This window comes from Chlorocebus sabaeus, chromosome 11 (assembly GCF_047675955.1).
Source record: "Chlorocebus sabaeus isolate Y175 chromosome 11, mChlSab1.0.hap1, whole genome shotgun sequence".
Classification (NCBI taxonomy): Eukaryota; Metazoa; Chordata; class Mammalia; order Primates; family Cercopithecidae; genus Chlorocebus; species Chlorocebus sabaeus.
Window position 1 is genome coordinate 32,238,156 of NC_132914.1, and position 123,449 is coordinate 32,361,604.

Here is a 123,449-nt window from a genome sequence, read left to right on the forward strand (position 1 = left end):
TTTAGTAGAGATGGGGTTTTACCATGTTGGCCAGGCTGGTCTCAAACTCCTGATCTCAGGTGTGATCTGATCTGCCTCTGCCTTCTAAAGTGCTGAGATTACAGGCATGAGTCACCGTGCCCATTTCCTTTAGTAGAAAGAGAAAATAACCCTTATCTCCAGAGACTGAGAATTGATGCTACAATGGACCTATACAGATAAACTTACTAAACCAACATTTATCTTTCACCAGCTTTGCACTTCACCCATACAGGAGTTTAGAAAAAATCACTTAGGCAGATAGTAGGAGTGTGGGAGTCCTCAGTAAGGCTTTTCTTTTTTCATGAAAAGCAGCCCCAAATAATTTTCTAACAAAGAGCATCCTGTGAAGCCGAGCTGCAGACAGACAAGCAAGCTGGGAGCTTGCACCAGTGAACGCCAGGAGGAACTTCGGGCTACACATGTTCAAGTTGGAGGCTCCATCTTCCTTTCCCTTTGTCAGCCACGTGTACTGTAAGGAGCAGACAAGATGGCGCTGACCAACTGGAAAGCTCATTTACATAATAAGATTAGAGTGGGGTAACCAGCCTTCCCCCGCGCACTATGTAAACATCATACCTGATCAAACCAATCTGTGAGCCCTATGTAAATCAGGCACCGCCTCCTAAGACCTCACTATAAAATTTGGCGCATCCACCACCGGCTGGGCCTTTCCGCTGGGAGACCCATTTCTCTGTAGAGAAAACTGTTTCTCTTTCCCTTCTCTTCTGCCTATTAAACCTCTGCTCCTAAACTCCTCGTGTGTGTCCATGTCCTGAATTTTCCTGGTGCCTGAGGACAAACCCCAGGTTTATACCCCAGACAATGTAGCTGCTTCATCACCATGTATCTCCTAATGATTTCCCCACAATTTACTGCCCCGAGTTCAAATCCCTTTGTCTTCATAAATGTATCATTTCTTTGTCTAAAAGGTATAAAAGCTTTTTGTTCTGGCCATTTTCTTCAGGTTGTCACCCCTTTCATCTTGTGAGATTCTTCATGTACAAGTAAAAATTAATAACACTTGTATGCTTTTCTGTTAATCTGGTTTATGTCCATTTAGTTCTTAGACTCAGAAGTTCCCAAGGGAGTACAGGAAAATTTATCCTGCCATCAACAATAACCCAGGCTAGAGATGATGGTGATTTGTATTAGAGGAAAGCAATGCAGGTGGTGAAAAGTGGTCAGATTCTGCATAGACAGTATTTTGGATTTGCTGGTGGGTTAGTTGTGTAGTGTGCACGTGCGTGCAAGAGAGAAAAAGATTGAGAGAGAATGTCTTATAAATTATACCAAATATGTTTCAAGCTTTAAGCCTGAACTATTTATTATCAGTGATAAATATTTCCATCATATCTTACAACTAAAGAAATGTGCCAGGCTAGGCGTGGTGGCTCACACCTGTAATCCCAGTACTTTGGGAGGCTGAGGCCGGCAGATTGCCTGAGCTCAGGAGTTCAAAACCAGCCTGGGCAACACGGTGACATCCGGTCTCTACTAAAATACAAAAAAATCAGCTGGGCGTGGCGGCGTGCGCCTGTAGTCCCAGCTGCTCAGGAGGCTGAGGCAGGAGAATCGCTTGAACCTAGGAGGCAGAGGTTGCAGTAAGCCGAGATCGTGCCACTGCGCTCCAGCCTGGACTACAGAGTGAGACTCCTTATCAAAAAAAAAAAAAAAAAAAAAGGTACCAGTGTGTAGTAACATTGTGGGTGAGAATCTTTGCTCTTTATACATGACTCTTTAAGTTTCAGTTTTGTTTTTGCTCTTACCATTTTAGCTGAAACACACTTGGCTAAATTGTTAAGCTAAATTATCAGTAGATGGCACCACAGCCTTAGTTAGCTGAAGATTTCTGGGTTTTGCAGGGAGAAAGAATTCCCTTTTGTAGTCAACTGGTCTTATATAGTGTCAGTTGTCAGATGTCTAGGTGTGACTCAGCGACCTGTGCTTAAAAGTTTGCCTGGTTACTAACTGAGGGAGCAACAAGTGCAAACTGCAGATAAGGAACTGAAAAAAGGAAACACACAAATTTACACAGACACGGTGCCATAGATTTGTTGCAAGGGCCGTTTGGTAGAGAGAAGCTGGAAGGAAGCTGAAGCTCCAGAAAACCCAAAACTACAAACTTCCTTCAAAAGTCTGGGGAGAGGCCGGGTGTGGTGGCTCAGGTCTATAATCCCAGCACTTTGGGAGGCCGAAGTGGGTGGATCACTTGAGGCCAGGAGTTTGAGACCAGCCTGGCCAACATGGTGAAACCCCGTCTCTACTAAAAATACAAAAAATTAGCTGGGTGTGGTGGCGGGCGCCTGTAATCCCAGCTATTTGGGAGGCTGAGGTGGGAGAATCACTTGAACCTGGGAGGCAGAAGTTGCAGTGAGCTGAGATAGTGCTACTACACTCCAGCCTGGGCGACAGAGTAAAATTCCGTCTCAAAAAAAAAAAAAAAAAAAAAAAGAAGACAGATAATAGAAGACAGATAATAGCGAGTGTTGGCTAGGATGTGGAGCAATTGGAAATCTCATGCAATGATGGTGGAAATGTAAAATAACGCAACTATTTTATTTTATTTTATGTTGTTTCTGAGACAGAGTCTCGCTCGGTCATCCAGGCTGGAGTGCAGTTGCACGATCTTGGCTCACTGCAACCTCTGCCTCCTGGGTTCAAGTGATTCTCTTGTCTCAGCCTCCTGAGTAACTGGGATTACAGGCACATACCACAATGTCCAACTAATTTTTGTATTTTTAGTAGAGACGGGGTTTCACCATGTTGGCCAGGCTGTTCTCAAACTCCTGACCTCCAGTGGTCCTCCCCCCTTGGCCTTCCAATGTGCTGGGATTACAGGCATGAGCCACGGTGCCCAGCAGGCACAACCATTTTAGAAAAAGTTTGCAGTTAATCATACACCTACCATATGATCTAGCCATTGCACTCCTAGGTATTTATGCAAAGGAAAGAAAGCATAAGGCTATACAAAGACTTGTACACAAATGTTCAAAACAACTTTATTTGTAATAGTAAAAGAAAGAAAACTCAAATGTCCATCAACAGGTAAATGGATAAACACGGGAGCTTATCTATACATACAATGAAACACTACTTAGTAATATAAAGGAGTGAATTATTGATGCAGGAAACATGGATGAATAAAAATAATTACTAGTGAAAGAAATAAGACAAAAACAGAATAAACTCTATACAATTGCATGCATATGAAAATCTAGGAAAAACAAAGCAATCTATAGTGACAGAAAGCCAAGAATGGTTGTAAAGGACTGAAGAAGGGAGAAGGACTGGATGGGTGCCGTGGCTCACACCTGTAAACCCAGCACTTTGGGAGGCCGAGGCAGGCAGATCACTTGAGGTCAGGAGTTCGAGACCAGCCTGGCTAACGTGGTGAACCGCTGTCTCTACTGAAAATACAAAAATTAGCCAGGTGTGGTGGTGCGCGCCTGTAATCCCAGCTACTCGGGAGGCTGAGGCATGAGAATTGCTTGAACCCGGGAGGAGAAGGTTACAGTGAGCCAGGATCGTGCCACTGCACTCCAGCCTGGGCAACAGAGTGAGACTCTGTCTCATGAAAAAAACAAACAAAGAAAAAACAGAACAAAAAGGTTTTAAAAAAAGTGGGGGAAGAATTGGAGGGAGCAATTACACAGGAACACTGAATATGTTCACTATCTTGATTTTGGTGATGGTTTCATGAGTATATACTGTAAAGGAACATAAAAAGTCTCAAAACCCCCAAACTTATTATGCCAAAGGGAAAGTTAAGCCTGCTTACTTCGCAGCCTTGTGTCAAAGTGCTATACATTAGCCAGATCCCTACAAAAGGAAAAGGTCTCGGGTATTTCCAGATGACTGCCCTCACAAATTGCTTATAAGAAAATTCTTTCCTGACTCCTAAACTTTTCAAGGTGTATAATAAATCCTCCCATAAATAAGGACATGTCAACTGTCACTTTAAGTCTGCAACTTAAGTCTAACTCATTGTCCAGGAACCTAAAGTCTGGTAAATTTCACACTGATCGTGTCAATTATAAGCCTTATCTTCCCAAGTGCAAAAACAAAGATGAGATCCATTATTCTTCTACCTATCCTGAGAAGTCTGAATAATGAATTCCTCCTTTACTCCCTATTTTTGAATGTTTGCCCTTATCTCATATATAGCATAGATTTACTGGGCACTAATTAAAATCTCACAAGAATGTCATCATTTGCCTCACTGCCTATCTCCCTTTTCCTGTGTGTCTTTTCTCTTAAAGAAATGTGTAAATACCGAATCTCCTGAAACCTTTCCCAAGGAGCATAGGCCACAGACTCATGTTTCTGTGGCTCGGGGTTTTCCTGGGCACACTTTTAAGCTCTGTCTCAATAAACCTGGATTGATTGAGACTCTTGCCTGTCTCTCATTTGGGTTGACAATACATATGTTAGGACATTGGATTGTACTCTGTAAACATGCAACGTTGCCAATGTGAAACTATGTCAAATATACCTCAATAAAGCTCTTAAAAGTAAATTTGTAAAATGAGATACTGATATGTAACGTGGGTTATTTTACTCACGTATTTGCCTTTTCTTTCACTTAACAGAGTTTATTGAGTGTCTAACTGTGCTAGAGGCTAAAAGAAGAATGAGATGGTCTGCTTTCAAGTCTAGACAGTGACAGTTCTGCTTGATATTCTTGTTGAACATGCCCATAGGAAGCTAAGAAAATAGGAAGATTAGTGTGTAGGCTGATGTGTTGGGGAAGGCTTTTCAGAGGACCTTAACCTTGAGCTGAGTTCTGAAGGACGAGTAGGTGGTTTGGACAGTGAGGAGCAGTTGGGGGTGGGAGGCAGTGGCAGCTTTCTGTCTTCAACACGGCCTAGGGATGAGAGAACAAGGTTCTGTGGGAGGAAAACAAATTGCAGCAGAGAGGGGAGAAGAGCGTATTGAAAAGAGGCAGGATAGGTTAAGTTAGGACTGATTAGCATGGGCCTGGAAAGCTGTAGTCAGGATTCCAGCTGTACCAATGAAGGTCTGGGGAGCTAGAGCAGGTTTTAGGCAAGGGAGAACACAGATAGCCTGCTGATGAACAGCACAGGCCAGTGTGGAGCAAGAGAAACCATCTTGCCCTGAGGTTGGCTAGCATTATGGTTAAATGCGTTTATTTAATTAGTCTCCAAGTCCTGCTAATAGCTCATCCTTAATTATTTTCAGATGTTCCAATTCTTTCCATCCCTTTGCAGTTACCTTAGTTCTGCCTCTGTTATTGTTTGCTTGGATTACCACAATATCCTCCAATGGCGGTTTCCTTGTCTTCAGTCTTGCCCCCACTCTAAACTCTTTGCTACCTGCAGCATAAAACATTTTTCTAAACTTCAAGTCTGATCCTCTCAGCTTTAACTGAAAACTCAATCTGCTGCTCATCAATCTCTGTGTTTCTAATAATGATCATCACTGTAATAGCACACTTAGCAAGCATTTACTACATGCCAGGAACTGGGCTAAACACGGTGTGCTTTTATCTTATTAAATCTTCCTCAAACATTATTATTATCATCACTGTTTTACAGATGAAGAAACTGATTATCAAGAAGGTTTAGTAATGTGTCCTAGATCATACAGCTAATAAGTGTAATTAAATAACTTGTTGAAAAACCAAAAACCCCGTAAAGACAAAGTTGGGTAGGGAATAGAGTTTTTTACTTGCACCTGCAAGAGGGACTAATTATTAGAGAACTGGCTTTGTAAACAAAAATGTAGGGCAGGTAGTTAAAGTAAAAAAATCATGAGGATAGACAACAGCTCAAATTGTTATCAGTTGACAAGTTTGCTTGGATGTATGTGGGTCAATTTTGTTAAAATCTAGACAGTCCTTTCTATTACGAAATTACAGCGCATCAACACCAAACAACAGAAAAGAAAATCCGTATGTCCCTGTTTTTCATGCTTTATCTGGGACTACAGGAAGGGTAGGCCTTTTCTAGACTATGGAATCTAAGCTTCAGAAAAAAAAAATCATTTAAGCTGCAATATAAAGAATAGTTTTGGCCACTCATGGTGGTTCACACCTGTAATCCCAGGACTTTGGGAGGCAGAGGTGGGCGGATCACTAGGTCAAAAGTTCGACACCAGCCTGACCAACATGGTGAAACCCTATCTCTACTAAAAATACAAAAATTAGCTGGGCGTGGTGGTACACACCTATAATCCCAGCTAGTGGGGAAGCTGAGGCAGGAGAATGGCTTGAACCCAGGAGGTGGAGGTTGCAGTGAGCCAAGATCACGCCACTGCACTCCAGCCTGGGCAACAGAGCAAGACTTCATCTCAAAAAAAAAAAAAAAAAAAAAAAAAGTCTCAAGGAAGGCAGAATTAGAGAAAGACAAGTTATAGGAACCCAGGCAAGCCATTATAATGCCAAACTAAAGCAATGGCAGGAGGGACAGAAAGAACTGGACCAGTTTTCAAACCATTATGGAACAGGAAAGGCATGTTGCAGTCCCTTCAGCCAAGTTGCAAGTTTTGAATGAGTTATCCAAACATTATTAAATGCATCTTCAGTGATGGCTACCAAACGTTTTACCAGGAACTCTTTTTTGTAGAAATGTTAGGTCAGCCTGTTCATTCTGGTTTCTTGGGCAGTGACTGGGATGTTCAAACTACTAATTGGGATAGAGCACAGAAGCTGGTTAAAAACAATATTTCTTATACAAATTGATCTTGAACATGGATCAACGTTCACTGTTCGCAGGAGAATCGGAGAGTGTGTGGTAATGAAAAGTTATTATAGTTGAGAAAACGAGTTTACATTAGCAACTAATTAAGAAAAAAGCAGCTCATAAATGAATGAATGCAGGTCATAAACACATTATATCAGTTATTACATAGGAAATCTATGGCAGAATACTGTGAAATGCAAGGTGTGTAGCTTATCAACAAGAATACAGCAAGTACGCCATTCAACTAAGAAGGAAATGATAAGGCTGCATCTGGGGCTGTTGACTGGAAGCACAAAGTTTCCTTTCCTTGTAGTAGTTCCTAAAGATTCCAGTTTACATGGAAAGACAAAAAGCTGTCACACCCATGGCAGGAGCAGAGAACCCCAGCGACAAATTCTAATTTTGAACAGGCAGGTGCAAATGTATTTCTCAAACTGCAAACTAAGATGCAGAAACACAATTTTCCTGTTTCTTAGTTTTGGACCATTTCCCACCCCCCCAGCACGCCAGAGCAGGTTTTAATTGTTGTCAGGTGAGATGGCGAGTTAACTTTGAGTGTTGAGTTGAGGGTCCAGTGGGATGTGGGTCCAGTTGAAAGGTGGATATATGTAGATCCAGATTCGACTGATATAGGCTGCAAATAAATTGATAGTGAATTTATGAATTATTAGAAAAGAAAGGACATTCATTATGATTTAATCGCAGTTGAATGTAGGCAGCACAAAGGGCTTATACTGTGTCTTTTTTTTTTAAATATACTGGGTCTATTTTGCTCACCACTCTATGTCCCGTGCCTGGAAGTGCGACTAGTACATAGTAGGTGTTGCATACATAGTTTCAGAATGAAATTTTAGAAATCAAAATTCTACAAACATTGCACACAGATTTATCGTTCTCTTATTTTCCGGGCGAGGTCAGGGCGCCCTTTGGTTTCGCGCTTCTGGCCCTTTAAGAAAGTGGAGGAGAAAGAAAGCGCTGCTGGGAAAAAGGGCGGGGCCTCGAGAGTCCGCCGTCCGTCCCGCCCACGTCCCGGCCGCAGCCAGCAGCTCGCGCTTGGTTCGGTTTTGGTAGCGGGACCCAGAAAATGTAAAGCATGCGCAGGAAGAGTCGCCAGGGTGAGTGACAGGCGAGTCCTGTGCTTTACTTCCGAGGGCGGTGTCAGCAAAGCTAGGTAAGGAGACCGGGAGGACGGTGCCTGCCCCTTTAAGATCGACTCCACCCCGCCTCTGGAGGAAAATGACGCAGTCGTCTACAGTGTCTGGAACGTAACCCTTTTGATCCCGTCAGCTCTCCTTCTCATTAAGAGAAGTACCAAGTGGCCCCCACAGTCACATACGTCATAACCCATGCCTCATCGGTGCTGGGACGGGAGAGGGAAGCGCCGGTCTAAAGGACATGGGGTCCAAATCCCAAATAATCTCTATTTGCTCTGCGTTACCTTTAAACTTTAGGCTGCATTGTGTGATTCAAGTGACAGCCTAGTACTGCTTAACAAAATTAGTCTAATGGGAGACCAGGCCCTGAGAGACCCCTGCGATCCCAGGACACTGATGTGGGTAACTAACACCCACTGGCAGTCTACGCTGAGTTCACAGGCTATGTATGACCTGACATGCATTTTGGGCTGCCTCTGTGTTTTGATATTTGCATGAGTTGCTGATGTTTAAAAGCGGAAGCTGGCCGGGCGTGGTGGCTCGCGCCTGTAGTCCCAGCACTTTGGGAGGCCGAGGCAGGCGGAGCGCTTGAGGTCAGGAGTTCCAGACCAGTCTGGCCAACATGGCGAAACCTCGTCTCTACACACACACACACAAATACAAAAATTAGCCGGGCGTGGTGGCACACGCCCGTAATCCCAGGACTCGGGAGGCTGAGATAGGAGAATCGCTTGAACCTGGGAGTCGGAGGTTGCAGTGAGCCGAGATCGCACCACTGCACTCCAGCCTGGGCGACAGAGACTGTACCCCCCCCCCCCCAAAAAAAAAAAAAGTGGAAACTAGTGTGTTAATATCTAGATTTTTTTCGATGATTTTGAGAAATCGGGGGGATCTGGCAGCATGTTCCTGCCTGGCCCTTTTGAACTGTTTGAAAACAGTCTTTAGCTTGCCACAGCCCCTCTGTTATTTTACAGCCAGCCTGAATCACTCATTTATGATGTCCAGCCCCTTGTAGGGATTTGGATTTTTGATCCCTAATCTAAATACTTTAGTGGATTTAAGACCATTTAAAACATTTATGCAGAAGAGATCCGAAGTCTCCAAACAACTGGGTGCATAAGTTATGTTTAAGTTGTTGTTCCTCATTCTCATTTATTCTTATCAGCGTGTGTGTGTGTGTGTGTGTGTGTGTATAAAACGTCTTAGTGATCAGTTGCACAGGTATTTTTCTATTGGAGCAAATTTTTTCAGTTTAGGCTTGGTAAAATCGAACCATCAGATGCTTTTACAGAAAGAGATCTAGGAGTTGGTGTTCTTTTATTACAATTAAATCCATACAGTATTTTTAAAGGAAAAAAATCCTGAGTCTTGATTGCATTGTCTTCTGATATGACAATCTTTAGTGAAATAGAGTAGTCAATATAATTTGTATTAATATATCTCTGCCCACAGACAATTATAAATTCATTAACCCCCCAGCTCTTGGCTAGACTTCACGAAGGCAAAAACTGTGTTTGCCCTGTTAACTACTTTATCCCACCACTAGAATAATAAGCTTCCTGAAGACAGAAGACTTCTGTTATTTTGTTCACAGTTACCAAGCGTGCCTACTTTGTTAAATTTCTGAAAGAAGTTGTACAGTTGGCCCACAATATAACAATATAGCAATGTAAAATTACAGCAATAAAAATAACACAAAAATACAGTGTAACAACTATTTACATAGCATTTACATTGTATTAAGTATTATGAGTCATCCAGAGATGATTTAAAGTATACCACAGCATATGCTTAGTTTATATGCAAATATGCCATTTTATATAAGGGACTTGAGTATCCTCTGTGGTACCCTGGAAGCAGGGGATACTGGAACCAATCCCTTGAGGATACTGAGGGATGACTGTATGCCTGATTTCCTGTAAGAGGCATTTTCTTGAGGATTCTTTCAAAATCAAATGCTTGTGTATTTGTTGTGTTAAATTACTAAAAGGGTTCTCTTGTGAAAAGGTATCATTTAAAAAGATTGGATTTTCCCAATTGATGCACCAAAGCTTTCATCTGAAATGAACTTGCACATGTGAGTCATCAGATACAGAGCTTACACTGTAATATTTTCTTTTTGCTGCTTTTTCTTTGAGACAGAGTTTTGCTCTTGTTGCCCAGGCTGAAGTATAATGGTGCGATCTCAGCTCAGTGCAACCTCTGCCTCACGGGTTCAAGCAATTCTCAAGTAGTGGAATTACAGGCACCCGCCACCATGCCTGGTTAATTTTTTGTATTTTTAGTAGAGACAGGGTTTCACCATGATGACCAGGCTGGTCTTGAACTCCTGACCTCAGGTGATCCTCCCACTTCGGCCTCCCAAAGTGCTGGGATTACAGGTGTGAGCCACTGCCCCCGGCCAATATTTTCTTATTATGTAATAGGATCTGGAAATGTTGTTCTTCCTTGGAATTCTCAGTATTACTTTTTTTTTTTCCCCCAGAGACTCAGAGGTTCCAGTTGAGATCAAGTTGGGAGACACACCCTTGTTCATTCTCCTTGAGAAGCAACCATTATCAACAGAACATTGATAGAACCTGTGTTTGGGGAAAGGCCTGATGGCTTTGAGTCTAGGTTGGAAAGCACCCAGGAATCGCTGTGGTCTCCTCTTGCAGGCTATGCGAAGCAGTGGTCTTCTCTTGTTTCCCTGTGGCCGGTGTCCCTGGAGGGGAGCTGGAAGCTTTTTGGATCCTGAGATAAAGGCTTTCCTGGAGGAGAACACTGAAGTCACCAGCAGTGGTAGCCTCACCCCTGAAATCCAGTTGCGGCTTTTGACCCCCAGATGCAAATTCTGGTGGGAGAGAGCTGACCTGTGGCCCCACAGTGATCCTTACTGGGCCATCTACTGGCCAGGAGGCCAAGCCCTGTCTAGGTATGACCCTATTGAAACCTTTAAGGCGGTACAGATCTTTGCTCTTTTCAGTCCCCTCCAACTCCAGCCTCTACAAAAAACCACAGCAAGTCTGGGCGTGGTGGCTCATGCCTGTAGTCTCAGTACTTTGGGAGGCTGAGACTGTATAGTAAGCTGTGATCCTGCCACTGCACTCCCGCCTGGCCTGTCTTTAAAAACAAAACAAAACAGAAACCAGCAAAACTCAAAAGTCTTCTTGTTTTCTTTTTTCTTCTTTCTTTCTTTCTTTTTTTTTTTTTTTTTGGTAGAGACAGGATCTTGCTATGTTGTCCAGGCTGGTCTTAAACTCCTGGCCTCCTCAACCTCCCCAAGTCCTGGTATTACAGACGTGGGCCTCTGAACCTGACCTTAGGTTAGCCATATTTTTTGGTTGCCTTGTTGCATAATTTTCCCTTGTAACCCAAGCTTATCAAGCCATTTTCCCAAGTAGCTGTCTCCCCAAGAGAAATCCTAGAGTCAGCTGTCAGGACCCTGGATAGCTATAAGTGATCCAGAAATCTCATCTGTTAGGAGGTTCATAGTTCATAGCGCATGACCATTGCAGAGTTTTTAGATGGAAGCTAAATACCCAGTCCTTCAGCTCTCCTTTAATTCAGTGAATGTTGCTCCATAAATCTCACATTCTTTCCAGAGTTGCTGCTTTTCCCATAAAACGGGAGCTGTGAGTGAGTGGGGTGCTCAAAGATTCCCTCTTCTATTGGGTGCAGTGCTTGTAATCCCAGTGCTTTAGGAAGCCAGTGCAGGAGGACAGCTTGAAGTTAAGAGTTCGAGACCAGCCTAGGCAACATAGTGATACCCTTGTCTCTACAAAAAAAAAGTTTTTTTTAATTAGCCAGGTGTGGTGTCTTGTGCCTGTAATCTTAGCAACTCAGGAGGCTGAGGTGGGAGGATCACATGAACCCAGGATTTCTAGGTTACAGTGAGCTGTGATTGCACCATTGCACTCCAGCCTGGGTAATAGAGTGAGACCCTGTATCTATTTTTAAAAGAGAGAATAAAAGTCTCAGTGGCTCATGCCTGTGGGAGGCTGAGGCCGGCGGATCACTTGAGGTCAGGAGTTCAAGACCAGCCTGGCCAATGTGGCAATAGAGTGAGGAAAAAATCCCTCTTCTCTAGAGGCTTGTTGAAAATTTAGGACTTGAATCTGCGTTTTAATCCCCCCTCCCCATCTTCTAACTCTCCATATTGCAGAGGTCTTAGGGCATTTTCTCACATAGCCACACTATACTTCTTATTGAAACACAGCTGATGAAATAAAGGCAAGAGCTTTTTGCATTTTGATCTAGTCTTTGTTGTAGGATTGGTAAATGATTTCATCTGTTTATGGCCTGTGGTTCTACAGCTGTGAAACAAAAATGGTGATAAGGACTTCTGTTTCACAGGAATGGTATAGCCTACGTAATTAGTGTTATATGTAGTTTTAAGTAAAGTGTGTAAATGCAAACATAGAGCTTTTGGTTGGAAATTCCAAGGACTGGAAAGCTTTCCAGCTAGTACAAAATAATGCCAACTTTCTGATTGTTGTGTTGCTAGATTTTCAAGCTTTATTTAGTTACATCATAGTTTTAGAATGCTGACATCTTAAGTGATATCTATTTTTTTTTTTTTTTTTTTGAGGCGGAGTCTCGCTCTGTGGCCCAGACTGGAGTGCAGTGGCCAGATCTCAGCTCACTGCAAGCTCCGCCTCCCGGATTTACGCCATTCTCCTGCCTCAGCCTCCCGAGTAGCTGGGACTACAGGCGCCCGCCACCTCGCCCGGCTAGTTTTTTGTATTTTTTAGTAGAGACGGGGTTTCACTGTGTTAGCCAGGATGGTCTCGATCTCCTGACCTCGTGATCCGCCCGTCTCGGCCTCCCAAAGTGCTGGGATTACAGGCTTGAGCCACCGCGCCCGGCCAGTGATATCTATTAAAGTGACTATCAACTTGAAATAAAATCAACTTCTTTAAGAGACTGAGTTAGATGTCATAAATTGGTGACTCATAGGTGTGTTTTGTTTGACCTGTACTTACAAACTTCAAAAAAATTATTTGCTGATATTTAAAACTGGCGAGATTTCATGTAAAAATTGACTTTGCTTTGAAAAACAGGGATACCTGGTAAACAGGGATTCTCTGTGGCAACAGTGAGCTGAAGATGGGTAGCAGCTATTTATTTACTTATTTAGAGATGGAGTTTTGTTCTCATCATCCAGGCTGGAGTGCAATGGCGTGATCTCAGCTCACTGCAACCTCCACTTGAACCACTCCAGGTTCAGCAATTCTTCTGCCTCAATCTCCCGAGTAGCTGGGATTACAGGTGCCCTCCACCACACCTGGCTACTTTTAGTATTTTTAGTAGAGACGAGGTTTTACCATGTTGACCAGGCTGATTTCAAATTCCTGACCTCATCTTCCCAAAGTGCTGGGATTACAGGTGTGAGCTACTGCACCCAGCCTATTTATTTATTTAGAGATGGAGTCTCACTCTGTTGTCCAGGTTGGTGTGCAGTGGTGCAATCTCAGCCTACTACAACCTACACCTCCCAGGTTCAAATGATCCTCCTGCCTTGGCCTCTCAAGTAACTGGGATTATAGGCACCCGCTGGATAATTTTGTATTTTTTTTTTTTTTTTTTTTTTTTTGAGACGGAGTCTCGCTCTGTCACCCGGGCTGGAGTGCAGTGGTGTGATCTCGGCTCATTGCAACCTCCGCCTCCCGGGTTGAAGTGATTCTCCTGCCTCAGCCTCTCAAGTAGCTGGGACTATAGGCTCGTGCCACCATGCCGGGCTAATTTTTGTATTTTTAGTAGACAGGGTTTCACCATGTTGATCAGGCTGGTTTTGAACTCCTGACCTCGTGATCCACCCTCCTTGGCCTCCCAAAATGTTGGGATTACAGGCGTGAGCCAACGCGCCTGACCTAATTTTGTATTTTTATTAGAGACAGGGTTTCACCAAGTTGGCCAGGCTGGTCTCGAACTCCTGACCTCAAGTGATCTGCCGGCCTTGGCCTCCCAAAGTGCTGGGATTACAGGCATGAGCCACCGTGCCTGGCGGTAGCAGCTATTTAGACAGGGCATGTATACCTCTACTTTGCCATAGTTTTACTGGTAGATGTTGTCAAGTCCCAGGTTCTTGGTGCCATGAACAAAGAATTGGACGTGACACACATACAAGTAGCAAAGCAGCAAACAGTTTGTTAAGCACAATGCGATCAGCAGTGGATCAGGCTGACCCGCGAGTGGTATCAGACCTGGTTTGTTACATTTCATGGCCTTTTATATGCTTTTTCCTCACTTGCTTAACCTTACTTTATTTTTCAGAAGTGAATTACTCATCCTTGCCTTTCCCTCATTGTGTCTAAACCGCACTTTCTCATAAGCTAATTGTGCATCCTTTCTTAACAGTATTTTATCTTTCCCGACAAAATTGCTTATCTTTTATTTCTTGTAACCAAATTGCTACTGCAAGCCTTTTCAACTTATTTTCCTTATCTTGCAGGTTCCAACTCATTGCTTACTCCCTTATCTATTAGTGCTTACTCTCTTATTTCATATGTCCTGTTTCTGCTATCTTGTATGTTTTGCTCTTGGTATTGTTTCAGCTAGCCTATGTCCAATGGGTCCCCTTCACCCCTGACTTCCTCTGCCATTCTCCTGCCTCAGTAGTACCCACTGTTCCTTATTACTCCAATCCTAAGATCAAGAGTCAGCTGAAATTTGTTATTTCAGTGTTTCCCCATCCATCTTCACTTGTTTGGTAACTGCTTAGCCCCAGTCCAGATTCCTTGGCTGAACTGGACTTTGGGTTTTACCAGAGAGGTCATTATACTACAATTCAAGCAGCAGGAAAGTCACTCTATGATTTAGTCTAGAGGAGACAGTGACTCTTGGATTGAGTTTACTTAATTTTAGTCTTTGTTTTAGCAGTATTTTGTGAGTCTTAATTTCTGGTGCTTGGTAGTTTCTGGAACGTACTAAGTATCCAATACTTTGTCAGCCCAAATGAGAGACTGAGGCATGAGTCTCAACCAGCCGAGGTTTGTTAAGCCCAAGAAAAATACAAGTCACAGAAAAGTTTGTGGCCTGTGCTCTTCTAAGAAGTTTTTAGGAGGCACCGTATCTCCCTTCCCCTCCCCTCCCCCTTCCCCTCCCCCTTCCCCTCCACCCTCCCCCTCCCCCTCCCCTCCCCCCTCTCCCCTCCCCTCCCCTCCCCTCCGTTGTTTGAGATGGAGTTTTGCTTTTGTTGCCCAGGCTGGAATGTAATGGCACAATCTTGGCAGACTGCAGCCTTCCCCCTCCCGGGTTCAAACGATTCTGCTGCCTCAGCCTCCCGAGTAGCTGGGATTACAGGCATGCATCACCGCACCTGGCTAATTTTGTATTTTTAGTAGAGACAGGGTTTCACCATGTTGGCCAGGCTGGTTTTAAACTCCTGACCTCAGGTGATCCACCCATCTCCGCCCCCTAAAGTGCTGGGATTACAGGCGTGAGCCACCTCGCCTGGACATTTATACATTTCTTTTCTTTCTTTTTTTTTTTTTTTTTGAGACGGAGTCTTGCTCTGTCACTACTCACTGCAACCTCTGCCTCCTGGGTTCAAGCAATTCTCCTGCCTCAGCCTCCTGAGTAGCTGGGATTACAGGCGCCCACCACCATACCTGGCTAGTTTTTAGTAGAGACGGGATTTCACCATGTTGGCCAGGCTGGTCTCAAACTCCTGACTTCAGGTGATCCACCTGCTCAGCCTCCCAAAGTGCTGGGATTACAGGCATGAGCCACTGTGCCTGGCTATACATTTCTTTAAAGGGGAAAAGGCATGTAGGAAACGGTGGGCTAGGCAGTGAGGCAAATAATTACATCCTTGTGAGATTTTAGTCAGTGCCCAGTAAATCTATGCTCTACATAAGGTGAACATTCGAAAATAGGGAGTAAGGAAGAGTTAATTACGTAGATGTCTCAGGTTAGGTGAAGGAATGATTGCTCTCATCCTGTTTTTTTTCTTGAGACAGGGTCTCACTTTGTCACCCATGCTGGGGTGCCGTGGTGCAATCTTTGCTCACTGCAGCCTTGACCTCCTGGGCACAAGTGATCCTCCCATCTCAGCCTCCCAAGTAGTTGTGACCACAGGCATGTGGCACCATAAGCAACTAATTTTTGTACTTTTTGTAGAGAGGGGGTCTCACTGTGTTGCTCAGGCTGGTCTCAAACTCTTGGGCTCAAGTGATCCTCCCCACTTCAGCCTCCCAAAGTGTTGAGATTACATGTGTGAGCCACTGCACCTAGCCTTATCCTGTTTTTATTCTGTACCCAGGAAGATAAGCTTGTAATGGACATTGTTAGTATGAAATTTAACACTTTAGTTTTGTGGACAAGGAGTTAGACTTAGGTAGCAGACTAAAGTTAGAGTTGGTATGTTTTTGTTTATCGGAGGAGATACATCTCGAAAGTTTAGGGGTCTGCAAGAATTTATGAGCAATTTGTGAGGGCAGTCATCCTGAGATCCCTGAGACCTTTTCCTTTTGTAGGGGTCTGGCTAATGTATAGCGCTTTGACACAAGGTTGTGAAGTAACAGCTATCTATTCTTGAGAAAAGGACAGTGTTCCCTAACTTGGCCTCCAGGCTTAACTTTCCTTTTGACATAATGAGTTTTGCGGGTCTAGAGACTTTTTGTTTTCTTTTTTTTTTTTTTGAGACAGAGTTTCGCTCTGTCATCCAGGCTGGAGTGCAGTGGTGCCATCTTGGCTCACTGTAAGCTCCACCTCCTGGGTTCACGCCATTCTCCTGCCTCAGCCTCCCAAGTAGCTGGGACTGCAGGCACCCGCCACCACGCCTGGCTAATTATTTTGCATTTTTGGTAGAGACGGGGTTTCACCGTGTTAGCCAGGATAGTCTCAATCTCCTGACCTTGTGATCTGCCCGCTTCAGTCTCCCGAAGTGCTGGGATTACAGGCGTAAGCCACTGTGCCCAGCCCAAGACTTCTTATTTTCCTTTACAACTTTTTTTTTTTTTTAAAATAGTCTCGCTGTGTCACCCAGGCTGGGGTGCAGTGGTGCAATCTTGGCTCACTGCAACCTCTGCTTCCCTGGTTCAAGCAATTCTGCCTCAGCCTCCCGAGTAGCTGAGATTACAGGCACCCGCCACCACCCCTTGCTAATTTTTGTATTTTTTTTTTATTTTAAATTTTTGAGATGGAGTCTTGCCCTGTCGCCCAGGCTGGAGCACAGTGGCATAATCTCAGCTCACTGCAACCTCTGCCTCCTGGGTTCAAGTGATTCTCCTGCCTCAACCTCCTGAGTAGCTGGGACTATAGGCCCATACCACCATGCCGAGCTAATTTTTGGATTTTTAGTAGAGATGAGATTTTGCCATGTTGGCCAGGTTGTTCTCGAATTCCTGGCCTCAAGTGATGTGCCTGCCTTGGTCTCCCAAAGGGCTGGGATTACAGGCATGAGCCACTGTGCCCAACCTACAACTTTTTTTTGAAAAAAATTGACTTGAATAGCATGATTAGTCAGTTGTGTGGTACTGTGCTTCATACGTGCTGAAGAGAAAGACCAAATGACTAGGTCCTTTCTTCTGCCACCTCTGCCCAGCTCTGGAGATGGACTTTTTGTGTCACTCTAGTCAGACCAAACTTGCCAAGGTTGGACCAGGTTCTTCTGCTATGTTTCACTATTTCTTTTGTCCAGTCAACCTAAGGACATGTCTTTTCTTTCTTTTCCTTTTCTTTTTTTGGATACCTCTTATTTGCCGAGACCAGCTGGGTTGGGGAGACCCTAACCCAGCGGCGCTAGAGGAATTAAAGACACACACACAGAAATATAGAGGTGTGAAGTGGGAAATCAGGGGTCTCACAGCCGTCAGAGCTGAGAGCCCCGAACAGAGATTTACCTACGTATTTATTAACAGCAAGCCAGTCATTAGCATTGTTTCTGTAGACATTAGATTAACTAAAAGTATCCCTTATGGGAAATGAAGGGATGGTCTGAAATAAAGGGATGGGTTGGGCTATCTGCAGCAGGAGCATGTCCTTAAGGCACAGATGACTCATGCTATTGTTTGTGGTTTAAGAAAGCTTTTAAGTGGTTTTCTGCCCTGGGTGGGCCAGGTGTTCCTTGCCCTCATTCCGGTAAACCCACAACCTTCCAGCGTGGGCGTCATGACCATCATGAACATGTCACAGTGCTGCAGAGATTTTGTTTATGGCCAGTTTTGGGGCCAGTTTATGGCCAGATTTTGGGGGGCCTGTTCCCAACACTTATTTTTCCTCATCTCTCTGAGACATGTTTCTCCTTTCTTTTTAATTTAGGTATCTTTTGGATAATCCTGATGTTGTCAGAGGAAAATCTGTATTAGATCTTGGGAGTGGTTGTGGAGCAACAGCTATTGCTGCTAAGATGAGCGGGGCATCAAGGATCTTGGCCAATGACATAGACCCTAGTAAGGATTCATATTTTAAAATACTTAAGGCTCATCTTTTTTTTCTTCTCCAGAATAAATATGTACACATGCTCAGTGTGGTAGCTTATTGTCGTATGTATTTTGTGATCAGACATTGTGAATCTGTGTGCACTGGGACATTATCTGTAGGAATCCCCTGAGGTCGGAGTAGATGGTACATTTTTCCCAAGAGGATTTGTGTCTGCCAGACATCCTGGAGGGAGCACTTCTGTTAATTTATGGGTTAGGAATTTCCTGAAATAAGTAAATAGTGTTTGACCCCAAACCCAAGTGAGTGTTGGCCTGTCTTTGAGGGTGATTTTTATTCCATTAGAACCCAGGCTGAGACAGGTAAGTTTTTATTTGATCTGATTTTCTTCTGGTCTACCCTTTCACTGAGAATATAGTCCTTGAAAACCTTTATTTTATAAAGGAGTCTCAGCTCTTTTGTTTTTTTTTGGATACGGAGCCTCACTCTGTTGCCCAGGCTGGAGTGCAGTGGTATGGTCTCGGCTCACTACGATCTCCACCTCCTGGGTTCAAGTGATTCTCCTGCGCCAGCCTCCCGAGTAGCTGGGGTTACAAGCACGCACCACCATGTCCAGCTAATTTTTGTATTTTCATTAGAGACAGGGTTTCACCATGTTGGCCAGGCTGGTCTCAAACTCCTGACCTCAGGTGATCCGCCTGCCTTAGCCTCTCAAAGTGCTGGGATTACAGGCGTGAGCCACTGCGCCCAGCCAAGTGGTCTCAGTTCTCATTTATTGCCATGCTCAATCAAGCCCAAGGCTTGTTTCCCTGTTCACAGTAAAAAACCAAAATATTTTGGTTAATGAAATCAGCAAATATTCCTAAAACTCCCAACATTTCTAGGTGTTTTGAATTGTTTGTTTTGTTTTCAGGATATCCAGTCATATATTTGGAAATTGTGGTATAGCTTATATTGAGATAACCTTTATACTTCTTTACTTTAAACAACAACTTTCAACAAAAAGGAAGAAAAATATATTGTTAGCAGATCTTTTAAATTATTTAATCAACAGGGAATTACAACAGCCTAGCATGTACCAATTCATTTTGTGCTTTTTTTTTTTTTTTTTAAGTTGCAGGAATGGCTATTACACTAAATTGTGAATTGAACCAACTGAATCCTTTTCCTATTTTAATCCAAAACATTTTGAATTTGGAACAAGATAAGTGGGACCTTGTTGTTCTTGGCGATATGTTTTATGATGAAAACCTTGCAGATAGTCTTCATCAGTGGCTGAAGAAGTGCTTCTGGACCTATAGAACTCGAGTACTGATTGGTGACCCTGGGCGGCCCCAGTTCAGTGGACACAGCATTCAGCATCACCTGCACAAAGTGGTAGAATATTCACTTTTGGAGCCTACTAGGCAGGAAAACAGTGGACTGACAACAAGCACAGTGTGGGATTTTCAGCCTTGAGTTGTCGAAGTACTTCCAAGTATGAATATAGTAATGTTTGGATCTGACTCTAAAAGTTTTCTCTATAGGAGATACTCTCCAGTTTAATGAATGCAATTCTTGTTAAATGGCAAATCTTGTTTTTAAAATATGAAGGTTTAGAGTTTTGCTTACTTTTGTCATGTAACTGGTTCTGTATTTCTATGCATGCCAATTATACACATCTCTATCTGCATTTTTTTTCTATTTTAACCACTGAAAAAATATGATTATACAATGCCATACTCAATGGTGGCAGCATTTAATTTAAGTAATGCAGAGGAATGAAACATTGTAGCCGGATCTGTTTCTGTAGTTGAGAACAACTGTGATGTAACTTTTAATTAAACAAAGAAAACATAGAATAATATATATATTTTTTCTTTTTTTAGAGACAGAGTCTCTGCTCCCAGGCTGGAATGCAGGGGCTATTCAGAGGCTTAATCATTGAGCACTGCAACTTTGAACTCTGGGCTTATTATTTTTTTTTTTTTTTGAGATGGAGTCTCGCTCGTTGCCCAGGCTGGAGTGCAGTGGCGCATATCTCAGCTCACTGTAGCCTCCGCCTCCCACATTCAAGCAATTGTCCTGTCTCAGCCTCTGGAGTAGCTGGGATTTTAGGTGTGCACCACCATGACTGGCTCATTTTTATATTTTTAGTAGAGACTGGGTTTTGCCATGTTGGCCAGGCCAGTCTCAAACTCCTGACCTCAGGTGATCCACCCGCCTTGGCCTCCCAAAGTGCTAGGATTACCGGTGTGAGCCACCACACCAGCCTGACAATGTTTTTTATTTCTATCACTTCCTTTTGATTTTTTCTTATAGCTTCTATCTCTGCGTATGTCACCCATCATTCTTGCATGTTGTATGCTTTTCGCATTAGAGCCCTTTGCATGTTAATCAGTTATTTTAAATTTATGATCTGATAATTCTAAAATGTCTACCATATCTGAGTCTGGTTCTGATGCTTGTCTTTCCAGACTGTTTTTTTGTCTTTTAGCATGCCTTGTAATTTTTTGTTGATAGCTAGACATGATGTATTGGATAAATAAGCAGGTAAACTAAGGTAGCATGAGGTTTTAAAATTTGGGTAGGGCTATTGTTTGCTGTAGTGTAGCTATTACAGGCTAAGTTTTCCTCTAGTGTCCTTGTTATTGTCTCCCCTGTTATCTTTGAGTTTCCCTAGAGATTCCTTCTTATATAGAATCTGAAGCTTGCAGTTTTTTTCACCTGTAATTCCCTGTTATTATACAATAGCCTAATTGATGTGATAAAGTATGGGAGAAGGTATGTTCTATAGTTCTGTGATTAAGTCTCAGTCAGTTAAGTCAGCCTGTGCTCCTGCTGTGACCTTCACAAGTGCTTTCAGCTTTTCTTTTGTCCCTTTGGTGAGACAGGAAGGCTAGAGGAGGCTAGAGCTGCGTACTTCCTTTCCCCCAGGTCAGCTAGGCTCTGGTAAAATAGTTTCCCTTGAGAGCTGGCTTTTGTTAAGGAGAATTGAATGCTTGGGCATATTTCAAAATGGTTACTTTCCCCATCCTCGTACCAGAAGAAGGGATTTTTCTCTGATCCTCACCCTGAGAACCTGGTAGGTATCCTGGAGGTAAAACTATGAAAGTGTGGTGTCTCCCCTAGGAGTGGGCCCCCTTGAGTTGGTTTGTTTTAATTTAACAAAGTTTAATTGAGCAAAGAACAATCTGTGAATTAGGCAGCTCCCAGAAGCAGTGTAGGTTCAGAGTGACGGCAGGGTTACCACACCTGGTGAGATAACGGTTATGGACAGATTCCTGGAGCTTTTGATTTTTTTTTGTTTTTTTGAGACAGAGTCTCACTCTTATCACCCAGGCCGGAGTGCAATGGCACGATCTTGGCTCACTGCAACCTCTGCCTCCTGGGTTAAAGTGATTCTCCTGCCTCAGCCTCCCAAGTAGCTGGGATTAGAGGCGTGCATCACCATGCTCAGCTGGGATTACTGGCATGCACCACCATGCCCAGCTAATTTTTGTATTTTTAGTAAAGACAGGGCTTCACCATGTTGGCCAGGCTGGTCTCAAACTCCTGTCCTGAGGTGATCCATCCGCCTCAGCCTCCCAAATTGCTGGGATTACCATTGTGAGCCACTGCACCAGGCTGGAGCTGTTGATTCTTAAGTCCATCCACATGGAGCCTCCAGCAACTCAGGAATTATAGCATAAATGTTCCTACTGGTACTGGCTCCAGCAAAAGGCTTCTGCTCCCTGTAAGCTGTGGTTCTTTGTATTTGCATTTCTAATATGTGAGGCATTTGCTCTTTAACCTTAAATAAATTAGGATCTAAGTGTTGTTGATTTTTCAGTTTATTCAGCTTTATTCTTACTGTGAGGATGGGAATGATGACTTCCAATCCCTTTATATTAGAACATATAAATCAGACTAGAGACTGGAAATTTTTGTTGTTGTTGTTGTTGTTGAGGTTTTTGTTTTGTTTTGTTTTTAGACAGGGTCTTGCTCTCTCATCCAGGCTGGAGTTCCGCGATGTGACCATGCTCACTGCAGCCTTGACTTTCCAGGCTCAGGTAATCCTCCCACTTCAGCCTCCTTAGTAGCTAGGACTGCAGGCATGCACCACCATGATGCCTGGCTAGATTTTTTATTTTGTATTTTTTGTAGACGTGGAGTCTTGCTACATTGGCCAGGCTGGGTATTACTGGGTGTGTGTTTCTTTCCTCCTTTATTTCTTTCCATATTTACTTATTCAATGAATATTTGAGTGCTTATTATATACCAGGCACTGTTCTAGGCACTGGGGATATAGGGATACAGCAATGAAAAAAAAAGATAAATATTTTGTCCTTACAAAATTTATATTCTAGAGTAGGGAGACATAATGAACAAATGAAAAGTAAAACAGGCATCAGATGGTGATAGGTAGTAAGGAGAAAAAGAGGTAAAGGTGATAGGGAATACTGGGTACTAGATGGGGTACAGATATTTTAAACAGAGTGGTGAGAAATAATTAATACAAGTAGCAACATAAAAAAGGAGGAAAATAAAACTGCAAACTGTTTTAGGAAGATAAATCCTTCATAGACCCAAAGAAGCTCACAACTTAAGAGTCGAAACTGGTTTCTGCAAAAAGGGGAAAATACGATTGACTTGGTTAAATATTCAGTATTAAATTTTATTGAATTCGTCTTTAGAAAAATTTCACAGATAGAACAGGCCTTACCCTTTTTGCACATATATACATATGTGCCACCTTTGCAGTGGCAACATATATAGCCACACTATAAACATACCACATTTATAAAGCAATAGTAAGGACAAGAAATGGGGTTGAATAAGTACCCCCCAACATTCACAAGAAAGTTAGCATACTTACCCCGTTTTTCACTACATCAGAGGCAAAATAAGAAATCTTTTAAGAAAATCTCAACAAGACAGGCTCATGGCAAAATGAATATGCTAAATTTGGGGGTTGGTTTAAGCATGGTATGTGTCAGGTAATTTTGTGATTACCAAAAAGTTTTCACTTGAAAACTAAGACCTTTGCTGTTTATTTCACAATGTGAAATCAGTAGAACCTGAGGATACAAATCTCTGTAGTGATATTCTGTATTTACTCATTTTTACACATTTTTTAATGCAATTTTGCTAAGGAAGGAAAGCTTACAGATGAATAAAATGTAATTGGGAAGAGTAGCCATAAAATTCAATGAACTAAGAGGCTGGGCAAGAGCCTCTGTAATACTAATACACTGAATGGCTAATAAGTCACTTCATTTCAGTGAAACAAATAAAGATTTGTTTTAAGAATTAACAGGCTTGATGTTCAGGTCTGCTTTTGGCAAATGGGTATTTAAATACTCCAGGAAGGTAAGAGCCAGAAAATAGGAAGGTAACTATATGCTTTTAGAAATATGTTTACTTAGATTCTCCCAAGGTTTATACTTACAGGTAAGCTTACAACAATAGCTCAAATACCTACATAGGAGAAGGAAATCTCAAGGGAAAACAGTTAATTTTAAAGTTATTTTAAAAACAAAATCCAACACCATAGATCAGAGTTCATGCTAGGATTATCATTTCAAAAATAATGACTCATCCAACAGATATAGAATAATAGCACTATTAAGATGTTTAAGAGTAAAGCACAAACATGTATATACCAAGACTCAGCTACTTCTCTGAGAGTTATAACTTAAGACAATAAAATAATTAAAAGTAGTGTTAACATTAAATAGAATGCAAATCTCCATAGATGGTTTCCTGGGAAAGTAGTTTTGATAAGCTTTCCTAGCATTGATCATCTTCAAAAAAGCATCAATAAACAGTCCATGTCACTTGCTTTAGTTTGTTTGGGCCTACTAATTGCTCCAGCACTTCTCGTGAATGATCTATAAAAGAAAACAATGACAATATATTAATTGACAATAATAAATGTTTAATGTTTCCTCATGTCTAACTGGAGATGATGTTAATACACAGTTATTTAAAGGATTAAAGGAGGTGATCTATAAAGCACAGTATACAACTAACTCGCTAATAATTAACGGTAGCCCTTACTATTATTAGGTGTAGTGCACCTATCACAGTATTACTTGTTTTTAAAAAAAAAAAAAAAGGCATTTGTTGTTTTCTGTGTAATTTCATCATAATTCCACCAACCAGAGTAATGGTGCAATTTCACCATTAACCTGTGTTAATGGTTAATAACTTTTTTCAGGATCTTAGCTGGAAATAGATGATTCACTAAAGTGGAGTGACTGAACAGCATTTAATTAAGGGAATATTTACCAAAAAAGTAGGATTAAAGAAAGCCAATAAACCACCTTGAGAAGCTGCAACACACCCAAAGGGTTAGAGGAGGTAGTAGTCACCAGAATGTGACAAGTTGACCTGTAGTTGAACATTTTTCCATGTCTGTATAATACTATTATAAAACATGATTTTAAATAGATAACCATTATATAAATACACTGTAATTTAACCGATCTATATTATTGGACATTTAGATGTTTTCAGTTTTTCACAGTGTACAGTCGTGATTTTGATATGGTTTCCATCCTAGGTTTAGGATGTCTTTAAAAAATCTGAATTAAAGCAAAAATACCGATAAAATTTTGTTAGTTTAAATATTACTCATAAGTTTAACAGACTTGTTTCCATAGATACAACTTATGTTTTATATACAACTTATGTTTTATATACAACCTAACCCAGTCTTGGAAATCCTGTAATTTGGTGGTTCCTAGACAGATTTCACAGACCAGTAGGGAAAAAAAAACAAAAAAAACAACAAAAAAAGATGGGCCCATCATATACAGTGACAAAATTTTATTTTAAGTTAAATAAAATTAAGCAAAAATACCAAGGTTTATTGCCAGTAAGAGAACCAGAGAGTGTATAGAAATGAAAAGTTATTATCATTGGGAAAACAAAGGTTTACAATTCCATTTTTTAAAAAAGTAGCTAGTAAGATAAATGCAGTTTTATTCATGGTCATAAAAATATTATTGGTTATTGTAGAGGAAATCTAAATCAAAGATAGGTTCAAATTATGTTGAAAGTAAAAGAATGGAAAGACATACCATATAAATGGCAACCATGACAAAGCTGGGTGGCTATAGAAGAGGGGGGAAACACTTTCCGACTCTTTCTGTGAGGCCAGTGTTACCCTGATACCAAAGCCAGACAAAGACGTCACATGAAAACTACAGACAAGGATCTTTTATTAATGTAGACTAAAAAATGCTCAACAAAACACCACACCAAATCCAGCCACTAGAAGAAAGGATTACATACCATGACCAACTGAGATTTGTCATAGGAATGCAAGGTTAGTTTAACATCTGAAAATCAATGAGTATGATATACTGTGTTAATGTCCTATTACTGCTGTAACAAATTACCATAAACCTAGTGGCTTAAAGCAACAAATTTGTTATCATACAGTTTTGAAGGTCAGAATTCCAAAATGGGTCTCACTGGGCTAAAATCAGGTGTAGGCAGGTCTGCATTACTTTTTAGAGGCAAGTTTTATCTTTTTTTTTGGAGGCTCTACAGGAGAACCTACTTCCTTTACTTTTCTAGCTTCTAGAAACTACCACATTCCTTGCATTCCTTCCTGCTTAAAGTGAACAACATTGGGCTGGGTGCGGTGGCTCATGCCTGTAATCCCAGCACTTTGGGAGGCTGAGGCAGGCATATCATGAGGTCAGGAGTTCGAGACCAGCCTGGCCAACATAGTGAAACCCCATCTCTACTAAAAATAAAAAAATTAGCTAAGCATTGTGGCACGCGCCTGTAGTCCCAGCTACTCGGGAGGCTGAGGTAGGAGAATCACTTGAACTAGGGAGGCGGAGGTTGCAGTGAGCCGAGACCACGCCATTGTACTCCAGCCTGGGTGACAGAGTGAGACTCTGTCTCAAAAAAAAAAAAAAAAAAAAGTGGGCATCATTGGGCATAGTCCTTCTCAAGCTGCCATCTCTATGGTCCTTCTCTGTCCTTCTACTTTTAAGGACCCTTATCATTTTATTGGGCCTACATAGATAATCCAGGATGATCTCCCTACTGAAAAATCAACTGATTAGCAACTTTAATTCCATTGGCAACCTTATGTAACATAACATACTCACATTTTGGGCATTAGAACATGGATATCATTGGGTGGGTGAGAGCATTATTCAGCTTATCACCTACACCATTCTAATAGAACAAAGAACTAAAACCACATGATCATCTCAACAGACAAACACCATTTGGCTGGGTGCAGTGGCTCACGCCTGGAATCCCAGCACTTTGGGAGGCTGATCACCTGAGCCCAGGAGTTCAAGACCAGGCTGGCTAAGATGGGAAAACCCCATCTCTACTATAAATACAAAAAATAAATTAGCCAGGCATGGTGGTGGGTGTCTGTAATCCCAGCTACTCAGGAGGACGAGGCGAGGGAATCGCTTGAATCCAGGAGGCAGAGGTTGCAGTGAGCTGAGATGCTGCCACTGCACTCCAGCTTGGACAACAGAGCAAGACTCAGTCTCAAAACAAAACAAAACAAAACACCAATTGACAAAAACCAATGCTCATTCAACCAACTAGGAATAGAAGATGACTTCCTCAACCTGATAAAGGGCATCTATGAAAAACCCATAGCTGGCAGGGTGCAGTGGCTTATGCCTGTAATCCCAGCATTTTGGGAGGCCAAGGCGGGAGGATCACTTGAGCCCAGGAGTTCAAGACCAGCCTGGGAAATATAGTGAGACCCTGTCTCTGCAAAAGAAATTTAAAAATTAGCTGAGTGTGGTGGCACATGCCTGTAGTCCCAATTACTCAGGAGGCTGAGGTAGGAGGATCTGCTTGAGCCTGGGAGACAGAGGTTGCAGTGAGTGTGTTCATGTCACTACACTCCAGCCTGAGCAACAGAGCAAGACCCTGTCTCAAAAACAAACAAGAAAAACCTATAGTTAATAGTGAAAAATTAAATGTTTTCTCCCTAGGATCAAGACAAGGATATCCACTCTTTTGTTTTTGAGACAGTCTCACTCTTGTTGCCCAGGCTGGAGTTCAATGATGTGATCTCGGTTCACTGCAACCTCTGGCTCCCAGGTTCAAGTGATTCTCCTGCCTCAGCTTCCGAGTAGCTGGGATTACAGGCGCCCTCAACCACGCCCAGTTAATTTTTTGTACTTTTAGTGGAGATGGGGTTTCACCATGCTGGCCAGGCTGGTCTCAACTCCTGACCTCAGCAGTTTGAGACCTGATCCACCTGCCTTGGCCTCCCAAAGTGCTGGGATTACAGGCGTGAGCCACCGTGCCCCGCCAGGATGTCCACTCTTGCCATTTCTATCCAACATTGTATCAGAGGTTCTAGTCATGGAAATTAGGCAAGAAAAAGAAAAGGCATTCAGGTTGGAAGGAAAACTAAAACTATTTGTAGATGATGTTATATTATGTATACAATATCCCAAGGAATTCACTAAAAGAATAAATGAGTTCAGCAAGGTACAAGAACAATATATAAAAATCAAATGTATTTCTATATACCAACAATGAATAATCCAAAAATGAACTAGAAAATAATTCCATTTATGTTGCCATCAAAAATAATAGAATACTTAGGAATAAATCGAATGAAAGTGAAAAACTTATACTCTGAAAACTACAGGCCATTATTGAAAGAAATTAAAGATCTAAATAAAAAAATCCAGACCAAAAGACTTAATATTATTAAGATAGCAATATTTCCCAAATTACCTACAGATTCAGTGAAATTCATATCAAAATACAAGCTGGCTTTTTATTGTTAGCAGAAATCAGTAAGATGGGGCCTGGCAGGGTGGCTAACACCTGTAATCTCAGCACTTTGGGAGGCCAAGGCAGGCGGATCGCTTGAGCTCAGGAGTTTAAGACCAGCCTGGGCAACATGGTGAAACCCCGTCTCTACTAAAAATACAAAAATTAGCCAGAAGTGGTAGTGCGCACCTGTTGTCCCAGCTACTTGGAGGACTAAGGTGGGAGAATCGCTTGAACCCTGGTGGTCAAGGCTGCAATGAGCTGAGATGGCATCACTGCACTCCAGCCTGGGTGACAGAGACCCTGTCTCAACAACAACAACAACAACAAAAAGAAATTGATAAGATGATTCTAATATTTGTATGAGAATTGGGGGGACCCAGAACAGTCAATAGAATTTTGAAAAAGAACAAAATTAGAGACTTAACACTTCCCAATTTCTTTCTTTTTTTTTGAGATGGAGTCTCACTCTGTCGCCAGGCTGGAGTGCAGTGGCATGTTCTCGGCTCACTGCAACCTCCGCCTCCCAGGTTCAAGTGATTCTCCTGCCTCAGTCTCCCAAGTAGCTGGGACTACAAGTGCGTGCCACCATGCCCAGCTAATTTTTGTATTTTTAGAGACAAGAGTTTCGCCATATTGGCCAGGATGGTTTCGATCTCTTGACCCCATGATCTGCCTGCCTTGGCCTACCAATGTAAATATGTTAGTTATCAAATATTATATATAAATATTTGTCTTCTGTCTACATTTGTCACTCTTGTGTGGGAATTCACTATTGCACATTATAGGAAGATGCTTTTCCCTCCAATAGTAAGCATGGAACATTTTTATGTAATTTAAAATTTTTGATGCTAGATGGCAGTATTATATTAGTCTCCTTAGGCAGCTTCTTCCTATGAAGATAGAGTATTTAGGACTGTGGGTTTAAATAAGAATATTCAATGCCTTTATTATGCTGCAGGGAAAAACTATGGGGTCGCTAAGTATTTCATAATCCCTTGGCAGAACATTTTATAGAAACACATACTCTCTTGGCCGGGCGTGGTGGCTCACGCCTGTAATCCTAGCACTTTGGGAGGCCGAGACGGGCGGATCACGAGGTCAGGAGATCAAGACCATCCTGGCTAACACGGTGAAACCTGTCTTTACTAAACATACAAAAAAAATTAGCCGGGCGTAGTGGTGGGTGCCTGTAGTCCCAGCTACTCGGGAGGCTGAGGCAGGAGAATGGCGTGAACCTGGGAGGCAGAGCTTGCAGTGAGCCGAGATTGCACCACTGCACTCCAGCCTAGGTGACTGAGACTCTGTCTCAAAAAAAAAAGAAAAGAAAAAAGAAACACATACTCTCCAGACTGAAAAAGAGCTAACGGGTCATTTATGCTAATCACATGACTGATGCTTGATGTCACCTTCCTATTTGTTTCCCTATCCTAGTAACAGTTAAGCCACTTTACACTAGAGGCGCAGGAAGGAATTATAGATTGTGGTTCAGATGACTTAGGTTTTACTTCCAGTTCTATCAACTATTTCTAAGATGTGGGGCAAGCCACTTAAATCAATTGTATCTCTGTTCCCTTATCTTTAAAATGAAGGAGTTGTGTAGATGACCTTGTTGGGGGTCAGAAAAGGATTCCCCAAAGTATGGCACTTTGGCATGCTGAGTACTTTGAACTAAAAAACATTGGAAGGCCTCAGAATCCGCCTCAGAACCAAGGTCTCTGACCTTCTCCTGCCCTCCTATCTCCTACCCTTCATTCTCCCCAAGTGAGTCACAGAAACCAGGATTCCTCTTCCCCAAGGTGGGTCACAGAAACTAGAACTCTTTTCCCCAAAGGAAGACATAAAACCTGCAAATATTACTCTAAACTTCCCCAGCCTTTCTGGCCAGGAGCTGGCCATAAAGAAATTCTCTGACGTACCCTTGTCGGATAGGAGATCCTAAGGCCCTCATTCCAGAGTGGACCCCGCCCTATACCCTGGAAAAAGGAATGTCACACAGAAAGGCCAAGAAGAATCTGAACAAACAGGGCTTGCTGGGTTTCTCCACTCTGTTACTATTAGCTCGTTCTCTTCTCCAGTCACATCTCTACATGGCTGGCCATGCTTCATAAGCATAAAAACAAGCAGTTTTCCCTGGGTGTTTGGCTCTTCATTTCTGAAGTCTCCTATAAATCTTTGACCAAATAAACCTGTTATGCCTTTCTCTTATTAACCTCACTTTTCTTATAGGACTGTCAGCCTTGATCCTTATGATGGGTGAGAAAAGGTATAGCGTTCTGCCTCCCAACCTCTAAGGAACTGTTGACCACCTCTGTAAAAATCTATGACAATATAGATGGAGAGCATTTTTTGAAAGATTCATGGTAGGAGCACTTGGAACACCAAGAAGAAGAAGAAACTATGGGAAATACAAACTTTTTTGTTGTTGTTGTTGAGACGGAGTCTCGCTCTGTCACTCAGGCTGGGGTACAATGGTGCCATCTCAGCTCACTGCAATTCCATCTCTCGTATTCAAGTGATTCTTCTGCCTCAGCCTCCCAAGTAGCTGGGACTACAGGTGCCCGCCACCACGCCCGGCCAATTTTTGTATTTTTAGGAGAGACGGGGTTTCACTGTATTGGCCAGGCTGGTCTCAAACTCCTGACCTTGTGATCTGCCCGCCTCGGCCTCCCAAAGTACTGGGATTACAGGCGTGAGCCACCGTGCCCGGCCGAGAAATACAAACTTTTAACAAAGTATTTTTTTCAAATGTTCAAGGAAAATGTAATTTAGACATTTTTATAGAGAACACAGTGAAAAAAGTACGGCTGAACACATTTTTACAAATAATGATCAAAGTCCTAGTGTTTCATTACAGTGATCTGGCAAAAATAAACATGTCATGCAGGATTAGTAATGAATGAAATGAATGAATAACAAGGAAACAGAATAATATAGAATTAAGAAAAATATGAAATAAAAAAATGAGTTATCCTTTAAGCAAGGAATCAGCTTTAATTAAAGGGAAACCCTGACGCAAACCACTTGGGTCTTAAAATACTGTTTTGGCTGGGCATGGCAGCTCATGCCTGTAATCCCAGCACTTTGGGACCCAAGGTGGGTGGATCGCTTGAGCCCAAGAATTCGAGACCAGTCTGACCAACATGGTGAAACGCTGTCTCTATTTATAAATAAATAAATAAATAAAAAATTTAAATACTGTTTTGGCTCTTTGTGGCTAATCTTGACATCTATATTATCCAGAATCTACGTAAAGAACTTGCTGGCTGGGTGTGGTGGCTCACACCTGTAATCCCAGCACTTTGGGAGGCCGAGGCAGGTGGATAACCTGAGGTCAGGAGTTCAAGACCAGCCTGGCCAACATGGTGCAACCGTATCTCTACTAAAAAAATACAAAAAAAATTAGCCAGGCGTGGTGATGCACACCTTTAATCCCAGCTATTTGGGAGGCTGAGGTTGCAGTAATCTGAGATGGTACCACTGCACTCCAGCCTGGGTGACAGAGTGAGACTCAGTCTCAAAAAAAAAGAACTGTCCTTTAAATCAGGTTGGAACAAATCCTAAGATTAAAATTCAAGTCAACTAAATGGAAAGCGGCAGATTTCCTGTTGGATTCTCCTGCCTCTCAGGGTAAAACATAAGGACTGTCTAACTCCTTTATTGCTCTTCTAAAATCCTCCATGTCTTTGAATACTGTGAAACATGCTTAGATAATTATGAGAAAAGGCAATGCATGTCTGTTGCAGGAGATTAGCAAAGGTATGTAAGTTGAACTTACTGATAATCATTGAAGACCTAATGGAATTAAAATGCTTTGGTAAGTTTTAGAACGGGTGCAGTGGCTCACGCCTGTAATCTCAGTACTTTGGGAGGCCGAGGTGGGCAGATCACCTGAGGTCAGGAGTTCAAGACTAGGCTGGCCAAAATGATGAAAGCCTGTCTCTACTAAAAATACAAAAAATTGGCCAGGCATGGTGGCACCCGCTTGTGATCCCAACTCGAGAGACTGAGACAGGAGAATCGCTTGAACCCAGGAAGCGGAGGTTGCAGTGAGCCATGATCGCACCACTGCACTCCAGCCTGGGCAACAAAGAGCGAAACTCCTCTCAAAAAAAAAAAAAAAAAAAAGAGATTTAGTAAGCTTAAAAATTATTTTCATGCTGTTATAACAACTATAAAACTATATTTTTCTTTTTTTTTTTTTGAGATGGAGTTTTGCTCTTTATTGCCCAGGCTGGAGTGTAGTGGCACGATCTTGGCTCACTGCAACCTCCACCTCCCAGGTTCAAGTGATTCTTCTGTCTCAGCCTCCCGAGTAGCTGGGATTACAGGCGTCCATCACATTTCTATATTTTTAGTAGAGATGGGGTTTCACCGTGTTGGCCAGGCTGGTCTCAAACTCCTGAACTCAGGTGATCCACCTGCCTCGGCCCCCCCCACAGTGCTGGGATTACAGGCATGAGCCACTGCACCCAGCCAAAACCATAATTTTCATATTTCTAATAGCAGCTTAGTTTTTATCTCTTCAGCAGAAACCGACTCAGAGTACTTATAACAGTTTCAAGTCCTAATTCATAATGTGAAGTTATGTTTTAGTCTGACCAAGGTTAAGAAATTTTATAAATACTTAGAAACATAGTTGAGAAAACAGGTTAATTCAGGAGATCTGATGGGAAATTACAGTGAGCAGTGCTAATTTGGGAGTCACGTTGCTTTGAGGGTAACAAGATAATTGCACATGCATATGCAAGTATAGTAAATACTTTCTATAGAATATAAATTTTATTGTCTTAAATACTCATATGCATATATAAGGGGAATCATGTTATATACGGTGCCATGAAAGAAGAAAGGGCTTCCATGTATCAAACAAAAAACCCCCACAAACACAACCAGCATTTATCTTCCTTGGAAAAAGAAGAAATTAAAAATCAAATATAAGGTGAACATGTTAGCCCACTTTACTTCCATTCAATGATGTTAGCAAAAATATATCATTATAGAAGATTTAGGGGTACTGATGGTTAAGTGGGAAGACTAGAAATGATCTGGGTAGTTAAAATTTCTTCAACTTTTTTCTCTTTAAAGAAAGTTTATTAATAAAAGCCATTTTATATGAACTATTTAAAAATTTTATTTTTTTTTGATGTGATGACTCAAGGTTGAATACATTGTATGAAGTCTTGCATTATTATTTTTATTTTATTTTATTTTATTTGAGACGGAGTTTTGCTCTTGTTGCTCAGGCTGCAGTACAGTGGCGTGATCTTGGCTCACTGCAACCTCTGCTTCCCGCATTCAAGCGATTCTCCTGCCTCACCCTCCCGAGTAGCTGGAATTACAGGCGTACACCATCACACCTGGCTAATTTTTGTATTTTCGGTGAAGACAGGGTTTCACCATGTTGGTCAGGCTGGTATCATAGTCCTGACCTCAGGTGATCCACCTGCCTCGGCCTCGCAAAGTTCTGGGATTACAGGCGTGAGCCACTGCACCCGGCCTCTTGCATTATTACTAATATTAGATCTCTCAATGTTATGATAATTGGCCATTATGCACAAGGCAAAGTCGAGATCCATAAGAGTTAAGTGATTTATTCGATGTTCTGGAGAGATGGTGGGGATGGGATCAGTGCTCGTTTGACTATATCTTAAGATTTTGGTTCTAGTCTTAGCACTACTCTTATTTTATTAGACAGCGAGTCTCAGTTAATGTTGCACAGGCTGGTTTCAAACTCCTGGGGCCTCAAGTGAGCCTCCCACCTCAGCCTCCCGAGTAGCTGGGATTATAGGCGTGCACCACCATGCCCAGCTGATTAAATAAAAATTTTTATAGAAGCAGGGTTTGGCTATGTTGCCCAGGCTGGTGTCAAACTCCTGCATTCAAGTGATCCACCCACCCTGGCCTCCCAAAGTGCTAGGATTACAGGCATGAGCCACCGCACCCTGCCACAAATAACATTTCAATATCTCACTTTCTTATTCTGTGAAATCAGGGATCAGAAAAATAACAATAGGTTGGCTAGGTTAATCAAAAAAGTGTTCTGTGCTAGAAATTTGGAAATGCTTGGACAAATAAACAGTTTCTTAGGTATAGTATTTCTCAGAGTCTTTGACAAATTAACACTCATAACAGTGGCATGCTGCACTTCACAAACTTTTTGGACATATAAACACTCTTTGTTTTATGTTATGGCATACCATGTAACTGTAGTGAATCTGAAGGATTTCAGGGCAGAACAAAGAAAAAGATGTGACCACAAGGTGGCAGCGGGACACAACAAGCTCTTTTTGGACAGCGCTTTGACAGGTTTGTATGCCAGGAAGTCCCTCACAGCATGAGAGCTTCCAAAGGCAACAACAGTGTAGGGTGGCCACCACCCAGAAGGAGCAGGGTAAGAGCATTCCTGGAGGACTAGAGAGGGTGTATGTGTCATGATGTTGTTAAGCAGCAAGACGGGGGGTTCTCTAGGTTAGAGAGCTCCAAAGGGCAGCAGTGGGTTGGGGTCTTTTATAGCCCGGGGTTTTTATCTATGGATAGTAGATGTTGAGTGTAGTTTGCAGGGTATGTAAAGCAGGTGGGCTCTAGATGGCTAATAATTTGGTTATGTAGGCTATACTTAAACAATTGGATGTGTAAAAATTTGATTTGGTGCTGATGGGCTTTTGAGCTAACAGTTCTGGTTGCTGTGAAGAAGTAACATGGGGCCCCAAAGGTCATTTTTAGATCATTTATGTAACAGTATCACCTAGTCCAGCATTTGCCAACTGTGATCTTCCAGATAAAAATTATTTTTATTCTATTCCAAATATTTTGAACTCCTGCCATTTCAATGTCTACTTCCACCACTTCTGGCAACCACACAAAAATATAAGAAGTGATTTGAAAGGGGTATGCTATTCTTTTTTTTTTTTTTTTTTTTTGAGACAAAGTCTCACCCTGTCACTCAGGCTGGAGTGCAGTGGCACAATCTTGGCTAACTGCAACCTCTGCCTCCCAGGCTCAAGTGATCCTCCTGCCTTAGCCACCAGAGTAGCTGGGATTACAGGCATGCGCCACCATGCCCGGCTAATTTCTGTATTTTTAGTAGAGACAGGGTTTCACCGTATTGGCCAGGCTGGTCTCAAATTCCTAATCTCAAGTGATCTGCCTGCCTTGGCCTCCCAAAGTGTGGGACTACAGGCATGAGCTACCGCACCTAGCCAGAAAATGATATGCTATTCTTGTTGAAAATGCTGAAGGTGACTTATAATTTTTCTTTACCATAAAGCAGTGGTTCCCAAAGTGTAGTCTGCATATTCTATAGTCTGAGGCCCTTTCAGGGTTGTGAACTGAACTTGTTACTTTCTTCATGGAACACCATTTTCACTTTTTAAAAGAATGACTGATATGGTTTGCTGTGTCACCACCCAAATCTCATCTTGAATTGTAGCTCCCACAATTCCCATGTGTCGTGAGAGGGACCCAGTGGGAGGTAATTGAATCATGGGGGCAAGTCTTTCCTGTGCTGTTCTTATGATAATAAGTCTCATGAGATCTGACGGTTTTAAAAGGGGAAACCCCTTTCTCTTGGCTTTCATTCTCTCTTGTCTGCCGCCATGTAAGATGTGCCTTTCGCCTTCAGCCATGATTGTGAGGCTTCCCCAGCCACATGGAACTGTGAGACCATTCAACCTCTTTTTCTTTATAAGTTACCCAGTCTTGGGTATGTCTGTATCAGCAGTGAGAAAATGGACTAATACAATGACTACAGTGTAAGGTTATTCCTATTTGAGTACTTGACAGACTATTTCATGCAAATAGAAGAAATGAGGCTGTCATTTCTTTTTTTTTTTTTTTTTTTTTTTGAGATGGAGTCTCGGTCTGTTGCCCAGGCTAGAGTGCAGTGGCTCAATCTCGGCTCACTCCTAGCTCCGCCTCCTGGGTTCACACCGTTCTCCTGCCTCAGCCTCCTGAGTAGCTGGGACTACAGGCGCCCACCAACACACCCGGCTAACTTTTTTGTATTTTTAGTAGAGACGGGGTTTCACTGTGTTAGCCAGGATGGTCTTGATCTTGATCTTGATCTCCTGACCTCATGATCCACCCGCCTCGGCCTCCCAAAGTGCTGGGATTACAGGCGTGAGCCACTACGCCCGGCCAAGGCTGCCATTTCAAAGAAAACAAATGACAGAAATTGTTGTCAGTGATAAAGCTTTGGCTTTCAAGTGAATTTTGGAAGCCTTATAGCTGCCACTGTGATCCTGAAAGCTATCTAGGACCTTTCTAATTGAAAGGTTCTAATGACATCAGTCATGATATTAACAATTGATTTTTGTTTTGGATAATAAAATGTGTCAATATTTAAAAGATCTGTATAACTCGGAGAACCAATGTCTTCCAGACTGCCAGTGCATGATGTTACAAAATCATGCATTGGTAAAGATCAACTTAAAATTCAAAACAGATTAGTGGATCATAAACACAAATGTATGAAAAGTTCATTGATATGTTTTCAGCTTCCACATTGCAACAACCCATAAGAAATTACCACTTGCTGAGTTTTGGGGTATCAAAGAAGAGTATCCACAATGATCTGAAAAGTGATGATCTGAATGAAAATATATCTCTTTTCTAGGTAACAGATTTATGATTTAAAAAAAATGAATGTCTATTAAAAATGTATCTGTTTTAACACAAATTTTAATTTAACAAATATACATAAACAAAAACTCTTTGGGATCCTCAATGATTTTTTTTTTTGAAACAGAGTCTCCCTCTGTCGCCCAGGCTGGAGTGCAGTGGCGCGATCTCAGCTCACTACAAGCTCCACCTCCCAAGTTCACACCATTCTCCTGCTTCAGCCTCCCGAGTAGCTGGGACTACAGATGCCCGCTACCATGCCTGGCTAATTTTTTTGTATTTTTAGTAGAGACAGGCTTTCACCAGTTAGCCAGGATGGTCTCGATCTCCTGACCTCGTGATCCGCCCGCCTCGGCCTCCCAAAGTGCTGGGATTACAGGCGTGAGCCACTGCACCCCGCCTGGGACCCTCAATAAGTTTTAAGAACGTAAATGGGTCCTGGGGTATATTTGAAAAATACTACCAGAAAGTATTATTTCAATTACTGAAACCTACAAATGGTAAAGTGTTTTCTCATCACCAACATAAAAATATGAAGGTAAAACCAATAGAATTGCTCTGAAATATACGGGGAATACAAAATCTAAGATGCTTCTTTAGTGAGTTACATTTTTATCATATATCTTTTAGATTTTTATAAATTTTGTTTTCTCTGTCTATATTTATTTTTGAGATGGAGTCCCACTCTGTTGCCAGGCTGGAGTGCAGTAAGATGATCTTGGCTCACTGCAACCTCTGCCTTCCAGGTTCAAGCAATTCTCCTGCCTCAGCCTCCCAAGTAGCTGGGATTACATGCACCCAGCATCACACCCAGCTAATTTTTGTATTTTTAGTAGACACAGGGTTTCACCATGTTGGCCAGGCTGGTCTTGAACTCCTGACCTCAAGTGATCCGCCCACCTCAGCCTCCCAAAGTGTTGGGATTACAGGGGTGAGCCACTGTGCCTGGCCTATAATGGTATTTTAATTTGTATGTTGAACAAGGATTGCTCTTAAGGTACAACATTAACAGCAACTCTACTTTTGTCTCGCTTGGTCCCTCCAAAGCTGTCCACTGAAGGATCATTCTTCCCCTGCTCTTTAATGAAAATTTAGTTAATACCATGACTTCAAATTATTTCCACTATAGTACGCTCAACCAGCTGGGCACAGTGACTCACGCTTGTAATCCCAGCACTTTGGGAGGCCAAGGGGGGCGGATCACCTGAGGTCAGGAGTTCGAGAACAGCCTGGCCAACATGGTGAAACATGATTTCTACTAAAAATACAAAAATTAGCCGGGCGTGATGGTGGGCATCTGTAATCCCAGCTACTTGGGGGGCTGAGGCAGAAGAATCACTTGAACCTGGGAGGCGGAGGTTGCAGTGAGTTGAGATTGCACCACTGCACTCCAGCCTGGGAGACAGAGCAAGACTCAGTCTCAAAAAAAAAAAAAAAAGGAAAGAAACAAAAAAAAGGATACTCAACCACATTTGTTTTCTGTTTTTTGTTTTTGGAAACGGAGTTTCACTCTTGTTGCCCAAGCTGGAGTGCAATGACTCGATCTCAGCTCATTGCAATCATTTAGTGTGATTAAGCTCATTGCACTCATTAATCATTTAGTGTGATTAAGCTTTCCTGGTGTCTGTCTGGAATCAAACCAACTCGGCATTTATCTTAAATCCATGATCTGTTAACATATCTTTGGTTATTAGTGATCTCTATAATGACATAATTTATCTCAAAAGACTCCTTGGTTTGAAAATCTGATTAACCACTCCAGTATGTTTTCCAGACTTGAAAACTGGTATTTAGGCCAGGGATGGTGATTCACGCCTGTAATCCCAGCACTTTGGGAGACTGAGGCAGGTGGATCACCTGAGGTCAGGAGTTCAAGACCAGCCTGGCCAACATGGTGAAACCCTGTCTCTATTAAAAATACAAAAATTAGCTGGGCAGGGTGGTACAAGCCTGTAATCCCAGCTACTTGGGAGGCTGAGGCAGGAGAAGCACTTGAACCCGGGAGGTGGAGGTTGCAGTGAGCCAAGATTGTGCCACTGCACTCCAGCCTGGGTGACAGAGTGAGATTCTGCCTCAAAAAAAGAAAAAAGAAAATTGGTATTTGTTGCTTCTCTCTACAGATGCTTCTCAATTTATGATGGGGTTACACCCTGATAAACTCATTATAAGTCAAAAATACACAAAGTTGAAAATGCGTTCAATATACCTAACTTACTGAACAATATAGCTTAGCCTAGTCTATATGCTCAGAACACTTAAATTAGCCTACAGGTGGGCACAATTATCTGACACAAAGCCTATTTTTTAATAAAGTGTTGACTATCTCATGTAATCTATTGAATATTATACTGAAAGTGAAAAAAATGGTTGCCTAGGTTCTTGAAGTATGGCTTCTACTGAATGCATATGGCTTTTGCACCATTGTAAAGTCAAAAAACTGTAAACTGATCATTTTAAGTCAGGGATCATCTGTGTGGTGACAGCCACCATGCCCAACCAATTAATTTTTAATAGCTTAAAAATAATCCACATGATATAAAATTCAAAAATAAAAGGGTATACAATGACATTTTTTTCCTACTCTTGTTCCTTTACGACTTTCTGTGGAGCTAACCCCAGTTAACAGTTTCTTGTTTTCTTTTTTCTTTCTTTCTTTTTTTGACACAGGGTCTCACTCTGTTACCCAGACTGGAGTGCAGTGGGGGTGATCATGACTCACTGCAGCCTCGACGTCCCAGGCTCAAGTGATCCACCCGCCTTAGCCTCCCACAGTGCTGGGATTACAGTTATAAGCCACCGCACCCAGCCACCAGTGTCCTTGCTGGCTCCAGTTTCGTAAGAAATGCCTTTGCATAAAGTAAGATCTAATCTGCACTACAGATGTCACTGATACCCAGATATAATCTATGGTTACAGCCTTGGTTAAGGCTGGAAACCTAAAAATAAAAGTAAGAAGTTGTCAAAAGGACTTCCTAAAAATAAAAGAGAAGTTGTCAAAGGAACTTCCAGGATAATAACTTAACCTACAGAATAATTGTTTAGACTGGCTGGGCATGGTAGCTCACGCCTGTGATCCCAGCACTTTGGGAAGCTGAAGTGGGTGGATCATGAGGTGAGGAGCCTGGCCTGGCCAATATGGTGAAACCCCATCTCTACTAAAAATACAAAAATTACTTAGATGTGGTGACATGCGCCTATAGTCTTAGCTACTTGGGAGGCTGAGGCAGGAGAATCACTTGAACCTGGAAGGCAGAGGCTGCAGTGAGCCAAGATTGCACCACTGCACTCCAGCCTGGGCGACAGAGCAAGACTGTCTCAAACTTCATGTTGGTCAGGCTAGTCTCAAACTCCCGGCCTCAGGTGATCCACCCGCCTTGGCCTCCCAAAGTACTGGGGTTATAGGCATGAGCCACCGCGCCCAGCTATTCTGATCCTAATGTCTGCAGTTTGATAATAGTTAACGAGTCATTTAGTGTATTTGATAGATGTAATATAAACTTGAAATTTTCTTATTGTTTACATAAAGCATCATGTTCAATATCATGAACACAATCACTGCTGCCATCATAATCCTCTTCATAGCTAACATTTATTGAGCACTGGCCACCACCTTCACTTATCGTTATCATGACAAACATTTATTGAGCTCTTACTATGTGCAAGGCCATCATATAAAGAATTGTCAGAGGCTGGGCACAGCAGCTCACGTCTATAATCCTAGCACTCTGGGAGGCCGAGACAGGTGGATTGCCTGAGCCCAGGAGTTCGAGACCAGTGTGGGCAACACGGGGAAATCCTGTCTCTGCTAAAAACACAAAAAAAATTAGCCTGGCGTGGTGGCGTGTGCCTGTAGTCCCAGCTACTTAGGAGGCTGAGGCAGGAGAATTGCTTGAACCCAGGAGGTGGAGGTTACAGTGAGCTGAGATTGCGCCACTGCACTCCAGCTTGGGTGACAGAGCGAGACTCTGTCTCCCAAAAAATAAAAAATAAAAAACAACAAAAAAAGAATTGTCAGATAATCATGACATAGTACTTATGAGGTAGGTACTCTCATTATGCCTGTTTTACAGATGAGGAAACTGAATAATGAAATGGGTTAAGTAATGTACTCAAGGTCACACAGTTACTAAAAGATGAAGCCAGGATTTGAACCCAAGCAATCTAACACACTAACCTGTTATCAAGGGGCATCCATGGAAGAGTAATATACGTATCTGAGGACAGTAAGTAAGGACAGCTTCTACAGCCCCATCAGTCAGATTTACGCAATGTCCCATATGAATCTCCTATGCAAAAATAAAATAAAGTCAAATGAAGACAAAGATCTATAATAACAGTATGAACAATTTTGAGAAACATTCTGATACAAAAAGAACCAGGTATCTACTTGCAAGAAAAAGTATATAGAAAAGACCAATGTAAGTCTGAAGTAATTTGGATGAAGCAGCTTGAAAAGTTAAATGCCCAACCATTTTATAAAGTAATGTGTAATATCTATTAAAGCTAAAGATGAGTATGCCCCAGAACCCAGCAATTCCAATTGTTGATATATATTATAGAGAATCTCTTCTACGTGTGCACAAGGAAACAATTTATAAATATGCCTTTTGTAGTATTACTTGTAATAGTAAAAAAAGTGCTGAACAGGAAAATCAATGCTTTATAAATAGAATAAGGGAAAACAGCTAAAATGAAAAAATCTACTTGTATTAATAGACATAAATCTCAAATATGTTAGTTCAGACCCTCTGGCAAACAGTATGGTAGTATCTTATAAAAATACTGTATTTAAAAAAACATGTATTTGCTATATGACCCAGCAATTTCACTCATAGGCATTTACCCAAGAAAAATGAAAACACGTCTCCACAGAGGTTTGTAGGCAAATGTCTGTAGCAGTATTCCTAACAGTCCAAAACTGGCAACAACCCAAATGTCCATCAAATGATAAAATTATTTTTTATTTTTTAAAAAATTTCCGTAGGTTTTTGGGGGAACAGGTGGTATTTGGTTACGTCAGTTCTTTAATGGTCATTTGTGAGATTTTGGTGCACCCATCAACCAAGCAGTATACACAGAACCCGATTTTTAGTCTTTTACCCCTCACCTCCTTCCCACCCTTTCCCCGAGTCCCCAAAGTCCATTGTGTCATTCTTATGCCTTTGCATCCTCACAGTTTGTCTCCTACTTATGAGTGAGAACATATGATGTTTGCTTTTCCATTCCTGAGTTAATTCACTTAGAAGAATAGTCTCCAATCCCATCCAGGTTGCTGTGAATGCCATTAATTCATTCGTTTTTATGGCTAAGTAGTATTCCATTGTATACATTTACCACAGTTTCTGTATCCACTCGTTGATTGATGGGCATTTGGGTTGGTTGCACATTTTTGCAACTGCAAATTGTACTGCTATAAACATGTATGTGCAAGTATCTTTTTCATATAATGACTTCCGTTTCTCTGGGTAGACACCCAGTAGTGGGATTGCTGGATCAAATGGTACTTCTACTTTTAGTTATTTAAGGAATCTCCACACTGTTTTCGATAGTGGTTGTGCTAGTTTACATTCCCACCAGCAGTGTAGAAGTGTTCCCTGTTCACTGCATCCACACCAACATCTATTATTTTTTGATTTTTTTGATTATGGCCATTTTTACAGGAGTGAGGTGGTATCGCATTGTGGTTTTGATTTGCATTTCCCCAATCATTAGTGATGTTGAGCATTTTTTAATGTTTGTTGGCCATTTGTATATCTTCTTTTGAGAATTGTCTATTCATGTTCTTAGCCCACTGTTTGATGGGACTGTTTGCTTTTTTTCTTGCTAATTTGAGTTTGTTCTAGATTCTGGATATTAGTCCTTTGTCAGATGTATAGATTGTGAAGATTTTTCTCCCACTCTGTGGGTTATCTGTTTACTCTGCTGACTGTTCCTTTTGCTGTGCAAAAGCTCTTTTAAGTTTAATTAAATCCCAGCTATTTATCTTTGCATCACATGGTAAAATTATAAATAAATTATGGCATATCCATACTATGGAATACTACTTAGCAATAAGAAGGGGCTGAGCGCAGTGGCGCACACCTGTACTCCTAGCACTTTGGGAGGCCGAGGTGGGTGGATCACGAGGTCAGGAGATCGAGACCATCCTGGCTAACATGGTGAAACCCCTTGTCTCTACTAAAAATACAAAAAAAATAGCTGGGCTTGGTGGCACGTGCCTGTATTCCCAGCTACTTGGGAGGCTGAGGCAGGAGAATCATTTGAACCTGGGAGATGGAGGTTGCAGTGAGCTGAGATTGTGCCACTGCACTCCAGCCTGGGCAACAGAGTGAGACTCCATCTTGGGGAAAAAAAAAAAAAAAGAAATGAAATATTAACATATGCAACAACATGGATCAATCTCGCAAACACTATGCTAAGTGAAGGAAGTAATATAAAGAAATAAAACCCAAAATACTATATTATATTCTGCAGAATTCCATTTACATCATATTATATTTATATAAAGTTGAATTTATATACAACTATAGAAAAGCCAAAACAATGACAAAGTAAATCAGTGGTTGCCTAAGAGAGGGTCACAGAAGGGGATCAACTACAAAGGACTAGAGACAAAAAAACAAAATAAAACCACAGAGAAAACAGACAACTTTTTAGGGTGATGAAAATGTTTATGTATCAATTGTGGTGGTGGTTATATGGCTGTATAACAATTACCAAAATTTGTCCAACTATGCACATAAAATGAATGAATTTTCTTGTATGTAAATTATACCTCAATTACACCTGAAAAATTTCAGAAAATAATTTTGAATAACACAAATTGTAAAGGGACATATATTATGAAGCTATTATGTAAAATTTAAAAACATATAAAACAAGGCTATGTCATATTTATGGATTTATACATAATAGAAAAAGTATCCATTTCTGTCTGAGCAGGGTCCACAGGAAGGAAAAAAAGAAAAGGTATCCAAACATGCAAGGAGAGATACATAATCATATTTAGGATAGTGGTTACCTCTGAAGGCAGAGAGGGAGAATAATTGAGCGTGGCTTTAGATGTAACATTATTTTATTTTATTTTACTTTATGTTTTTTTGAGACAGAGTTTCATTCTTGTTGCCCACGCTGGAGTGCAATGGAGCAGTCTCGGCTCATTGCAACCTCCATTCCAGGGTTCAAGTGATTCTTCTGCCTCAGCCTCCCGAGTAGCTGGGATTACAGGCGTGTGCGACCACACCTGGCTAATTTTTGTATTTTCAGTAGAGACAGGATTTCACCACGTTGGTCAGGCTGGCCTCAAACTCTGACCTCAAGTGATCCACCTGCCTCGCCTCTCAAAGTGTTGGGATTACAGGCGTGAGCTACTGCACCCAGCTGTAACATTATTTTAGAAAAAGAACAAATCCAGCACTTTGGGAGGCCAAGGCGGGCAGATCACCTGAGGTCAGGAGTTGAAGACCAGCGTGGCCAACACAGTGAAACCCCATCTCTACTAAAAATACAAAAATTGGCTGGGTGTGGTGGTGTGCACCTGTAGTCCCAGCTACTTGGGAAACTGAGGCAGAAGACTCGCTTGAACCTGGGAGGTGGAGGTTGCAGTGAGCCGAGATCACTGCATACCAGCCTGAGTGACAAAGTGTAACTCTGTCTCAAAAACAACAACAACAACAACAAAAAAAACAAATTAAATGAAGGCATTAAAAAAAAGAAAATTCTGGCAGATTAGGGTCTTACTGAAATTGCATACTCATAGCATAACTTTTATGGAAAACAATTTAGGACTGTTAAAAAAGTATTCATACCTATTAATCCATTTGTTCCATTTTGGGGAGTTCATTATAGCAATGGAAGGAAAAATGATTGTCCCAATATATAATTATTTCTAATAGTTAAAAACCAGAAACAATCTGAATTACCAACAATAAAAAACAAGTAAAGTATGTTACATCATATGGACAGTCTGTTCTCTGATATGCCGGGATCTAGAACAGTAAATGCTTAATATTTATTAATAAATGAAATTTTATACTGCAAATTAAATTTTAATTATAAGGATTTTTGTAGAAACTTATGAAATGACTGTAATATAAGGCCAATAATGTGATAACATTTATTGAGGTACTACCACGTATCTGGAATTGTATTAAAAGCTGAGGATAAAATGAACAAGATGATGAACACAATGATCAACAGAGATTTCAGAAACGATCATGATATTTGCTAAATGTTGTAACATAAGTTTGTACTGAGTGTTTGTCGATCTTTTTTTTCTTTAATTTTATAATTTTTTAATTTTTTTGAGACAACGTCTCACTCTGTTCCCCAAGCTGGAGTGCAGTGGTGCAAACACAGTTCACTGTAGCCTCAACCTCCCAAGTTCAATTGATCTCCCCACCCCAGCTTCCCGAGTGGCTGGGAGTACGGGCATGCACCACCACCTCTGGCTAATTTTTTTTTTTAGATGGAGTTTCGCTTTTGTTGCCCAGACTGAGTGCAATGGCATGATCTCAGCTCACTGCAACCTCCACCTCCCAGGTTCAAGCCTTAGCCTCCTGAGTAGCATGCACTGCCACACCCAGCTAATTTTGTATTTTCAGTAGAGACAGGGTTTCTCCATGTTGGTCAGGCTCATCTCCGAACTCCCGACCTCATGTGATCCACCTGCCTCGGCCTCCCAAAGGGCTGGGATTACAGGCGTGAGCCACCATGTCTGGCCAATTTTTGTATTTTTCCTTTTTTTTTTTTTTTAGATGGAGTTTTGCTCTTATTGCCCAGGCTGAAGTGCAATGGTGTGATCTCAGCTCACCACAACCTCTGCCTCCTGGGTTCAAGCGATTCTCCTGCCTCAGCCTCCTGAGTAGTTGGGATTACAGGTATGAGCCACCACACCTGGCTAATTTTGTATTTTTAGTAGAGACAGGGTTTCTTCATGTTGGTCAGGCTGGTCTCAAACTCCCAACCTCAGGTGATCCACCCGCCTTGGCCTCCCAAAGTGCTGGGAATACAGGCATGAGCCACCGTGCCCAGCCTGTATTTTTCATAAGGACAAGGTTTCACTATGTTGCCCAGGCTGTTCTTGAACTCCCGGGCTCAAGGGATCCACTTGCCTTGGCCTCCCAAAGTGCTGAAATTACAGAAGTGAGCTACCGCATCTGGCTTCTTGTCAATCTTTAGTAAAGGTCCTTAGACCTTTAATCAAATTGATTTCCAAATTATAAATAATTTAGCAACATTAATAATTTAATTTCCCAGAACAGAACAAATTAAAAGCAACAGATTAAAATGTGATGAAAGGTAGGCCTATGCATTACCTATGAGTCAGTTGAAAAAAAAAAATAGTTAGGGCTGGGTGCAATGGCTCACACCTGTAATCCCAGCACTTTGGGAGGCCAAGGAGGGTGGATCACCTGAAATCAGGTGTTTGAGACCAGCCTGGCCAACATGGTGAAACCCTGGCTCTACTAAAAATACAAAAATTAGCTGGACGTGGCGGCAGCCGCCTGTAATCCTAGCTACTTGGGAGGCTGAGGCAGGAGAATTGCTTGAACCCGGAAGACGGAGGTTGCAGTGAGCTGAGATTGCACCATTGCACTCTAGCCTGAGCCACAAAAGCGAAACTGTCTCAAAAAAAAAAAAAAAAAAAAGAAAAAAAAGTTTAAGCCAGACATGGTGGCTTATACCTGTAATTCCAGCACTTTGGGAAGCCAAGGCAGAACTGCTTGAGTCCAGGAGTTCGAGATCATCCTGGGCAACATGGCAAGACCCGGCTCTACAAAAAATAAAAAAGTAGCCAGGAGTGGTGGCACATACATGTAGCCCCAGCTATTCAGGAAGCTGAGGTGGGAGGACTGCTTGAGCCAGGGCAGTCAAGGCTGCCGTAAGCCATGATTGGGCCCGTGTACTCCACCCTGGGTGACAGAACAAGACCCTGTCTCAAAAAACAAAATTTAAGTTTGTCCTTCAGTTTGAGTCAGAGGATGCTATAAACCAAAGGTTAAAGTATATTCACTCAGGCCAAGCATGTGGCTCACACCTGTAGTGATTCAGCACTTTAGGAGGTCAGGACAGGGGGATCACTGAGGCCAGGAGTTTGAGACCAGCATGGGCAACATAACAAGACCTGTCTCAACAAAACAAAACAATTTTTTTAAAAGTATATTCACTCTACTTTGTTTAAGGAAGGCATTAAGTTCTAATACATTTCTAATAAATTTCCATTAAAATGTTTTGGCACTTTGGAATAATCTTTAGAAAACAAAAAATAAAAAATGTAATGATATGGCACTACAGTCACCAACACTTACTGGTTATTGTATTCTGTTCTCATTCTGCTTAGTTTGGGGCTCTTAATTTTATAATGCTGAGGTAAATATGTTAGTATGTTTACTATCATGCATAACAACTAATTGCTTGGTGGTTTTATTTGAAGGTGATAAACTAAGTTAACTGAGAACTTTATTTAAAATTATAGTAATTACAGGATAATGTTGTAAGCATTACATAACCTAGTGAATATAATGCAGTTAGTATACAGCCTGGCATAACAGTAAGTGCTCGACAAATGTTTGCACTTAAAATACCAAAAATTACTGCTCTTGCATTTAGGATGCAACTTGGAATTCAAAACTTGGTGTAATAATAATATGGTAATTTCTTTCTTTCTTTTTTTTTTTCAAGATGGAGTTTCATTCCTGTTGCCCAGGCTGGAGTGCCATGGTGCAATCTCGGCTCACTGAAACCTCCCACCTCCCAGGTTCAAGCGATTCTCCTGCCTCAGCCTCCCAAGTAGCTGGGATTACAGGTACTTGCCAATATGCCCAGCTAATTTTTGTATTTTTAGTAGAGATGGGGTTTTTCCATGTTGGCCAGGCTGGTCTTGAACTCCTGACTTCAGGTGATCCACCTGTCTCGGCCTCCCAAAGTGCAGGGATTATAGGCATAAGTCACCATGCCCAGCCTAACATGGTTCTTAATAAAATATTTAAAATATATATATGCTACCAAGACCCAGATATATAAGATCACAAAAAAGAATCTCTTTGGGCAATAATTCAAGGATAAATATTTTGGCAAAAACATGCATTGTCATTCCATTACAATAGTTGGCTTTTTAAACAAATGTATTTATGGTCGGGCATGGTGGCTCACAGCTATAATCCTAGCACTTTGGGAGGCCAAGGGGAGTGTATCACCTGAGGTCAGAAGTCTGAGACCAGCCTGGCCAACATGGCAAAACCCTGTCTCTAATAAAAAAATATAAAAAGTAGCTGGATGTGGGTAGCACATGCCTGTAGTCCCAGCTACTTAGGAGACAGAGGCTGGAGAATCGCTTGAACTTGGGACATGGAGATTACAGTGAGCTGAGATCACACCACTGCACTCCAGCCTGGGCGACAGAGCAAGACTCCATCTCAAAATAAATAAATAAATAAATAAATATTAAAATGAAAAAAGTATTTAATTAATTTATTTAAGATACAAGGTCTCACTATGTTGCCAGGCTGGACTCCAACTCTTGGGTTCAAGAGATCCTCCTGCCTCAGCCTCCCTGAGTAGCTGGGACTACAGGCATGCACCCCTGTACCCTATTAAAATAGTTATTTTTACTAACATTTTTATAATTCATTTATAGCTGCTTACTTCCAAAAAGGATTTGATGTAGCTTACTGTTAAACTGCACAGTTATATTATACCACTTGTCAACTGGGGAAGGCGAAAACCAAAATCCTGGAATAAAAGGCTTCTTAATATATTTAGAAATAGGTTACAAGTGTATTAGTGGGCCGGGCGCGGTGGCTCAAGCCTGTAATCCCAGCCCTTTGGGAGGCCGAGACGGGCGGATCACAAGGTCAGGAGATCAAGACCATCCTGGCTAACGCGGTGAAACCCCATCTCTACTGAAAAAAAAAAATACAAAAAAACTAGCTGGGCGAGGTGGCGGGCGCCTATAGTCCCAGCTACTCGGTAGGCTGAGGCAGGAGAATGGCAGAGCTTGCAGTGAGCTGAGATCCGGCCACTGCACTCCAGCCTAGGCGACAGAGTGAGAATCCGTCTAAAAAAAAAACAACAAGTGTATTAGTGATTCAATTCAAAGGATGAACACAAATTTAAGAGCTTTTTTAGGCCGGGTGCGGTGGCTCACTCCTATAATCCCAGCACTTTGGGTGGCCAAGGCAGTCTGATCACCTGAGGTCTGGAGTTTGAGACCAGCCTGGCCAACATGGTAAAACCCCGTCTCTACTAAAAATACAAAAATTAGCTGGTGGCACACGTCTGTAATCCCAGCTGCTTGAGGGGCTGAGGCACAAGAACTGCTTGAACCTGGGAGATAGAGATTACAGTGAGCCGAGACCATGCCACTGCACTCCAGCCTGGGCAACAGTGCGAGACTCCATCTCAAAAAAAAAAAAAAATTTTTTTTAAATGATCATACAATGTGGCTATCAAGAAAAATAGGATGACAGGATGTCAAGAGAATTAGTACTCCTGGTAGAAATATCATTAAGACCTGAAATCCTATTATAAATAATATGACTTTACACTGATAAACATTCATAATCTTCATCCATAATAAGATGATTCTTAAATCTGTTAGCAGCTAAAACTTCTGGGAAATAAAGCCTTTTATTGGAAGTAAAATGAGTTTTTATTTTAAAGCACCTTTATTTTATTCCCTAACTTAACAGTTTTTATTTACTCTGGCAATAAAGAGATACAATCCCCACCAACAAAGTCCCTTAAATATTTAATTGATAAAGCATTGGTTCTCTGCTAGGTTTTAAAAATAATTTCTGAGAATATAAACATTTAATCACCACCATCTTTATAATTATTTTTAAATTACCTCTAATTTCTTGGCACAAGGTCCACTAACAAGTGCAATCACACCACTGTCAGATACCTAAGCAAAGGGAAAAAGAAACACAGTCCATGAATCCAGACAATGGAAGTAGAATTTTCTAAAATGTATTCATTATTTAGATATAGTCTTATTGCCTCCCATTCATCAAACATGTGTTTTAGCCATATATAACTTCCACCCTGGTTACTTAATTGAGAGGAATATGCCAAAATATATTGCAATTACTTAACCACTAAAAGCATGAAGTGGTCAATAGTTTCAACGAAAACAAAATGAACTAATTGTTATATGTTCTCATTAGTCATGAAAACACATTTGGTAAACACATAGTCCATATGTTTGAAGCCTATATGTCATTTACCTGAGTAGCTGAAAAGTCAACACACTGCAAAAATGGGCAGTTTTTTCCTAATGCATGTAAGGACACATCAGTAATACTTAAGCAGCCACCTAAGTCGATGATCTTTAGCAGCTGGCAATTGAGTGCAAGAGCAACGACTCCTTCATCAGTGAGACTGCAGCATCTTTTCAAAGAAGCTTCATGTAGGTATGAACAAGATGAAGCCACAGCTTTTATTCCTGGGAGAAAATATAATTATGTATCAATAAGCTATATGTATGTATATGTAGACATGAGAAATGTGACTGATTTTCATTTTAGCAATCACCAATTCAGTGTTAGCCCTTTTCAAAGCAGTCCACCTGTGAGGATATACTGATTTTCCAGTGATGCTGTCATTATTCAGAACTCTCTTGGAATGTTTCAGGAATTTTCTACACAGTCTGTAGTATCAGCAATTAATGGCAAGGCTTTATTGTCCACAGGTTGAATTGCTTTTAGGAAATAGCCAAAAGTCATTCAGAACCCAATTAGATAGTTAAATAGTAGGCGATTCTCCTTTTGGTTAAAACAAAAATTTTCAAGTAATCAAGTTAATTTTCTTGTGGACTTTGGAGGGAAACCAAAAGTTAAACTGCACAAATGGTTTCAGTCATGGTCTTCATGCTTACGGTTAGAAATTTATAGCTATGCCTATGTATTCTCTCTCCCTCCACTTTGACTGTGTTCTCAAAAGTGAATTTATTTTCTACCACCATGCTCCTTCTGTTAGCCTGGACCAATCTTACATTTTTCTGAGGGTCAAAAAAGAGAAGTCTTTAAATCCAGTTAAGCTGATATAAGTGTACACTGGAGATGGGTGCACATAAATAAAAAGTACTTTGGGGATCCTGGGCCCTTTGGTCATAAACAAACATGGTAGCACTGTCAAAAGATACCTTTATGGGGCCGAGCATGGTGGCTCACGCCTGTAATCCCAGCACTTTGGGAGGCTGAGGCGGGTGGATCACAAGATTGGGAGATCGAGACCATCCTGGCTAACACGGTGAAACCCCGTCTCTACTGAAAATACAAAAAAATTAGCTGGATGAGGTGGCGGGCGCCTGTAATCCCAGCTACTCGGGAGGCTGAGGCAGGAGAATGGCGTGAACCCGGGAGGCGGTTGACCCGAGATCGGGCCACTGCACTCCAGCCTGGGCGACAGAGTGAGACTCCATCTCAAAAAAAAAAAAAAAAAAAAGGGATACCTTTGTGGGCAAAACACACAGAAGGGAATATGGTAAATTCATGGGTAGGTCATTCCTACTGTTTTCCATATCTTAAGAAAGAATTTTTTTTTCTTAAGACCAGTTATTTTATTTACCAGTGTCCAGCATGGAAGTTGTGATACAATAAGAACTATATTTGACCTTTGTTCTCAGTCCCTGACATAGAGCTCCAAAAAGCCTTGGAATTTCCTGAGTGATAGGAATACCTTTTGTTAGTCCTAATAAGCCCCTTTTGATCACACCTAAGTTTAGGCTAATGAGGTGACAGCACAGGACCCTTAGACAGCCTAAGGTTGGGGCTGTCTCCAGGAAAAATCAAGTGATTAGAAGGTTAGAATATTCAGCTCAGTCCACAGACCTTTGGCGAGGTGGGGGTCAGGGACAGCAGGGAATAGGGGATGGGGATTAAGCTCTATAAAAACTCTTGGGATGGACGTGGTGGTTCACGCCTGTAATCCCAGCATTTTTGGAGGTCGAGGCAGGCAGATCACAACGTCAGGAGTTCAAGACCAGCCTGATCAACATGGTGAAACCCTGTCCCTACTAAAAATACAAAAATTAGCTGGGCATGGTGGTACATGTCTGTAATTCCAGCTACTCAGGAGGCTGAGACAGGAGAATTGCTTGAACCTGGGAGGTGGAGGTTGCAGTGAGCCGAGATTGCACCACTGCACTCCAGCCTGGGCAACAGAGCAAGACTCCCTCTCAAAAAAAAGAAAAAAAAAAAATTCTTGGCCAAGGGCAGTGGCTCATGCCTGTAATCCCAACACTTTGGGAGGCCGAGGCGGGCAGATTACTTGAGCTCAGGAGTTTGAGAGCAGCCTGGCCAACATGGTGAAACTCCGTCTCTACTAAAAATACAAAAATTAGCTGGGTGTGGTGTTACACGCCTGTAATCCCAGCTACTCCAGAGGCTGAGGCAGGAGAATCTCTTGAACCTAGAGGTAGAGGATGCAGTGAGCTGAGATGGCACCACTACACTCAAGCCTGGGCGATAGAGTGAGACTCTGTCTCAAAAAAAAAGAAAGAAAAAGAAAAGAAAAGGAAAAAAAAGGAAGAAGAAAAAACAAACAAAAAACCTCTTGAACAAGGAGACTTGATGAGCTTCTGTGTTGCTGAATGCATCCACATGCTGGGAGGGCAATGTATCCCAAGTCCATGGGGACAGAGGCTCCTGCGCTTCCAGACCTCACCTTATGTACTCTTCATCTTGCTGTTCATCAGTGTCCTTTATAATCTTTTAGAATAAACTGGTAAATGTAACAAAAGTGATTCCCTGAGTTTTGTGAGCCATTCTGACAAATTTTCGAATGGAGGAGGAGGTCATGGAAACCCTCCATTTATAGTTGGTCAGTCATGTGTACCAGAGGCCTCGTCTTGCAACTGGCATCTGAAGTCGGGATAGTCTTGTGGGACTGAGCCCTTAACTTGTGGGATCTGATGCTAACTCCAGGTAGTGTCAGAATTGAATTAAATTGTAGGGCACCCAGATGCTGTCCAGAGAGTTGGAGAATTGTTTGGTGTGAAAAAACCCCACACATTTGCTGTCAGAAGTATGGTGTGAGTGTAGAGAAATGTGGTTTTATTGAAGAAGTTCTTTTTAGTGAGTTATTATTTATGTAAACATTTTAAAACTTATGCTTGTTTGCAATATTATGAATATCCTAACTTGCTAACCAAGATGACTGCAAAATATACTCAACTACCCACAGAATTTTCCAGAAATGTAAGTAGGCCAAAAAAGTCTTCCTTTCTTATATTAAAAAAAAAAGAAAAGCCTGGGCAACATAGTGAGACCTCGACTCTACTAAAAATAAAAAATTAGCAGGGGGTGGTGGTGCACACCTGTGGTCCCAGCTACTTGGGAGGCTGAGGTGGGAGGATCGCTTGAGCCTGGGAGGTTGAGGCTACAGTGAGCCAAGATTGTGCCACTGGATTCCAGCTTGGGTGACAGAGCAAGACACTGTCTTAAATAAATAAATAAATAAAAATAAATATTAATGCAAACCAAATATTGAAAAAAAGAGATCTATGGGGGAAAAAAGGTAAAGATTTACTAATTCATGTAATAGTGACACTGAACAATGCAGTTTGTCTAGCTATTAAAAACTATGCATTACACAAACTGATAGGAGAATACCTGGTAACTTTACTCTGATGATTAATTCTTTTGTAATATGGCATCAAAAAAGCCTTAACAAAATATGAACTGGTCATTTCTTGTTCCACTATACCAGGCAAAATATTTAAAATATAGACATACGTATCCATTTTTTTTTTAGTTTTAATTTTAATTTTATTTTTTTTGAGACAGGGTCTTGCTCTGTTGCCCAGGCTGGAGTGCAGTGGCACAATCTCGGCTCACTGCAACCTCCACCTCCCAGGTTCAAGCAGTTCTCCTGCCTCAGCCTACCAAGTAGCTGGGACTACAGGCACATGTCACCATGCCTGGCTAATTTTTTGTATTTTTTAGTAGAGATGGGGTTTCACTGTGTTAGCCAGAATGGTCTCGACCTCCTCACCTCGTGATCTGCCCGCCTCAGCCTCCCAAATTGCTGGGATTACAGGCGTGAGCCAACACGCCCAGCCTATTTTTTATTTCTTTGAGACAGAGTCTCCGTGTCACCCAGGCTGGAGTAGTGATGCAATTTCGGCTTATTGCAACCTCTACCTCCCAGGCTCAAGGGATTCTCCTGCCTCAGCCTCCTAAGTAGCTGGGACTACAGGGTGTACCACCATGCCTGGCTAACTTTTGTATTTTTTGTAGAGACAAGGTGGGGGTGGGGGACAGTTCACCATGCTGGCCAGGCTGATATCGAACTCCTCGGCTCAAGCAGTCTGCCGGCCTCCCAGCTAAAAAAGTGCCGGGATTACTGGCATAAGCCACCTAGCCTGGCCCATGTTTATTTTAAATATGTTTAAAATACAAGGTAGTGACTTACCCACTGTCTTTCTTAACTTTGAGCACTGCTTATAAGCAAGAATTCTAACTTGGATTATTTTCTTAGTCTGAATGTTTTTACTGATAAACATAATTTGTATTTCTTTGACTTCTTCATACTCTCTTTTGACGTATTTTCTCCCTTACTCCACAGTTTTACCAGATAGTGAATAGTAATCTACACAGTGTTAATAAATATACCTTCTGAAGTTACAGAAACTCGGTTCCCTTTTGAAGAATTTAAATTTAATTTCTTCAGTTTTCTACAGTTAGACAAGTGCAGGAGAGCAGCATCTGATATATCGCAGCTCCGTAGGTCTAGAGTTTGGACTTCAGGATGTAAAATCTGTAACAAATAAGTGATTTTGAAAAAATTATTTCTTACTATAAATATAAAATATTCCATATTCAGTGTTTTGGTGGTCATAACAGACAAGTGGCTGATGTAAAATACAGCAAAGAATACAGAAGCATATCCATGTGGAGACAGACACATCAAGCAGGGGAAAGCCACATCTACTTCCAGCGGGAGGTGCAGCTTTCAGTGCCAGTCCTTCTTGGGACACAAAGTACTGTTGAGATGGCTAATTCAGGGAAAGGATCCGTAGACCTGAGAAGCTTAACCAATGTGGCAGTGAGTAATAATCTTCTGGTAGTTGCTAGCATTAGAGACTCTCCCTACGTGCCTCTGTGCTTAGGAAGTGTGAGTCTTTAATCACTTGTATACCAAGTGCTTACAGAGCACTAGTACTGCTTATCTAGAACATTTACCTTCTATATCATTATTTTTGGGAGCTAATACAATACCCCAGTATTACTGGGTGTTTTCTTGAGGTTGACAAATAATAGATTAATTCCTAAGCATTCTGAGCTCTTTCCTGGGAGTATTTTTCTGTTCTTTTTTCCCAAAATAGAAATGGCTTTACCTTTCTGAAAATAAAATAATGTATTATTATTGTAAAGCATTCAATTTAGAAAAATTATAATAAATTATAAGAATAATGATTTCTATTTATTAGATGCTTACCAGGAAAGGTACTGTCATATACATTATGTTATTTTTTGTTTTATTTTATTTATTTTTTGAGATGGAGTTTTACTCTTGTTGCCCAGGCTGAAGTGCAATGGCACGATCTCGGCTCACTGCAACCTCCGCCTCCCGGGTTCAAGCGATTCTCCTGCCTCAGCCTCCCAGTAGCTGGGATTACAGGCATGCACCACCACACCTGGCTAATTTTGTATTTTTTAGTAGAGATGGGGTTTCTCCATGTTGGTCAGGCTGGTCTCGAACTCCTGACTTCAGGTGATCCACCCACCTCAGCCTCCCAAAGTGCTGGGATTACAGGCGTGAGCCACAGTGCCTGGCCTACATTATGTTATTTAATATTCTCTCTCTATGTTATGTATAGATATAATATATGCTATATATAACTATGCTTATTATCATAAATTATATTATAATGAATATACCTGTGTACTTTTCTATTATCTCCCTGAGATTTCTACAGGAAGTAAATTGTTGAGTTAATAATAAGCAAATCTTTAGAATTTTTAATAGTTAATGCCAAACTGTCCTTCTAAAAGGTTTTTTTTAAATCAATTTACACTCTCACTAGCAGGAGATAAAAGTGACAGTTTCTCCACACTATTGCTAACATTGGGTTTGGGGATTGTTTTCAAGTCTCTGCCAAACTGAAATTGTTTTCAAGTCTCCGCCAAACTGAAAGGCAAACTGTCACTTTGATGACTAGTAAGGTTAAATATCCTTTGATATGTTATTGGAGATTTGTATTTTTTCCTCTGAGTAGTTCCTGATTCTTCTGGTTTTTTATTTGGTTGTTTTGTTTTTTCTTATTGGTTTGGAGGGATTCTTTATATTGTCAAGATAAAAAAGCCCCTAGATTTTCATACATATTGTAAATATTTTTCCAAGTTTTTGACTTCGTTTCTTTTTTTTTTCTTCTTGCCATAAGGAAGTCTGTATTTTTAAGTAATCAAACCCATCCATCTTTTTTTTCTTGGTTTCCAACTTTGGTATCATGTTTAAAAAGGCCTTCTCCATCCAGAGAGTACAAAAGGATTTACAAAATACTTCAAAAACAGCCATCCAAAGATGTGTGTAACTTTGTAACAGATGCTGTATCTGGCTTTTTGAATAATGTCATAAGCAGGACTCTTGTTAAGAATGGAGTCTAGGGGGAGAGTACCCAGAAAAATCATGTCTTATTTTTCTATTTCATTCACCCTCTTCACCCCTCCTTTTTAATTCAGCTAAAATTAGGTTTAAAAAATAGTAAGGATTGCCATCAAACAAAAACCTAAGTCACTGATGTATAAGCTAAAGGGATACAAAGAAATGTGGATGGTGGAAAAGTGAAGAAAACCACCATTTTTCCACAGTGTCATAATGGTTCATCTACAAGTCACATACAACATTACATACTTTAACAGAACCATCAACAATAAGAACCCGGAGATATTATTCTACTTCCACAGAGCCAAGCAAACTACACTACTAAGATATCTATGTTCAAATGCAAGCTAACATGAAGAAAATAAATCATTATAATAAAGGTATATCAGGTTAATGCAGAAGAAACGTTAAAGACACGTTGAAGTGCAATTCCAATGTGAAGTCACAGGGTTGGTCACATGCTCTAGCATGCAGGCTGGGCACAGTGGCTCACACTTATAATCCTAGATCTTTGGGAGGCCAAGGTGGGCGGATTGCTTGAGCCCAGAGGTTCAAGACCAGCCTAGGCAACATGGTAAAACCCTGTCTCTACAAAAAACACAAAAATTAGCTGGGTGTGGGAGCGGGTGCCTGTAGTCCTAGCTACTCAGGAGGCTGAGGTGGGAGGGTCACCTGAGCCCAGGAGGTTGAGGCTGTGGTGAGACATGATTATGCTACTGCACTCTACCCTGGGTGACAGAGTGAGACCCTGTCTCAAAAAACAAACAAACAAAAACCACAGAAAAATACATGCTGGAGTGCTATCATCACAGCTTGCTTCCTTTTGATTACAGGCTTTAGGCAGAAGGTGAAGTGAAGTCAGAGCTATTGTGGAGTCCTAATTAGGGAAAGGGAGTCAGGCTGGCAGGACCAGGGGAAAACAAATAAACTATAGGTCTGCCTTTCTTCATGGTCCAGAACATATAAACAAAAAGAGAGGCCCGGCGCGATAGCTCATGCCTGTAATCCCAACACTTTGGGAGGCCGAGGCGGGTGGATCACAAGGTCAGGAGATGGAGATCATCCTGGCTAACACAATGAAACCCCGTCTCTACTAAAAATACAAAAAAAAAAAAAAAATTAGCCGGGCAGGGTGGCGGGCACCTGTAGTCCCAGCTACTCGGGAGGCTGAGGGAGGAGAATGGCGTGAACCTGGGAGGCGGAGCTTGCAGTGAGCAGAGATTGCGCCACTGCACTCCAACCTGGACGACAGAGCGAGATTATGTCTTTAAAAAAAAAAAAAAAAAAAAAAAGGAAGCAGATAAGCTATGGGTCTGCCTTTCTTTATGGTCCAGAACATATAGCCTTCCTGCACAGACAACGTACATAACTCACAAACTTTCTGCTTACTATCAAACACTTCGATTTATCATCAAACACCTCGGCTGACAGAAGGATGCAAGTTAGCTCCCTGCTACCTTGGAACTGTCAATCAGTCCAAGTTCCATTCTATAAAATCTCCAACAAGCCTTTGTCTCCTGGCAGTTGGGTCCTCTCTTGCTGGTTCTGCCCGTTGCTCCCTTGCAATGTATTTTCACATTTCATCTAATAAATCTGCCTTTCTTTACCAACAATTGTCTTGGTAAATTATTTTGCCACCATCCCACCAGCCCGGATAGTTACCGCTCACCCTCAACAGCAATTGGCAGTTCTAGTCTCTGCAGACTAGCTGGTGATGGCTGCAGAGTGGTGATGGCTGCAAATCCAAAGACAATATTTAAATGTACGTAGTATAGAAACTGCTATCATTTTCAGTTTTTGAAACACAAATAGCAAAAATACAAAAGATAACACAGGAGTAGTATTGAAGGAAATTATCTACTCTGCTATTTAATAACCTTTAAAAATCAGGGTCTGAAGGTTAAGCCCTAATCTGAGGGGCTGTTTAGCAGAAGGAAGAGTGATTAACTATCTTTTTCTGGTGGTTGGGGCTCTCTGCCTTGCAGCTCATCACTCCAGACCCTCTCCAAGCCTCCAGCTCCTATGTCAGCTCAATAGGGCTGAAACAGACTTGGGTCTTGCCTCCTTTACTCTTACCACTACCAGAGAGTATACAGAGATATGCTCACAGGCCAAAACAAGACACCTAGAGAGCACCACTATTTCAAAAGAAAAACAAAGATTACTGATTCCATCAGGAGCAGAGGAATTAAAACAGGGAGGCCAAAGATGTTAATAAGCATAATATTACGCTAAAAGAAATAACAAAAGATTAGTAAGATAAAACAATAAGAAACCATAAAAAGGTGAATCGGAAATATTAAATATGAAAATATAGCAGTTGAAAAAAGAACAGTATAGATGAGAAAAGTGATTTTTAACTACTGGTCATTATCCATGAATGGATTACAAAATCAGTTTAGCAGACTGTGATCAATATTTTTCAATAAAATAAGACTAAATAGAATACAATAGAAAAGACCAAAATGTACTACACATTATATTGTTACACCTAAGTGTGGTTTGTGTACTAGAGTCACAATGTAACATATATTTCTTATTGTGAGTCTTGACCAAAAAGTTTTAAACCTTTTGAAAACATGGAGGTCAAGGGTACAGGTACCATGAAGACAAGTGTGTATGGAAGGCTAATGGGAGCTGGCCAGAGCAACACCATTTTGTTCCTGAATGTCATTCTGCAACTGCTTGACTGCAGAATGTACTTGCTGATGCTGCAGATGAAATTGCTGCCACTTGTGAAAAGACTATGCTATGCTGATGACTGAACTTTTTCCAAACCCCTGAATCAAAGATTTCTGCCTAGAAACCCTTATTCTAACTAATGAATTGTTTGATAACCCTCTCCCACCTTTCTCTTTAAAAGACCTCATGTATCTCTTAAGACATATGAATTAAATAGTTAGGACATGATTTCAGATGCCTCTGGAATCTGTGTTCCTTGAATTCAATTCTAAAACCACCAATAAACCTTTTTGCTTGGATTTTCAGTCTCCATGATTCTGGTTGACACAAGAGAAGTAACTGAGACAATGGTAGAAGATTTTTTAGGAACTATTACATGTTGCAGGAAGTCAGGGACCCCGAACAGAGGGACCAGCTGGAGCCACGGCAGAGGAACATAAATTGTGAAGATTTCATGGACATTTATCACTTCCCAAATAATACTTTCATAATTTCTTACACCTGTCTTTATTTTAATCTCTTAATCCTGTTATCTTCATAAGCTGAGGATGTACGTCACCTCAGGGCCACTGAGATGATTGTGTTAACTATACAAATTGATTGTAAAACGTGTGTTTGAACAATATGAAGTCAGTGCATCTTGAAAAAGAACAGAATAACAGCGATTTTAGGGAACAGGGAAGACAACTATAAGGTCTGACTGCCTGTGGGGTCAGGCAAAAAGAGCCATATTTTTCTTCTTGCAGAGAGCCCATAAACAGACGTGCAAGTAGCAGAGATATCGCTAAAATTCTTTTTCCTAGCAAGGAATATTAATATTAAGACCCTAGGAGAAGAATTGCATTCCTGGGGGGAGGTCTATAAATGGCCGCTCTGGGAGTGTCTGTCCTTTGTGGTTGACATAAGGGCTGAGCTATGCTCTGGTCTCCTGCAGTACCCTCAGGCTTACTAGGATTGGGAAACCCCAGCCCTGGTAAATTTGAGGTCAGACTGGTTCTCTGCTCTCAAACCCTGTTTTCTGTTAAGATGTTTATCAAGATAATATGTGTACTGCTGAACATAGACCCTTATCAGGAGTTCTGATTTTGTCCTTGCCCTGTTTCCTCAGAAGCATGTGATCTTTCCTCTGCTTTTTGCCCCTTAACGTATGTGACCTACTCCCTGTTCGTACACCCCCCTCCCCTTTTGAAATCCTTAATAAAAACTTGGTTTTGCAGCTCAGGTGGGTATCACGGTCCTACCGATATGTGATGTCGCCCCCAGTGGCTCAGCTGTAAAATTCCTCTCTTTGTACTCTTTCTCTTTATTTCTCAGACTGGCCGACACTTAGGGAAAATAGAAAGAACCTATGTTGAAATATTGGGGGCAGGTTCCCCTGATAATTACATATGGACATTTTGGTTATCTGGAAGGAAAAAAAACCCCTTATACTTTATAATATTCTAAAGTGCAGGCCACGCGTGGTGGCTTACACCTGTAATCCTAGCACTTTGGGAGGCTAAGGCAGATGGATCACTTGAGCTCAGGAGTTTGAGACCAGCCTGGGCAACATGGTGAAACCCTGTCTCTACAAAAAAATGCAAAAATTAGCCAGGCATGGTGGTGCACACCTATAGTCCCATCTACTCAGGAGGCTGAAGAGGGATCACCTAAGTCCAGGCAGCGGAGGTTGCAGTGAGCTGAGATTGCACCACTGTACTCCAGCCTGGGCAACGGAGCATGACCCTGTATCAAAAAAAAAAAAAAAAAATTAAAAACGATGACCAGTCTTACCATATACCATTGTTCCAAAAATCTAAAACCATATATAAACAGAAAATATAATATGCTTGCTTTATAGTTATTCATATTCTTACCTCACTTATATTTGAATCTGTTATCCGTCCCTGCATGCTCATAATTTTAATCAGTCTATCTTTTATGTTGGGAGGCAAAGGCTTAATGTCTGTGAGATATCTGGAAATATTCTTCATGAAGCACCAAAGGCATCTGAAATACAAATACAATACAGTAAATCACACTGGGCCTGTACTGATTCCTAACACTTGTCTTAATGCTATTTGTTAGCACTTAGCCCTTTCATAAAAGTATGTACATTTTGGCTGGGTGTGGTGGCTCACTCCTGTAATCCCAACACCTTGGGAGGGCCAGGCAGGAGGATGGCTTGAGCTCAGGAGCTCGAGAGCAGCCTGAGCAACATGGTGAAACCGTCTCTACAAAAAAAAAAAAAAAAAAAAAAAAATTAGGTGAGCATGGTGGTGTAGGCCTGTAGTCCCAGCTACTTGGGAGGCTGAGGTGGGAGGATTGCTTGGGTCCAGAAGGTCAAGACAGAAGGGAGCTGTGATTGTGCCACTGCACTCCAGCCTGGGCAACAGAACAAGATCCTGTCTCAAAAAAAAAGTGTATACATTTTCTATTAATACTATATTTACAACTTTAGCTCTGTAAGCTTCAAAAACCTAGTCTGTTTTAAATTACGGACAAGATGCTCTTCCTCTACAATCTTTTTCTATGCATACCTCATTTACCAAAATGCATTTTAAATGACCAACAAGAGTGTTTTTCCTAAGTGTCTAATTTCTAAGACACATACTCCTAAATAAGCATTATATTGGGACCCACTAATTGAAGTTTTATCTGTCAGTCCAGCAAACTTGTTTTCACTATTTTTCTTGAATAGTGGACAATGAAATCACTAGAGAAAGAACCATAATCACAAAGATTCAGCAAATATTACAAATCACAGAGATATCAAACTTAGTGCCAGGGTTGTACAGGCAGAAAGCAGAATTATCAGGCAACAACCAAGAATCTTATGACCAACATACCTTATCTGTGGACTGAAATTCCAACCATCTGAAAAACTCATACTTTAAACAAACAAATATAAATCTTATTAATTCACATATATAAAATTTTACATTCATGAGTGAATGTGATCATATAACTGTGATTAATTTTTTAGCGCAATTTTAATGTTTTCTTTTTCCTCTTTTGGTTGCCTACACAGTTTCCTCTCTTGTCCTTCCCCCTCCATTAGTTTAGCTCTCCACACCAATGTAGCGTATATTCTTTCTTATTTTTCTCTGTTCTTGTACACACACACACACACACACACACACACACTTAAAGACTTGTGTGGGGAAGGGGTCATTGTCTCCTAAAATGGCACCACAGTGCACTTACTTTTCTACACCGTCTTTCATTCAGTATCTTATGAAATCCCTTCAAGGTATCAAATACAGTACTGATTCTCCTTTAATGGCCACATCATATTTCATGGTACAGATGATCTATTTAGTGACTTGCATGCTGATAAGCATTACCACTATTTCTAGGATATGTTGTCAGATTATTTTTCAGAAAGTCTGGAAAACATTTCATATTTCTATTAGTAGTGTCAGAAAGCTCCTTTCCCTTTACATCCTTTCAGCAGTAGATATTATGGCTAGTTTATTTACTTTTTGAGACAGAGTCTTGCTCTGTTGCCCAGGCTGGAGTACAGTGGCATGATCTCGGCTCACTGGAACCTCTGCCTCCCGGGTTCAAGCAATTCTTCTGCCTCAGCCTCCCAAGCAGCTGGGACTATAGGCATGTGCTACCACACCTGGCTAATTTTTGTATTTTTAATAGAGACAGGGTTTCACCATATTGGCCAGGATGGTCTCAAACTCCTGACTTGGGATTACAGGCGTAAGCCACTGCGCCTGGCCCTATTTATTTATTTTATATTTAATTTATTTTAATTTATTCTTTCCATTTCTTTGTTATCTCCATTTCCCACTCCCATTCCCCACCCACTTAGGAAACCATTCTCATGTTTAATGTGTATCCTTTCATTGTATATTTTCTTTTAATGTGTTTGTGGTATGCATGCATTTCTAATTTATAAACATGGGACTTGTCATAGATTTGTTTAGTTTTTCACTCAGCACTATGTTTTCAAGATCACCTACTCTTAAATGTTGGAAGGCCTAACAGGTGAAAATGATGTCTCACTATTACTTTAACTCGTATTTCTCTAATTACCAGTAAACTTAACATCCTTGCATGAGCTTGCTGGCTATCTGGATATGCTTTTCTATAAACAATCTATACATATCCTTTGCCTGGTTTGTTATTTTTAAAAATTGATACATAATAGATGTACATATTTTCAGGGTACATGTGATAATTTGATACAGTCATATAACGTGCAAAGATCAAATCAGGGTAATTGGGTTATCCATCATCTTAAATATTTATCTTTTGTTTATGCTAGGAACATTCAAATTATTCTCTTCTTATCATTTTGAAGTGTATAATAGATTATTGTTAACTATAGTCACTCTACTGATCTATCGAACACTACTATTTATTTTATCTGTGTATTTATACACATTAATCAACCTCTCTCTATGCCCCCATCCCCTACCCTTCCCAGCCTCTGTTAGCCACCCATCTACTCTCTATCTTCATGATATCCACTTTTTTTTTCAGCTCCCATATGTGAATGAGAACATGTGACATTTGTCTTTCTGTGTCTGGCTTACTTAACAAAATTACCTCCAGTTCCATCCATGTTGCTGCATATGACAGAATTCATTCATTTTCTCCCTCCCTCCTTCCCTCCCTCCCTTCCTTCCTTCCTCCCTCTCTCCTGCCTCCTTCCCCACCTCCCTGTCTCCTGAGACAGGGTCTTGTTCTGTTGCCTAGGTTGGGGTGCAATGGTGCAATCACAGCTCACTGCAGCCTTAACCTCCTGGGCTCAAGAGATCCTCCTGCCTCAGCTTCTAGAGGCATGCTTACCACATTTTACTAAGATTTCATTACTATTTTATTTTATTTTATTTTTCAAGACGGAGTCTTGCTCTGTTGCCAGGCTGGAGTACAGTGGTGCGATCTTGGCTCACTGCAACCTCTGCTACCCGGGTTCAAGCAATTCTCCTGCCTCGGCCTCCCGAATAGCTGGGATTACAGGCACGTGCCACCATGCCTGGCTAATTTGTGTGTCCTTAGTAGAGACGGGGTTTCACCATGTTGGCCAGGATGGTCTCGAACTCCTGACCTCGTGATCCGCCTGCCTCGGCCTCCCAAAGTGCTGGGATTACAGGCGTGAGCCACCATGCCCGGCCCATATTTTGGTTATTACAAATAGTGCTGCAATAAACATGAGAATGCAGATATCTCCTTTATATATTTATTTATTTTATTTTGGATATTTACCCAGTGGTGAAATTGCTGAGTCATACAGTAGTTCCATTTTTAGTTTTTTGAGGACCATTTTGTTACTTTTTGACAAATTTGTAAGAGCTCTTTTTTGTGGCCAAATACATGCTCTACATATTCAGAGGATGTATATTATCTACATGAGAGATGTAATGTTCTGTCTGTTATATATATATGTGTGTGTATAAGTATCTCTCTCCATGTATGTATATGTGTTTGCACATAAATATGTTTAATATATATATGTTTATTTATAGTATTATCTAATTCTACTATATTCTTATTTTTCTACTAAATATGTGGAATTTCCAGTTTATATTTGTAATTTTAAAATCAAGTTTTCCTTTCACTTCTGCAAGTTTTTCCTTGTTTTATAATAAAAAATTTCAAAAATACAGAAATATAAAACAGGATGATATACATCTATGTACCCCAAACCTAGAATTTTGTTACTCTTTTATCATATTTGTGTCAGATATCTCAAGACATAAAACATTTCTGATTAAGGTTGAGCATGGTGGCTTATGTCTATAATCCCAGCACTTTGGGAGACTGAGGCAGGAGGCTCACTTGAGCCCAGGAATTCAAGACCAACCTGGGCAACATGGCAAAACCCTGTCTCTACAAATAACACAAAAATTAGCTGGGTGTAGCGGTGTTCACTTGTAGTCCCAGCTACCTGGGGTCGGGGGGTGCTGAGGTGGGAGGATTGAGCCCAGGAGGTGAGGCTGCAGTAAGGTGAGGCTGCAGTAAGCTGTGATTCTGCCACTGCACTCCAGCCTGGGTGAGAGAGCTAGACCTTGTCTCAAAAAAAGAAAAAAAAAATTCAGATAAAATTAAAGCCCCTTTTGCGTACTTGCCTGGTTTACTCTATGTATCTCTCTTTGTAGAGACAATTACTACCATAAAGTTTTAAAAATAGTTCCTGTCTATTATTTAATTATACTTTTAATACTTATATATATTTATAAATAAATTATTGGTTTTTAAAATATAAATAAAGTTCCCTTAAATCATTTCACAGGAATTGCTACAGCAGCATAGAAAGCTTTTTTAATATTATGATTCTCTCAAAGCTGTACTATGAGTCAGGGGTAAAGAAAAAAGGCCAAAAAATTTTCCAATTCTCAAATTATAGCTTCTATGGCAGGAAAGTATTAGAATACACCTCCACCTGTAACATAAAGCAAGCAACCCACCAGATACCTCCAACTAGGATCTTAAGATTCCCTCTAAACTGTTCTCTAGAAATACCATTTGTGCCTTTAATCTGCCTTTAAAATTTTTATTTATGTATCTTGAGACAAGGTCTCACTCTGTTGCCCAGGCTGGAGAGCAGTGGCACGATCACAGCTCACTGCAGCCTCAACCTCCAAGGCTCAAGTGATCCTCTTACCCCAGCCTCCCAAGTAGTTGGGACTACAGGCATGCACTACCACAATCAGCTAATTTTCTGTATTTCTTGTAGAGATGGGGTCTCAATATGTTGCCCAGGCTGGTCTTGAACTCCTGGGCTGAAGTGAGCCTCCTGCCTTGGCCTCCCAAACAGCTGGTATTACAGGCATGAGCGCTGTGCTCAGCCTTAATCTGCTTTTTAAATAGGAACACAGAACAAAAAAGATTGTTTGCAAATAAACATTTGAAAGAATATAGCAACAGCTGATCAGAGTCCAGGCATTGAAACAAAACAATGATTGTAGAAGAAGACAATATAAACAACTCTGGAGCAAGAAACTCAAAAGCAGAGACTTTGCAGCAATGTGTGTGCTGGTTATTTCCATTGACCTAAAAGCTCTACCTGGAACACATATCAACTAGGAGGATCTTGCTAACTTATTACCTGAGTAGAAAGAAGTCACTGCCACCAACATTGTGCAATTTTATTAACCATTCAAGTCCAGTAGCATCTGGCAAAATTAGGACAGAATTGGGATTAAAAAATGAACAAATATTCAGTATCGAACGTTCAAAGAAGCCACTATATACTCTTCACAAATATGTTTCACAAAGCCAGTACTAGCCATTAACCCAGTACACCAAGGGTACTGAAGTAGTAAAGATGCAACAAGAAAATAGCTATGTTAGAAAGACCAACATTTTAGAAAAAGAGTAAAACTCTTCCAGTTTCTTCCCGTTAGCTCCTAAAACAACATCACACAGTCTGGATCTACCTATCTAGCCCTATGTCCGCTTCTAGAATATTTGTCAGGAGCAAAAAATAAAATGACCCTGGCCAGTGTAGTATGGATATTTAGCAAGAAAAGCGGGGAGAAAGTCAGTTCTCAGAACAAATTAGCCAGCTTCAGCCTCATCACCAGGATCTCTGGATTCTTTGCTCTTCCGCATTTCTTTTTTTTTTTTTTTTTTGAGACGGAGTCTTGCTCTGTATCCCGGGCTGGACTGCAGTGGCTGGATCTCAGCTCACTGCAAGCTCCGCCTCCCGGGTTTACGCCATTCTCCCGCCTCAGCCTCCGGAGTAGCTGGGACTACAGGCGCCCGCCACCTCGCCCGGCTAGTTTTTTGTATTTTTAGTAGAGACGGGGTTTCACCGTGTTAGCCAGGATGGTCTCGATCTCCTGACCTCGTGATCCGCCCGTCTCGGCCTCCCAAAGTGCTGGGATTACAGGCTTGAGCCACCGCGCCCGGCCCGCATTTCTGGCGCAAATGACTAACACACTGGAGTGTTTGCAGAGAAAGATGAGCGCATTTCTTCAATGTGCTCATCTTTCTCTGCAAACACTCCAGTGTGTTAGTCATTTGCGCCTTCCTGTTCTCTTTGTTAGCTTCCATTTTGTGGGTCAGTTTCTCTTCTGCTGTTTTACTGAAGCTGTTCTTCTACTGATTTCTGAAGCACTTCTTTCTCCTGCTCTCATTTTTCAGCAAGCTGCTTCAAGACCTCAGCTTCGCAAGGCTTGTGTCTTTCTTCTGAAGCTTCTGATTTATTCTGAATTTCCTCCAGGGAAAGATCTTTCTTCTTTGGAGGGGAAATGAGGAACTTCGGGATGGATTCTTTTGATGGGGTCTGAGAATCAGCTCAAAAGCCTGGCCTGAGGCACACTTCTCTAGTGCTTTCACTTGGATATCAAAAGCCATGATGAATAAAAGACAAGAGACTGGCAGTGTATTCTACAAAATCCACTGGGATAAGGAAAACCCTGCTCGGTCCGAGCCACCTGACCACACTCTGAGTTGTTTTCTATATTTATAAAATGTAAGAGTAGTATATTAAGTTTGTTAAGTTTCCTAACGTGACTAAATTTGACTAAACTACACGACAGGTTTCCTTTGTGTAAGACTGGTGTTAGTTGCAAATTCATGATATTTTCTTGTGGAATATTCCTTTTATCATTAAGTAATGTCTCTCTTATCTGTATTCATGTTTTTCACTTTAGAGACTATTCTGTTTGATTTCAGTATTGCTCCATCATGTTTCCTTGGTTTCTTTTGCTTAACATTATGTTTGCAAAATTTATCTGCATTGTTGCATGTAGCTATGGATTATTCATTTCCATTTTCACGTTGTTCATGTCCATTTTCACTAATGTATAATATTCTGTTGTTTGACCAATTTATTCTACAGTGAATATACAGTTGGGTTGTTTGTAACTCTTTACTATTATGAATATTCTTAGACATGTCTTTTGGTACACACGTATCTGTGTTTCAACTGAGTATATATAGCTAGTAGTGGAACTGCTGGCTCATAGGGTAGTCATATGTTTAGCTTAATGCCAGTTTTTCAAAGTGGTTGTACCCAGTCACAATCCTACCATTGGTGAATGAGCATGCTTGCGGTCCATATCCTTGCCAACACTTGGCATTGTTAATCTTTTAAATTTTAGTCATTTTAGTGAGTATATAATAGCAATGCAATGTAGCTTTAAATTGCAATCTCTGATTAATATGGGAACACATTCATCTTTTTATTGTCTGGTTGGATATCCTCTTTTGTGGAGTATCTACTCAAGTATTTTGCCCTCTTTCATTTTGGGTTACTATGTTTCTTACTGATATATAGGAATTCCTGTTATATGCTGGATATGAACCTTCTGTTTGTTATATATGTTGCAAATATATTCCCCCATTCTGTGGACTGCCTTTCTACTTTCTTAATCATGTCTTTTGCTGAAGAGAAGTACCTTTTATAGTCAAATTTATCAGTATTTTCCATTACAGCAGGTGATTTTTTTGTCCTGTTTACAAACTTTCCCTGTCCTAAGTTCATGAAGATATTCTCTGATGTTTTCTTCTGGAAGAATTCACTAAGTTTATTGTCTCACTTTTACTTTTTGACTTACAAACCACCAGGAATTGATTTTTTTTTTTTTATATTTTTATTTTAAGTTCCTGGATATTCACCTAGGTATTAAAGCCCTACATGCATTATCTATTTGTCCTGATGCGATCCCTCCCCTTGCTCCCCACCACTACAGGCCCTGGTGTGTGTTGTTCCTCTCCCTGTGTCCATGTGTTCTCATCATTCAGCTCCCACTTATGACATGCGGTGTTTGGTTTTCTGTTCCTGTGTTAGTTTGCTGAGGATGATGTCTTCCAGCTTCATCTATGTCCCTGCAAAGGACATGATTTCATTTATTTTTATGGCTGCATAGTATTCCATGGTGTATATGTACCACATTTTCTTTATCCAGTCTATCATTGATGAGCATTTGAATTGGTTCCATGTCTTTGCTATTGTGAACAGTGCTGCAATAAACATACATATGCAATAAACAAACATTCATTGTAATAGAATCATTTATATTCCTTTGGGATATACCCAGTAATGGCATTGCTGGGTCAAATAGTATTCCTGGATGAACACATTCTTTATGAAGAAAGATTAAATAAATTCTTCTCTAGTGTCAAGCTACTTTAAACTTGTTTTAATTCAAGACTACTGTGGTACCTTCTAATCTGTCTACAGACTGTCTAATTTAACTCACAAGAGGCAGTATCAGAAACTGGGATTTCTTGGTAACTAAGATTTATAGTTAACTTTTTCTTTATTTTATTTTACTTTAAGTTCTGAGATACATGTACAGAATGTTCAGGTTTGTTACACAGGTATACATGTGCCATGGTGGCTTGCTGCCCCTATCAACCTGTCATCTAGGTTTTAAGCCCTGCATGTATTGGGTATGCTCTCCCTCCCCTTGCCCCCAACCCCACGACAGGCTCTGGTGTGTGATGTTCCCCTCCCTGTGTGCATGTATTCTCATTGTTCAACCTGAATTCGAATGCTGGCCTGTCTTGCTAGGTTGGGGAAATTCTCCTGGATCATATCCTGAAGTGTGTTTTCCAGCGTGGTTCCATTCTCTTCATCACTTTCAGGTACACCAATCAATTGTAGGTTTGATCTTTTCATAGTCCCATATTTCTTGGAGGCTTTGTTCATTTCCATTATTTTTTCTCTAATCTTGTCTCTGCACCTTATTTCAGTAAGTTGATCTTCAGTCTCTGCTATCCTTTCTTCTGCTTGATCAATTTGGCTATTGATGTTGTATATGCTTCGTGAAGTTCTCATGCTGTGTTTTTCAGCTCCATCAGGTCATTTATGTTCTTCTCTAAACTGGTTATTCTAGTTAGCAGTTCCTGTAACCTTTTATCAAGGTTCTTAGCTTCCTTGCATTGGGTTAGAACATGCTTCTTTAGCTCGGAGAAGTTTGTTATTACTGACCTTCTGAAGTCTACTTCTGTCAACTCGTCAAACTCATTCTCCATCCAGTTTTGTTCCCTTGCTGGCAGGGAGTTGTGTTCCTTTGGAGAAGAGGCGTCCTGATTTTTGGAATTTTCAGGCTTTCTGCTCTGGTTTCTCCCCATCTTTGTGGTTTCATCTACCTTTGGTCTTTGATGTTGGTGACCTACGGATGGGGGTTTTGGTGTGGATGTCCTTTTTGCTGATGTTGATGCTATTCCTTTCTGTTGGTTAGTTTTCCTTCTAACAGACAGGCCCCTCAGTTGCAGGTCTGTTGGAGTTTGCTGGAGGTCCACTGCAGACCCTGTTTGCCTGGGTATCACCAGCAGAGGCTGCAGAACAGCAAATATTGCTGCCGGGTCCTTCCTCTGGAAGCTTCATCCCAGAGGGGCACCCGCCTGTATGAGCTGTCTGTCGGCCCCTACTGGGAGGTGTCTCCCAGTCAGGCTACATGGGGGTCAGGGACCCACTTGAGAAGGCAGTCTGTCTGTTATCGGAGCTCAAATGCTGTGCTGGGAGAACCACTGCTCTCTTTAGAGCTGTCAGGCAGGGACGTTTCAGTCTATAGAAGCTGTCTGCTGCCTTTTGTTCAGATATGCCCTGCCCCCAGAGGTAGAATCTAGAGAGGCAGTAGGCCTTGCTGAGTTGTGGTGGGCTCTGCCCAGTTTGAGCTTCCCTGCCACTTTGTTTACTCTGTGAACACAGAACTGCCTATACAAGCCTCAGCAATGGCAGACACCCCTCCTTGCACCAATCTCCCATATCCCAGGTTGATCTCAAACTGCTGCGCTAGCAGTGAGCAAGGCTCCGTGGGCATGGGACCTGCTGAGTCAGGCACAGGAGGCACTCTCCTGGTCTGCTGATTGGGAAGAACATGGGAAAAGCACAGTATTTGGGCAGCAGTGTACCGTTCCTCCAGGTACAGTCACTCACAGCTTCCCTTGGCTAGGAAAGGGAAATCCCCTGACCTCTTGCACCCAGGTGAGGCGACGCCCCACCCTGCTTCAACTTGCCCTCCATGGGCTGCACCCACTATTCAACCAGTCCCAATGAGATGAACCAGATACCTCAGTTGGAAATGCAGAAATTGCCCATCTTCTGCGTCGATCCTGCTGGGAGCTGTAGACTGGAGCTGTTCCTATTTAGCCATCTTGGAAGTGACCTCCCAATTTCTTTTTAATGATATAAAATCTTTCCTAAGCATCAGTAGGATCAGAAAAGCAATTTTTCAGAAATTCCAGAAATGTAGAGAAAAGGTTGGACATTTTGTTAGGTAAGTAAAAATATATACAATTATATACATATAAAATTATTATATTTGTTGTGTAACATAAAATGTTATTTGTATTGCTCACTGTAGATCTAGTGATTGTAAGAACTTATGTAGCATTTTATCAAGCCTCCTTATCTCTTTAGAGACTTCAAAGACTTCAGAAAGGTATGGAGAACATCAAATGTTGGTCAAGACAGTAGTCAACAGGAACTCTCAAACATTGAGAGTAGGCATGTAATTTGGTACAAGCATCTTGGAAAACTGTTTGGCCTTATCTAGTAAAGCTAAAGATGTATAGATCCTAAGATCTAGCACTTCTGGTTGTAGGTATCAACCCTAGAAAACCTTGCACTTTTGAGTCAGAAGATGTAGACAACAAAACTCACAGCAGCACTGTTTGTAACACAGAAAACTAAAAACAACTCAAATTACCATCCACAGTAAATAGAATGAATTACAATATAGTTATACAATGGAACCTTATGTTTGTGCAATTTATTCAAGTGGTTGCATGTGGCCACGGTTCCTTTGGTTCTCAATATATGCTATAATATATAGATGATACATGTATGTGTGTATACATGTATTTCATTGAGTGAATATACTATATTTAATTTTTCCAGTCTGTTGTCATTTGACATTGTCAACATACATTGCTTTACTTCTTTCTTTTAAAAAGTTGAGATGAAGGTCAGATAATATGAAATTAATCATTTTATAGTGTGCACTTCAGTGGCATTTTGTACATTTACAATGTTGTGCAACTACCACCTGTATCTAGTTCTAAAACATTTTCACCAGCCTAAAAGAAAACTTATCTCTATTAAGAAGTCAGTCCCAGGCGGGTGTGGTGGCTCCCACCTGTAATCCCAGTACTTTGGGAGGCTGAGGAGGGTGGATCATCTGAGGTCAGGAGTTCGAGACCAGCCTGACCAACATGGTGTAACCCCATCTCTACTAAAAATACAAAATTAGCCAGGTGCAGTGGCGGGCATCTGTAATCCCAGCTACTTGGGAGGCTGAGGCAGGAAAATCACTTGAACCATGGAGAAGGAGGTTTCAGTAAGCTGAGATCGTGCCACTGCACACCAGCCTGGACAACAAGAGTGAAACTCTGTCTCAAAAAAAAAAAAAAAAAAAAAAGAGTCAATCCCCATTCTTCCTTTTTGTAATACCTCAGAACTACCAATTTGCTTCCTGTCACTATTGATTTATCTGGATTTATACAGTATGTGGCCTCTGTGTCTGGCTTCCTCCAATTAACATCATGTTTTCAAGGTTCATCCACACTGTAGTATGTATCAGTATTTCATTCCTTTTTACAGCTGAATAACATTCAACTATACAAATATACCACATTTTGTTTATTGATTCCTCAACTGATGGACATCTGTCTGGGTTTTCCCACCTTTTGGCTAATGTGAATAATGCTGCTATGAACATTTATGTACAAGTATTTGAGTACCCAGTTTCAATTCAATTGAGTATATACTTAGAAGTCAAATTATAGCAGAATTGTAGGCCAAGTGTAGTGGCTCACATCTATAATCCCAGCACTTTGTAAGCCAAAGTGGGAATATCTCTTGAGTCCAGGAATTTGAGACCAGCCTTGTTTATTTGGTTGAGCCACAGGTGAGCGGTCTCTCAAAACAAAAGTGAATGCAGAGCCTTGCCTAACAGTGCAAAGCCAGCTGCTTATATATCTGGCTCCTGTCACAGTCTGATTTGATTGATGAGGTTGATGGGGTGCTGGGCATACGGGTGGCCAAAATTATCAAGGACTGTGGAGTAAAATGTAGTGGTTTCCACTGGGGCAGAAAGAGGAGGACTTCTGGGCTTGGATGCTCAGTGGGAGGTACCCAGGGGAGGAAGCTGGGTATCTGATGCTCAGGCATCAATACTGGGGTGACATCAATACAAGAGTGGACAGCAAGAGGGAAATATCATCCTCACCGCCCTCAGCATTCCCTGTGAGCCAGCCTCCCCACCACTCTGCATTCCCCACACTTTCAGCTGGTGAACAGCAGTCTCCTGTTGGCTGTTGCTATAATTCGTAACTTGGGCACACAGTAAGCTCCTTGGTCTCTGATCTCTTAGGGGAAAAAGGCAACCAAATGCAACTGATGGGGTCTGGGTAAAGTCCTCAGTGGGGAAAAGAGGCTAAAGTGACACTGTAGGTGGAGCCTACGAAGTTCGCCAATATCTGTCTTAGTCAACAAACAACACCCCCTTGGTCAAGGCATATTATATTTTTACTGACTCTTGGGCTATTGACAATGTTACCTGGTCTGCCACTTGGAAGAAAACAAACTAGCTGATTACAGACACTCCTCTTTAGGACTGTGAACTGTGAAAATAAATCACAGCTGAGAATCAGACAGATGTGCGTGGCAGTGGCTCACTCTCCGATGGAATGGACTGCAGTGACACTGCTAATCAAGTATACACCATCCAGACTGCTGCCACTGCTGTCAGGATCAGCAGTCTGCACACTGCAACAACACACTGCACATAGCAACATCTGCCATCACGGCCTGGGAACAAAGTAAAGATTACATGTGTCTGACACTACCATTGCATGCTGGTCTTGTGCTTCCTTTCAAAAGTCAGCCTGTTTTGTCTCAGTGAAGTAAGCCATATTTCATGGGGTGTGGTCCCTCTTACTTCTGGCAAGTTGACTATATCAGGCCTTTCTCACACACACACACACACACACACACACACACACGGGGCTAATGTTAATGTGCAAGTTGACTATATCAGGCCTTTCTCTCTCACACACACACACACACACACACACACACACACACACACACACGGGGCTAATGTTAATGTGTTACAGTTGTTGACATTTTTTCGAGTTACGGTTTCATTGTTCCAGTCTGTTCAACCAACTCCAGTCACACTGATCAAAATGTGTTATGCTTTTGGTTTTCCAGACCACTTTCTGACAATGATACGTCTTTTACTGCGCAGAGGTTGCTCAAAAATGAGCCAATAGTCAAGGTATTCAACGGATATTTCACACCCCTTATCATCCTCAGGCTATTGGCTCCAACAAGAAGTAAAACGGACTTTTAAAAAATCCACTGAAAGAAATTTCTGACTCTACCTTCTTCACACTCTCCTGGTCCATGCATCTTAGTAAGGTAGTTTGGTCACAAAAAATGTACCCCAAAAAAGGTTCATAGTCTCCTAGCCACCTCCTATATAATGATCAGGATGAAAAGGGGAAGGTTTGCTAGACTTAGTCTGAAATTCTGGGATTCCACTCTGACAATTCCTGGGCATGATATGCAGCTTTCTTTCTCTGAACAACGACTCCAAGCCAGCCTGGTTGGTATACTCTCTGGGTGGCAGTCTGGCAAAAGGGAACTTAGGAAATTCAAACTTAATTCTGGTTCAGCCACCTGGATTCTCTTGTTGTACTGAAACCTGGATAAGGGGTCAGCAAACTATGACTTGTGGGACAAACCTGGCTACTTGCTGATTTTTAGAAATCAAGTTTTATGCCTGGCATGGTGGCTCATGCCTGTAATCCCAGCACTTTGGGAGGCTGAGGCAGGCAGATCACCGGAATTTAGGAGCTTGAGACCAGGCTGGCCAAGCTGGTGAGAACCTGTCTCTACTAAAAATACAAAAAGTTAGCCAGGCATGGTGGTGCATGCCTGTAATCCCAGCTACTTGGGAGGTTGAGGCAGGAGAATCACTTGAACCTGGGAGGCAGAAGTTGCAGTGAGCTGAGATCGAGCCACTGCACTCCAGCCTGGGCAACAAAGTGAGACCCCATCTCAAAAAAAAAAAAAAGAAATCAACTTTTACTGGAACACAGCCTTTCTCTCTCTGTCTCACACATACACACACCACCTCTGGGGCTATTGTTAATGTGTTACAGTTGTTGACATTTTTTTCAGGTTATGGCTTCATTGTTTCAGTCTGATCAACCAACTCCAGGCACACTGATCAAAGTGTGTTATGTTTTTGGTTTTCCAGATCACTGCGATCTCAGCTCACTGAAAGCTCTGCCTCCTGGGTTCAGGCCATTCTCCTGCCTCAGCCTCCCAAGGAGCTGGGACTACAGGCGCCCACCACTACGCCTGGCTAATTTTTTGTATTTTCAGTAGAGACGGGGTTTCACCATGTTAGCCAGGATGGTCTTGATCTCCTGACCTCGTGATCCACCCGCCTCAGCCTCTCAAAGAAGACCACTTTCACTCTGACAATGATAGGTCTTTTACTGCAAAGGTTGCTCGACAATGAGCCGATAGTCAAGGTATTCAACAGATATTTCACACCACTTATCATCCTCAGGCTGCTGCCATTTCTTTATGTGTTGTCTGTGGCTGCTTGTGTTCTACAATGGCAGAGCTGAGTAACTGTGTCAGAGGATGTGTAGCCCACAAAGCTAAAAATATTACTATTTGGCTCTTCACAGAAAGTTTACCAACTCCTGCCCTAGATAATAAAGATAACTACCACTTGGTTGAGGACACTGTTCACCAAGTACCCCTACAGTGACCCACGCCAGTCAAGGGGGGAAATAAGGTAAGTCCGTATAAACTTTGTAAAAATGCTCTTGTTCCTCTTGCATGTGACCTCTCTGAGTAGAGGATTAGAGAAAAGCAAAGCATTTGAAGTGACTGACAATCACTCCTGTTATATAGCAGATCCCCCTTATCCATGGGAAATATATTCTAAGACTCCCAGTGGACACCTGAAATCATGGATAGTACTGAATCCTAAATCCTATACACACCCTGCATTTACTATGCATACATACCTATCGTAAAGTTTAATATATAAATTAGGCACAGTAAGAGATGAACAACAACAATAATAAAATAGAAGAGTTACAACAGTATCTATAGGGATTGGGTGGAAAAATAAAAACATACATGTACATCAGTACTCTTGTGCTCTGGTGCAATTATTAAGTAATATCAGGGTTATGTGAATGCAATAGCCCTGTGACAATAGCTCTGATAACCAAGAAGGCTACTAAATGGACAGCATGGACAGCATGGATATACTGAACAAAGGCAGAATTCACATCCTCACAGACAGGGCAGGATGGTGTGAGATTTCATCTTGCTATTCAGAATGGTGCACAATTTAAAATTTATGAATTGTTTCTTTCCAGAATTTTACATTTAACATATATATATATTTTTTACCATGGTTGGCAGTTTCATGGTACCTGAAACTGCCGAAACAAAACAGCAGATAAGGAGAGACTACTATATTTTGCTTTATGCAGATTTCAGGTATATTTCAATATATTACCTTTTTCCCACAACATGGCTCTCTGCCCTCCACCACCACCTTTTTCCTCTCAGTCTTTTTCATCTTAGCCCTTTAGTATGCTCTTCTTGGAGCTCAGCAGTGCAGAGGCTGTACCATGTGTTTCCCAAAGTAAATGGTTTCCTCTTTCTGCTCCAGTTCCCTCCAGCTGCAACAGCAGGGAGTTGGGACAGAAACAAATCAAATAGATTTTAAAATTCTGGGAGGACTATTAAACGGCCATAAAGCCCATCCAGAAACCCTGCTGGTCAAACAGATTTATTAAATTCGTCAAATCATATACCAAATTTACTACAGCAATGGAGATCACCTTGACACGGTTTGGGTAGCATTTCAACAGGGGAAAGTTAGGCAGGAGTATACATAGGGTTCTGGGATACAAACTCCACCAGTTTAAGTGGGTGTTTCTCCCCCGAATGGGTAAGGATTAGGCAAAGTTTGTGACTTAGTAGTTTAAAACTGATGGACACAAGAAGCCAGCCTTGAGCAATCTGTACAGATAAACATAATGTTTGTCCTAAAAATCAAAATGTCTGTCCTGATAGCTGTTTATTTAGATAAACTGATTTGCAAAAATTTCCTAGAGCAGAAAGTTATGTTGACATAAGTGGTGTTGATTCTCAGGCCCAACAGTTGGCACAGGCAGTCTCATTTCTCAAGACAAAATGAAAAGAAGTCAGCTAAAACTTAAAATCTTTAAAAGCTGTAAAACAATTGGGGAGACGGGCGGATATCCCATACAATATTAGTTGCTCTACGTTTTATACTTAAAAGAAACAACCTATTACTATTTGGTCAATTCATCATATGGCGACTTGATCTAACAAATAAAAGAGTTTTGGCAACATGGGCTGGTTCTAATGTTAAGTGTTACGTAAAATTTTGTCCTTGACTTTCTTTTTTTCTCTCTGTAGCCCCTCTCTTAAACTTAACCATGGCTTCCTATCATCTACAAAGTTTTATCCCCAATCTTAGTTACAATCCTTGACCTCTCTTCATTTTATTTATTTATTTAGAGACAGTCTCACTCTGTTGCCCAGGCTGGAGTGCAGTAGCACCATCTTGGCTCACTGCAGCCTCTGCCTCCCAGTTTCAAGCAAGTCTCCTGCCTCAGCCTCCCAAGTAACTGGGAATACAGGTGTGTACTGCCATGCCTGGTTAATTTTTTTTTGCATTTTTGGTAGAGACAGGGTTTCACCATGTTGGCCAGGCTGGTCTCGAACTCCTGAGCTCAAGTGATTCACCTGCCTTGGCCTCCCAAAGTGCTGGGATTACAGGCATGAGCCACTGCGCCCAGCCTAATCCTTGATCTCTCTTTCAGATTCAAAATTATATTCTAACTGCCTGCTTGATATTTCTACTGGATATTCTGATTCATTTTCCCCATAAGACACTTCTTTCTCCGTAATAGTTTAATCACCATTCTACCTGTCAATGAAGCTAAAAACTAAGAGTAATTTCTTTCTTTTTTTTTTTTTTTTGAGACAGAGTTTGGCTCTTGTTGCCCAAACTGGAGTGCAATGGCGCAATCTCGGCTCACCACAACCTCTGCCTCCGGGGTTCAAGTGATTCTCCCACCTCAGCCTCCCGAGGAGCTGGGATTACAGGCATGCGCCACCACGCCCAGCTAATTTTGTATTTTTAGTAGAGACAAGGTTTCTCCATGTTGGTCGGGCTGGTCTCGAACTCACGACCTCAGGTGATCCACCTGCCTTGGCCTCTCAAAGTGCTGGGATTACAGGCGTGAGCCACGGCGCCCAGCTAAGAGTTGAATGGTCCCTCTATTCAAAACTATTCATGTCTCAGATCCAAAGAATTCTCTAAGGCAGTGTTAAAAGTGCTGGTCAGTGAGGAGACAAGGAATTTATGTAAGAACATAAACCAAGCCCCGTCTCCTTCATGGAGAAAGCCTCATCAGCTGGACTAAATAGTGTGCTTAGTGACACAGTTAATTACTAGTCTGGCTCAAGCTTCTTTGTTACAAACCAGAAACAGCTTGCTGATCAACTGCCAGTCTCAGATTGTACCTTGTCCCAGAAGGGTACAAAATTAGGTTCTAAGGGCAAATATGGACCTTTACACAGGGACCACACTCTAACATGACAATGAAGATCACATGGTCATCTCTTTGTCTTACCTCCAAGTTCGGAAGAATTTTTCTTAACATTGTTAGTCTGTTTCCTCTTTTTTCACTAAGCACTGTGTTTTAAAGTTCCATCCATGTGAATCTACCCTTTGCTTTTCTTTTATTTTTTAAATTTAATTTTTATTTATTTATTTTGAGACCAGGTTATGAGATTGGCTTTTTACTTTGGGTAGAGACACAGTTTTGCCATGTTACCTAAGCTGGTCTCGATCTCCTGGTCTCAAGCAATCCACCCTCCTCAGCCTCCCAAAGTGTTGGGATTACAGGTGTGAGCCACCATGCCTGGCCTACCCTCTGCTTTTCTAACAGCTGCATAATATTCCGTGGTACCTCTCCCATTCCACCTCCATGCCACCAGAAACAATTCTGCAAAGAACATCTTCACGTCTCCTGGTTTGGGCTCTCCACTTCTTAAGATTTTGTAAGTCTCCTAAGTGTCTCCCTGTTTCCAACTTCTGCCTAATTCAAATCTCTGCTCACAGCACAGTTCTAAAACCTTTGATAGCTCCCCATGACTAAAACAGGAAATACTTTTATTTCATCCTGGTCCCTAAGATCCTATTCCCAATGACTTGGCTTTATGTCTCACTGCTATGCTATTCATATTGTATCTTCCATTCACATTGGAGCGCTACTTTCTGGTCTTCTCTCATATTTCTTCCTTTCCTGCCTGTCAAACCTTTACTCTTTATTTCACTCTCTTGGATGCACTTCCTCCTATTTGTTTTGCAACTGTCAGATCTTCAAAATAATAACCCCCTTTACAAAGCTTTCTTCTATTCTTTTCCTTATTAGAAATATCAAGTTTGTTACTCTCCTGCTTGTGATATTATTCTACATATATGATAGTTACTTATTTATTTTTTTGAGACAGTCTTGCTCTGTCACCCAGGCTGGAGTGCAATGGCGCGATCTCAGCTCACTGCAACCTCTGCCTCCCGGGTTCAGGCGATTCTCCTGCCTCAGCCTCCGGAATAGCTGGGACTACCGGCGCCACCACTACTCCTGGCTAATTTTTGTATTTTTAGTAGACGCCGCGGTTTTGCCATGTTGGCTAGGCTGGTCTCCAACTCTCCTGATCTCAAGTGCCTCGGCCTCCCAAAGTGCTGGGATTACAGGCGTGAACCACCGTGCCCAGATAGTTTTTTTTATCTTCAGTAGAGGCGGGGTTTTGCCACATTGCCCAAGCTGGTCTCGAACTCCTGAGCTCGAGCAATTCTCCTACCTCGGCCTCCTGAGTTTAATGTAAAATCTCAGATGCCATTGTTTTAGAAAGCCTTCAGTAGATTAAGGAGCTTGTTTTCCTTATCCTTAAGATGTCTATTTTTTACATGGCAATATTAACAGGACTGAAAGCTCCTGGAGAGACGCAATTGCCCTTGTAATTTCCAGTACAATTTCTGGCAGGAAATAATAATAACACTTAGTGGTGTTTATTATTTGCTGGGCATCCTTATAAGGGTTTTACATGTGTTAAATTTATCCCTCAGAACAACTCCATGAGAAGGGTGCTATTATCACAAAAATTTTATAGATGAAGAACTTAGGCACAGGGAGAGGTTACGTTACCCGTCCATGATCACGTGGCTGGTGAATGGCAGAGCCGGGGGCTGAACCCAGCAATCTCAGCCAGGGATCCGTGCTCTTAATCACAGTGCTACGTTTATCCCAGGGTGTGTCAATGTTTATTCCAGTTACAGGGGTGGAATTCTGCTAGAAACTTTTGAGAACCTCATCTAGTGTGTTTTTTTCTACCAAGGTTTTTAGCTGCTAAGTGAGAGGCCACTGCCAGGAACAGCCGGGGCGCCAGGCTGTCAAGGCTGACTGAGGAATGGACACTGAACGCGCAGCGGAGTCTCGGAGGGGCAAGCCCGCCAAGAGACCCACTTTGCACAACTGTCCTCAGCCAGGAAACCACAGATCAGGAACCCAGGGGCAGAAACACACGCGGGGCCTCTTCAGAGGTCGGGCGGGTGGGAAAGGGGCGGGGAGGAAGAGCAGCGCAGGGCCTGGCCGTTTGGAGGAGGTGCTGGGGCGGCGCGAAGGGAGGCGGAACAGGGTAGACTCACAGATCCAGGAGCTGACTGACCCGCCGTGGGCGAGGCATCGCTGCAGCGTCTGAAGCCTCTTCCGCGGACCCAGGGCCTCCAGAACCCAGCCAGGGACCGTCCGCCAACTCCCGCCCACCGCGCGACGCGTAGGTTTTTGTGACGTCACACGGATTTTTCCGGTGACCGGGGCGTGGCCACGCTTCGGACTTCACAAGGAAAGAAGAGATCCCCCCTTGGGGCGGAGCCACTGAGGGCTGCGCGGAGGAGGATGGGTGTGATAAAATATAAAGAAGCCCTAAGTTCAGGAGCAATCTGACGGGAGTTGTAGTTCTTTCACGTGTCCGGCGTCTGCTCCGGTTCAGCTGCAGGAGGTTTCTCGGGAGTTCAGCCCAGCGCTCAGCCCCGCTGCGACGCCGCGAGCCGAGAACTCTCCTGTGGCGAAGGGAGAGCTGAGAAGTAGCTGCTGTTACTTAAAGGATGCGTTGCATGCTGGGCCATAGCCTTGGCGATGCACACTGGAGACCCGCTCGGATACGGACTCCATTAACATCAAACGGAGCGTTTTAGAGGATCCGAGTTTACTGAGCACTTTCTAGGAAGCGTGCACTGAGCTACGTGCTTTCTATGCCTTAGTTCAATACTTAACTGTATTCATTATAATCCGGTGAAATCGTCATTAGTCTTATTTTACAGATGAGGATACTGCGTACCAACAAGTAACCGCACTAAGAATTTCGTCATGGAGGAGAAGGGAACCTGTATTCACATTAGGAAGGTTCCTGAAGAAAGGGCACCTGTAGGTGGAATTTTCTCTTTGGTTCTGCTGCGGAGTATTTGCTGCTTTTTAGTGCTTCCCGCACCCGCCCCGCCATTCTTCCTTGTAGATTAATCTGTTGTTTATATGCCGGGTTCCTTTTTTAAGCTCCTTGAAAGTTGGAACCCACTGCTGTTCGCCTGTTCAGGATGCTGCACATTCTATCAACATGCATTTATTAAGCGCTGAACGAGGGCCAGGGATCGTGCTGGGTGCAAAGGATTGAGTGGTGAACACTTGGGTCAGACAAGTAAAAGGGTAATTAGAATAACTGTTAAATGCTTAGATGGGGTTAGTTCTATGGAAGCACCCATGGTTGGGGGGGTGGGATACAGATCAGAGAGAAAAGGGTGGTCTGCAAATAGTTTGGGATGGCTACACTGGAGAGTGATCAAGAGTGAGTGTAGGGCAGGGGTTGGCCGACTTTTTCCATAAACTGCTCTGAAAGTTGCAGATTCCAGGAGAAGTAACTACTGTCAGACCCAGGCAAATTGGAGCCCAGAGACCATAAAGGAAGGGAACTCATGCTCGTATGTCTCAGATAAGAACTGTCTCAAGGCCGGACGCGGTGGCTCACACCTGTAATCCCAGTACTTTCGGAGGCCGAGGTGAGCAGATCACGAGGTCGGGAGTTTTGAGACCAGCCTGGCCAATGTGGTGAAACCCCCGCCTCTACTAAAAATACAGAAAAACAAAAAAGCCGAATGTGGTGGCAGGCGCCTGTAATCCCAGCTACTGAGGAGGCTGAGGCAGGAGAATCGCTTGAACCCGGGAGGCGGAGGTTGTAGTGAACCGAGATTGCGCCACTGCACTCCAGCCTGGGCGACAGCAAGACTCCGTCTCAAAAAAAAAAAAAAAAAAAAAAAAGGAAGAACTGCAAGGACTTTAAAAAATAAACGAAAAAACCCACAATTTCTTCACATCTTTCATGCATTTAATGTTTTGCACAACTTGCTCGTTTTGCAAATATGCACACATTTCTATGACAAGATTTATTGCTAAACATTTTTTAAAACTGCAGCAGTTCAGATAAGATACTGTCGAAAGGACGTTTGGCCCAGCAGCAGCACCTCCAACAATGAACGAACTACACTTCTTGATTTGAGTCTCAGGAACCAATCAACTTTGTTTCCAAGACGTTTATGTGAACTTCTCTACTTTACCAGTCAAATCTTCCCCCTGCTCTTCCCTTCTCCAGACTTGTGGCTTGCCATAGCTGTACATCTTGGATTATAATTCTTTTTGCTCATTCCCAGAGAAACTCAGTATCTTTGGAGAAATCTTTCTTTGTTGTCTTTTAGCTTCCCAGAGCCAAACAAGAACTATTTAGGTTTTGTGGGCCATGCTGGCTTGGTCACAGCTATTCAACTTGCAGCTTAAAATTAGCTATAGACAGTATGAATGGGTGGGGATGTGTTCCAATAAAACCTTATCCTAAACACTGAAGTTTGAATTTTATGTAATTTTCAACTGTCATGAAATACTCATCTTTTGATCTTTTTCAGCCATCAAAAAATGTAAAAGCCATCCTTAAGTTGCACGCTGTTCAGAAACAGGCATTGGACTGGATTTGACCCTTGAGCCATTTGCCCATGTGTCCTCACCTGATCTAGAAAGCTAAAATGCACATGTCTCACGCCTGTAATCCCAGCACTCTGGGAGGCCAAGGTGGGCGAATTACCTGAGGTTAGGAGTTCGAGACCAGCCTGGGCAACATGGTGGAACTCCGTCTCTACTAAAAGTACAAACAAATTAGCTGGGCGTGGTGGCAGGTGCCTGTAATCCCAGCTACTCAGGAGGCTGAGGCAGGAGAATTGCTTGAACCCAGGAGGCGGAGGTTGCAGTGAACCGAGATCGCACCACTGTACTCAAGCCTGGGTGACAAGAGTGAGACTCTGCCTCAAAAAAAAGAAAAAAAAAAAATTACGAATTTTAAGATGGTGATAGCAGAGCACTAAACCCAGGGTGGGGCCCGTGTGACTGCACATTTTACCCACCCATGAAGCCAGCACTGGGTGCATCCAACTTCAGGACTCCCCCGCAAAAATCAGTTCAGGAACCCTTTGTCAAAATAAAATTCAAAGATAAATATGAGCACGGAGAGACATTTTTACTTGCAGTTCAAGAAAATCAGACTTTCAGAGAGTGGCTCGCTAAATAGAATGAGAGGAATTTATAGCTCAGATGAAATTGCAGATATTTATAGCTCAGATATGGCAGTTCATTCCGATTGGATAAGAACAAGATGTTCCTGTTTTTTGGTAAGGAAAACAGGATGTTCTTGTTTTTGTGGCTTATCTCTGGAGGCAAAGCTTTCAGGATTTCCCGTTAGTCAAGGCTTTTAGGAGGTTCCCGCTATTCATGGTTTATCTTTGAATGCAAGGTTATTGGAAATGAAAGTCTTTTTTAAGTGATTTGTAGGCAGGGCTAGGCTAAGGGCAAGATATTTTTCCCTCTCTCCTCTCTGTTTGCTGTGCCCACTTTAATATAGTTTCCTCTAGCTCAGAATCTCCTCCACTTCCTACCATAGCTACCATACAAAGTAAACGTTATCTTAGATTGTTGCTCTGGGTTGGTTTTATAAAAATAATTAACAAAATTACTTTTCTTAAATCATGCTGTTAATTCATAATGTAACATATGAGCTGTATGTAGACCCATGTTTTAAAATATAATAAATATATATAAAACAAGTATATCTTATTTACATGAATGTGTGGCTTTCGCAGGAACAGAATGGAGCTAAGCCAGGTGAGCCCCTACTTTATTATCCTATCGTGTAGGTTATTTTCAAATAGGATTGCTCTTAACTCTCAACCTGTTCTTTGAGAAAATAACACGTGCTCTTTTTATTTAGTTTCTTTTCATAGCTTGTTTTATAATATCACACTCCAAATTGGAAATAACAGTGCCCATGCTCATGGATTGTTATACATTGTTAAAATTTCCCATTGGCTAGAAACACTTGCTTTAATTTGTTTCTAGGTATAGATCTGTGACTTTCAAATTCTCAGGAGTCTGAGGCATACAATGCATGACTCAGGATCCAAGCAGGTTAAGAGTTGGGCAAGTTCAAACAGGAGAAGCAAGGAGATGTTAATAAAGGAGCTGTTCCCAAAGATGTGGACAGAGTTAGGGCAGAGCAAGGGTAAGGGCAGTTCAACACTGTAGCGCTACAATAGCAGGAAGCCCTTACCTCTTCTAGTCCTGGAGGGCAAAACCAAAACCTTGCGAGAGTGACCACAGGTGAAGCCACCTGAAAGGAACTGTGGCTTTTGAATTTGTAACCGCCCAAGGGGTTCACCTTGCCCCCTGCCTAGAAAGAACTGATTCATCAGCACAGGGGAATTGCAATAGAGAAAGAGTAATTCACACAGGGCCAGCTGTGTGGGAGACAGTTTTATTATCACTCACACCAGTCTCCCCAAACATTTGGGGAGCAGAGATTTTTTTGTTTGTGGTTTTTTTCAGTCTTGCTCTGTCACCCAGGCTGGAGTGCACTTACGCTATCTTGGCTCACTGCAACCTCTGCCCCCTGGGTTCAAGTGATTCTCCTGCCTCAGCCTGCCAAGTAGCTGAGATTACAGGCATGTGCCACCATGCCTGGCTAATTTTGTATTTTTAATAGAGACAGGGTTTCACTGTGTTGGTCAGGCTGGTCTTAAACTCCTGACCTCGGGTGATCCACGTCAGCCTCCCAAAGTGCTGGGATTATAGGCGTGAGCCACTGCACCCAGCCAGGAGCAGAATTTTTAAGGACAAATTAGTGGGTTAGGGGAAGCCAGTGACCCGGGAGTGCTGATTGGTCAGGTCAGAAATGAAATCATAGGGAGTTAAAGCTGTCTTCTTGTGCTGAGTCAGTTCCTGGGTGGAAGCCACAAGATCATATTAGCCAGTTAATTGATCTGAGTGGTGCCAGCTGATCCGGCAAGTGCAGGGTCTGCAAAATATCTCGAGCACTGAGATATCTGAAGAAAATCTTGAAGCCTCCAGTTGCATGACCCTTAAACCATAATTTCGAATCTTCTAGCTAATGTTAGTCCTACAAAGAGAATCTAGTTCCCAGGCAAGAAGGAGGTCTGCTTTGGGAAAGGGCTGTTATCATCTTTGTTTTAAACTGTAAGTTTCTCCCAAAGTTAGTTCAGCCTATGCCCAGGAATGAACAAGGAGGTTAGAAGCAAGATGGAGTCGGTTAAGTTAAATCTCTTTCACTGTCTCAGTGATAATTTTGCAAAGGCGGTTTCAGTTTGATAAGGCAACCTAGCCAGCCTGTTGTGATCCAGCCAGGGGGGGGGCTACAGGAATACTCTTCAACCTCCATTCTTCATCCCCTTTTTGATGTCTTGCTGTTGGCTGTCATTGCTTCAGCCAACCAGAAGTTGGAGCTCAAGCATCCGCATTTATATGGTTGATAAAAGTCAGCTTCTCAGAACCCAGTGTAGAGAAGAAGAGAAATTGGAAAATATGTAACTCATCAACAGATTAACTGATTTTTTTGATAAAGCAATTAAATATCAAAAACATTTTGAAAATTAATAAGAATAGCTTCATCTGAGCCAAAATAGTAATTATTATAGTTTCTTTTCTTTTTTTATTTTTTTGAGACAGAGTCTCACACTGTTGCCCAGGCTGGAGTGCAGTGGTGCAATCTTGGCTTACTGCAATCTCCGCCTCCTGGGTTCAAGTGATTCTCCTGCCTCAACCTCCCAAGTAGCTGGGATTACAGGAGCCCACCACCATACCCAGTTAATTTTTTTTTGTATTTTTAGTAGAGATGGGGTTTCACCACGTTGGCCAGGCTGGTCTCAAACTCCTGATCTCAGGTGATTCTCCTGTCTCAGCCTCCCAAAGTGCTGGGATTACAGGCGTGAGCCACCGTGCCTAGCCTGTTACAGTTTCATAACAGTGAGAGGGATGACAATTGTGTGGTCTTTCACTCAGATGCTGGGAGCCAGTGCAATGACAGCTTAAACCACTGTCTTTTTTTGATTAACTTCACTCGTTATTTTTATTTTTAGAAAGTTATATAATTTCTAACTCACAATTACTGGTCATTGCAATGGAATCAAATGCCTGGTATTTCTGTCAGATAATCAGACTTTCAAACCCCATTACTTACATTCATTCAGACAAATATTTAATACTTGTTATGTACCAGGTGGAATGTATCAGTACATGAATATGTCCTCTAGGAGCTTACATTCTAGTGTGAGAGAGAGAAAAGCACACAAACAAAACAGTATACGGAGATATGAACTATAAAGAACAAGATAGGAAGGATGGATTGAGAGAGAGAGAGAGAGAGAGAGATTTACTTTTGCTCAGGTGGTCAGGGAAGGCTTCTCTGAGGCTGTGACACTTTTGCTGAGATCTGAGGATTAAAAAGGAGGCAGCTATGCAGATTTAGAGACAGAGAGAAAAGAAAGACACTGAAGTAAAAATGTGCTTGATATCATTTGAAGGACAGAAGGAGGTCAGTGTGGCTGAATGAAGCAGGGAGTAGGAGGAAATGGGATTGGCTGAGCCTGGGCCAAATCAGGTAAAATCTTGAAGATCAAAAAACTGTCTTTGGGCCAGGCCTGGTGGCTCATGCCTGTAATCCCAGCACTTTGGGAGGCCGAGGCAGACAGATCACTTGAGGTCAGGAGTTCGAGACCATCCTGACCAACATGGTGAAACCCCATCTCTACTAAAAATACAAAAATTAGCCGGGTGTAGGGGGGCGTGCCTGTAGTCCCTGCTACTTGGGAGGCTGAGGCAAGAGAATTGCTTGAACCTGGGATGCGGAGGTTACAGTGAGCCAAGGTCATGCCACTGTACTCTAGCCAGGGCAACAGAGTGAGACTTCATCTCAAAAATAAATAAATAAATAAATAAAACCCGAACAAACTGTGTTTGATTCAGGCATGGTGGCTCATGCTTGTAGTCATAGCTGAGGTGGGAGGATCCCTGGAGCCCAGGAGTTTGAGGCTGCTGTGAACTATGATCATGCCACTGCGCTGTAGCCTAGGCAAGAGAGTGAGTGAGACCCTCTTTTTCTTTTTATCTTCCTGAAGGCTTTGGCAGAGCAGAGAAAGACCTTATCTCTAAAAAAATTAACATCAACAAAAAACCAAACTGACTTTGATTCATGAGGGCCGTAAAGAAGCAACACACACACATACACACACATAGACACACACACGCACACCTGACTTCGAATCTTATTCAAAATGAAATGACAGCATTGAAGGTTTAAAAAAAGGGGAATGATACCTGTGCAGGACAGTTGAGCCCCAAAATTGGGGCATAGCCTGGGGAAGTCCTTAGCTTTGCCCAGGAAAGAATTCAAGGGTGAGCTGATAGTAGAAAACAGGTTTTTTTGTTGGTTTGTTTTTTGTTTTTGAGACATGGTCTCGCTCTGTCACCGAGGCTGGAGTACAGTAGCGCAATCTCAGCTCACTGCAGCCTCCACCTCCCGGGTTCAAGAAATTCTTGTGCCTCAGCCTCCCAGGTAGCTGGGATTACAGGCACCCACCACCACGCCCATCTATTTTTTGTATTTTTAGTAGAGACTGGGTTTCACCATGTTGTCCAGGCTGTTCTCAAACTCCTGACCTCAGGTGATCTGCCCATCTTGGCCTCCCAAAGTGCTGGGATTACAGGTGTGAGCCACGATGCCCAGCCAGAAAACAGCTTTTCTGATGTGGCAGTGTGACAGCTCTGTGGCTGCTCCTGCAGAGAGGAGCTACCCATAGGCAGTGTATTGAGAGCAGCAACTCAGAGGCAGTTTTCGAATCATATTTATACCCACTCCTAATTACATGCAAATCAAAGGGCAGGTAATTCAGAAATTTCTAGAAAAGGGGTGGTAATTTCCAGGTCACTGCCATGGAAAGCGGTGCTAACTTCTAGGCGTTGCCACAGCAATGGTAAACTGTTGTGTCACTGGTAGGAATGTCTTATGAAGAAGTGCTTTCCATGCTTCTCTGTTTCAGCCAGTCTTTCAATCTGGTTCGGAGTTGAGTCCTGCTTCCTACCTCAATACCATTTGGGCTGCAGTGTGAAGAATGGAGGGGGCTTTGGGGAGCGAATCACAGCATGTTTTGAACAGGTTAGAGCCTGTTGGTGGCTTCCCCAAAGGCTATGCCTCTCCTTAGCCCCCTCTAGAATCTTTAGCTTCCTCACAAGGTGGGAAGTCCTTCAGGGACCGAGAAGGAGGTGATGGTGGTGGCAAACAGCATTGCATCTGCAGGACCTTTGGGCCTGGTCCTGTTGCCTTCAATCTTGCGTTGCTGTGATGACAGTGATAGCACTTGATATCTTAGTATCACAGGCTCTTGAACCATGGAGCCTGCATGTCACTAAGAGCTTGGTCTCTGACTACAGCTTCTGAATCCTTATTTTGGCCTAAAATGAGTCACTTGACTCCTTAGTAATTGCATTTTTTCACCTGTAATATGGGGATGGTAATACAATGCCTTATCCAAAGTGCATGAGGACAGGCAATTCTCAGAATTAAAAGTGTTCAAGATTTTAGAAAGCTATCATGGTACATACGACCAGATATTATGAGACACCCCATTTTGAGTTGGGTTTTCAGTCACATGTATTCTATCTAAAACTCTATTACATAACCCTCTTTTACCTTTCTCTTAGCAGGTAACACTCATTAATATCTTGTTTGTTTGTTGCTTGTCTCCATCAATTAGAATGTAAGTTCCTTGAAATCAGGGACCTTTCTTTTGTTTGCTACTGTGCCTGAAACACTTTAAACAGTACCTGACACCTAGTCAGTAACCAATAATTACTAATTGAGAATGAATAAATGAACAAAGCTCTGATTTGTCTCTTTCCAATCTCTACCTCCTTACTTCTAATCTTTCAATGAGTTTCTGGTCTCAGTCTTCAAAATGTACTCAAAGTTGACCACTGCTGAACATGTCTGGGGCTATCAACTGAGAGCATGCCCAGGCTGAAAGTGTTGTCTAACCCTCCTGTTCACCTGGGTAAACTCCTCACTCCTCTTCCCATTTGTTCATTGATTCCACATTTAAAGAGGTGCACACAGGGTGCTAGGAGTGAACTCACAGTCTGGTGGGGGAGGTGGGACAGGAACACTGATAGAGATCATTACTGCATAAGATATGGGGAAGCAGTGACTCACTCCTGTAATCCCAGCACTTTGGGAGCCCGAGGGGGAGCAAATCATTTGAGGTCAGAAGTTCCAGACCAGCCTGGCCAACATGGAGAAACCCCATCTCTACTAAAAATACAAAAATTAGCCGGGTGTGGTGGTGTGCACCTGTAATCCCAGCTACTTGGGAGGCTGAGGCAGGAGAATTGCTGGAATCCTGGAGGTGGAGGTTGCAGTGAGCCGAGATCATGCCATTGCACTCCAACCTGGGAGATAGAATGAGACCGTGTCTCAAAAATAAATAAATAAAGGAAAAAAAAAAGAAATGGGGAATGCAGAGGTGGGTGTGGTGGTCTGGACAGGTGAAGACCTGCAGCCCTCACTTCAATTGCACAGAAGACTAGGCTGGAGACAAGGAGTCACTCCCCTCAAATGATTTTTTCAAAAACAAACAAGCCCATTCCAAAGTGAGTGCACCTTGTCCTTCCTCTTTTCTCATGTGTTTAGGTGGGAGTGACCTTCTGGCCCCACTTGACAGTGGAGAACCTGAGATTAGGCAAGGAGAAGCCATTTCCCCAGGGTTGCGCACCTCTTCAGGACCAAGGCTGCAAACAGACGGTGCACCATTCACTCAGGAGCAATTCGTATTGTAGCTCACTGAGCACCCAGTCCAGAGCCACCTCTGGAATAGGAGCTCAACCCTCTTTTTGAGAGCTTCTCTGAGGGGCCCTCCTATTAAAAATGGGGAAACTGAGGCCCAGAGAAAGGAAGTGACTTGCAAGGAATAACAGAGTAGTCAGAGAGACCTGCCCCAGGAGTTCTAATTCTAATAACCATAACAGCTATTATTTATTGAGCCCTTCCTGTGTGCTGAATCTTGTTCCAAGCCTTTACAGATAGTGTCTTGTTCCATCCTCCAGCGACTCTATGTCTGTATACTAAAAGCCCACAATCCCTTATCTGCAATTTGAAGCCCAAAAAACTCTTGAAGCCAAAAGACTTTTCCTGTTATTTGCTGCCCAGACTCTTCTCTGTGAAGAGTGGATAAATGTGGAATCAATTAATGAATTGGAAGAGGAGTGAGGAGTTTAACAGGTGAACAGGAGAGTGAAGCTATTTAAATTATATATTTTTTGGTTGGTTTGTTGGTTTTTCTTTTGAGATGGAGTCTTGTTCTGTCACCCAGGTGGTAGTGCAATGGTGCAATCTTGGCTCACTGCAACCTCCACCTCCCGGGTTCAGGTGATTCTCCTGCCTCAGCCTCCTCATTAGCTGGGATTACAGGCACCCACCCCATGCCCAGGTAATTTTTGTATTTTTAGTAGAGACGGGGTTTCACCCTGTTGGCCAGGCTGGTCTCGAATTCGTGATCTCAGGTGATCTGCCCGCCCTGGCCTCCCAAAGTGCAGGGATTACAGGGGTGAGCCACCACACCCAGCCTATTTACATTTTTTAATAATAATTTTTTATTGATAAGTTTTAAAAATTAGGGGGAAAAGATGTGAATAGCCATACCTTTATTAGCATTTCATCATTTTGTAACAATACACATTTACCACGGGGCAGGAGTCTGAGTCAAGTCTAGCTTGACTGAGTCCTCTGCTAACAGTCTCATGAGGCTACAATCAAGCTGTCACCAAGGACTGCAGTGTCACCTGAGTTCAGATGGGGAAGAGCTCACTTCCAAGTTCACTCATGTTAATGGCAGAATTCAGTTCCTTGAGGTTGTAGGACTGAGAGCTTCAGGTTTCATTGGCTGTTGGCTGGAGGCTGCCCTCAGCTCTGAGAGGTTGCCCATATTTCTTGCCATGCAGTGTCCTCTGACATGGCCATCTGCACCCTCAAAGCTAAACTGGGGGAGGGAGACAAAGATGGGTGCTACCATCTTATGTAACCTGACCCCAATCATGTACACAAAATCACATACATCCCATCGCCTTTACTGTTTTTTTCAGTTAGAAGTAAGCCACAGATCCTGCCCACACTAAGGGGAAAGGATCACATAAGGGGAGGAGGGGAGGCAAGGATCATGGGGCCAACTAAGAGTCTTTCCACCACAAGCCACAAAGCCTTCCACTGCAGAAATTGTGTTTGGTTATGTCCTAGAAAAAAAATAACGTTTTTATCTCACATGAAAACTCAGAATGCCAGCCTGGGCAATATGGGAAAACCCCATCTCTCCCCCCGCAAAAAAATTATCCAGCTGTGGTGGTACATGCCTGTGGTCCCAGCTACTTAGGAGGCTGAGGTGAAAGTGTGTCCGGAACTGGTTCCTTCCAGTGGGTTCTTGGTCTCACTGACTTGAAGAACGACACCGTGAACCCTCACAGTGAGTGTTACAGTTCTTAAAGATGGCGTGTCCGGAGTTTGTTCCTTCAGATATTTGGATGTGTCCGGAGTTTCTTCCTTCTGGTGGGTTCGTGGTCTTGTTGACTTCAGGAGGGAAGCCACAGACCTTCCCAGTGAGCGTTACAGTCTTAAGGGCGGCGCATCCGGAGTTGTTCATTCCTCCCGGTGGGCTCCTGGTCTCGCTGACTTCAGGAGTGAAGCTGCAGACCTTCACAGTGAGTGTCACAGTTCCTAAAAGCAGCGCGCCCAGAATTGTTCATTCCTCCGGGTGGATTTGTGGTGTCGCTGACTTCAGGAGTGAAGCTGCAGACCTTCATGGTGAGCATTACAGTTCTTAAAGGCAGCGCGCCCAGAGTTGTTTGTTCCTCCCAGTGGGTTCGTGGTCTTGCTGACTTCAGAAGTGAAGCCGCAGATTTTCGCAGTGAGTGTTACAGCTCATAAAGGCCCTACAGATGAAAGAGAGAGCAGCACCAAGATTTACTGGAAGAGAGAAAGAACAAGACTACCACTGTGTGACAAGAGACTCCACCGGGTTGCCACTAGGGGCGCAGGAGGCCTGATTTTAATTCCCTTATTTGGCCCCACTCACATTCTGCTGATTGGTCCATTTTACAGAGAGCTGATTGGTCTGCTTTACAGAGTGCTGATTGGTCTGATTTTACAGAGTGCTGATTGGTGCATTTAGCTAAACCCAAAGCGCTGATTGGTGCATTTAAATCCTTTTGCTAGACAGAAAAGTTCTCATTGTCCCCTACCCCATTAGCTAGACACAGAGAGCTGATTGGTGCATTTATAATCCTTTAGCTAGACAGAAAAGTTCTCCAAGTCTCCACCGGACCCAGGAGGCCAGCCAGCTTCAACTCTCAAGAGGATCACTTGAACCTGGTGGGGGTCAAAGCTCCAGTGAGCCAAGATTGTGCCACTGCACTCCAGTGGACAACAGAGTGAGACACTGTCTTAAAAAAGAGAGAGAGAAGGAAGGAAAGAAGGAGAAGGAAGGGAGGGAGGGAGGGAGGTCAGAATAGGATAGTTCCAGGGTTGGTTGTTCAGTGGCTTAATGACATTATAATTCCCGCTCAGAACCTCTGTGATTCCCTTGAGTTTTTCTCTCATGCTTTCAAGATGTCTGTACAGGTCCAAGCAATACATCCTTGCACTAAGGATGCAAGTTAGGAAAATTCAAGTTTGTTGCTTCACTTTGAGCCTCTTATTTGACTTACTCCATTTTACGTGTGAGATACGCATGTGACAGCTGGAACTGGCATTAGATATGTTAGACAGAAAGTAAAATTGAGTATATTTCTGATTCTCAAGCATTTGTTGTTGCCACTGTTTAAAAAATAAACAATGCATTGTCACATACTAAGCACTCAGTTATTTGTTGAATGAAATGTAACACTGTAGGGTAGGGTGGGATAACACTAAAGTTTCTGGAGGCAGGTAACATGTACTTGTATTTTTCTCACATCTCTCTTGGTAAGAACACAAAATCTTTGCCTAGAAGAACTCACAGCAGCATCCTCAGTATTATGGCACTTGCTAATTAAACCAATCATTACCAAGGGAAATGAGATATGACTTAGATAAATCATAATTAATCCCTCAGGATGGGCATGGGCCTGAATACCCCTATAGCACATGAGCATCTGATACCCGAACAAAATCATGATTCTGTTAAAAAAGAAGAGGAAAGGAAAAGGAATAACTGTAAACAACAAGCACCGTCCTCCACAGAGTCAGGGAAGAATTTAAAAGGGGTAGTAAGATGGCCTCTCTAGAGAGGCGATGTTTTACTTGAGATTTGCCTAGAAGTTGTCAGACTTGTGAAATCTGCGGACTAGCATTCCAGGGGGTTAAAGAAGAGCAAATGTGCTGCTTAGGGATACAAAGTTTCTTTTTGGGGTGATGGAAGTGTTCTAAAATTGATCGTAGTGATAATTGCAGAATTCTGTGAATATACTAAAAATATATACTTTAAATGGGTGAATTGTATGGTATATGAATCATATCTCAATAAAGCTGCTATTTAAAAAAAGAATAGTAATGCAATACCTTGAGACAAGACAAGCTTGATATGAATTATAAGAATGGTTTGGGCCGGGCACAGTGGCTCACGCCTGTAATCCCAGCACTTTGGGAGGCTGAGGTGGGCAGATCACGAGGTCAGGAGATTGAGACCATCCTGGCTAACACAGTGAAACTCCATCTCTACTAAAAATATAAAAAATTAGTCAGGCATGGTGGCGGGCGCCTGTAGTCCCAGCTACTCAGTAGGCTGAGGCAGGAGAATGGCGTGAACCTGGGAGGCGGAGCTTGCACATTGCGCCACTGCACTCTAACCTGGGCGACAGAGCAAGACTCTGACTCAAAAACAAAAACAAAAACAAAAAGAATGGTTTCTCTGGGTCAGATTCAGTGAAAATTTTTCATAGTAGACCTTTAATTATTGTTAATCTGTTAACAAAGGGTATGGAATTTAAGTACCGAACTTCTAATGGAAGGTAGAGAAATACCCTATATTTTCAGATGGGATATTTCCTATTGGTGTTTCTTTCCACGGAATGCAGTTTTCCTAGGCTTCAAGCTGCTCAGAATATGTGGCCTTCAATAGACCTGCAGCCAGGATTAGATGGGACTTTACCTCATCTGAAGGGCTTCTTCTTATTTTATTTATTGTAATTTTTTGTAGAGATAGGATCTCACTATATTGCCCTGGTTGGTCTTGAAATCTTGGCTTCAAGTGATTCTCCCGACTCAGCCTCCCAAAGTGTTGGGATTACAAATGTGAGCCACCACACCCAGCTTATAGAGCTTCTTCTATACTTAATAATTCTTCTAATGTGTGATATCTGGTCTACTACTTAAACTGGTGATTTTCCATTGGATATAAGCCTTAGCGATAGATACTACCTAATTTTCTCTTCCCCTTTTATGGGTGAGGTTATTTTTGTTGTGGTTTTTTTCTTTTTCCCGGTTTTGCACAACTGCAAGAAAACATTTTATCAGAGCTAGGTTATGCACATTGCAGGTGGGCCTTTCAACTTCCTGCAGAAGTGCAGAGGTGCAACTGAGCATTCACTAAGAACCGACACTTGTCCAAAGCTGTGCGAAAGAGGGAGTGCAAGTCTGTCTCACACACATAATTGAGGAAGGAAAAGAAGGCCAGTGTTGCTGAAGCTTAGGGAAGGAGATAAAGATAGAGAGGTAGGCAGGGACTAGATCACATAGGGTCTTGAGAATCATAGAGGTTTAGTTACAGCTAAGTGCAGTTGGGAGGATGTCAGAGGGTTGCTCTGAACAAGGACATGACAGGATCTGATATGCATTTTTGATAGATTAATTTTGGGGAAAATATATGTAACACAAGTAACTGAAGAGGATGTATATCTAGATTTTAAAAAGTAGTACAAATCAATATGATAAAACACACACACCCAGACACACAACATAATTGGAAAATCAGCAAAATACTTAAGCAGGCACATCCCCACAAAGGAAATCTAAATGGTCATTAGACATACGAAAAATGTTCTGTCTTGTTAATCAACCAGGGAAATATATGTTCGAACTTCCACATGTTGGCCAGGTGCAGTGGCTCATGCCTGTAATCCCAGCACTTTGGGAGGCCCAGGCGAGAGGGTCATGAGGTCGAGAGTGAGACCATCTTGGCCAACATAGTGAAACCTGTCTCTACTAAAAGTACAAAAATTAGCCAGGCATGGTGGCACATGCCTGTAGTCCCAGCCACTTGGGAGGCTGAGACAGGAGAATCACTTTAACTTGGGAGGTAGAGGTTGCAGTGAGCCCAGATCAGGCCACTGCACTCCAGCCTGGCAACAGAGTGAGACTGCCTCAAAAAAAATGAAACAAAAAACGAACTTCCACATGTTAAAACTTGTACAAGGCCGGGCGCAGTGGCTCATGCCAGTAATCCCAGCACTTTGGAAGGCCTAGAATGACACATCACGAGGTCAGAAGATTGAGACCATCCTGGCCAACATGGTGAAATCCCATCTCTACTAAAATACAAAATATTAGCTGGGAGTGGTGGCGCGCACCTGCAGTACTGGCTACTCAGGAGGCTGAGGCAGGGGAATTGCTTGAACCTGGGAGGCGGAGCTTGCAGTGAGCCAAGATTGCGCCACTGTAGTCCAGCCTGGCGACAGAGCAAGTGTCTGTCTAAAACAAACAAACAACAACAGCAACAAAAACTTGTACAAAAACCAGGGGCAGTAACAGGCGCCTGTAGTCCCAACTACCTAGAGGCTGAGGCAGGAGGATCTCTTAAGCCCAGAAGTTTGAGGCTGTTATATATAAAGTTTCCATGCCACAAAAGAAATAGCACTCCGATATAAAATTTTCTTTTTAATTCTCAGCAAGGCAAGGTACTTCAATAGAAGGGTGCACCCTTACAGATGGAGCAATGGCAAGTGCACCCTTGGACAAGGGAGGGGAAGGGGTTCTTATCCGTGGGGCACGTGGCCCCTGCTGCTGTGTTGTTCTCCTGTTGGCTAGGGTTAGACCGCACCGGCTAAACTAATTCCGATTGGCTAATTTAAAGAGAATGAGTGCTTTGGCGGGAGTCAGGGCAGAGCAGGTAGCAGGTAATCGGAATTAGTTAGGGTATAGCAGGTGATCAGAATGAGTCAGGGTGGAGCAGGTAATTGGAATGAGTCAGGGTGGAGCAGGTAATTGGAATGAGTCAGGGTGGAGCAGGCAATCGAAAAAGGTTGCTTTATGAGGAAGTTAAGTTTAAAAGTAGAAGGCAAATAATTGAACATAGTGACATATTAATTCTTCGAAAAGGTATTTAGAACTCATATCTAACAAGGCTGTGGTGCAATATGATTGTGCCTGTGAATAGCCACTGCACTGCAGCTTGGGGAACATAGCAAGACTCCATCTCCAAAAAACTCCCCCCAAAAAACTGTACAAGCCACTAGTTATGGTAAAAGTAGGAAAAACAATCTGACATTCTCAAGGAACTTTGACAATACGAATGGAAACTCACCCTTTGGTAGAGTGTTAAACTGGTTATCACCATTTTGGAAAAGAAAGAATGTGCATCTTCAAGTTTATTCAACAGTCTGATATCTACATTCTCCTAGATATGTATCTTAGAGAAACTCTTGCATGTAAGTGCCTGGAAGCATGTATCAAAGTATTTATTGTAGCACTAATAATAACTGAAAACACCCAAAAGTCCATTAAAGGGTATAATAAATTATGATATTAATTACGATATATGACATTCTATACATAGGTACAGCCATATGCATAAGGACAGATGAAGCTCACAAACATTATATTGAGCCAAAAAGAAGCAAGTCACAGAAAAAAAAATACAGTGAGATTCCATTTATATAACTTAAAGATGGGTAAAACCTAAACTATATTGTTTAGGTTGTGATATTGCTTATGGATGTAAGTACGAGATAAAACTAAAGCAAGAGAATGATCATCACACACACACAAATACATACACACAAATAACTGCATCTGTCTTTGCAGAAAGGGAGGAAATGTGAGCAGTAAGAGGTCTTATGATGTCCTGAAAGTGTTCTGTTTCTATGAAGCATGAAAATTTTTAATTTTGTTGAAGTCCAACCTATTTTTTTTTCTTTGATTGCTTGTGCTTTGGATGTCATATTTAAGAAATCCTTGCTAAATCCATGGACACAAAGATTTATATCTATGATTTCTTTGAAGTGTTTCATAGTTTCAGCTCTAACATTTAGATCTTTGGTATATTTTGAGTTAATTTTTGTATATGGCATGAGGTAGGGGGTCCAACATTATTCTTTTGCATATTGTGTTCCAGTTCTAAACGTGTGTGTTTGGATACATGGATATTTACAATATATTTTATATACTCTTATGTATGTATATTTTATAGATTGAAAAGTATAAGAGACGATGGCTTTGGGTACTGTTTGGATTATCCTGTCTGTGGAGAATAAGTTGTGAAACAAAGAGAAAATCAGAAAGACCAATTGGGATGTTCCAAAGGTTTCTGTCTAAAGTAACAGTATGGATGGTGGTGCCATTAACTAAGACAGCAATGAATGCAAAAAGAGCAAGTTTTGTGGGGAGACACAAATTATCTTTCGGATATGTTAAATTTGAGAAGCATTTTAAACATCCAAGTGGAGAAGTCAAAATGCACTTGGAGCCTAGTGTGGTGGAACATGGACGTAGTCCAAGTTACTCAGGCTGAGGTAGGAGGATTGCTTGAGCTCAGAAGTTTGAGACCAGCCTGGGCAAAATAGTGAGACCCCATCTCAACAAAAATTTAAAAGTTAGCCAGATGTGGTGGCATGAACCTGTAGTCATGGCTATTCTTAGGAGGCTGAAGCAGGAGGATCACTGGAGTCCAGGAGTTCCAGGCTGCAGTGTGCTACAATCACACCTGTGAATAGCCACTGCACTCCAACCTGGACAATGTAGTGAGACCTCATCTATAAGAGTAATAATAATAATAATAATAATAAAGCAAATGATATATGAATTCGGAGTTCAGGGAAGAAAACAGGACTCTAGGTATTCATTTGGGAATCCGTAACATGCCTGTCATAAAGCTATGGGACTGACTGAGATTAAATAGGGAAAGAATGTACACAAAAAACAGAAGAGCATCAAGAACCCAGCTCTAGAGAGTCCCAATATTTAGAAGATGAGTAGAAAAAAGAAGCAGGTACTAGCAAGGAGATTGAGAAGGAGCAGCCAGTGATAAAGAGGGGAAACAGTGTGGCTTCAGGAAAACTTCAAGAAGAAAGTGTTCAGAAAGAAAATAATGGTCAACTACTACTGAGAAATTAACTGTAATTTGGACAGAGAACAAATCATTAGATTTGGCAAGATAAAGATGGTTGGCAAGGTTGATAGGGGATGTTTTGTGGCAGATGGCAAGTGCGGGTGGCTTCATCCAATTCTGAACAGGATACTTGCTAGCATGCACACAAGACAGTCATTCCTCTTTCATAATGAATGCTATTAATGTTACACAATGTCAGATGAGTCACTCGACAATGTAATTTGCCAGTAGCAGTGTGTTTTGCTTTCTCTCTGAGCACATTTTCAATAATTTCACATCAGGTTTTTACAAACCTTTTTACAGCAGTGAGAACTGTTTTAGGATATAGGAAGTGCAAATCTGAATGGATATCTGTAGTTTTGGCCTCTTTCTGACTTCAGCAAGAGAATTATTTAATTTTTTACTAAGCTGTTTTGTTTTAGAAATGAAAAATATAATTGGTTTACCAGAGCTCAGTGTTTTGTTAGAAATCAAAATGAAAGCATCATTAACTTCATGCCAAAACTTGACAGACTTACTTAAAAGATAAACATGGTGTGAAAAAAAGAGTAGCTGGATTGCTTATTTTCAGATATCCACTTTCACGCTGTTATTCATATTTCTCTTTTCTTGTTTCTATAAAATTGTCACATTCACCTATTTCCTCAACTAAAATGGGGCTCTTGTTAATTTTTGGTATCTGTGACATTCTGAACTTTATAATATTCACATTACTATTTTCATCACTATGTTTTGGTTTAGTGAAACACTTTCAAAGTCCTTGATAACATTTTTTTAAACATTGGAGATATAAGGCCACACTGGTAATAACATGAAAAATTAAATGTTGCGAAAATATTTTAAACCAAGATGACTTTTACCTGGAAATTTTTTTTTTTTTTTTTTTGAGACTGAGTCTTGCTCGGTCACCCAGGCTGGAGTGCAGTGGCACCATCTTGGCTCACTGCAACCTCCCCCTTCCAGGTTCAAGCGATTCTTCTGCCTCAGCCTCCCAAGTAGCTGGGACTACAGGCGTGAGCCACCATGTCCAGCTAATTTTTGTATTTTTAGTAGAGACAGGGTATCACCATATTGGCCACGCTGGTTTCTAACTCCTAGACCTTGTGATCCGCCCTCCTGAGCCTCCCAAAGTACTAGGATTACAGGCATGAACCACCATGCCTGGCCTTACCTGGTAAATTAATGTTAGTGGAAACACATTGCCAAACTCAATTTTTCAAGTACATGTATCTTCAAAATACAAATACACTTCAAAGCTACTGTACTTTGAAATATGTTATCTTCAAAAACGACATTATCACTAAGAATATAGAAGGCCTTAAGAGTTGAATATGGTAGTTCAAAGTTAGTATTTTTCTTTTTTGTAGCGGAAATCACCCAAAAGTAACAAGCAGAATTGTTACCACCTGACTGGTTCTTGCCCACTGCACAGATAAAACCAAAACACTGAGCCAGCAGGAGTTGCAGCAGAGAAAGAGTTTAATTATTGCAAGGCAATAGAGTGAGGAGGACGGGATATACTTCCCAGATCCACCTCACCGAGAATTCAGAGGCTAAGGTTTTTAAGGATGATTTGGCAGGCAGGGCATTAGGAAACGGATGTTGTGGATTGGTTGGGGGATGAAATCATAGGAGTTTTGAAACTGTCTTCATGTGCTGAGTCATTTCCTGCAGGGGAGTGGTCAGAGGACCGGTTGAGTCAGTTCCTTTGTTGCAGTCACAGGTCACTGTTCAAGCTGCTGTCAGTTGATTCACGTGAAGGCAAAGTCTGAAAAATATCTCAGAGATCAGTCTCAGGTTTCACAATAGTTGTTTGTGACTGCCTGTTACATAACTCCTGAACAATAAGCAATCATAGAAAAGCAAACTAGAGAAAAATGATGGGCTGTCATTCAACTACACCTACAGCGTAACAGAAAAGAATGTGAGAGGTGAGCTCCCCGGTGATTGAAACTGCTTGCACTCCTCAGTTGATCCAACTTCTGGAAAATACAAAGGTGGTCTGCATGACTTAAGGATCATTGTTTCTTTTTCTTTTTTTTTTTTTGAGATGGAGTCTCGCTCTGTCGCCCAGGCTGGAGTGCAATGGCACGATCTCGGCTCACTGCAACCTCTGCCTCCTGGGTTCAAGTGATTCTCCTGCCTCAGCCTCCCAAGTAGCTGGGATTACAGGCGTGTGCCACCACACTTGGCTAAGTTTTGTATTTTTAGTAGAGGTGGGGTTTCACTGTGTTGGCCAAGTGGTGGCTCGCACCTATAATCCCAGCACTTTGGGAGGCCGATGCTGGCAGATCACCTGAGGTCAGGAGTTCGAGACCAGCCTGGCCAACACGGTGAAACCGTGCCTCTACTATATAAAAAATCGGCCAGGCATGGTGGCACGTGCCTGCAATCCCAGCTACTTGGGAGGCTGAAGCAGAAGAATTGCTTGAACCTGGGAGGCAGAGGTTGCAGTGAGCCGAGATCACGCCACTGTACTCCAGCCTGGCGACAGAGCAAGACTTCATCGCAAAAAAAAAAAAAAAAAAAAAAAAGACTACATGCAAGTCATCATGCCTGGTAGATGAAAATGTCAAAGGGAAAGAAAGTAACTGTAACGAACATCTTATGATTAGCTGTGCCTCTATTTTAACAAAATTAGGCCTCTCTAAATTACAAAGTAAGTGGAATGGTTGAGTGTGGGAGGGCATTGGGGTGCAGATTTTAGAAATATTTTATTAGATTTAGGGTTTGGGATTAGATTAGATGAGGGGGCAATAAATGATTACTAGGGAGAATGACTGGATCAGGGAACAGAAATTAACTTGTAGGAATTACAAAGAGTTGTAGAAACTCTTCGGAATTTAAATGGAATTTAAATTTAAATGGAAAGGAAAGAGTTTAAATTCCAAAGAATTAAATTCTTTTAATTCCAAAGAGTTGGAATTTAACTTGTAGGAATTACAAAGAGTTGTAGAAACTCTTTGGAGTATCAACGAGTATCGCCAGGGAAGAAGGCTTTAATCCAGGGCTGCAGCAGAGGAGATGGGAGATCAGTCCCAAATCCATCTCCCTGAGTGACTAAATTTTGGGATTTATATAGCAGGGAAGAAATGTAACTATGTGTGAAAAAACGGGAATTTTAGGGAGAGGTAAGGAAGAGAAAGTGGTCAACAGGAAGCAGGCAATCACGATTGGTGAGGAGTCTGGCTCTCCTTGTCCAGATGTGATGATCTGGTAAGTTTCAGCTCCTTGATAGTGTCTGGAAGCACTGATGGTTTCTTTCCTGAGAAAGCAACTCAGATAAGACATGTAATTTTCTCAAGTTTTAAGACCAGGAGGATAAATTTCTATGTTTATTCAAAGGAACCCTAAATATCAGTTCTACAGGACAATTGGGCAGGTTGCCCAGGGAAGGGAAGAAAACAATTGTTCTTCTTGGTGGGTCTGGATCTTAGGCAGGTAAAGGAACTTGAGCTTCTTTGGGAGAGCTGGTGAGGGGTGGGTAGATCAGAGAGACCTTGAGGCTTCTTAGTTCAGGATGTAAAAATGCCATATTTTGGGGTATTGGTTTCTGAGCCTCAACATTACAGACAGGAATGAAAGTCAACTTTGTCTGGAAGAGAACTTTCCAAGTTTGGTACAGAGGACTCCCACAGATTATGATGAAGCCATCAACTCACAAACAGGATTAACAAACACACAAGAAGGCAATCACTGTAAAAGTCAGCAGAAACATCTGATTTAGATTTCTCAAATATTTCAAGTATTAGAATTATAATTACATATATAAGAGATAAAACAGGTATGTATGAAGTGTTTAAAGAAGTATATAATTTAAAAAGTGAGCCTTCAACTAGAAACAGGAATGAACAGAAACATTTTGGAAGCAATCCAAAAAGAACCAGGAATTGAAAGTATAATGGAGTGACTCACACCTGTAATCCCAGCACTTTGGGAGGCCAAGGCGTGTGGATCCTTTGAGGTCAGGAGTTTGAGACCAGCCCAGTCAACATGGCGAAACCCCGTCTCTACTAAAAATATAAAAATTAGCCAGGCATGATGGCACATGCCTGTAATCCCACCACTTCGGGAGGCCGAAGGGTGGATCATTTGAGGACTGGAGTTCAAGCCTCGCCAACATGGTGAAACCCCATCCCTACCAAAAAGACAAAAATTAGTCAGGTGTGGCAGTGTGCACCTTATAATCCCAGTCGCTTGGGAGGCTGAGGCAGGAGAATCACTTGAACCCAAAAGGCAGAGGTTGCAGTAAGCTGAGATCACACCACTGCACTCCAGCCTGGGCCACAGAGCAAAGACTTCGTCTCGAAAAAAAAAATGAGGTTGGGGAGGACGGGAAAGTAGTGGTAAGAACTCAGTGGAGGGATGAACTAGCAGATTAGATAACCCAAGTGAGAATTTGTGAACCAGAAAATATATCTAAATAACTGATCCAGAATGCACAGGGAGAAACAAGGAAATGGAAAATATGAAAAAAAGGTTAAAAGATATGTAAGATAGGATGAGAATGAAACAGGATAGTTCCCTTGACCTTGACCCCCTTCATGGGCAGGAACTGGAGAAGCTCGTTTCACTCAGCCTGCAGTTCGTGGATGGCTAAGTGTTAAGAGCCCAGGCTAACAGCCTTCTGCACCTGCCCTTCTTGACACCTGAATTCTTGTTCAGTGTCTGGGAAGAATCAGTTCACATGAACTTTTTGAAGGGTAGTATATATGGAGGATTTGATTGGCTGATAAAAATGGCTCTCAGCAGGATGGGGAATGGGAAAGCGGATGGCATAGGAGGAAAGTGATCTTTCTCTGAAGCTGCACCACTGTGTCTAGCTGTAGTTTCCCATGCTCAGCTGCATATATTCCTGATGCTCAGCAGCTTATATCCCCGACCACTTGCATCAGCTGCTGGGGTTGCTCTATTTCTTCTTTTTTTTCTGCTAGCTGCTCTGGTATTTATAGGCATAGAACAGGGGGATGGGGCAGGCGGGCCAAAAAAGCAATTATTTGGGTGGAAAAATGGGGTCAGCTGCTTTCACTTAGGACTGAGGTTCCAGGTTTGAGGGTGAAGGTTAGCCTGGAGCCCAGCAGTTCTGCATCAGGAAGATTTAACATACACTTAGTTTCACTTAGAAAGATACTGAGAAAAGAGGAGAGGCAATGTGTAAAGAGATAATGGCTGTGAATTTCCCAGAACTGGTGAAAAGCATATACCCACAGATCTTGAAGGCAAAGAAGAAAAAAAAATAAGGAAACAGGGAAACAAATTTAAAATATAATGTTTTAAAAATTGCAGAGAAAAAGGAAACTTGAGTCTAAAAATGTAAAATGGCATATTACTGAAAAAGATTCCAAGTAGTCAAGAACAATCTAGTCCTGGTAAAATTATTAGATTTCAAAAATAAAGAATTATTTAAAAGCCAGAGAATATATCACTTATAGTGAGAAAAACAGGCCAATTTCAGATTTCTCCACAGCATTTGTTCTTAGAAGACATATATACATACCAATAAAATCCTCCAGCAAAGAGCTGTGACCCAGGAATTTTGTATGCAGTGAAACTGTTGCTTAAATATAAAGGTAGGTGGTGTGGTGACTCACGTCTGTAATTCTAGCACTTTGGGAGGCTGAGGCAGGAGGATTCCTTGATCCCAGGAGTTCAAGACCATCCTGGGCAACATGATGAGACCTTGTCCCTACTAAAAATAAAATTTAAAAAAATTTAGCCAGGCATGATGATGCATGACTATAGTTTCAACTACCTGGGAGGCTGAGGCGGGAGGATCACTTGAGTGCAGGAGATTGAGGCTGTGGTGAGCTGTGGTTGCACCACTGCACTCCAGCCTGGGTGAGAGTGAGACCCTGTCTCCAAACAAAATAAAACACACACACACACACACACGTATTTGTGTGTATGTATGTATATAAAACCAAAGAGTTTTGAAAACACAACATCTTAAGGGTATTGTTTCTATTAACTCACATGAAGAATCCACCAATGGACAAATGTTAAACCAGAGATAACTAGAAAGCACTGAGTAGATAGCATAAGCACTGCTGGTAAGTTGGCTTAAAACTAAAACAAATGTGGGATTGTTGTTATTAAACAGAACAAATATAAACATTAAGAAACATAATGTAATTAACAAAAATTGAGAAGTTGTAGAAAGAAAAAGGAGGTAGAAGGAAGAAGAAAGCTACTTATTTAATTATTAGCAAGTATCAGAATAGGGCATTGATTATAGTGGTTAAAGAAAGAAGATCAGGGCCAGGCACAGTGGCTCATGCCTGTAATCCCAGCACTTTGGGATGCTGAGGTGGGCAGATCACAAGGTTAGGAGATGGAGACCATTCTGGCCAACATGGTGAAACCCCATCTCTATTAAAAATACAAAAATTAGCTGGGCGTGGTGGCGGGCGCCTGTAATCCCAGCTACTCAGTAGCGTGAGGCAGGAGAATCGTTTGAACCCGGGAGGCGGAGCTTGCAGTGAGCCAAGTGCACTGCACTGCAGCCTGGGTGGCAGAGCGAGATTCCATCTCAAAAGAAAAAAACAAAAAAAAGTGTTGGGGTCCATGCCGGGGGTGGTGGAGAATGAAAGAACACAATAAAGACAAAGACACACAGAGAACATGGCGGCCGCGCCCAGAGCCTCCGCCTCACTTTATTTATACTCCATAAACCCCACGTCAGCAGAAAGAATGCAATGCAAAACAAACTTTCTTTTCCCAGATGTAACCTTCTACTCAGTTCTTTGTTTCTATGCTCTTCTTTATCTGCCCGCCTTCTTGGCGCCTACGGGAGTTCATTAAAAGTTCAGTTGGAGATACTATCCTTGAGCCCTATCTATTCTCAGCATACTGTTTTCAAAGGCCCCTGCAGTTTATCTTTAACCTTTTTCAATTTTGAGTCTTATGAAAGTCATATCTGATTTAAAAATAAATAATGGATCGGGTGCAGTGGCTCACGCTTGTAATCCCACACTTTGGGAGGCCAAGAGGGGAGGATTGCTCTAGCCCAGGAGTTCAAGACAACCCTGGACAACATGGCGAGATCGTATCTCTACAAATAATTTTAAAATTGGCGGGGCATGGTGGCACACTCCTGAGGTACTCAGAAGGCTAAGGTGGGAGGATTGAGTGAACCTGGGAAGTCAAGGCTGCAGTTAACCGTGATCTCAGCACTACTCCAGCCTGGACAAGAGTGAGACCTGTCTCAAAAAAATAAAAATAAATAATACATTGACAATATAGCAGAATTTCTGTAAAAATAATTTTTTTTTTTTTTTTTGAAATGGAGTCTCACTCTGTCACCCAGGCTGGAGTGCAGTGGCATGATCTTAGCTCACTGCAAGCTCCGCCTCCCGGGTTCACAGCATTCTCCTGCCTCAGTCTCCCAAGTAGCTGGGACTACAGGTGCCCTTCACCACGCCCGGCTAATTTTTTGTATTTTTAGTAGAGACAGGGTTTCACCATGTTAGCCAGGATGGTCTCGATCTCCTGACCTCGTGATCTGCCCGCCTCAGCCTCCAAAAGTGCTGGGATTACAGGCGTGAGTCACCACGCCCAGCCAAAAATAATTCTTAATCTTAATCTCACATTCATAAAATGTATTTAAACAAAATTATTATACTTAAATTTATTCTTTTCCTCTGAGATGGCCCAACTCTCTTGACTACTTGATAGACCACCAGCTGACTATTCTTTGAGCAAGGCTGTCCCAGAACTTTAAACATTCAGATGCCAGAGAGGCTACTACAGTTGGATCCAGTATCTGAATTCACATCTCTTTAGGACCACAAATTATATTCTTATACCAGAGATAAAGTGGGATCTTATTAGAGAAACTCCTAATTCTTAATTCAATTAGTTAGTATTTGCTGGAAACCTATTATTTAATATTATCTGTTATACAGAGATTAACGTATCCCGGCTGCTGTTCTAGAGACACTCACAAGTATGCTGAAGTTACTAAACTATATCCAATTACATAAAATAGATTCTAAAGGCTCCAGCAACACTATGGCAGTTGGTTAAAATAGGTTTATTATACCATCCTGTGCCTAAGTATACATCTGAAAGGATACACACAATTTTTTTCAAAATTTTTTTTGAGAGGGAAGGAAGGAAGGAGGGAGAAAGGGAGGAAAGGAGAGAGGGAGGAAGGGAGGGAGGGAGGGAAGGAGGAAGAAGGAAGGGAGGAAGGAAGGAAGGGAGGGAAGAAGGAAGAAGGAAGGAAGGGAGGAAGGGAGGGAGGGAGGGAGGGAAGAAAGAAAGAAAGAAAGAAAGAAAGAAAGAAAGAAAGAAAGAAAGAAAGAAAGAAAGAAAGAAAGAAAGAAAGAAAGAAAGAAAGAAAGAAAGAAAGAAAGAAAGAAAGAAAGAAAGAAAGAAAGAAAGAAAGAAAGAAAGAAAGAAAGAGAGAGAAAGAGTCCTAGATGAGAGCGAGAAAGAGAGGTGAGACAGGATCTCACTCTGTCCACCAGGCTGGAGTGCAGTGGTGCAATCTTGGCTCCCTGCAGCCTCCGCCTTCCGGGTTTAAGCAGTTCTCCTGCCTCAGCCTCCTGAGTAGCTGGGACTACAGGTGTGCGCCACTACAGCTGGCTAGAATTGTTAATAGCAATTACATCTGTCGGATGGGATTACCAGAAAGGAGATAAGGGGAAGACTTTTACTTTTTTAAATATTTCAAATATGAAGATGGTGGGATCATGAAGGATTTTATTCATTTTTAGCGTTTTTTTTTTTCAAATAAAAACATAGGAAAAAGTCAAGAGTTTCAAACCAATACATAAAGTTATTTCTTCACATAATCAAAACGAATTATCATATACCACTTTCCTACCTCCCTTCATTGAATAGTACAAAACTTGGTATACTCTGCTTTTATCTACTAGATATTCTGTATTAAATGTGACCCTTGTTAAATGAAGTCTCCCTTTGTTTAGGAAAAATGTACAGTATATCAAAGGATGAGATCACCACCCCAAAGCTATGCTGATCAGTCTTGTTGAAAACAGAAAATATAGACTTTGGCCAGGCGCGGTGGCTCACGCCTGTAATCCCAGCACTTTGGGAGGCTGAGGCTGACAGATCACGAGGTCAGGAGATAGAGACCATCCTGGGTAACATGGTGAAACCCCGTCTCTACTAAAAATATAAAAAAAATTAACTGGGCATGGTGGTGGGTGCCTGTAGTCCCAATTGCTGTGGAGACTGAGGCAGGAGAATGGCATGAACCCAGGAGGCGGAGCTTGCAGTGAGCTGAGATTGTGCCACTGCATTCCAGCCTGGGTGACAAAGTGAGACTCCATCTAAAAAAATAAAAAATAAAAAAAAAAATACAGGCTTTATGGGAAGGGTTTGTTTTGGGAAGTATTGGTTATTGAGGTAGGAGTAGTTTGGAAAATCAGTCACAAAAGCATGGGTTACAGAAATTCATTTTCTGTTACCTTGATGTGTTTGCTGAAGGCGCTATCACTGATCAATTATAACAGGTTTAAAACCAGCACTGGTGTTTAGTTGTTACTATGCTATAAAAATTTCAGTCTCGGCTGGGCACAGTGGGTCACGCCTGTAATCCCAGTACTTTGGGAGGCCATGGCGGGTGGATCACCTGAGGACAGGAGTTCAAAAACAGCCTGGCCAACATGGTGAAACCCTGTCTCTACCAAAAATACAAAAATTACCTGGGCATGGTGATGCATGCCTGTAGTCCCAGCTACTTGGGAGGCTGAAGCAGGAGAATCGCTTGAACCCAAGGGGCGGAGGTTTTAGTGAGCCCAGATCATGCCAATATACTCCAGCCTGGGTGACAGAATGAGACTCCGTCTTTAAAAAAAAAAAAAAAAAAAATCAGTCTTTTTCTAAGTTTGTGGGGATTTGTTTTTTATTCTAAAAAAGAGTTATGTCTTTTTTTGCTTGGTCTTGATTTTAAAAACTAGAGGAATCTGGCACTGAAAAAATGTAATTTCTTTTGACCTATCATAATTTTATATTAAAAGGTTATAATATAGTGTATTAATTTTCTCTTCCTGCTATAACATATTACCACAAATTTAGTCACTTAACACAATACAAATTTATCATCTTATGGTTCAGTAGATTAGAAATCTGACACAGGTCTCACTAAGCTAAAAACCAAGACACTGGAAGAGCTGAATTCCTTCTTGAGGCTCTAGGGAAGAATCCGTTTCCTTTCTTTTTCCAGCTTCTAGAGGTTACCCACATTCCTTGGCTCGCAGCCCCTTTTCTCCTTCTTCAAAGCGAACAACATATGTTTCTCTGACCCTACTTCTGTTGTCACATCTCTTTCTCTAACAACCCCTTCGTCCTCCCTCTTTCAGTTGTTAAGGACCTTTACAATTACCTTGAGCCTGCCTGGAGGATCAAGGATACTCTCCCTACCTTGAGGGACTTAATTTAGTCACACCTGCAAAGTCCCTCTTGCCATGTAAGGTAACATATTTGCAGGTCACAAGGATTAGGACACGAACATCTTTAGAGGAACTTTATTCTGCCTACCACATGTGGAAATTGAATTTATAAATATATCTGTTAGAATTGCACTTGACTGCTTAAACAAGTAAGGGATCTCTTTGTCTCCTATAACAGGAAATCCGGGAACGGGAAGCCCAAGGCTGATTGTGATGGCCTCAACAATGCCATCAAGGAAACTGACCCCTAGTGTCCTGCTCACTACCATGCTTAGCAATGACTGCTGAGCCTCAAGCATCCTCACAGGTTCCAGGCAGGAAAAAAGAAATGGAAGCGGCAGTACCAGCAAAATTCAGCTGACATTTTGTTAGCCAGAATTGAGTCATGGGACTACCCGTAGCTACAACGAAATCTGAGAAGGGAAGTTTTTGGCTTTCCTCCTTCTCTAAAGAAGGAAGGAAAATTGAAATAAGAGTTTGTATGAGTGATAGGTGAGCTAACCTACAGAATTGACTACAAGTAAGTGATTGAGCAAATAACTTTAATAATCCAATTATTGAAGGGCAGGACTCAGGTGTAGGAATTGAGTGGACTATTTGCTACATGTGTTACTCAATATCTGTTGGTCCTAAGATCAAAATTGATTTTTTAAAAAAGTCTCACAAGTCACAGTATGTTCCCTATACCAGTTTACTTAGCCTTAAAAGGTACACTGTAAATAATGCACACCGCTAAACAGCAGAGACCTTCTGATGTCTGGCAATGCTGGGTGCAGCTTCCATGCCCCTCCACCACACAGCATGCTCAGTTGCAAGAGGTGAGACTGAAGCACGTGCAGAAGATTTGACCTCTGGGCAGCCACCCTTTCCATCCTCTACTTATGCATAGTCCATGCTTGTTGCATAGCCTCTGGGAGAAAGTGCTAAATCACATGCCTAACAGGGCAGCTGCAACTCATCAATCAGGGGTTTCACAATGAATGCTTCTGTAAGCCAGGGGCAGTCTGACCTGCTAACATTCCAAGTTTATCTTGTATCAATACATTCTGGTGAGCAGAGTGGCTTGAAGGTAAATCTAAGGTCATATCACCAGGGTCCCTGGGTCTAGGGCAAGAGTTTATACCAGCCAAAAATTCCTTCCTTGGTGGGCTAATAGTATCTTTCTTCCTCTTGAATTCAGAATCAATTGAGAGAAATACAGGAGTCAGATAGGTGAGCATCAAAATATCAGCTTTATGAAGTCAACTGGAAGATGTGGCCAAGTGCGCAGGCTCACACTTTCCCCAGACTTCCCCACCTGGTTGCTGGCACAGCTGAACAACACAGGCTTCTCAGCAAAGGCAGGGTCATAGGAAGCAGATCCACTCCCTGTAACACACAGGTCTAGAAAGGTGGAGGAAGGGCTGAGCTCAGTCTATTCTTCCCAACTCACATGTCTCACTGCTCACTCCTATTTCCCTGCGGAGGGGTGAACGAGGAACAGGGAGATACTCAGTGATTCTCAGCCAATCTCACAGTTCAAAGCCACCCAGGGAATCAATGTGTAGTGAGGTAGAAAGCCACTCACCTACCTAAAGTTGCTGCATCTGGAAACATAAGGGATGGAGATACTGTTTTTCCCCATAACTTGGACTATTCATTTTAACTATGCTCTGCTTTTCTCATAAATGGCAGATTTCCTCTGAGATATTTTCCTTTTTTTATTTTTATATATATTTTTTGAGATGGAGTCTCATTCTGTTGCCCAGGCTGGAGTGCAACGGCACGATCTCGGCTCACTGCAACCTCCGCCTCCTGGGTTCAAGCAGTCTCCTGCCTCAGCCTCCCAAGTAGCTGGGACTACAGGCGCCCGCCACTACGCCTGGCTAATTTTTTGTATTTTTAGTAGAGAAGGGGTTTCACCGTGTTAGCCAGGATGGTCTTGATCTCCTGAACTTGTGATCTGCCCACCTCAACCTCCCAAAGTGCTGGGATTACAGGCATGAGCTATCGCGCCTGGCCTTTCAATTCTTTTAATACAAAGCAAATGAAAACACCTGTTTTCAATTTCTTTTAGCAGTCAGGCTATCTTTCGGAACTCTCTTAGAGAGTTTGCCTCTAGGTTCTTGCTAGCGCTGTTGTTTGAGAGCTTCCCTGGAGTCATGAAGGGCAGTTCTTTGGGAAGAAGGGATGGGTAGAAAAAATAATGTCAGTTCATAAAATAATCTTCAGACATTCTTATTTATAATTGCCATAATCAATAGAGTTTTCATTTTTTCTTTGCTCAACAAAAAGCTATCATGTATCTTGAGTGGCTTTTTTTTTTTTAGTAGTTATGTCAGAGGCCACGCACAGTGGCTCACGCCTGTAATCTCAGCACTTTGGGAGGCTGAGGTGGGTGGATCGCCTGAGATCAGGAGTTCAAGACCAGCCTGGCCAACATGGTGAAACCCTGTCTCTACTAAAAATACAAAAATTAGCCAGGTTTGGTGTTGCATGGCTGTCATCCCAACTACTTGGGAAGCTGAGGCAGGAGAACTGCTTGAACTCGGGAGGCGGAGGTTGCAATGAACCAAGATCTTGCCTTTGCACTCCAGCCTGGGTGACAGAGCAAGGCATCCCAGCTACTTGGGAGTCTGTGGCGGGAGAATTGCTTGAACCTGGGAGGCAAAGGTTGCAGTGAGCTGAGATCATGTCACTGCACTCCAGCCTGGGAGTCGGAGTGATACTCTGTCCCAGATTAAAAAAAAAAAAAAAAAAGACCTGGCGCCGTCACTCACGCCTGTAATCCCAGCACTTTGGGAGGCCGAGGTGGGCAGATCACAAGGTCAGAAGATCGAGACCATCCTGGCTAACACGGTGAAACCTCATCTCTACTAAAACTACAAAAACAAAATTAGCCAAACGTTATGGCAGGCACCTGTAGTCCCACTTACTCGGGAGGCTGAGGCGGGAGAATGGCGTGAACCCCGGAGGCGGAACTTGCAGTGAGCTGAGATGGCACCACTGCACTCCAGCCTGGGCGACAGAGCGAGACTCCATCTCAAAAAAAAAAAAAGAGAGAAAATACATAGGTCTTCTGGTTTGAATAGCCACTTGGCATTGATCTACTGGAATCCAAAGAAATTAATAGTAAAAATAATAATGGTTATAATTAAACACCATGTTTGTTCTTACTTCAAGTAAGATAAATTGGCCAGGCACGGTGGTTCATGCCTGTAATCCCAGAATTTTGGGAGGCCGAGGCAGGCGGATCACGAGGTCAGGAGATCGAGACCATCCTGGCCAACACAATGAAACCTCGTCTCTATTAAAAATACAAAAAAATAAGCCGGTCGTGGTGGCGGGCGCCTGTAGTAACAGCTACTCCGGAGGCTGAGGCAGGAGAATTGCTGAATCCAGGAGGCGGAGCTTGCAGTGAGCCAAGATTGAGCCACTGCACTCCAGCCTGGGCAACAGAGGGAGACTCTGCCTCAAAAAAAAAAAAAAAAAAAAAAAAAAAAAAAGACTATGGTAATGAGCTGTCTCTCTCTTGCTTAAGTTTTCTTTCTTTTTTTAAAATCTATCTTTCTTTCCTCTTTCTTTCTTTCTTTCTCTCTTTTTATTTTTATTTTCCCAGAGTCTCCAACCCAGGTTGGAGTGCAGTGGTGTGATTACAGCTGACTGCAGCCTCAACCTCCTGGGCTCAAGGGATGCTCCCACCTCAGCTTCCTGAGTAGCTGGAATTACAGGTGCACACCACCATGCCCGGCTAATTTTTTATGTTTTATAGAGATGAGGTCTCACTATGTTGCCCAGGCTAGTCTTCAACTCCTGGGCTCAAACAATCCTCCAGTCTCAGCTTCCCAAAGCATTGGGATTACAGATGTAAGCCACTGCACCTGGCCTGAGTTTTCGGTAAACCAAATAATTAATGTACTTCTGACTGTATTAGAACCTAAAACACATTTTCTGGCTATGGGTCCCCAGGCAGAGCATGAGGCCTGACAAGTTCATGAATTCCCTGCACCGGGTCTGGCAAAAAGCCACAGAACTCATTGTATTAGGTCTCCCCTCAGGTACTTGAAGATGTGGTCTTCAGATCTCTCCAATATTCCAGGAGAAGGGACCCTACTTGTTTCCAAGATACTGACGTCTCATGTTAATAGTGATGCTCCTATAGACATTATATTGCATCCTGGAACTTTTCAAGTCTGTAGTTCCACCTAAAATTTTATCTGGTGAATTGTTACTTACTGCCTAGGTGCCTACCAGTACAGCAGTGTGTGTTCATCTTACTTAGACTTCAGAGCCGCCGACTGGCTGTAATGGATGAGCATGCACCCAAACTCCCCTTCCACCACTCTGCTTGCTAGCATATGAGAGTGCTCTCCTCTATAGGGTCCTGAATCTTGTTTCTTACTGGCTACTAATATGTAATGGCTTTTGCTCAGTGCTGTTGTGACAATCACCCTGTTGGCCTTCTGTGTCTAGGAAGAATTATAGTCACTACCCTAAAGAACTCAAGAGTCTAAATTTGCAGAAGGCCTGTCTTTGAACATAAAATGAATTTTGAACCATTGAGAAGACTTTCTGCTTCTCTCGAGCCAGTGGTTGGACAGTGTAATCCCAGGCGTGCCTGTAATCCTTGGCCTATGGGAGGCCAAGGCGAGAGGATCACTTAAGGCCAGGAGTTTGAGACCAGCCTGGGCAACACGGCAAAACCCCATCTCTACCAAAAATACAAAAAAAAAAAAAATTAGCTGGGCGTGGTGGCGCACAGCTGTAGTCCCAGCTATTCAGGAGGCTGAGGTGGAAGGATGGTTTGAACCCAAAAGGCAGACATTGCAGTGAGCTTAGATTTTGTCACTGCACTCTAGCCAGGCCAACAAAGTCAGACCCTGTCTCATAAAAATGGCTGGGCATAGTGGCTTATGCCTGTAATCCTAGCACTTTGAGAGACTAAGGCAAGAGGATTGCTTAAGGCCAGTAGTTAGAGACCTGCGTAGCTAACATAGTGAGACCCCGTCTGTCTGTCTGTTTGTTTGTTTTGGAGACAGAGTCTTGCCTTGTCACCCAGGCTGGAGTGCAGTGATGGGATCTCGGCTCACTGCAATCTTGGCCTCGTAAGTTCAAGTGATTCTCCTGCCTCAGCCTCCCGAGGGGCTGGGACTACAGGTGTATACTCCCAGCTAATTTTTGTATTTTTAGTAAAGATGGTGTATCACCATGTTGGCCAGGCTGGTCTTGAACTCCTGACCTCAGGGGACCTTTTTGCCTTGGCTTTCCAAAGTGTTGGGATTACAGGCATGAGCCACCATGCTCCCATCTGTATTTTAAAAAAATACACACACACACACACACACACACACACACACACACATATATAATAAAACAAACAAAAAAACTAAAGAGAACAACAGGTTTGTGGGTAATTTTAGATTTATTTTGTAGATTTTCACTGGGTAAGAATAGAATGTTAGAAATGTATGTTTACTGTAAAGCTTACCTCAAAGGATCTCATATTATTTGTTCGTTTGAGACAGGGTCTTGCTATGTTGCCCAGGCTGGTCTTAATTTCCTAGGCTCAAGAGATCCTTCCAACTCAGTCTCCTGAGTAGCTGGGATTACAGGCATGCACCACAGCAGCCAGCTTTGGATCTCATATTACTTGGGGAGCTGGATAGTGATGATTCTGCTTCTCCCTCTTTTCCCCTAGTAAATGGAAATAAATGACAGTATGGTTATTCTATTCTATTCTATTCTATTCTATTCTATTCTATTCTATTCTATTCTATTCTATTCATTTGAGACAGGGTCTTGCTCTGTTGCCCAGATTGGAGTGCAGTGGTGTGAACATAGCTCACTGCAGCCTCAATCTCATGGGTGCAAGTGATCCTTCTATCTCAGCCTCTAGACTAGCTGGAACTATAGGCATGTGCCACCATGTCTGGCTAATTTAATTTAACAAATTTTTTATAGAGACAGGGTCTTGCTATATTTCCCAGGCTGGTCTCAAACTCCTGGGCTCAAGCCTTAGCTTCCCAAAGTGCTGGGATTATAGGAGTGAGCCACTGTGTCTGGCTCTATTTTAAATAAATAAATAAATAAATGAAATGAAAATACAATTGGAACTTTATTTGCTCTTTGATGACCTTTCGTAGCACCTCAGTTTCTCATGGCATGCCTCTTGCGTGGTTTACATCATAGAATTTCTGGCATAATAGGCCAGGCATGGTGGCTCACACCTGTAATCCTAGCACTTTGGGAGGCTGAGGTGGGTGGATCACCTGAGGTCAGGAGTTCGACCAGCCTGGCCAATATGGTGAAACCCCAACTCTACTAAAATACAAAAATTAGCCAGGCATGGTGGCGGGCACCTGTAAGCCCAGCTACTTGGGAAGCTGAGGCAGGAGAATTGCTTGAACCCGGGCCCGGAGGTTGCAGTGAGCTGAGATTGCACCACTTTACTCCAGCCTAGGCAAAAGGGTGAAACTCCATCTCAAAAAATAATAATAATTTCTGGCATAATCTCAGAAGATTTGGCTGGGCGTAATGGCTCAATCCTGTAATCCCAGCACTTTGGGAGGCCAAGGCAGGCGAATCACTTGAGGTCAGGAGTTCGAGTCCAGCCTGGCCAACATGGTGAAATGATGTCTCAAAAAGAGGGAGACTCTGTCTCAAAAAAAAAAAGAAAAGAAAAAAAGAAAATCTCTGAAGATTCTTAGAAATTTCTTACCACTGTTAAAAAAAAAAAAAAAAAAAACTTCAGTGGAATTAAATGTAAAGGAGCTTAACTGAGCAATGAACAATTTGCAAATAGGGCAACCCCCATAATCACAGCAGATTCATAGCAAATCCAGCTCAGCTACGTGGTGGAAGATTTATGGAGAGCAAAATGAAAGTGATATACAGAAAACAGAAGTGAAGTACAGAAACAACTGGATTGGTTACAGCTTGGCACTTGCCTTATTTGAACACGGTTTGAACATTTGCCTACATCTGATTGGCCAAAACTCAGTGACTGGCACAGGTGTGGGCTAGGGTCGGTTTACACCTCCACTTTTTATAGTTCATGATGTACAGAAAAACCTTTAGGCCAAACTTAAATATGTGAGAAGACAGCTTTAGGCTAAACTTGATTTAAACCCACCTTGTCTCAATTCTCCTGGTTTCCAAATTATCTTCTGGCTTCATTTTCTTCCCTAGCTCAAAAGCATAGTGATTATCCATCACTATTTCCGGCATTAACGCCTTCAAATCTCTTATTCTTCTGTTTCACTTGTGCTATAATCATCCAGACGACAACAGACCTAGCTAAAGAACATATAACGTTAGGTTTCACATCTGACAAATATAGATTCTGCTATTTGATCTGCAGCGGACTTTTGCTCACTATTATCCAGCCTCCTTTCTTTGGCAAAACCATCTTAATCTGCACAATGCCGTATTCCAGTCCTGGAGGCAGCTCCTCAACTAAGATATGACTCTGGCTAAGGCAGACAGTGTCTCCCCACCATCTCCTCTCTGTGGAATTGGACTCGGGGGTGGAGTGATCCAAAGGTATTAAGCAATACACAGGCAGCTATGTCCTAAATAATCAATCTATTCATTTCTACTACTAAGACCTGTGAAATGCTTTGGTTTTGTTTTTTACACACTGGTTCATTAACCTCCCCTTTTGTTTTGTCCCTCTTGTTTCCACATATTTTTCCAAGGAAATCCCTTTTATCTTGTGATAAAAGTGATTTTCTGTTGTTTGCAACCACAAAACCCTAACTAGTGGTGGCAGCTTGTATTGGTGACTTAAATCCTGCATAATCAGGAAAATTATATTTACACATTTAGATGTCATGAGGATCAAATGTGAAAACAAACTCAAAGGGTCTAGTATGCAATAGCCACAATAAATCCATGCCCTTTAAACTCAGGTGAACCTCCAACACAGCTCCGCAGTCTTTTTATTTGGTCTGGGCCATCTGCTTCACCAAATCCCCTCAGAGGGTTTTACAAACATTTACAATTTTCTTCAGGCTGCCCATTCTATCTCTACCTCAATCTCAACAGCCTGTCTGGAATGTTACAGGAGAATGTCAAGGAGATAGAGAGACCATGTTTGCAGAATCTCAGAAGACTTTTTTGATCTTGTGATTCATGCCAGGGTCGTGATGCCTTAAAACTCGGTTTACAAGAATACACTTTTGAAAAAACACATTAGGACATTGATTAGAATCGTCTTACCAATACCTGCATCCTATAATAAGTGTTTTGCAATACTCAGAGTGGTTCAGTGGAGTGAGTGAGGTTGTAATATGAGCTGCTACTGAAATCCTTCTTTATAATTTGATAGTGTTGGACTTGTTGGACTTGAAGGTCACATCTGGTTACACAGTAACTTACCATCTTACTGTGGGTTCTGGTATGCCAAAGAAGGCAGTACTCTCCAGCCTTTGTTTAAACAACTCTAGGATCAGAATGTTTCTGGTTTGTCCTGGTACCAGAGACACTGTTTGAAATTGTTTGTGTCTTCTTTTCAGTCGATCATTCAAACATTCAAACATCGAGATTACTTGCACTACAAAAAATGTATGTATGTCTTAATTATGAAAGCATTCTCAACATACCACACTACAAATATATCAGCTATACATTTCTGCAATCTCAATATATATAAAATAGCACTACGAGATGAAGGAACGTTGATCAACTTGAAAAGATAGTTTTGGGGTATCCAGAACCAAAGCCTCCAACCTTTCTCACTGATTTCTGGATAAGGAGGCCTCCTTTATGTATTTTTTTCTTTTTACCCTCTTTCTTTCCCTTCCTTCCTCCCTGCCTTTATAAAACTACCTAAACAATCTAGGACTAGCATTAAGTTTGTTGGACATGGCATTTTTCTCAGTACAAACATTTCAATTTTTCTTTCTGCTTAAAAATTTTAATTTTATATTTATTTTAAAATTAATTAATTTATTTATTTGAGATGGAGCCTCGCTCTGTTGCCCAGGCTGGAGTGCAGTGGTGCAATCTCGGCTCACTGCAACCTCCACCTCCTGGGTTCAAGCTATTCTCCTGCCTCAGCCTCCCAAGTAATTGGGATTACAGGTGTGAGCCACCATGTCTGGTGAATATTTTGTATTTTTAGTAGAGATGGGGGAGGTCTCACCATGTTGACCAAGATGGTCTTGAACTCCTGACCTCAAGTGATCTGCCTGCCTCAGCTTCCCAAAGTGCTGGGGTGCTGGGATTACAGGTGTGAGCCACCACGCCTGACCCCTGAAATGTTTTTTTTTTTTGAGACAAATTCTTGCTCTTGTCCCCTAGGCTGGAGTGCAATGGCACGATCTCGGCTCACTGCAATCTCTGCTTTCTGGGTTCAAGCGATTTTCCTGTCTCAGCCTCCCGAGTAGCTGGGATTACAAGTATCTGCCACCACGCCTGGCTAATTTTTGTATTTTCAGTAGAGACGGGGTTTCACCATGTTGGCCAGACTGGTCTCAAACTCCTGACATCAGGTGATCCGCCTGCCTAGGCCTCCCAAAGTGCTCGGATTACAGGTGTGACCCACCACGTATTTTAACATTTAGAAACTCACGTTTCTAGCAGAGCATGGTGGCACACACTTGTAGTCCCAGCACTTTGGCTGGCTTAAGCTGGTGGATCGCTTGAGCCCAGGAGCTTTATACCAACCTGGGCAATGCAGTGAGACCTCACTCTATAGTTGAAAGAAAAAAAGAAGGGCAGGGGAGGGGATGTGAGGGGAAGGCAGGGGAAGGGAGGGGAAGGCAGGGGAGGGGAGGGGAAGGCAGGGCAGGGAGCTCGTGTTTCCTTGGATGAAATGTGTTTCTTCTTGTGGTCCCTGACCAGTTTTAAGCTTTAGAACTGTGGCACTGTGTCTGGAATTGGTGGGTTCTTGGTGTCGCTGACTTGAAGAATGAAGCTGCGGACCCTTGTGGTGAGTGTTATAGTTCTTAAAGATGATGTCTCTGGAGTTTGTTCCTTCTGATGTTCAGATGTGTCCAGAGTTTCTTCTTTCTGGTGGGTTCGTGGTCTCGCTGGCTTCAGGAGCGAAGCTGCAGACCTTTGTGGTGAGTGTTACAGCTCTCAAAGGTGGCACATCTGGAGTTGTTTGTCCCTCGCAGTGGGTTCGTGGTCTTGGTGACTTCAGGAGTGAAGCTGCAGACCTTCACAGTGAGTGTTACAGCTGATAAAGGTGGTGCAGACCCAACGAGTGATCAGCAGCAAGATTTATTGCAAAGAGCAAAAGAACAAAGCTTCCACAGCATAGAAGAGGACCTGAGCAGAGGACCTGGGGCAGCCTGCTTTTATTCTCTTATATGACCCCGCCCATATCCTGCTGATTGGTCCATTTTACAGAGCGCTGATTGGTCAATTTTACAGAGAGCTGTTTGGTCCATTTTGACAGGGTGCTGATTGGTGCGTTTACAAACCTTGAGCTAGACACACAGTGCTGATTGGTGCATTTACAATCCTTTAGCTAGATACAGAGTGCTGATTGGTGTATTTACAATCCTCCAGCTAGACATAAAAGTTCTCCAATTCCCCACCCAACTCAGAAACCCAGCTGGCTTTGCCTAGTGGATCCTGTGCTGGGGCTGTGGGTGGAGCTGCCCTCCAGTCCCACGCCAGGGCACCCACATTCCTCAGCCCTTGGGCGGTGGATGGGTGCCGCGGAGCAGGGGGCGGTGCCCGTCGGGGAGGCTCATGCTGTGCAGGAGGCCACCAGGTGGCGGGGCCTTGGGCATGGTGGGCTGCAGGTCTCGAGCCCTGCCCCGCAGGGAGGCGGCTGAGGCCCTGAGACAATTCCAGGACAGCGTGGGTGGGCTGGCAGTTCTGGGGGACCTGGTGCACCCTCCACAGCTGCTGGCCCGGGTACTAAGCCCTTCACTGCCAGGGGCCACTCGGAGTGTGGGGCCCGCTGAGCCCACACTCACCTGGAGCTCACGCTGGCCCACGAGCGCCAGGCACAGCCCCGGTTCTTGCCGGCACCTCTCCCTCCACACCTCCCTGCAAGCAGAGGGAGGTGGCTCCGGCCTCCGCCAGCCCAGAGAGGGGATCCCACAGCACAGCGGCAGGCTTAAGGGCTCCTCAAGTGCAGCAGGAGTGGATGCAGAGGCCAAGGAGGCGCTGAAAGCCAGCGAGGATTGCTAGCATGTATGTGGTCACCTCTCAGCACTACTAACTGGCTTATAGGCAGCCTCTCCTGCTAGATGGGTTTGAAGTACAGAAATGATTTCATCAGCCTGAGAATGGCGGCTCTAGAGATTCAAGCATGTGGAGAAGTTCTGGGTGCTCAATCTCAATGCCAATCATTTCACTGGTGAAAATAAGGTTCATAGCTTGAATAAGAGGAAACATCCATCCAGTTGACATCAAGCTTTGTTCCTGATTAAGGGTACATATTGATACTGGAGTGCTGGAAAGGGAAGAGTGTGGTCCCTTTAAATAATACAAAAGGGAGGAAGGGAAGTGCTGGATAGAGAAAGGCATTGTCTCTGCCTAGGGCTCCACCCCACAGACCTAGATGAGGATGGGCATTTCCTGCCCAAATCTTGCATTTCCTGCCCAAATGTTGCATTTCCCAAGACCACCCTGGCCTGCCACACTCCCATCTTGGGCCTGTAAAAACCAGAGACCTTAGCAGGCAGACACAGTGACTGGACATTGTGAAAAACACGTTGGTGGAAGAAGACGCAAGTGGCTGGTCGTTGAGAGGAGCACACCAGGAGAAGAGCACACCAGCAGGCACCAGCACACCGGCAGGCCACCAACTGGTGGGATGCCACCGGCAGGCAGGATGAGGTGGACGTTGGCCAGGACAGTCGGAGGAGAGCTGGGGCTGCCGAGTGGTCCAACTCCAGGGGAAGACTATCTCCCTTCTGGCTCCTCCATGGGCTGAGAGCTACTTCCACTCAGTAAAACTTTGCACTCATTCTCCAAGCCCACGTGTGATCAGATTCTTCCAGTACACCAAGGCAAGAACCCAGGATACAGAAAGCCTTCTGTCCTTGCAACAAGGTAGAGGGTCTAATTGAGCTGGTTAATACAAGACGGCAAACTAAGAGCATCCTGTAACACATGCCCATGGGGGCTTCAGGAGCTGTAAACATTCACCCCTACACACTGCCGTGGGGTCGGAGCCCCACAGCCTACCTGTCCATATGCTCCCTTAGAGGTTTGAGCAGTGAGGCACTGAAAAAGTGAGCCACACCCCCATTGCACGCTCTGCGAGGGGGACAGGGAACCTTTCCCATTTCAATATCAACTTGCAAGTGAAAACAGTTTCTGATATTGTATGTGTATGAGCAGACTGCTGCTGCATGTAGCTTGTGATTGGGCCTTATGATGTTATTCATAATTATAATATTTAGTGCATAATTATTGCATTATATGCAAATGTTGTATTGCATTATGAACTCTTGCTCACAGCACAGTTACATCATAGAAATGTGGGGACAAGAGCTGCAGGAGGTAGAGTGTCTGTACTAGAGACGCCCTGGGGGACATAGCTCTTAGAACTTGGTTTCATAACATTAGTTTCAGAGAAATTTAGGTCTGAAATCTAGAGCATTCCAGGGGGAGTTGGTCTTGAACAATTTGTGTAGGAGTGGATTTGGTAAGGTTCTGAGTCTTGGGATAGGCACCATGAAGTACCTGAAGAAGGTGATGGCAGACAGAAGTGGATTATGAGACTGGGTGCAGCTCTTCCTTTTATATTTTCTGCATAAACTGGTAATTAGGGTGAGCCTTCTGCTTTTAGGATGAGCTAAAACTATAAATAATGGTTTGGTGGACATATCAGTGGCTTCCTCTGAAAAAAAGGGAAGCTTTTGCCATTTCCACATTCCATCTTGCCTTTGCCCTAGGGATGGTACCAAACAGATGCAACTCATTTTGGAGTTAAATACTTTGTAAAGTATTTGTTCGTTTGTTTATTTGTAGAGATGGGGTCACCCTCTGTTGCCCAGGCTGGTCTGGAACTCCTGGCCCAAAGTGATCCTCCCACCTCAGCCTCCAAAAGTGTTAGGATTATATGGATGAGCCACCACATCCGGCCTGGAATACTGTTATTAAAAAATGTTTCTATTCCTAATCAAAAGCTCCCAGAAGTAATCCCCTCAAATAGAGCCAACACAGCTATCAGTTGGGAAACCTGTGGGACTTTCAGACTCTTGAGCAAGGAGTTGGATATAATAATGGAACTGAAAAAAGAGAACAAATCTAGGAATTTGGATTTGGAAGTCATCAGCATACAGAGATGGCAGCTAAGGGCAATGACATAGAAAAAGTTAGAAAGGGAGAGTGTTTAGAATAAGAAAAAAGAGATGAGGACTAAATTGTGAAAAATACTAACATTTATAGAGAACTAAAGGAAGAAGGTTGGCAGTGGATAAAAGCCAGGGAAGAATGGTGTCACACTAGTCAAGGCAAAAGAGAGTCAAGGAAAACAAGAAGGTATAGAGTGAAACCTCAGAATATAGTTTCAGAACCAAGATAGGGAAATAATTAGTAAAGAGGAATTAGTCAAATTGTAAGAGTAAGAGGGTAATGGATGCAGCAAAGTTCCTGAAGAGATGGGAGAAGATCATAAAGAATACAAGGGAAGTTTGGTAGTCAGCCTCCAAGATGGCTCCCAATGATCCTTCCTCCTGGTAGTCATGCCCTTTTGTCAGCCCCTCCCACAATTGTCCGAGTGACTAATTGAATATGGCAGAGATGGCATTATGTCATTTCTGAGATTAGGTTATAAAATATACTGTGGCTTCTGTCTTGGTGACTTTCTCTCACTCGCTTTCTCTCTCCTCCCTGATCATTTGCTCTGGGGGAAGCCAGCTGCCAACTGCGGAGAAGCACATATGGTGAGGAACTAGGGGGTTCTTGCCAACAACCATGTGAGGGAGCTTGGAAGGGAATCCTCCAGTTCAGTTAAGTCTTCAGACAATGGTAGCCCTAGCTGACATCTGGCTGTAATTCTCATGAGACATTCTGAGCCAGAACCACTCCACCATGTTGCTCCCAGATTCCTCAAATCCGAAATGGTGTGAGATAATGGACGTTTGTTGTTTTAAGCTGTGAAGTCTGGGTAATTTATTATATAAAAATAGATAACACAGGAGGGATTGGTTTTGAACAGGAGGGTAGACTGCTTCCTCTGAGAAGTTACCATGTATGGTCATTTTTGTAAAATCTTTTTCTTCAAGTTTACGCTTTATTGCTTAGGCTTGGTATCTTAAAATATTTCAAATTCTAAGTTACGACTAGACTTAAGCCATTTTTATTGCTCATCAAAAAATATTTTAGACTGGATGTAGTGGCTCATGCCTAAAATCCCAGCACTTAGGGAGGCTGAGGTGGAAGGATTGCTTGAGGCCAGGAGTT

The 123,449-nt window shown here is 42.2% G+C and overlaps 2 protein-coding genes across 9 annotated transcripts; one reads left to right on the forward strand and one right to left on the reverse strand.

Moving 5' to 3' along the window:
- Positions 1-7,725: 7,725 nt before the first annotated feature.
- ETFBKMT (electron transfer flavoprotein subunit beta lysine methyltransferase) lies at positions 7,726-28,941 on the forward strand. 4 transcript variants are annotated; one of them, XM_007968103.3, is made up of 4 exons: positions 7,726-7,893; positions 10,362-10,790; positions 18,122-18,252; positions 19,356-28,941. In XM_007968103.3, exons 2-4 carry the CDS (start codon positions 10,477-10,479, stop codon positions 19,697-19,699), a joined length of 789 nt encoding a protein of 262 aa, XP_007966294.1. In that variant the 5' UTR covers positions 7,726-7,893; positions 10,362-10,476; the 3' UTR covers positions 19,700-28,941. The 4 variants fall into 4 exon arrangements, with proteins under 4 accessions (XP_007966294.1, XP_007966292.1, XP_072876708.1 ...); XM_007968101.3 differs by having other exon boundaries at positions 7,726-7,837; XM_073020607.1 differs by having other exon boundaries at positions 7,726-7,837; positions 19,500-22,819.
- AMN1 (antagonist of mitotic exit network 1 homolog) lies at positions 22,848-80,767 on the reverse strand. Of its 5 annotated transcripts, none has more exons than XM_073020608.1 (8): positions 80,596-80,767; positions 60,999-61,116; positions 60,760-60,892; positions 54,229-54,373; positions 49,840-50,057; positions 49,461-49,517; positions 40,785-40,896; positions 22,848-24,093 (listed from the first exon to the last, which is right to left on the reverse strand). In XM_073020608.1, exons 3-8 carry the CDS (start codon positions 60,874-60,876, stop codon positions 24,020-24,022), a joined length of 723 nt encoding a protein of 240 aa, XP_072876709.1. In that variant the 5' UTR covers positions 60,877-60,892; positions 60,999-61,116; positions 80,596-80,767; the 3' UTR covers positions 22,848-24,019. The 5 variants fall into 5 exon arrangements, with proteins under 5 accessions (XP_072876709.1, XP_007966298.2, XP_007966299.2 ...); XM_007968107.3 differs by lacking the exon at positions 60,999-61,116 and adding an exon at positions 76,363-76,528; XM_007968108.3 differs by lacking the exon at positions 60,999-61,116 and having other exon boundaries at positions 80,616-80,767.
- Between the last annotated feature and the right edge of the window lie 42,682 nt (positions 80,768-123,449).

Coding starts and splice junctions, on each gene's coding strand:
- ETFBKMT (XM_007968103.3), top strand. CDS start 10,477: ATGGCTTTGAGTCTAGGTTGGAAAGCACCCAGGAATCGCTGTGGTCTC. Junction 10,791..18,121: donor GGAGGCCAAGCCCTGTCTAG/GTATGACCCTAT, acceptor TTTTTAATTTAG/GTATCTTTTGGATAATCCTG. Junction 18,253..19,355: donor GGCCAATGACATAGACCCTA/GTAAGGATTCAT, acceptor TTTTTTTTTAAG/TTGCAGGAATGGCTATTACA.
- AMN1 (XM_007968106.3), bottom strand. CDS start 80,633: ATGCCTCGCCCACGGCGGGTCAGTCAGCTCCTGGATCT. Junction 60,893..80,595: donor GTCAGTCAGCTCCTGGATCT/GTGAGTCTACCC, acceptor TTTGTATTTCAG/ATGCCTTTGGTGCTTCATGA. Junction 24,094..40,784: donor TGGATGCCCCTTGATAACAG/GTTAGTGTGTTA, acceptor TTTCTTTTATAG/ATCATTCACGAGAAGTGCTG.